The 139,563-nt window shown below is 49.6% G+C and overlaps 8 protein-coding genes, 1 non-coding gene and 2 pseudogenes across 9 annotated transcripts; 4 read left to right on the top strand and 7 right to left on the bottom strand.

Annotated features, from left to right (window-relative positions):
* Positions 1-8,736: 8,736 nt before the first annotated feature.
* On the bottom strand, positions 8,737-11,155 carry LOC115404246 (ankyrin repeat and SOCS box protein 13-like). The gene is made up of 6 exons (XM_030113495.1): positions 10,978-11,155; positions 10,011-10,198; positions 9,696-9,852; positions 9,499-9,633; positions 9,175-9,366; positions 8,737-9,008 (listed from the first exon to the last, which is right to left on the bottom strand). Exons 1-6 carry the CDS (start codon positions 11,018-11,020, stop codon positions 8,788-8,790), a joined length of 936 nt encoding a protein of 311 aa, XP_029969355.1. The 5' UTR covers positions 11,021-11,155; the 3' UTR covers positions 8,737-8,787.
* An 861-nt stretch (positions 11,156-12,016) lies between these two features.
* On the bottom strand, positions 12,017-18,955 carry LOC115404197 (protein adenylyltransferase SelO-1, mitochondrial-like; annotated as a pseudogene).
* Positions 18,956-19,161: 206 nt separating this feature from the next.
* On the bottom strand, positions 19,162-26,004 carry LOC115404198 (rab GDP dissociation inhibitor beta-like). Its single transcript, XM_030113433.1, has 10 exons — positions 25,960-26,004; positions 21,111-21,218; positions 20,927-21,026; positions 20,719-20,853; positions 20,440-20,638; positions 20,228-20,359; positions 20,056-20,155; positions 19,781-19,952; positions 19,507-19,706; positions 19,162-19,424 (listed from the first exon to the last, which is right to left on the bottom strand). Exons 1-10 carry the CDS (start codon positions 26,002-26,004, stop codon positions 19,272-19,274), a joined length of 1,344 nt encoding a protein of 447 aa, XP_029969293.1. The 3' UTR covers positions 19,162-19,271.
* A 901-nt stretch (positions 26,005-26,905) lies between these two features.
* Positions 26,906-30,062, bottom strand: ankrd16 (ankyrin repeat domain 16). Its single transcript, XM_030113434.1, has 7 exons — positions 29,593-30,062; positions 28,325-28,545; positions 28,203-28,245; positions 28,020-28,128; positions 27,786-27,947; positions 27,222-27,300; positions 26,906-27,151 (listed from the first exon to the last, which is right to left on the bottom strand). Exons 1-7 carry the CDS (start codon positions 29,928-29,930, stop codon positions 26,997-26,999), a joined length of 1,107 nt encoding a protein of 368 aa, XP_029969294.1. The 5' UTR covers positions 29,931-30,062; the 3' UTR covers positions 26,906-26,996.
* Positions 29,375-29,462, bottom strand: trnay-gua (transfer RNA tyrosine (anticodon GUA)). The gene is given in 2 exon segments: positions 29,375-29,410; positions 29,426-29,462. It is a non-coding gene; the product is annotated as a tRNA-Tyr (tRNA).
* A 1,241-nt stretch (positions 30,063-31,303) lies between the features above and the next one.
* On the top strand, positions 31,304-36,691 carry glt8d2 (glycosyltransferase 8 domain containing 2). The gene is made up of 10 exons (XM_030113554.1): positions 31,304-31,426; positions 33,659-33,702; positions 34,492-34,584; positions 34,664-34,853; positions 34,918-35,035; positions 35,114-35,198; positions 35,268-35,380; positions 35,519-35,685; positions 36,034-36,146; positions 36,338-36,691. The coding sequence occupies exons 2-10, from the start codon at positions 33,684-33,686 to the stop codon at positions 36,499-36,501; spliced, it is 1,062 nt and encodes a 353-aa protein (XP_029969414.1). The 5' UTR covers positions 31,304-31,426; positions 33,659-33,683; the 3' UTR covers positions 36,502-36,691.
* Positions 36,692-49,349: 12,658 nt separating this feature from the next.
* adm2a (adrenomedullin 2a) lies at positions 49,350-58,129 on the bottom strand. The gene is made up of 3 exons (XM_030113979.1): positions 57,973-58,129; positions 57,397-57,709; positions 49,350-51,518 (listed from the first exon to the last, which is right to left on the bottom strand). The coding sequence occupies exons 2-3, from the start codon at positions 57,489-57,491 to the stop codon at positions 51,101-51,103; spliced, it is 513 nt and encodes a 170-aa protein (XP_029969839.1). The 5' UTR covers positions 57,492-57,709; positions 57,973-58,129; the 3' UTR covers positions 49,350-51,100.
* Positions 58,130-71,755: 13,626 nt separating this feature from the next.
* Positions 71,756-104,992, top strand: sbf1 (SET binding factor 1). The gene is given in 42 exon segments (XM_030114076.1): positions 71,756-71,961; positions 85,302-85,387; positions 86,277-86,414; positions 86,566-86,694; positions 86,799-86,909; positions 90,749-90,854; positions 90,952-91,084; positions 91,173-91,281; positions 91,511-91,624; positions 93,398-93,475; positions 93,558-93,671; positions 93,746-93,874; positions 93,958-94,056; positions 94,135-94,342; positions 94,423-94,535; positions 94,618-94,767; positions 94,861-94,929; positions 95,016-95,177; positions 95,251-95,513; positions 95,580-95,747; positions 95,837-95,915; positions 97,582-97,774; positions 97,889-98,016; positions 98,130-98,305; positions 98,808-98,944; positions 99,034-99,241; positions 99,337-99,533; positions 99,838-99,975; positions 100,050-100,145; positions 100,304-100,378; positions 100,937-101,109; positions 101,182-101,358; positions 101,441-101,542; positions 101,634-101,816; positions 101,897-102,026; positions 102,102-102,232; positions 102,313-102,666; positions 102,746-102,951; positions 103,044-103,131; positions 103,216-103,347; positions 103,425-103,455; positions 103,458-104,992. Coding segments are annotated over 42 exon segments (5,733 nt in total). The 5' UTR covers positions 71,756-71,906; the 3' UTR covers positions 103,523-104,992.
* Positions 104,993-105,161: 169 nt separating this feature from the next.
* On the bottom strand, positions 105,162-114,869 carry LOC115404674 (serine/threonine-protein phosphatase 6 regulatory subunit 2-like). Its single transcript, XM_030114077.1, is given in 24 exon segments — positions 105,162-106,687; positions 106,802-106,888; positions 107,480-107,728; positions 107,817-107,961; positions 108,050-108,174; positions 108,251-108,378; positions 108,479-108,536; positions 108,632-108,732; positions 108,818-108,898; positions 109,026-109,111; positions 109,178-109,293; positions 109,392-109,456; positions 109,542-109,769; positions 110,059-110,211; positions 110,293-110,333; positions 110,336-110,421; positions 110,612-110,725; positions 110,957-111,069; positions 111,145-111,210; positions 111,295-111,432; positions 111,524-111,710; positions 111,789-112,043; positions 112,288-112,455; positions 114,488-114,869. Coding segments are annotated over 22 exon segments (2,637 nt in total). The 5' UTR covers positions 112,016-112,043; positions 112,288-112,455; positions 114,488-114,869; the 3' UTR covers positions 105,162-106,644.
* Positions 114,870-118,707: 3,838 nt separating this feature from the next.
* On the top strand, positions 118,708-122,667 carry LOC115404698 (cilia- and flagella-associated protein 45-like). The gene is made up of 3 exons (XM_030114094.1): positions 118,708-118,947; positions 119,134-119,232; positions 122,659-122,667. The coding sequence occupies exons 1-3, from the start codon at positions 118,708-118,710 to the stop codon at positions 122,665-122,667; spliced, it is 348 nt and encodes a 115-aa protein (XP_029969954.1).
* A 2,363-nt stretch (positions 122,668-125,030) lies between these two features.
* Positions 125,031-125,720, top strand: LOC115404697 (superoxide dismutase [Mn], mitochondrial pseudogene; annotated as a pseudogene).
* The last annotated feature ends 13,843 nt before the right edge of the window (positions 125,721-139,563 follow it).

Genomic DNA, 139,563 nt, shown 5'->3' with positions numbered 1-139,563 from the left:
ACGTCGCTAAAACTCATCGGCACGGCGGGCAAGGTGACCTCGGTGACCGTGTCCCCGTTCGTGGAGAACCGGCTGGGCCTGCAGCGTGGCGGCTCGCTGCGGGAGTGGACTCTAACCATCGTCCCACGTAAGAAAAGCTCCCATCTCAACTCGGCGTTCCTCGGCCTGAACCGCTAACGGGGAGGCTGCTTCCCACCCCAAGGTACCAAGTTCACCAGGATCACAGGCCGGCAGAAGCCTCAGCCCAACCCCACCCATTCCACCAGGGTACAGCTGAAACCATACACACACACACACACACACACACACACACACACACACACACTAACACTCCAGTGTCTGCAGTGTGCTGACGGTCCGCCTCTCCTCAGGCCTTCCTGGACTCGCTCGGCCCCTCTGACGTGTTCGCCTGTGAGAACGGCACCTTGTTCTTCCACCAGGACGAGCGTTTCTTCCTGGCCGTCGGTGAGAATCTGAAGCCGCTTCCTGTTCGTAAACCTGACCCCGAAGGTGGTGAACTGCCCCGCCTGTGCCTTCAGGACACAGCGTTCGATTCCCGGTCCGGCTGGAGTCCAGGAGTCCGTCCATGCTGCTGCTGTCCTGGCCGGAGAGCCGTCCGGACGCCGCCGCTGCCGCCGCCGGCCACACGCTGACCCTCTACCACTCCGAGCTGGGCGCCTACAGCCCCCACAGCGCCGCCAGCACCACCCTCAGCCACCACCGCTTCTCCGCCCTGGACTCCTGCAGCACATACGTGGCCTGCGTGGAGACGGCGGGCCGCCGCTCCGTCGCCTGCCTCGCCGCCTTAACAGGTACAGATGAGCCTCTGTCGGTGATTTCACCATGAGGGCGCCGCTCCAGCTGTTTCCTCTCCCAGATCCAGATGTTCCAGAGCACTTCGAGGTGGCCTCCTGGAACGGCAGCAGCATCTCTCTGGCCTGGGATTGTCCCCAAAACCCCAAGCACTCGCTGTTCCTGCTGACGGCGTTCCACCTGAACGGCTCGGACCAGGTGGCGGAGGAGGCGGCCGTGTGGCTGAGCGGCGGCCGGCTGGCCTTCAGCCTGAGCGAGCTGCAGCCCTGCAGCCGGGTCCGCTTCAGCCTGCAGACGGTGTGCCAGGCGGGGACCGAGACCCGCTACAGCCGCATGGCGCTGAGCGACGGCAACGCCTGTGAGTCTCCTGCGAGTTCAGACCAGCCGCCCGGAATCGGTTCCTGAGCCGCTCTCCCTCCGCAGTCCTCTCGGACATCGCCGCCTTGCGCCAGACGTCGTCCGGCCCCGGGAACTACACCCTGAGCTGGGCGGTGGGGAACAGCTCGTCCATCTCCATGTTCCGGGTGTTCCACCAGGGGGCGCTGCAGGGCACCACCCTCTCCACCAGCTACACCGTGAGGGGGCTGGCGCCCTGCCGGCGCTACCGCGCCCGGGTGGAGGCGCTGTGCGGCCACAGCGTGGTGATGAGCAGCAGGACGGCCACGGCGCACACAGGTAGGAGCTTGGTTTATGCGCACTGCTCGTTTTAGATCTCTGGTCCAAATTCTGAGGAGCCATTACTGACTTGGAAAGTCAGGTTGTTCGGTTTGTCAATATTTGGAAGAATAGAAGGTGCCGAGTCTCTCCTCATCAACTGTTCATCCAGGAGGTAAAACTCAGAAGTTAAAGTTTGACACCGTTGCAAAAAATCCATCAAAACGTTCCCTCTTCCCACATGGATAATTCCCCCATAGTCCTCAGCAAATGAATCTGGAGATGTTGGCGTGATCCACCGGCCTGGCCTCCGGTCGGATCCAGAAGGCAAACCTTCGCCCTGAGTCAGCAGGTCTCAGTGTTGACCACAGACAAACCCTCCGCGATGAGCACGTTTAACACTCTGTTAACTCAAACGCTGCAAATCCAATTTCAATAAACGGCCCCGACGAGGCTGCCGAGTCGGCCCTGTTGCCATGGAAACAAGTCGGCCGGGGCAGATCTCTTCTACTCGTTCTCTCTCTTCCGGCTGTGTCCAGGTCCTCGGGGGGTTTCCCAGCTCAGGTACCGCCCGGCTGACTCCACCGCACTGTGGACCCCCGGAACCCCCCCGCGCCCCGACCTGGCCTTCGTCTACCAGCTGTCCCCGGAGGGCGGCGCCCCGATCCGGAGCGGCCGGCTGGGCGGCGCCGAGCTGCGCCTGCCGGGGCTGGAGGCCGGGCGGACCTACGTCCTGGACGTGTGGGAGGAGTGCGGCGGCCGGTGGGAGTCTGCAGCCTCGCAGCTGTGCTTCCAGGCGGCGAACGCCACCACGGGGCCCCGCGCCAGAGCCCCCGGGGGGGGCGGGGACCTGGACTCCCTGGGTCTGGTTCTGGTGGCTCCCTGGTCGCTGCCGGAGGAGCTGCAGGACGCCGCCTCAGAAGCTGGAGCTCAGCTGAAGAAGCTCCTGGAGGAGAAGGTGGGAGGAAGCTGAATATATCTATCGTAGGGCATCGATGAAAGGATGAGATAAAGATTCCGTTTCTCTGGCTGAAGCGTCTCCGTCTCTGCTTCCTGCAGCTGCAGCAGCTGCTGAACGTCTCGGACCGTCCGGCCCGGGTGGAGCTGGCCTCCCTCCAGCCTGCGGACCGGCCCAACAGGACCCAGCTCGTCTTCCTGTCCTTCGACGCGTCGGACCGGCCGCTGCCCGTCGAGGAGCAGCTGGCGCGCATCCGCTCCCTCAACGGCTCCGCCGTGCGCGTCGAGGACGGACTCGTCCACTGGGAAGGTATCCTCTACGGCCGCCGCCGCGGGACAGACGCTTCTCCGCCACGCCTTCTGAATTCCCCGGGTCCGTCTCTCTGCCAGGTCCGGACCTGTGCGTCTCCGGGCCGACCCGGTGCCCCGCCCACTCCCTGTGCATCAACACGCTGGGCGGCTTCTCCTGCGTCTGCCAGCCGGGTTTCTACGACGTGAGCGGCGCCATCGAGCCTCCTGCTGCCTCCGGGCCCGTCTGCAAAGGTACAGAGCCCATTCCACCAGGGGACGGCTCTGAATGCTCCTTGAATACTGTTATTTATCCGTCCTTCCATCTTCTACACAGCCAGTCTGAGACATATACACAAGAGAACCACAGCTTCACTCGGTTCTGATCCTGTTTCCCCTCAGAGAAGGGTCTCTTCAGCCAGTGCCTGAACAGGCTGATGACGGGCGGAGTGGCCAAGTCGTACCTCTCCTCCCACATCGGGGGGAAGGTGGAGGTGAAGCTGAACGACGGCCGCTGCGCCGTCAACCAGAGCGCCTCGCTGTTCTTCTTCCGCACCTCCAGGAGAGCGGCGGCGTGCGGGACGCAGCGGCAGGTGAGAGCGGCCGGACCCGGGACCGGTTCACGGCGGGTTTCGTCTCGCGTCGGTAACGAATCGGGAGCCGTTTCCCACCGCGCAGGTCAACAAAAGCCACATCAACTTCCAAAACACTCTGACCGTGTCCCTGAGCGAGGATCAGACCATCAGCCGCAGAGACCTGAGGGTGGTGTGGAAGTGCGTCTACCCCCGGCACTACGTCCGCAACGCTCAAGTGGGCGTGGACATGGAGTGGTGAGACCAGCGCCACGCCGGGTTCGGCCCGCCGCCGCCGCTCTGACGGCGGGTTTCCCCCTGTGTCCGCAGGCTGTCCTCCATCTCGCTGGTGGAGTCCAACTCCACCCTGCAGCTGGGCCTGAGCATGACGCTGTTCAGGGACGAGTCCTTCACCAGCAGCTTCGCGGACGGCGCGTCGCTGGGGCAGGAGGACACGCTGTACTTCCAGGTGGCGCTGCAGACCGACGGCTCCTTCGCCTCGGACGTGCTGCTGCAGGTGGAGGGCTGCTGGGCCACGGAGAGCGCCGACCCCCAGGACGGCCTGCAGGGCGTCCTCCTCCGGGACCGGTACGGCCACCGGCAGCCGTCCGGCCCGTACGGCTGGAGTTTCCCCGGGGAGTGACGAACGCCGTCCCGCTGTCGTCCTGCAGGTGTCCGGTGGACACCACCTTCCAGTGGCTGTCCGTTAACGGGGAGGAGCAGCGCAGCAGGTTCTCCGTCCAGATGTTCGCCATGCCCCGCCGGCTGCCGCTCTACTTCCACTGCCTGGCCAACGTGTGTGGACACGAGGAGACATGCACCCAGGTGAGACGACCGCCCGCCGACGCCAAAGCTGTCTGTTCGGAGTGGATTCGTGACGTTCTGCTCTGGTTTCAGGACTGCGGCGGCGGTGGCGAGCGGCGCAGCCGAAGGTCTTCAGGCGCCTCGCAGAGACGAGGCGCGGTGGTGTCGGCAGGTCCTCTGGTGGTGGAGACCAAGGGGAAGTCGCTCTGTGAGTTCCTCCACTCGCCGATCTGATCTCTGAGCTCTCGGCTCATCATGATGAGTCCTCCGGTCTCTGCAGGGGCCGATCACGTGACCAGGGTCTCCGTTCTGTCCGGGTCGCTGGGATGTCTGTCCGTCGCCGTCCTGGCGGTGAGCGCAGCCAAAGCCGTCGCCATGTATCACCGGCGGCTGAGGCAGAGGTAGTCTTCAAAACCGAGCCGAGCTCCAACTGGATTTAGTTAAATTATTCGTTTTTGAATTAGTGATGAGTGATGAGCCTGTGTTCAGTCCTGAGAAGAAGGGTGTTGTTTGAAGAGTTTCTGCCTCAGTGATGAAGATTTGGTTGAGTTTATGATGTTTAAACTTCTAAGCAGGAATGAAAACTGTCTTATTTTCATCTAATAAAATATGTTGAAGGATTTGGGGAAAAAGTGGTTTTGGTTTTGTTTTGGTTTTTTTATTAAGAGGATGAAGTAAAATGTTTAAAAATGTTTGTCATTCAAAACACATTCAGTCAAAAAATTACATTTTTTTTTTTTTTTTTTGTATAGTCAAATCATCTTAAAAGAATAAATGAAGATATTTAGGTGTTATTTTACTGAGTGTCGTCACCACAGGAGTCTGAATGTTACTGGAGACCTGTCCAGATGCATCCTGGGTTCCGGGGTCGCCCCAGCGCCACACGACCCTGAACAGGATTACAGGAGATGGACGTTCTGTCAGTCTGAAACTAATCAGATTTCATTATGAATGTGCGATGTTATTTTTTTCGGACTGATCATTCAAGACCACCAGAACTAAAACTAAAATGGATCAAAACGTGGAATCCCAGCAAAAAGCCCTCCTTTTCTTTCGGCCCCCTGAAAAATAAAGACAATTGTGTAAATGACGGTGACAGTTTGATCGGTTGTAGCAGCGACATTTTGAGGAGACGGCGCTCACTTTCTCGGCTGTCGCTGGAGGATGACTGCAGGATCTCCAGGAGAGCCACCAGTGAGCTTTGAGCCCCACGAAAAGGAGTGATAGGTCAGGCCCCACAGCAGCGTGCACCCCTCTTGAGTGCCCTGACCGGAGCCTTTCTGGGCCCCTATTAATGACAGGCCCCCAGAAGCCTCCCCCCTTTCCCCCCCCTTTTCGTTGCCCCTGGGATCTCTAGGCGTAAAGCTCAGCCTCTCGTCTGGCCTGCTCTCGATATATACCCTGCTGCGCTTTTGACAAGGACCTCCACTGTGGAACAAGAACAACACACTGATACTGAGTTTATCCAGGAATCCTGAGATTCTGTTACTGCCTGCTGAGTGGAGACGGCAGGTCAGACACTCACCCTCTGTCCCAGCGCAGCTCTGGTCACACTCGGGTCGATCAGTCTGAATTCAGCCTCGGCTATTGCCCTCTGCTCCCTCATGAACACCATGTAGCCGGAGGGATATCTCAGACTGCGAGACACCTGCTGGTCCTCGGGACGTCGCTGTCTGCCCCCGTGTCCCGCTGTCCAGCTGTGGTCAGACTGAGGGGGGGCGGCTGCTGGAGGCCTGGGTGCAGCTGGAGGCCTGGGTGCAGCAGCAGGTCTGGACGGAGGTTCGCAGCAACTTCATCAGAGCCGTATAATCAGGATCTGGATTCCAGACTGCAGCTGCCCCTCTCTGGTCCAAGCTCACTGGACCCTGTTCTCCTGGGTGACGGTGGCCTGGCGGAGGGAGGACGGCTGACGGAGGACCGGACGGAGCTGGAGGGACGTCTGCCTCAGTCACCAAGTTCAGAAGATCATCCAACTCAACGTCCAGGTCAAAAGCTGCAGCTGGCTCTGTCTGGTCCACCTCCGAGCTTCTTTCATACAAAGAAGTCTCCACTCCTGAGACAGAGAAGCAACAGGCGCTCAGATCATACAATCCAGATTCTAAATCTAACCGAACCAAACACACAGTCAGACACGGTGTCTTACCTCCATCTTGAGTGGGACAACTCATCCTCCTCCGCTTTGTGCCCTGGTGGTTCGGCTCGTCCTCATAACTCCTCTTTCTAGAAGAACTCAAGAGAAAACCAAAGTGTGAGGACACATGGACACCATTTGAAAACACGTGGACAGGAAATAAACACTAAACATGAAGGAAATGACAACAGAAGCCTGATCCGCTTCAAGTCTAGAAGCTGTTATCAGGAGAAAACACTTTCAGGAATAAACCAGCTAACTTACTTTTGTTCCGTTCGAGGAGGAGCAGCGTTTTGACCAAAAAGGCTCATCGTCGCTCCAGATGTCTTCGCTCGATGCGTCAACAAGTCGCTAGGAATCTGTATGTTTAGTTGACGGAGAAGAAAGTTTCAGTAACCATAATCCAGCAACCAGAACACACACCAGCCATCTATGGATGTCACCAAATACTTGATTCATTTATTTTATGTTGCACATATAGTCAAAACAACATGGCAGTGTGCATGGGAATGTAAAAAAGCCAAAAGGCTTGCAGATGCCGCTCCTGCACAAACTCAAAGTGAAAAAATGGAAAAAAGAAAGAAGGGACAAAAGAAAAGAAGAAAAAAAGTCTGTGGCCACAAAACACCGAGTTGTGGCCATGAAATAACGACTGGTGGCTTTGGAATACTAGTTTGTTCCCACAAAATTAGTATTTCAATGACTCTAATTCATATTTTGTGAGCATAGTCGTTCTCCAGATTTAAATTTTTCCATTTTGCATAACTGTCAAGACCTTTTCTAGAATCACAGGTGTTAAACTGAGAGACTTGCTCTCTCTGTGGGAGCAGCAGGTGCTGAGTAAAGCACAGAGTATGTTGGCTCAGCCTCTTCATCCTCTGACTCCAGAGTTTATCTTGATGCCTTCTGGACGCCGGTATTATGCTCCAGCTCGGAAAACTAATCGTTTTTCAAACTCTTTTGTGCCTTCTGCAATCAAATTATTGAATTCCAGCTCCTAAATTGTTTATTGTATTGCTTGTTTTAATGTTGTTCAACCTGAGTTCCACTTGTGGTTGAACTGGACCGTCTCATGTTGTATTTACGTGTGAAACGACTCGAGATGTGTTGCAAACGAATTGCCCTGTGGGATCCATAAAGTTTTCTGAATCTGATTCTGAATCTGAATCTGTCCTCGATTGAGAAGAGACATTTGTCTCTCATTTGGTTCTCTTTTGCAAATCCTAAAGCTTTTCTCTCAGTACTTACTGGAAGTGTTCGTTGAAAGCTCTGCTCTCGGGGAAATTCTCTCTCACAAATGGCTCCTGTCTCAGAAACACTGCTGGCTGCCTGAAGGCTGGACAACAAGTGAATCAGACCGGAACTCGACGCGAGTCGCTGGCTGGTTGACGTCACAGCCACAAAGTCACATGGCAACTTCCAGCGAAAAAGAGTCATTACACGGAGCCACTCCTGAACCGAAGAATCGAATTACGAATCGAGTCTAACCCGAACCCAAACGGAGAAATAAATCCCAATGGACCGAGAACAAGAGACGATATGGACGTAGTAATTTCACAGGCTGTTGAAAACGCTTCCAAAGTACACGTCCAGTTTATGAACCAAGATGAATATTTTATAAATGGCGTGTTAGCATGTTTGCTGTGATGCAGGCTGCTGACTGATCGACTAGCATGCGAGCTGGAGTTAGCATGGATTCAGATTTCGATATCTGCCGCAAGTTTCAGATTTTTTTTTCACAGAATCTGTAGCTAAAACTTTTTAACAGTTTTATTTACTGGGGACCTTTCATACAAGCAGAGTTCTGCTCACTGACAGCAGTCATTTCAAGGCGCCTTCACAGAGAAACAGAGGCTGTCCCTGCTGTCGGCTTCGAACATGAGAACGAGGCTGCAGTTCACACACAACCGCCAGAACAGGACGAGACGAGGTCTGATCGTCTCCATTCCTGTAGAATCCATTAAAGGTTGGGTCCTTCCTGCCTTGTATCAACAGTTCAGCTGCTGCTGTAGAGGTGGAGGAGAGATTGTTAGTATTAACACTAACATTAACCAAACCCATTAATTGGACTGTAGTTATAACACCACTAACCAGTTTTAAGATCTTAAGATTAATCAATTTTGAATGATTCTGTTTTGCTGTCTGCAGGTGTTTATTAATAAAATAACACTATGGGTATGTGCACGTGATCTTGGATGGTGTTTTCTGGATAGTAAAGTAATCATGATGTATTCCAATGGACTGGAGTGCAGCACAAAACAATACGAAAAAAACAACATATTGCTGGTGCATTGAAAGTTTGGCTGTGGGTCTAAATCAGGTGTTATATCAGGAATATAGTTACATGAAAAAAAGAGTTTATAGTCCTAATTTATACGATTCAACAATGAACTGTTTGTGATCAGAGACACGACTGTTTCAGGAGTGTCAACATGTCTGCTCAGAGGGCTCAAACTGTTAGAAACACAGATCACAGATGATCACAAACCACAGAAGATCTTTAAGGGATCCCAGACAAAAACATTCTTTTTATTATAATATTACACAGAAGTAAAAGTACAACCTGAGTCACAGTGCAGAGTTTACAGCAGACGTTTGTTCTTGTCTGTCATGTGTGTGTTTAAAATCAACACTCGTGTGTGTGAGCGATGGTGAGGGGGGATCCTGGTGCTGAAGGTAGCTGCGGATGCGGTGGGAGATCTCCAGCTGACCTATGACCTCTGACGCTCTGGTGCTCAGCGTGGTCCTGAAGGCGATCCTGCAGAGCTGCTGCAGACTCAGAGGGTTACCTGTCACGTACAGAGGTCACGTCATCATTTGCAATGGACTCAAACCCCCCTTCCTCTGCTTCCTGGCAGCGTTTGAAGCTTCCAGATAAAATTAACAGACAATCACGCAGCCAGATATTATCAGGTTGAACACCTGAGGAGCTTGCTTTCAAAAACAATCCTTTACTTTCATGAAACTCCAGGCAGGAGTGAGCGGGTGTCGCGGGCGTTGTGTAGTCCACGGCTTTCTTCCCGGCGTTGTCGCTGGCGTACACGTCGGCGCCGAAGTCCAGCAGCAGCTCGATCATCTCCACCGCCTGGAGCCGAGCCGCGTGGTGCAGGGCCGTCTCGTGGAACTTCACCGACTTCGCGTTGGCTCCTGAACGTCGGAGAGAAGAAGCCTTCAGACGCCATGTTGGCGAGAACAGCTGCAGAGCTGCTGCCTCTCTCTGAACCTCCTTCACTCCTGCCAGTCACTGCTGCACTAAACTCCTGTTTAAACACCGCTGACCTGAACGCAGCAGCTCTTTCACACACTCCACGTGTCCTTTGGCGCAGGCGATGTGGAGCGGAGGGCCGAAGTGGACGTCGTACGCCTCCAGATTGGCGCCGCTGGCGATGATCAGCCTCACCACGTCGGCGTTACCTGACAGGAAGTCTCACTCTGTCAGACTGACGGCGTCCTGCCTCCGGGTGCAGCGGGGTTACCTTGTATGCAGGCCTCGTGCAGCGGCGAGGCCGTCAGGGCCGTGAGCGACGGGTTGACTTCGGCTCCGTGCTCCAGGAGAAGCTTCACGCACTCCAGGCTGCCGGACGCACAGGCGTTACAGAGCGGGGTGCTGCCGTGGATGGTCCGCACGTCCACCTGGAACACAGCGGCTCCACTGAGGCGCCAGAAGGACCCGGTCCCAGGAGCTCCCACCTGTTTCCAAAACAGTTCCTGGTGGGAACTGTTTTGGAAACTGTTGCTGGCTGGACACTTGAAGTAGCTATGGTATAATCCCGCCTGGTCTGCCCTCCCACCTGGGCTCCGGCCTGCAGCAGCAGGCGGGCGCAGTTCGGATGGCCCTGGATGCAGGCCTCGTGCAGCGGGGTGATGTTGTCCACCGTCACCATGTTGACGGACGCTCCGCCGTCTATCAGCTGCTTCAGCTGCAGGGCCCGGCCGTGGGACGCCGCCTCGTGCAGAGCGGTGCGGTCGGCCCAGAAACCTCACACGCACACACACACACACACACACACACACACACACACACACACACACACACACACAATATATTTACACTTTTAACAGGAGTAAATGCTGAATTTTACACACTTGATTCCATTATGTGTTTCATGAAGCCAGTGAGGCACAAAAGCTGCATTTGCCCCATTCGTCAATACCCACAATGCTTTGCTCCGAGTGTGAACATGTACTGTGTTCAGAACGACTCTTCTTTCTAAATGGACAGTCTGATCAAACTTCCTGGCAGAACTGTTTACCTGATGTATTTTCATTCTGATCAGACTTTCTCGGACTGTGTTTACTGAACGTGACCCTGGTGGAGCAGTGGATCGTGCTCACACCTCACAGAGAGGAGGCTCTGAGTTCAAATCTGGACATGTGTGGAGTTTGCATGTTCTCTTCCCACATGCACAAGCTTCTCCTGTTTCCAATAACATGCACATCAGGTCACACGATTAGTGAAAATTCGTAGAATGTTTGTCCGTGATTTTAAACCATCTTTTCTCTTGAATTATACTGCTGATTTTAATAACTGATCCGAATCAGAAAATTCCGAGTTTGACAGCTTTCAGGTCGCTTTCCCACCAGGATGAGGAAACGTTCCCACTTCCGAGCTGATGCAGCCCGTCATGTGGTTTGCATGTTGCAGCAGGTGGATGTTGCACACAATTATCGCTTCAGAAGCTTTAAAACAGACTTTATATTTATTGTGTCGTCTTCAAAACGAGGCTCTCAGCTGTTAGCATGCTCAGCTCAGCTCACCGATGTCGCAGAGGAACGAGCGTCGGGCCGCAGTCACTTCCATGTTTCACCGGTAAAAACACCCCGAAAACACTCGGCTCGGGTTACAGGTGCCAAATGTGGAAGCTGCTAACGTTCATGGGAGTCGTAGTTTACGCGTGTGTGCAGATTTAATATCAGATCTGCTCAGCAGAGGGGAAGGAAATCATTCCGGAACTAATGTGTCTGCTCGTGTTTCAACACGGACTCGGTTTGGGACGGAGATGTAAACAAACCGCGTTTCTATGGCGATTTTCATTGTAAAATGAGTTTTTAAAATGTAAATTAATTGGTTTTCACTTAATTTAGTTGACTTTTGCCTTGAAAAAACTACCAATAAAATAAATCTTGATTATTTTATTTTAAAATTGTCTCGATTTCAGTTTGTCATTGTCTCAAACCTTAAGATGTACAGTTTTCCCCATGAAAGCAGATGAAACAGTGTCAGTGAATGAAAACACCCCCTTGTACCTTCTGAGAAAGTGCAAAAATCAAATTGATGACTGGATATGTGAGAAGAAAGGTCAAAGGTCAGCACTGGCCCCTCAGTTATCTGTCTTTTAAGCCTCTGCAGACTCAGAAATGTTTGTATTTCTATTAGTTCTATGCTATTTCTATTATACAGCCTGTTCACTAATCAAAGTGTTGATAGAATTCAAATTAACACAAAATTACAGATGTGATTTGCAGAAGTCAGAGCTTTGAATATATTTTCATTTATTAAAAACCTCTGCAATTGTTGGGATTTTTGGGGGCATTTTAAACACAGATAAAGCAAGAGAGAGAAACAAATTTATCTGTTTGGAGTAATTTCAAAACTAATAAGACCATTCAGTTAAAAAGAACAATGCAGATTAATGAAATCCTTTATTGCAATTTACTAAAATTATAAAATCACAGTTTTCTGATAGAACAATCTACAGAACTGTGATTTTCCATCATTAACAGGACATCCAGCTAAATGTTTGTTAAAAGTGTATTTTCTGTGTGTTTCTGCTGGTTCAAACCCAGACAGGTCTTTTTGTGACTGGTCGTCTGAGTCGTCATCCTCTCATCAGCATGTCAGGGATTTTTATTGGGATATTTTCTGTTATTTACTGGTATTTTTTAAAAGCTGATACTATGGTGCACGTGTGATGAGCAGTGGAAACACACAGCTGCAGAATGTCCTCGCTTTAGGAGCAGGAGAGAAAGAATGTGAAGGGAAATACAGACTGTTTGGATACACAGTGTATAATTAAAATGTGTTTTTTTCCACGGGTCACTATTTTCCTTCACACCAGCGACCCAGATCCTCCTCCTGGGTCTCCTCTCCTCCCCCCTGCGGGGGTTTCTACGACGATCAGGTGATGCAGAGAGTCTGCGCCCAGGCGGGGGGCTTCCCGTCGTAGGAGGCAGCGGCCCCCCTCCCTCCACATGGATCAGGCTCACTGAAAGGCTTCTCCAGAACTCTCAGGACGTTTTTCACCTGCAAAAAAAAAAAAGTAATCAGACATCATTTAAAGTTCCCTTTGATTCCCAAACTGATTTCCTCCACCAACCTCAGAGAAATCTCCTTTTTCCGCTGCTTGGATTGCATTGTGGGCGATGTAGTTGCGCAGCACCACCCGGGGGTTGCTGCTGTTCATCACTCGGACTCTCTCCTCCTGGATCAGGGACGAGTCGCCGCCGTCACTCTCCCGAGCTAAACGCCTCCTGGAAGGAAAGAGCTGCTGACTTTTCACCGTTTTAAGAAAAGATGGCCGATAACCACTGCAGAGAAAGCATCTAAGTCCGTTTATGGAATGTAACATTCTGACCTCAGTGAAGTGCATCTCCTCTCACCTGTACCTGCCGATCCAGCGGATCCAGTCGTCTCGCTGCTTCTCCTTCAGCTGGTTGGCGTCCGTCTCCATCAGCTCCTCCAGTCGGCCCATCAGCTCCAGCTGCTGCGCCACATCTGGCCCGTCCGGCCCCGGCCCGGTCTGAGCGGCGGAGAGGATCATGGCCAGCTCTCTGAGGACACGGACAGCGGCGGTTCGGACTGATGTCCGGCTCTTCGCTTTGACTCCTGAGATCAAGCTGAACTTACATATTGTCGCGGTAAGCCTCCCTCCCGAAGCGCTGCACATGAACAGAAGACCATCGGAAGACATTCAGGAAGCAGAAGCAGCATTGAGCTTACTCAGTATCGGTTCAGACGCCCCTCACCGCCCTGTTACCCACCTGCAGCTCCTGGACGGAGGCACACTGCTCCAGGATGAGCTGCAGCAGCAGCTCCACGGCGGCCCTGTCCTCGTCCTCGTCCTCGTCCTCCCCCCGGGGCCAGGGGACACGGCTCAGCAGGCGGAAGGTGTTGGTGAAGTCTGCTCCTGGAGGGCGGCAGGCTTCAGGACCGGGCGTGTCTGTGCTGTGTTTCCGTTGTGTGTGTGTGTGTGTGTGTTTACCGGTGCGGTGCATGACCTGCAGCAGGTCTGAGATCAGCTCTCCGTCCTCGTCCTCCTGTCGTCTCACCAGACCCAGCTTCCTCCTCATGCGTCCCCGATACAGCGCCTCGTAGGTGGGCGTGAAGTCCCTGAGGACGGCGTCCGCCGCCGCCCCGTCCAGCTCCGAGCCCAGCGCCTCGGCCAGGCGGGACAGGTTCCAGCGGCACGCCGCCGGCTGGGCCCGGTACGAGTACCGGCCTCTCCGGTCTGAGGCGTTACACACGAAGTCCGGATCGAACCTGACACACACAGGCGGGTTTGACAGGGAATCACACTCTCACACACACACACACACACACACACACACACACACACACACACACACAGCCAGCGGCGTACCGGTCCATGAAGCCGAAGGGCCCGTAGTCCAGCGTGAGGCCCAGGATGCTCATGTTGTCGGTGTTGAGGACGCCGTGGCAGAAACCCACGCTCTGCCAGTGAGCCACCAGGCCGGCTGTCCGGTCCGCCACCTGGGACACAGACCACACCTTTAGCACCGTCAGAACTGACTAGGTAACCGTTATAAGTGACTATAAATGATGCTTGATCTGTCATATGAAGAAAATAATATCATTAATAAAGTGAAATGTCTGTGAATGTGCTGAAAAATAAGAGTCTTTATCAGAATTGCAGGTCAAAGAAATGTCAGGTCAAAAGATGGAATAAAATTACATTGAAGCTGAATATAATATTTAAAAAGATTACTTCAAACAAAAAAATAAAGAAATTAATAAATTAAACCAAAAAAAAAAAGAAAATACATATATGAATAAAAACGCCAGGCCAAAAATAAAGAACTAAAAATAAAAATGAACAAATAATTGAAAAGGAGAAAAATAAATAAATTGAAATATGAAATGGAAAAAAATGAAATAACATTGTAAATACAAAGATTTATCCATCCATCCATCCATCTTCCACCGCTTATCTGGGGCCGGGTCGCGGGGGCAGCAGTCTCAGCAGAGATGCCCAGACTTCCCTGTCCCCAGACTCTTCCTCCAGCTCTTCCGGGAGGATCCCAAGGCGTTCCCAGGCCAGTCGAGAGACATAGTCTCTCCAGCGTGTCCTGGGTCTTCCCCGGGGTCTCCTCCCTTTGGGACATGCCCGGAAAACCTCCCCAGGGAGGCGTCCAGGAGGTTCCATCCTGAACAGATGTCCGAGCCTCCTCAGCTGGTTCCTCTCGATGTGGAGGAGTAGCGGCTCTACTCTGAGCTCCTCCCTGGTGACTGAGCTCCTCCCCCTGTCTCTAAGGGAGCCCAGCCACCCTATGGAGGAAGCTCATTTCAGCCGCTTGTATCCGGGATCTTGTCCTTTCGGTCATGACCCAAAGCTCATGACCAGAGGTGAGGGTGGGAACGTAGATTGACCAATAAATCGAGAGCTTCGCCTTTCGGCTCAGCTCCCTCTTCACCACAATGGACCGATACAACGACCACATCACTGCAGCCGCTGCACCGATCCTCCTGTCAATCTCTCCTCCATCCGTCCCCCACTGTGAACAAGACCCCAAGATACTTAAACTCCTCCACCTGGACCAGAGTCTCTCCACCTACCTGGAGAGGGCAAGCCACCTTCTTCCGGTCGAGGACCATGGCCTCAATTTGGAGGTGCTGATCCTCATCCCTGTAGCTTCACACTCGGCTGCGAACCGCCCCAGTGCATGATGGTCCGGGTTCGATGAAGTCAACAGGACAACATCATCTGCAAAAAGCAGAGATGAAATCCTGTGGTTCTCAAACCGGACCCCCTCCGGCTCCTGGCTGCACCTAGAAATTCTGTGCATAAAGATTCTGAACAGAACCGGTGACAAAGTTCAGCCCTGCCGGAGTCCAACATGCACCGGGAACAGGTCCGACTTACTGCCGGCAATGCGGACCAGACTCCTACTCCGGTCATACAGAGACCGGACGGCCCTTAACAAGGGACCCCGGACTCCGTATTCCCGGAGCACCCCCCACAAGACACCACGGGGGACGTGGTCGAACGCCTTCTCCAAGTCCACAAAACACATGTGGACTGGTTGGGCGAACTCCCACGAACCCTCGAGCCCCCATGGAGGGTCTAGAGCTGGTCCAGTGTTCCACGACCAGGATGAAAACCACATTGACTGAACCTCGGATTCAGGAGGAACAATACAAAGAATTAAATACAAAAAATCAAATAAATAAATAAAATACCAAAAATAAAAAAAAATTAAACACTGAAATAACCAAACATGAATCAAATTTAAAGAATTGAAGCAAAACAAAAACTAAATTGGGAAAACAAATTGTTCTTCACTGTATCATTGAAGTAGTTTCATCACTCCACACTCAACTCTGAAACCTCGGATATGAAAAAATGAACCATCAGTTAGTTTGAACGGAGGCCTCTGGTCCCACATGATGGAAACATTAACAAACGTGAAAGAAACAGATCTGCTGGTTATTTTAAAAGCAGTCAGGTGAGAGGAGGAGGTGACCTCTTTGAAAAACGCCAGGTTCCTGTCTCGCCGGCTCTGCTGGAGCTGCTGGAGCTGAGGGTAAAACGTCTCGATGACGTAATCCAGCAGCCGGGCCCGGAGGTCCAGGCGTCCGGCGCTCGGACCCTGCAGGCCGGAGACCTGGTCTCGACCCAGAAAGATCTGGAAGGACCCGAACCTGCAGAGACAGGACGAGACGAGAGACAACGGGGAGTTTCTTCTGTTATCTGGAGGAAACTCTGAAACCCTGTTTCAGTCTGTCTCACCCCGTCCCACCCCGTCTCACCCCGTCCCACCCCGTCCCACCCCGTCTCACCCCGTCTCACCCCGTCCCACCCCGTCTCACTCCGTCTCACCCCGTCCCACCCCGTCCCACCCCGTCTCACCCCGTCTCACCCCGTCCCACCCCGTCTCATCCCGTCCCACCCCGTCTCACCCCGTCCCACCCCGTCTCACCCCGCTCCCAGCTGACAGTGACCTGATGAAGGACGGCGCGAGGCGCAGGACGGTGGCGCAGCGCTCCTGGACGCGCCGGCCGCTGCTGAGCGGATCTCTGCTGACGAAGAGGTCAGAGGTCACCAGGCCGGCGGCCCGGGTGCCGGGGACGCCCAGGGCGGCCATGGCCTCGCTGCAGAGGAACTCCCGGACGCTGGAGCGCAGCACCTTCCGGCCGTCGCCGTCCCTGCGGAGACACGAGCGCAGCTGGACGGACGGAGGGACGTCTCCTCTCATAATCTGTTAATCTGCTTCTTTCACCTGGCGGATTACCACGGAGCCGCCGCCGCTCTCTAAGTGTGTCCGTTTGTCCGTTTACCTGGAGAAGGGTGTGGCTCCCGCCCCCTTCACCTGGACCTCCCAGCGGCCCCCGGCGGGGGACTCCACCTCCCCCAGGGTCAGCACGGCGCCGTCCCCCAGCTGCCCGGCGAACAGGCCGAACTGGTGCCCGGCGTAGCAGTGCGCCGCCGGCCGGGAGCCGGGCGGCGCCGCCGAGCCGCTCAGGTAGTCCGGGGCCCGGGGGTCCTCCAGCACGTCCCGCTCCTCCAGGCCCAGCAGCGCCAGCGCCGGCCCCGACAGGGCCGCCAGCCGGGGCCCCGGCAGCGGCCGCAGGCTCCGGATCAGGCAGTAACAGGCCCCCGGGACGCTCCGGGACCCGGGCCGCCCCGAGTCCTCCACCGGGAGCCGGCTGAGCGCCACGTTGTTGAAGCGGAGGGAGTCCAGGGACGAGGCCCGGCGAGCGGGGGACTGCATGACCAGGACCCGGCCCGCTGCTGAGCTCCACCGTCCTGATCCTCATGATGACCCAGATCCTGATCCTGACCCTGATCCACATGAGGGAGGGACTCGGGAGCAGGATTACTGAAGTAATAACTCAGTATCAAAATGGAAAAATCTCTGTCTCTTTTAATTTACAAGCTTTAGTTGATGAATCGATATCTTCAGAGATAATAAATGTACTGGCTTTTGTTCCTATCAGAAAAGAATTTTCCCATGATGCTCAGTGCCATGCCATGTCTCCTCTTTTGTGTGACTGTGTGCACACCTGGGTGTGTGTGTCCATACTATCCTGATTGGTGCAGTTTTGTTCTTTTTTGTTTTTATGACTGATGTTACTGTTCAGCTCTTTGTGAAAGACTTTTTATGAATATGGAAAGTTCTGTATAAATAGTTTGATTGAATTTACATGTATTTTTATCAAATGTACATTTTATTTATTTTTTTACATTTAAAGTCACTGATTTAATAGAAGCAACACTGCTTTTCTTAATATATATACTGTATAGCAATAACTCCTGGATTTAAATGATGAAAATTCTGTAGTTTCTATTTTTAATAGCACCAGTAAGGGAACTACTTCACTTTTTTTAAAGAAATATTTATTCAGTGTTGCTGCTTTAAATCGCAATTTAGTAACTGAGCCATCGCACAGTACTGCTTTAAGTAGCAGTGAGAGTATTTTACTATTTTTTTTTAATATTTTACAATTTAAGTTGCTGCTTCACATCTTGAATTACTTTAAGATATTTCTGTAGTTTCATTTTTTAATAGGACTGGTGTTACTTTAGTACTTTCCTTCGGCGTTGATGGTTTAAAATGTATATATTGATGAAGCAGATTTTTAAATGTATATTTTACTGTAATAATTACCGAGTTAAAATACTGAAATTTCTGGACAGTTTTTAAAGTTATGTAAATACTTCTGACGCTTCACTAATTATTAGTTAATACTATTAGTATTGGTAATTTTACTAATCAAAGTTGCAAATGTAAATAGCAGTGAGGATAATTTATAGTTATAATCACTGTATTTCAATTATGACGTTACTCATTACTTCAAATCTGCATTTTTTTCCAGACAGCATTACTGATTTTACCTCAAGTATCTGATTTGAGATGAAGTTTCTCAGTTAGTTGCTGCTTCCACTGGTACTGAAGATACTGGTGAGATAGTTGAGGCTTTAGATAACCGTGAAGTTGCAGTCCTCGACCCTGAGCGGCCGCGGCTCTGTCCCGTCACTTCCAGGATGCGTTTCAGTTCTGTTGGAATCAGACTTGATTCCATCTGAGCAGTGAAAACACAAAAAGCAAAGAAAAGCCAAACACACCATTTCTGACAAAGATGATTTTTTTTTGTTTTGTTTTTACTTTGCAGTACAGAAATCATTTGAGCTCCCCGTGTTTCATTTTTTTTTTTCTTCTTCTTTTAAAGGTGAAACAGATCAGCGGGGCTCTCGTCAATTCAATACTGCTGCAGTACACATTTGGTCCTTTTAAGCAGATTACAGTGAACCGGAGTCGCCGAGGCCCTGCTGCTAACGCCGAGGTCTCCCGCCGCTCTGCAGGGAACGGGAACCATCACGCCTCTCCTCTGGGGGGGTTACAGGAAGGGGAGCTGCTGGGGGGGGGGGGGGGGGGGGGGGGGGGGGGGACATTAATGCCTCGGCGTGGCGGTTGTTTTTTCGCAGCCACTCCTCTTTCAACACGTTAAAAACACCGGCGGAGACAACAACACATCCAAAAACCTGGAACACAATGACAGGAGACGAGGCCCCTCCCACGCACGCCGGCGCTACGGTCTGCGCAGTATTTCTTTAGATTTGGCATCTTTGGACTAGATTTCGTGTCGCCATGATGGATCAGAGTTTAGTGCAACATCCATGAGAGTGATGTGGAAAGCGTGGCTCCCTCCTCGAACCCTAACCAGCGACCCTAGACCTCTACGTTTCCACTGGTGTGTACTGATTTCTCTTGGGTTTTTTTTTTTTCTTTTCTATTTTTTTTCGTTTTCTCTCGTCATCGGCGGCGGCGGCGTTGACATCTGTGACCCGGAGCTCTGCGGAGGCGGCGGACCTCTACTCCGTGGCGTCGCCGAAGATGTCCTGCTTCTTCCGCTCCATCTCGGCAAAGTCAAAGTCCGAGCCCGTCATCCGGCGGTAGATGTCCTTGATGTCGTCGCAGGTGGTCTCGAAGTGGGTCGTGGCGTCGTAGGTGCGGGAAATGAAGACCTGGGAGGAGGGGGGGGAGGAGCGAGACTCCAGTGAACGCGGATCCGGACCCTCGGGTCTGGTGGTCTGAACCGGACCGTACCTGGCTGTCCACGCCCGTGTCGGTGGGGACGTACTGGTCGGCGACGCTCACAAACTTCTGCTCGATGGGCTCCAGCAGGTCCAGGGCCGGCTTGATCTCCTTCTCGGGGCAGTCGGTCTCCACCGTGGTGCTGACGATGGCGATGTATTTCCCCTGCGCCGCCACGTTGTGGGCGAAGGAGATCATACAGACGTAGATATCTGAGGAGGAGGTGAAGCGTGAGTCGTGAGACCGAGCCCGGAGCGCCGCCGGCTCACTTCCTGCGCTCGCTCACCGTGCTTCCTGTTGACCTGGTTCTGGGGGATGATGATCTGGCAGGAGTTGATGTCGCCCGTGTTGGCGATGGGGTGGCTCAGGATGCAGATGACTCGGATCACCTGACCCGCCTTGGTGCAGCGGTCCATCATGTAGCTGGGGTCGCAGATCAGCTGCTTACACCTGGCGATCTGAGGAGGAGGAGGAGGAGGAGGAGGAGGAGGGGGAGAGGCGGGAAGTTGAATCCACCGGAAAACACGGTACAGTTACTCAGACCAGGACGACGGCGCTCACCTCGCCTTCGGACTTGACTCCCACCACCTTCCCGTTCTCCATCACGATCTCCTCGATGGGCTTGTTCAGCATGTACGTGCCGCCGTAGATGGCGCTCAGCCTGCAAGAGCGGGACCAGTCTCAGCGGGGACACTGCGGACGTGGGGCGAGTGGCTGCCGGAGCGTGGCGTACCTGGCGAAGCCCTGCGGCAGCTCTCCCAGGCCGTACAGCGGGTACAGGTACGGGCTCTTGCCGTATCTGGCCAGCGACTCGCTGTAAAGCTTTATCCTGTTGATGGCGTCGAGGCAGGGCTGATCCAGGTAACTGAGAGCAGAGAAACACCCGGGTCTGACACCACGTCTTGAAAAACAGAGACGGACAGAAAACCTCTGAAGCCCACGGACTCGTCTGTGCGGTAGAGAGCGAGGGAGTGTCCGGTGAAGTCCATGACCTCTGGGCCCAGGCTGAACTTCTGGTAGATGGCCCTCATGGTGGTCTTATTGGGGTCGACGCCCTCCAGGGTCTTGGGGTTGTCCACGTCGAAGTTGGCGACGTAGACGAGGAACTTCTTGAAGCGCCGCTTCTCGAATATCCCCATGAGACCTTCGGGAGCAGAGCGGGACAAACGGTCAGAGCCCGGCGCCAGGGGGGGCGCTCCCACAGACCCACGGCGGACCACTCACTGGACGCCAGGGCCTCGGTCTCGGTGGAGGGGACTTTGTGGATTTTGCCCCCCTTGTACACGTAGCTGCCCTCGATCACCTTGAAGTCCAGGTAGCGGGTCACCTGTGTGATCAGGAGCATACGGACGAGCTGGCCTGAAACGAGGAGAGGTCTGGTTAAACACTCAGGAAGAACCTCGCCAACAGCTTCGACCGAGGGAACGTTTACCGTTTGCCATGAGGAATTTGGGGATCAGGTCCACGTTCCAGTCCCGGCCCTTTCCCAGGGACTCGGGAGGCGTTCCGGAGAGGTTGAAGTGCTTGTAGAGCTGCAGGGAGACAAACGACCAGCCGTAAACAGAAGCGGGCTTTTCGTTGTTCTCGGAGGACTTTCAGACTCGTCTCCGCCTGACCTGCTCCAGCGGTGTGAGGGAGGCGCTCTCAGCTCCGTAGTAGGTGTTGCGGTCCATGTGCAGAACCTTCTTCCCCTTCACCGACATGATGCCGGACAGAATGCATTCCTGGAGAAACATACGGAACACGGAGGGAACAAGAGTGAGGAGACGGCGCTGTCAGTGTGGCCGGGATGAGAAAACACACGCAGGCTCATTTCAGACCGCCTGATGGCGTTTCGGTCATTTCAAAGCTCGGAACATCAAATAAAAGCAGCCCGTTCTGCCGTTTCAGTGACCAGAAGGTCACCGAGGAGCAGCAATTATGGGACAAAATGAACAGTTGGAGAAAACATTTCCCTCAGATCCTGAACGTTACACCCGCTCTTTTCCTGAGAGACATTTAATTCTGATTTGAATATTTTCGTCTTGAGGTCAGGAGAAAGAATCCGGCCGTGCCGTGAGCCGCTGGGAGGATGAGCGAAGCGATCATGGAGCGTGTAAGACTATAAGAAGCTGGGGAACGGGGAGGGAGAACATGTGTGCTTCAGAGAACATGGAATTCCTACAAAGAATTCCCTAATACGATTATATCGCCGTGCGCCTGCTTGTACTTCAAAGGAACTTCTACGGCTTCAGCATGAGGCTCGCTTCACGGCTCCACAGACACGGTTCTCTTAAAATATGTAATGATGCTTAAAAGAAAAGCTGCACCCTCCACCAAGCCCCATGCATCAGACAGCACTGTAACGTGACGATCGGCCTTTATGTCCGTCAGCTCCACCCTCCCCTCACCTGGACTGACAGCAGTATGCTGTGCGACTTGTTTTCTCAGGCGGTGCTGCTCTCACTTCACACAGGAAGTGAAAACTGTGAAACCTGCCAAACACTCCAACACACTCCATCAAGTTGACATGTCTCCGCTTCAGCTGCACCGGAACACTTGTTCTTTAATGGAAACCATTTGATAATGAGAACAGGCAGCGCTTTAAGACACATAACGACCATCATTAAGTCCTGGAAATGTCGATAAGATGCGGATCATGCTGGATTAACTATGACTCGAGAAATGTGAAATCATCAGGTGACGACTGGACATCTGCTTTTTATAATTGAGCCGATGTCTGGATGGTGAATAAGGTGGCCAGCGGTTACACTTCACAACATTTAGAGTCTTCTTAAAAAGAACTTCTGCTAACTGCTACAGCTTTAATAAATATTTCAGACAGGTCTGATCTGTCCAGGATGAGCAGCAGAGGCTCCTGTTCTGTATCTTCAGTCCATATCCGTGCAGTGGAATTCGTATATCGCGTCTTTCCCCCCATCCTGGAGCATCCCCACGCCACAGACGGCTCCTAAAATAACTCGGGCTGCAGTGAAACGGGATCCGTCTGAACGTTTCACCTCTATGATCTTGAAACGCCGCTGACACGCAGCAGATAAATCTTTGCAGCGTTTCTGATGTCTCGCTCTGAATTCACCTTGGTGACCGTAATCCTGGGGCGGCTCGGCCATCTCCACCTCAGCTGGGCGGCTGCCACGCTGCTGACCGAAGGGAAAAACTCTACAAACCCCAAGCTCAATTTTTAACACGTAAAACCCATAAAGATGTGAGAGGAGAGGCGGCAAAGTCCGACACAGGTCCGGACCGATCACAAGACCTCAGCTGACGACTCTCGTTTAGAAATTTACTCCCCAGATCAGTCACAACTTGACCTGGTTTGGGTTGTAGAAGGCCGGTTCAGCCAATCAGAGAGCTGAATGTGGAAGAAACCAGTAAACTGAGATTAAGTAATGGTGCCTCGCTTCCCTCTGTTTACACCAGATTAAAGTTCAGCGCGCACAGCATGTGACAGGCTTATGAAACTTGACTGGAATCAGCTGGACGGAAAGGAAGCGTGCTTTTTAGGAGTCGCCTGGTTAATATAGTTAGCACACTGGACTCTTGCTAACTCTGTGCAGCGCGCTGACCTTCCTCACTGACTCCATTGTTTGCTTCACACCATTTCCTCCTTTAAGCAGCGGCTGTTTACGTCTCGAGGAGGAATGTATTAATCTCTGAGCCAGTTTAGCAGAAACACACAGATTTAACTGGAGGACTGGTTAGAGCGTAGTGCTGGGGTGACGGTTCTGTGGAATCCGTCACATAAAAACATCGATTAGTGTCGATCAGCATCACATTGGTCGTCTGAGTCTAGAACACAGACCCTCTGCTGAACCGAGGTCAGGGGGTCAGAAATCACAGTCTCACAGGACGTTTTGGGGAAGAAGAGTGCAAAAACCTCCAGATAAACTGGAAGTAGGGGGGAAGGAAGTACACTGTAACAGGAGAAAGGAGGCAGAGACGCTGCAAAAAGTGAGAGTTTTTAGTTATTTGATAAACTTTTTTCTAATTTGAATGAACATTCCGTTTTTCCACTGAATCAGACGAGACAAATTCTACAGTTAACTCGAGCTGGACCACATATCAGAATATTCCGTCGTCGTGGTCTCTGGATATTCATTTTGAGATCCTTTTTTTGCTCATTCAAACTCACTGATCACCAACGAAACCAGTGGCACCCACTACCGAAGCTACTTGATCTCGGTCGATGTATCAGGCAGAGGGTCAACCGTTCGTCCTCACACTTCGTGCGTCAGGAGCAGGAAATAACAGGCGAGTGTGAAGATTTGAGTGAGTCTGACGTGAAGCTGCAGCTGCCGAATTAGACCCGGTGAACTACGTAACGGCTGACACCGGGGCTTGGCTTCAGTGATGTGGTTTGATGACAGACAGCCGGATTTCCTCCAGCTACAGGCCCACACCGTTTCAGACCTCGTTACTTCCAGCTGCAGGCAGGTGCAAAAACACCACAACAAAACACTATTATGGGGAAAAAAAGAAAGCCATAGATCTCAGGCTTCTAACTGCATCGTTTCCTTATCTACTGAAACAAATCATCTTTAAAATAAGTTTGTATGATGAATGTCTGATCTGTCCTCACTTTAACTCACTCCCAGCCACGTGCTTTTATTTTGCCAGCTGCAGGCGTCCCACTGCCTCCGGTTAGGTCTCTTGACTGATCCATCTACTCTCACTTAATCTGCCCTGATATTCATTTACAAACACGAGAAGACGTGATTCAAACAGAGAAATGCCACCTCAGCAGGCTGAACTCCTCCTGCAGGGACAGCGGACGTCTCCACGCGGGTGGAGGCTGGACAGCTGCTTACTCTGGAGCACCAGCACCGCCGTGCGAACCAGGCGGCACTCACGGTTCAGTTTAACATCTTACGCCAAGCCACTGCCGTAACATGCTATGAGTGGTGCACAGATGGGGGAACCCCGCACCCTCTGTTTGTATTAATCCCCCAGAATTGCTAAGTCCAGCTGAAAACCTGGATAATCACCGCAGAGCAGGCCCAGACGAAGAAACATAATTACATGACGACACCTAAAAATGACAGCACAAGGCAATGGCAGCAGGGTGTGTATATGTGGAAATTACTGCCAGTTTGCATTCATTAAAACCAACTGTGTTCTCTAATACGAGCGCACACAGTGGGGCTGGACAGCGTTGTTTACCCACCAGATCACAGGACTGCTGCACTCCTGTGCAGCCTGTTGAATGTGCAGGCTCGCCTCAAGCGGAAGGAAGGAGGTGCAGGCGGAGGGAAATCACTGGTCTGCATGAGGAAGTAAGACTCGTACGAGTCCACACCAGGGCTCTGAGTGGTTCTGTGGCTCCGTCACCGTTCTGGCAGCTACACTTTCAGTTCCTCGGACTTGGTGGAACCACACCCAGAAAAAGTGAGCTACATCAACAAAAGTGGTGCCTTCAGCCGGCCAGTCCTGCCTGCTCGGGGCCTCAGCGGCTCTGTAACTCTGCTTCAGCAGCCAGAAGCAGCGTGAGCTCAGGGGAGAAAGGCCGAGACGTGGTTTAAGTTACTGTGAGGTTCTCTAGATTAAAGAACAGCCTGTAAATGGACGCGGTGGAGGACAGGAAGCCTGCAGCCATCACGGGACTCTCATGTCATGCCTCTGTCAAGGCAGAGGAAGGCCTGCAGGAGAAAGTCCGTTTCCTATAAAGCTCATTACATGGTAAATGATCCTAAAACAAACTCCACACAGACTGGAACAAACTAACTTCTCATTTACACCAGCTCAGCTTGGAGTTACAGGAGAACAACCTACAAGCACTAAAGCAGCCCCGCCACTTCCCGGAGGAAGTCTGGAGTTTATTTAGACCAGAAGAACATATTTAAAAGAGTTAATGTCGAAGAATTTATATTTTCAAAGTAATTTCTTTGCACGGAGGAGGAACTCACTAGAGCCAGCTTGGCGCTGGCTGTAGTTTTAGTGTCTAGCTTCTCTTATTTGAAGAGTAAAATAACAGGACAACAAGAGCAGGCTGAGATGAAGCGGGTAACCCGGGTGTAGCCCGGTTGTAGCCCGGTTCAAGCCGTCAGAGGGATTAATCGACCTGCCTTCACTCGATTGTTAGCGGGCTAATTATTAGCGTTATGTAGGTCGGCTAGCGTTAGCCGGCTAATCATCCGAGATGTAATCTTATCTAAAAGGAGGGGGAAAAAGACATCTTAATCCACTCAATAGTTCTGAACAGCCGACAGTGTTGCTACTGCAGTTGTGTTGCAGTCATTAATGGCAGAAGCCACTCCGGTGTTAGAACGTAACTTGCTTAAGTTAATCTGTACAGAATGCTAATAGCCATTAGCTTCCCGTTCACTTACATGTCACTTAGCACTTAAGCTAGCTACTTAGCGTTAGCCTGCTTATTAAGGCCCGGAAAGCCCGAGTGTCAGCCGCTCATAACAGGCTGGAAAAGGCCTCCGCGCGGCACGTCGGGGTGAGAAACAGTCTGTAACTCACCGTGAGCCCGGTGCCCAGGACGATCACGTCGTATTCTTCATTCATTTTGCCAAATCCTCACTGTTCGGTTCCTGAATATGTGGAAAGAAGAAAATGGAGATCGGCGGGGCCGGAGAGGAGAAGGGGCAGAGGGGGCGGGGCTTACGATCTGTCAATCAGGCGTGCGAGGGGCGGGGCTTAATGACCTGTCAATCACCTGGCAGTGGGGTTTGCTGACGGACAGGTGAGTTCACCTGAGAGGAAAAAACACCAAAATCAACCAAACAGTGCCAAACTGAGTTCGCCTGAGATGAAAAAAAGACCAGAAGACAACCAATAATCTCCAAACTGAGTTCACCTGAGAGGAAAAAAGACAAAAAATCAACCACAAACAGCACGAGGTCCATCTTCCAGCCACAGGCTGACTCTTTCACTTTCAGATCTTCATACAGGCAGGAGGCTGCAGAAAGGTGGAAGCTTACAGTTTTGTGGCCCACAAGGACTTGAAATTGTACGGCCGTCCTAAAATGAAAGTTATGTGGCTCTAATCAAGATTTTGATTGAAGATATTCCTGTTTTATAGTGGACATCAGATGTTTTTAGGAATAATTTCCAACAGCAGTCTCAAACTAATGCATATGCTTTGTTTTTTAGTAACTGTGACACAAAGGGACCAAACACTGCCAACAAAAAAACTCAGCTGCATGAGGAAAATGTGGTCAAGATCCGGTAAACTGTCTGATCTCAGTGAATCCTCCTCTCTGAACAGGTGCACTGTGTGTGCTGTGGCCACTCGCTGTATCTCACTTTACTGTCTGTGTAACCAGTTCCAGGTGGACACGCCTGTTTAACAAACCCTCGAGCAAATAATGGGTGACCTTCTCGTGTTTGATATGGCCATCCTGGAAACGAAAGACCAAAAGGTGAAATCTCACTTTGTTTAATGTTTAATTTAGCAGTACGTTCACACTCAGCAGACACAACCCAGGATGTCAAAGTTTTATTGTGACCCAATCCAATCGTCCTCCGATCGATCATCAGCTGCTTCTCTTCTGTGGCTAACAGTGCGGTTCTTCAAACACTCGCACGACGTGCGGCTTCACGGCGAGCTGCCGCGCCGTCGTCCCCGACGCGTCCTCACAGTCTGCCAGGCCGAGCCGCAGCAGCGTCCGCACGGCCTCGGCGTGCTGCCCAATGGACGCCATGTGAAGAGCTGAGAGGAGACCAGGAGCCGTCAGCTGGGGGGGGGGGGGGGGGACATCATGATGACATGAAATCCTTACCTGTTCTTCCCTTCCTGTCTCGGGCGTGAAGGTCGGCGCCCAGCTCCAGCAGAGTGTTCAGCATGGACGTGTGACCCTCCTGCAGACAAGGTTTCACACGTCAACACTTCCACTGTGCAGTCACACAAGAATCACATCAATCATTATTTTATAACAGGAAGCAGGAAGCTTCAGACATGTAAACATTGTTGATGTAACTTAATCCCTCTTAAATGTCTCCCTTTCTGCAGCTTCAGAGTGGATTAGAAGTCACCGTCTTTTAGTCTGTTCCTACGACAACAGAGGCGGTTTAGAGGATCTTCCTAAAATCCAGAAACAAACATACCTGCGACTGTGTTTTCCAGATTATATGCGTCACTTTTTGTAGTTATTTGGACATGGAAAAATAAATGTGTATTCCACAGCAACCCGATTCTTATGTTTTATTGTCATGTGAGATTTTTTTTTTCTTTCCAGATGTGCAACCTATAATACATAAAATACAGTAACCATCTCTCCATCCAGTCATCAGTCATCAGTCTGCCAGCAGAGAGACATTCAGGACTGTGGAGCGACGTGTCCGACCTTTGCAGCGTAGTGCAGAGCGGCCAGCTGGATACTTGTTGCTCTCTGGTTGACGTCTACATGCAGCTCCTGCACCAGGAAGCGCAGCGCCTCCTCCTGGCCTGTGACGGCCACCTGGTGCACCGGCTGAGCGCCCAGAATGTCCGCCGCGGTGGGGGAAGCCTGCGTCACACGGACGGGGTCAGTAAAGGGCTGAAACAGGCCTGAAGCGCTGTGTTTTGTGTTTCGCTCCACCTGGTGCTTCTCTAAGAGCAGCCTGGCCAATGAGACGTGTCCGTTCCGGACGGCGTCCATGAAGGGGGTGACTCCACAGCTGTCCCTGCTGTCTGGACTGTAGCCACATCTGGAGGAGGAAGGGACAGAGAGTGATGCTGGGGCAGCTGCATGCCTCCGTGTGTGTGTGGACAAGACACCCACCTCTCCAGCAAGACGCTCACCACCTCCTCACAGCCGTGCATCGCTTCATAGAGAACACAGACGGTTATGGACGGTCAGTCCATTGGTCCAGACTTCCCGGAGGTGTTCCGGCAGGGCGTTACCTGCCGTGTGCAGCGGCGTCCTGCGCGTCTTGCTCTCCGTCCTCCAGACGTCCGGAGCGACCAGCAGCAGGTGCCGCACCACCAGGGGGTCGCCCTCCCTGCAGGCCACGTGGAAGCAGTTCCAGCCGTCCTTGTTGGCCAGCGCGGGGTCGGCTCGGTGCTGCAGCAGCTCCTGGATCACTGGCAGGTCCCGGCGCGTGCACGCCATCATCAGGGGAGTCCTTCGAGGCAAGAGCAGGACAAATCTATTCCAACAGGCCGAGGATCATGAGCTCAGGGCATGACCGTGTTATTTACCTTGAAATGTGCAATCATGGAGAATATCCAGATATTTACCTATCTATCTGTCTATCTATCTATGGAATTACATTATTGAAAAGTATATATTCTAATAAATCTTTTCACAAATTCCTAACAAGTTAATAAACAAATAAATACAATTTCAACAAAATCCCATCTTTATCAAAGTGCTCTGCTGCAAAAATCATCAGATTCTCCACTTACTGAACGGTTTCAATCTATATTTATGTTTATGGAAAAAATATGTACAACAATCCGGACAAAGTGACTGATTCAAGACAGATTTGAATCAGAAACCACAGGATTTCAGCTTTGAACGGTATATTACTGAGGCCAATCCCGTCAGCCAATCACATCTGCTGAATCATCTTTTCACAGCCAATCACGGTCGCTGTGAAGTTTCTTGACGGCCAATCAGAAGCGCCATATCATCTTTCCTCCCTGCTCCATTCCGAAAGCCAGATTTGCCATCCTTCATTTCTATTCGAATTTTTTTAATGAGGAAAAATATTTACTATTGTTTAATATTTGTACTCCAACTTCAAAAGCAAAAACTGACTTAAAAAACACAAAATTCCACCAGGGTTGAACCAATTTGGGTAGTTAAATAGCAAATGGTTTTTAAAGAATATATATTTCGATTTATTTTTTTTCACGTACAAAACCTGTCATTGCAGTAAATTAAGTTATGCATTTGAATCAAGTATATTTTGTTGGAAAAAAAGGAAGAAAAAGAAAAAGGTGTCACTCTCCTTCGAGCCGGATTCGAACCAGCGACCTAAGGATTTCAGCATTTCAGCCCTACAGTCCTCCGCTCTACCAACTGAGCTATCGAAGGGAGATACCGACACGCAGGGCGATCGTTGGACTTGAAAGGCAGAGGGCGCTGTCGGATTATTTCAGAGTTATGATTGCAGCAATTTCTTATTATGTCTTATTATTTCTCATTTATTTTGCTTTGTGCTCACCAGTCTGCCTTCTTCAGGCTGTCCACCTTGGCTCCCTCCGCCAGCAGGTAGCTCACACACTCCCCGCGGCTCATGGACGCCGCCTCGTGCAGCGGCCTCTTGTAGTCGTTGTTGTACACCTCCACGTCCATGCCCACCGTGCGGATGAGGAACTCCACCACGTCCCGGTGTCCGTGTCTGCAGGCGTAGTGCAGCAGCGTGTCCCCGGAGCGGCCGTAGTGTTTACACCGGGCAGCGTGCACCGCCTCCGGGCCGCCCGATGTCAGCTGCTGCTCCAGAGACGACAGGTTTCCCTCCTGACAGAGCTTCGCTAACTGTCTCAAAGCGTCTGCGTCCATGCTGACAGCAGGCGAGGCGAGGTCTTCACAACTGAAATCTGTTAGGAAGACATGCTGGGAGGAGATGAGGAGAAACAATCACTTCAGGAGACACGCTGGAGACATGTTTACCTCTTCATTCTGGAGTGGAGCCTAATTAGACGGCCGACAAATAACTTTCACTGTTCCCTTTCCGTCCTCCAGCTCCGTTCACTTCAGTTCAAACTACATAAAGCATAATTCTATGCAAATTAGACGATGACGTCAATTAGAGTGCTCCTGACTGAGGAGTTGCAACAATGTATCGATTTTATATGATGTCATCATCTCATTTAACCTATATATGCAAATGAGTAGCTTCCTGACAGCTTGGAAACAATGTGTCGGTTTTCAAGCAACGTTGTTTTTTTTAAAACAAAACAATAAAGTACATCACATTGAATTTCATTACTAAGCATTTAATGTAAATATTATCATCATTTCATTTCATGTATTTTCATTTAAATTATTAACACATTGTAATACGTATAGCACAACTCAGCATTCAGTTCAATTCAGCTTTATTCATATAGTGCCAAGTACAACGCAGTCATTTCTGTGACTGTGGAAAAGAAAAAGTCCCCTTTAAGAGTAAGAAAGCTTCCTTTTCAAGGTCAATGATTAATGAAATAAATAGAGACTTGACAGAATAAATTATAAACAGAATCTTTGAAACGTTGCTGTGTGATAATATAAAACCAGACACCAATCATATTTCATTTGTGACTGTAGATAGCAGTTAAATGACATGAGATGCATGGTAATGGATGTCTGTACTTACATTTAAAAGCTGCCTTTTATCCACTTTAAAAAAATATTTTAAGACTTTTTGAGCATTATGACATTAAAAATTACTTTGAAATTAAATATGTATCTTTCAGAAATCCAGATAATTAAAAAAGTAAATGGTGAGGTAATTTTCAAAAAGATAAAGCTATCTAACTTTGTTTCAGGGTAAGATTTTGTTGTCCTTGCAGAGCCATAGTGCTGCAAAGGATTTTGGGAAATGTAGTTTTGTAGCAACGCAAAAAGTTCTGATTGTTCAAAACTCTTTATTTCCCTTCTTTAGTGAAGTGTTTAGCTTTACATAAATATGATGACAAATAATGAAAACGGGAGCTCAGTTTGCATATTTCATGGTTTTTATCATTTATTCCGACTTTTTAACAGATTGTGTTTGAGGAAACTAAAGAAAAGAGAAGAATGCGATAGAATAAAATATGCCAAAACAAGATCTTCTGCTGATGTACTGTGAAATTATCAAATGGAGATAATTCAGTTTTATATCAATGACAGAGAATAGTGAAAAGGTGGTTTACAAGATGAGTCACATCTGGAGGGAGAGGAGGAAGAGAGGGGGAGGGGTGGAGAGAGGAGGAAGAGAAAAGTGAGCTTGTCGGTGAGGGTTAGTCTCAGTCCTCAGAGGTTTTACAACATGGATGATAATCTGGAATAAATCTGTGTTGTGTTTTTTGCTGGTGAGTACCTCTCCTCTCTCATGTCTCTTCCTCTCTTTAAAATGTTGATAAATGTGCAGAACACTTTTAAAATCTGCTCTCAGCTTCACGAGACAATGAGCAGGAGGGACACACCCCCTCCTAACTATCTGCCTAAAGTCCTCATCTACTGAAATCATGAAGTTTTCTTCACCTGTACGTGTTCTGCTTGCATGCTCTCAGCTCCAGATGTGCTCTCCTGTGTCTTGTTGCAGTTTTGTTGTGATGGCAGACAAAAGAACTTTTTGTTCTGTCACACACATACAAACATGCACCTCTTCAAAAGAACTCAACTTTTTCCATTTTTCTGCAAAAACTCTGGCGAAATGTTCAAGCCAATGTAGCGGGCTCATGTTTTCTGAGGTTTGATGTAATTTACAGCATTGCTGTAATTTGTCTTGATTTATGGAGGGTGGGTGGGAGGGTGGGTCGGCGGGGGGAGGTGGTACTGGTGGGGGATCTGGACATCTTTCTCTTGAAATTCATTTTCTGTGAAGAACCCATCTGTGACATGTTACAGTTGTTTCTTCACATCTCTCCTGCTGCGATGATTTAGTTAAAATGATAAAATGCCCTGTGGTGAGATGAGTTAACCAGCCTGGCTTGGACCTGAGACCCCCAACCCCCACCCACAGACACACACACACACACACACAAACACAAGTCGACAGCTTGTTTTACTTCATATTAAATGAAATAATCAGATTTGTGGATACTTTGACTCAAACAGCTTGCATTGTCCGAGCTGGGCCGGTCTGAGCCGCATGCGGCCTCCTCTCTGGACTGACTGGATGTGAAGATAACCAGCTGCACATGTCTGGAGCCGCTCGAGACGGCGACAAACAAAACGCCATCAAATCCTTAAAATGCTTTGGGTGGACGACCGCCAGGCGAGCTTGATGAAGAGAGCTGGGGCTTTTATTCTGATTTATATCACTGATGCTTATCAGTTCTACGAAAAAGAAGAAACATCCAGAGTGAGAGTTTATAGAGCTCCAGGATTTATTGGTGATTTAATCTGTTAGGGAAGTTATATAAATGTTTAAAAGGCTGGAAGGCATCAAGATTCTTCCATTAAGCTGCAGCGTTGTGAGTAACAACACAGGATCACGTGTCTCTGAGACCTGGAGCCTGAGTGTGTTTGGTGCTGGTCAGTCCAGACGCTGCAGCCATCACTGCCAGCATGGACCATTTTTAATGTGATCGCAACAAACACACTCCTAATGTCTGATAATGCTCGTTAAAATGAACCAAAACCAAGACCTTTTGGGATTTGTTTCAGGCAGGTGAAATGAATTCATACATTAACCTGAGTGACTTGTGACTGTCTGTCCTGATGTATGTTGTGCATGTATTTGTAGGCACACAGATTTTGACTGTCTTTGCGTGTCGTCCTATAACACCCTGGCTTCATTTGATTGGTCACTTGGAGCCAGTTGATGGAGTCTTTGGCAGACGTCTCTCCGTCAGAGGAAAATAATGTGATTATTGTGATATATTCAAGTCAAAAGTGTCGGTGACGAGCAGTGTGAAGTCAGGACTTTTAACTACTTTCGCAAGTACAATTAATCAAAAAGCTACTTCTGTGTCTGTATCGGTATCAGATCACAAACATCACTGGTATCTGATCAATCAAACAAACTCAATGAAATATAGACCTTTTTTCTGTAAATTGTGACATATAATGTCATTTTGGCCACTTTTGCATGAGTGATTTCACTTGGCGTGCGGAGGAATATTGAATAGACGACAGTGAAGATTTGTCCAAACTCACATCTGTCCTTGATCGATCACATTGCTTCATTCAGCGGAGCTGCTACTATCTGAGCCCACATGAGCAGAAAACACGAAGACACACCGTCTGCTCTCACTGGACGTCAGTGACCGTAACAGACAGACGATCTGATGGCGTGACCTCTGAGAAGAGCCGACACCAACGGAGAAGAGGCTGAAATGCAAATACTTTGAAGTGTGACATTATCAATATTCAATCAGTTTGATTTACAAACCTTCAGCTGCTTCCACGTCTCAGGAAAACACAACGGCATCAGAAAACCCGCAGGAATAAATCTTTTCTCTCTTCAGGCCTACATAGAAATACGGCCCGGACACTCACAGTGTGTGTGTGTGTGTGCGTGTGTGCGTGTGTGTGCGTGTGTGTGCGTGTGTGTGTTTCTCCTGTGTCATTTCATTTTTTCTCTCTTGTGTGTGCAGATGTCACGAGAAGCCACTATGAAACATGTCTCTCCTCAGGAAGAGTGAGTAACGCTGGAGTGATGACACTCAGCACGCGTGTGTGTGTGTGTGTGTGTGTGTGTGTGTGTGTGTGTGTGTGTGTGCGTGGGCGTGCATGTGTGTGTGTGCGTGCGTGCGTGCGTGTGTGGTGGGGGGAGGCTGTGATGGAGTAACCAGATGCCGTTCTTGATGGGATCCAGTCCTCCGCTGGGTGAACAGCTGTCTGGACCAGAATCCATGCATTGTTTAGTTTCTTTTTTTTTTTCACCTGTTGATTTTCTAATATCTGCAGATTTTTACCTCAAACATCTCTTTAACTGATGTAACATCAGTCATCTGACCAAATATCTGCAACACTGAATCAGCGAATGGCTGTTTTTACATTTAAATCTGTGAGTGGATACAAGACACTGATAGCGTTAGCGTTAGCGTGGCACATGGCCCTGACGGCAGACATGATAAGAAGCCTCTTAAAGTCATTCCAGATGGGTATTTGACTCTTCTTTCCCTCCATCTGTTTCTCAGCTGCTGTTAAACAAGAAAAACTCCGTATGAACAAGCTGATTTTATGGGGATTTATTTTAATTACTAAAGATTATCAGCACATTTTAAGCTCTGCTTGAAGAAAAAAAACTTTATTGATCTGAAGAAAAGCTCATTTGATGGATTAGATTAGCATAAAGAAAACACAGAAACATAATTATTTCTACACTTTAAAACAGTCTTGTATTTTTTAAAAGCTTCATTATTATCAGTGAGTGTATATTTCTGAGTGTGTGAAGCAGTAGTGACGGCTCCTCTCCCTGTTTCAGTCAATCGGGTTCTCCTGGTGCTGCTGGTGGTCATGGTGTGCCTCCTCCTGCACAGCACCCTGCTCAGAGCCTCCACCCGACCCCCGCCCTCAGGTACAGGAGGTGTTGTGAATAAGACGTTTTGTGACGGAGCTTCGGCTGACGTCCAGACTGACGCTCGTCTTCCTTTCAGATCACCGGAAAGGCGGCGCCGTCTCCCTGCCGAGGTCGCAGGACATGGACGACGTCGTCCCCGTCGTCATCTGCGCGTCGGAGGAGCGACTGGGCGCAACCATGGCAACCATCAACAGCATCATAAGCAACAGTGACGCCCGGGTTTTCTTCTACATCGTCACGCTCCGAGACGCGGTCAAGCTGACGAGGTCTGAGTCCGCAGGGTCCGGGTCCGGACCGCTTCCCGTCTCACCGCCATGTCCGTGTTCTCAGGAGATACATCGAGAAGACGAAGCTGAAAGGCATCCTGTACCAGCTGGTGGAGTTTAACCCCATGGTGCTGAAGGGGAAGGTGAAGCCCGACTCGTCTCGGCCCGATCTCCTGCACCCGGTGAGGCTGGCGAAGGGTTGGAGTCTCTGAGCAACACGGCCGCCACGCTTCTCACAACGGTCCCGCTCTGATTCGCAGCTCAACTTCGTCCGCTTTTACCTACCTCTGCTCGACATCCACCACAACCGGGTGATTTATTTAGACGACGACGTCATCGTTCAGGGTACGAGAAATTCTTCAGGGGAAATCCACCAAATTTCGACCCATTTTTCATGATTCTTTTGGTTTTCAGGTGAAATCAAAGACCTATTTAATGTGAGACTGAAACCAGGACACGCCGCCGCCTTCGCCACAGACTGTGACCTGCCCATCACACACGAGATGGTGCGCAGCATCGGCATGCAGGTGCGTTTCTCACGGCTTTAAAAGTCAATTCAGTGTGATCCACAAATGTTTCCCTTCACATACTTGTAGAGCCAATCACTAAAGCATGGCTCCTGTTTGACTTTTGACCTTTGCTGTCCTCTTCTCTGAGCTCATCAGACAACCTACATGGGCTTCTTAGACTTCAGGAAACGGGAAGTCCAGGATTTGGGCATCAACCCCAGAGACTGCTCCTTCAACCCCGGGGTGTTTGTCGCAGACATGAAGGAGTGGAAGAAGCAGAAGATCACCAAACAGCTGGAGAAATGGATGGAGGAGAATTTCAGGTGGCGTTTGGCAAGGGGGAAACTACACTGAACCCTGGTGTGGTTATAGATAGAGATAAAAATACAAGGCAAATAGTTGCAGATATAGTTTAGTCAGGTTGATTTCAACTCATCTGTCAGCAAAAAACTTCTAATTTTGACTTTGCGACTCACAGTAACTTCGTCGGTCTTCCTCCTTTGCTGCTGTCATACTCTAAACAGCCACTAGAGGGGGCTGTCTCTCAACGTTACATCTGTTTTATGTGTTGGACACTCTACTGTAATTCAATCTTGCATCAAGTGTGTGTGGTATCACCTGGTATGGAGGCACCTGTCAGCTGGACTGAGGTTCTCCCTCCTCTTCGACAGGCAGAACATATACAGCAGCGCCATGGCGGGAGGCGTGGCCACTCCGCCCATGCTGATCGTGTTTCACGGCAGGTTCACCACGCTGGACCCCCTGTGGCACGTCAGACACCTGGGTAAGACCCGACGCCCAGCTGAGCACAATCAAGGAAAACTGAACCGAGAAAACACCAACATCAGGACCACGCGTGGACATTTGCTGACAAACACGAACCGGTTTTAAAGGCAGAGAGAACTGCAGTGCACGTTTTGCCCAGTCCTGCCCTCAGGCCAGTGTTCAGAAAGCTCTCCTGTCCTTTGCGTGCAGGCTGGAGTCCAGACGCCCGCTACGCAGACAGCTTCCTGAAAGACGCCCGCCTGCTGCACTGGAACGGCCCCTTCAAGCCGTGGAAGGGCCCGGCGGTGCACGCCGACCTGTGGCAGAGGTGGTTCGTTCCGGACCCCTCCAGGAGGTTCATCCTGAAGAGCTGAGAGCTGAGGAGCTCCCGAACCTTCTCCTGTGGAGCTGGAGATGGCCGCACAGCTGGTGGATCCCTGAGGAGCGTGCAGCGAGGAGGGAACGTAGCAATAAAGATCAGACAGTAGAATAATAAATGTTTCAAGGAAGTGAACGAGACTCAAAAAATGTCTTTTCCTGCTAATTAAAAATAAAGTTCTCGGTTTTGCACACTACATGTATGGGTTTGAGTTTGTAAGGATTAGCTCAGTTCTTGTTTTTAATGTTGAGAAAGAAACTCATGCATGAACCAGAGTGAGGCTGGTGTAATACCAACGTTCTGCCGCCAGATGGCGTGATGAGCTCCGTCCTGCAGTGCTTTTGTCACCCAACAGGCAGTGTCAAATGTAGAACATTGAAAAGCCAAAAAAACTGACTTTAGTTTCTAAAAAACTCATTTTTGTCACCATCGCTTGGTGTGGAAGTGTCACTGTATCCAACCATATTACAGACAATTACACAAATTGTGAAATTAACTGACACAAAACAGAACTGTGCTGACAAGGTTACAGGTCACGATCATCAGTATTTAACACTGCAGTCAGTTCAGGAGGACCAGACTTTTCTCCACCACCAACAACAACTGCAACGATAGAGTGCACAGTGTGACACAGTGTGACAGAGCGGTGCATGGTGTCGATCAAGGCAATGGATTTAAACTGCACCACTTCATGTGAGCCAAAACAGCTGTTTAGAATTTAACTAATTTAACTGGCAAACAACTTCCTAGTGCACCAACAAATGCAAAACAGAGCTGCCTATCAGGCCTCTGAATGGAACTGTAGCTGGTCAGGCTCAACTTTCCAGGCTCGGATTCCCTCAGAATCAGACTGGCCAATATTTTCCCCCAGAGGAGAAAATTATTCACCCTTTGAATGGCAGCAATTAAAGATGAAAAAGAGGAAAATGATGAATGTAGTGAAAGAGTATGATCTGTCACATTCACGCATACATTGGGTTCTACTCAGCATCAATCCTAAAAACGTGCATCCACAGGTTACAGCATCCCTCCAACACTTACTGATGCAGCAGTCTCTGGATTTTTCCCCGTTGTCCTCCCGTGTCCAGGGTAGATTTAACCAATCTGAAGTTTGATGAATATGGTGTAATGATAAGCCAATCAGAGGCGAGTTGTGTTAAGCCCCGCCCACCACTCAAAAAGGAAACTGAGTGGTAAATTTATTCTGTCAGTCAGAACAGAAAGATTAAGAAAGAATCTGATTATGTCAGTTTAACACAAGGACAAACTATAAAAACCAAGCCACCTCGTTCCTTTCAGCTGTAGCTGCAGATTTTAGAGAATAAAAAATAAAAAAGGCCACTCTGACAGCAAAATATCAGTTCCAAGACAAAATTCATCCACAATCAACCAGGTTCAAACTTAGCACACAGAAATATGAAGTGGTGCAGTTCAGAGAAACAACAGAAAGAACAAAATGAGCCGACCTGCATCGGCCAAAAGAAATAAATTACTAACAAATTCTCATGTCTTTTCGCATTTCTGGATAAGAAACTGTTCGTATAACTCACTTTCCTTCTCTTTGTCTGGTTCCTTTTTTCTATCAGCTATTAACAGCTCTGCCAGTAAGAAATAAACTAAATGTTTTTAGATGAACAGTTCTCAAAAGGTCAGCATCAGCATATCAATACATTTCACTCACCTGAGAAAAAGGATCATATATCAGACAAAACTTTGAACTCATCTTCAGAGACACTGTCTTCTGCATTATTGTGTTTCAGATCAGAGATCATTTATACTGTTCATCTGGGGATGTTTGGTTCCTTCAAGCAATGCTAGCAAAGTAATTAATATGAAGTTTTGTATTGTATTACAGTTTAAAATGATTAGAGCTGCAGAGAAAGGTCTGTCTCTCTAATCCTGCCCGTTACTCCTGATATTTAATGTAACTGTGCTTGTTTTTTCCCCTTTTGACCGATTCATCGTTGTTTGTCCCATTTCTTTCCTGCTGTTTCCTTTGTGAGTTTACCTTTGTGTATACTGAAGACACCCAGAAATCTTGTTCAAAGGTTTTTTTTTTTTATTATTTTAATAAATGATTCAATAGTAACGGAAATGCAAAAATGTGCTAGTTTTGTAGCACAAAATAATGGAGTGCTGTCATGACTGCTTTAACCAGGAGGATTAAAAATGGCCACTAGATGGTGTGATAGACTTTAATCTGAAGCCTGCTGCTCCAGTCAGGTTTGGGCTCCTGATCCAAGGTGGATGATGGATGGATGGATGGATGGATGATGGATGATGGATGGATGGATGGATGGATGGATGGATGGATGATGGATGATGGATGATGGATGGATGGATGGATGGATGGATGAATGGATGATGGATGATGGATGGATGGATGGCCACAGCATTACCAAGGCCAGACCGTTCCCAATGGGAATGACACTTTCTAGAAACTTGGGAATCTTGGGAACTTCCCAAGATTCCCAAGTTTCTAGAAAGTGTCTGTAAGAGGAAAAGTCTTGGACAACTCAAGCAGACAATAAATTCAAATGAGGAGAATTTCATCAAGCGGACAAGAGAAACTGATTCTTAAAGGGTTCCTGTACGAACCGTTTGAACACAGAGAACCTTTTTTGGAAGGAGTTCTTCGAGGGCTGTTGAAAACATGGCTATTAGAGGATCTTAACTTTCAAATATTCAAATTTTTTCATGTTTCAAATAGTATTTTAAATGCAGGTGTACCTGGAACAGCGTTTTTAATTCACTGTACTTGTTTCTGCACAGTCTTAAACATCTTTTACATCATTTCATTTTGTACAATATTTTAATGAAGATCTTTTGATTTTTTTTTGTTTTGTTTTTTTTAATAATTTCCAGATTATGATGTACAACACCTCTCCATTGGGCAAATCAAGTCTTGAACCCTCAATCCTCAGATCAGGACTGCTGAGCCACCAGGTTACTGTTATTTCAGCCATTTCAACACTTTCTGGATGGAGGAACTCATGAGGTAAAAAACACCCTGAAACTGTCTTTTTGGAGATTAAATACCGTAGTTGACCTACTTTTCTTGATTGTGGGTGGTAGCAGGGGGGGGGGGGGGGGGGGGTGTTGGAGCTGGGAACTGAACCCCAATCACCCAGATGAAAGGCTGGAGGTCAGTGAGTGAGGCCGGGGCTCTGGCTGACCTACCGGTTGACCCCTGGCAGCTGGGCGCTGGTTTCACTGTGGATTAAACCACATGGTCCGTCCTCAAAACAGCCGTGACATTTCAGTGGTGATTACTGTTCACACAGTGTGTGATCAGAAGATCAGAAACATCAGAGAGTCATCTTATTTCAACAAGTGTGACTCTAGTTAAGGACTTTCATGAAGTAAAACTAGATTATTTTAATGTTAACGTTTCTTTCTTTTCTGTAGACATGAGCTACAGAGTTTGGACACAGGACGATGTGTTCCACTGGCTTTTGGTGACTATTTAAACACCTTTTCTGGTGATACGTCATGAATTACCAGTGTCCCTTATCCTACGAAAACCAGAAGATGAAGAAAATATCGAGAACATCTCAGCTAAATCACCATCAGAACATCGGCTAAATCACCAAAGTGAAACCATGCTGGTGTCGAATGTGGTCTGAATGGATCCAGTGGAGGATCTTCTGGTAGGAGCTAGAGGACAGGATCATTGCTACAAGAGTTTTCTCAAAGGTCTTTTTGTAACGATCACTGCGGTTTGTAGATTAGAACATCTGAATCAGTCCTGGATAAACAGATCTAATCTGAGATGGCAGGAAAGTGTTGCCAGATGTCCTGGTTTGCTGTTCTTAGTTCAGAGCTAGTTCATGACTTCATACTCGTCAGTGAAACTGAGCACACGTTACTGTAAGGTGTCGTCCTCTGCACCCATCACCAGAGAGGAGATAATCCAGGAATGTCCTCTTGCTTTTCTATCTTTGAAACACCGTGGGAGTCTGACCTGCTGGCCTCCCAAATTCTGCCAGATTCAGGAGAATTTCTTGCTCTTGAATGTCACAGATTAAGCCTCCTAAGGCCAAGATGGAGTTTCTCTTATCGGGGTAACTTCTGGCTTTTCCATTGGTTCACTTCTTACCAGGTAAATCACCATGGTAGCTTACGATCAACGGCTAACCTGCTCCGGTCAGACGCTTTCACACAGCCGAGCACTGATCCAGACTGGGAAAGAGTTGAATTAGGATTGTGAATGTCTGGGTCTTCTGTATGTTAATCCAGCTTCATCGAACAGGCCCCAGGCCTTAAGTCAGGATTTATTCGTGTTTTGCTTTCTTCTCAGCCTCGTGTAATCCCTGATCAGTGGTGCTGCGTTTTCACAGCTCGGTGCTACGTGAGCGTCTGGGAAAAAAGTGAAACACTGCGGTGATCTGAGTCACACAAATTAAACTTCTAATGTTCGTTTGTTGTCGGGCGATCGCTTCTCTTAACGATGTTGATACGGTGAGGAATGATGTTTTTCAAGAGCCGAGCCAAAGTACAAGTTGTCTGCGCATCCAATTAGCAATCGTGTGTGTGTGTGTCTGTGTGTGTGTGTGTGTGTGTGTGTGTGTGTGTGTGTGTATGTGTGTGTGCGTGCAAAGAGATAGGGAGGTGAAGCTATCACTCCCCTGGAATCCATATTTTCGGGATGTTGGTGCGTCAAAGGCGGTGTTGTGCACCGACGCACGTCATCGCCGGAGTTCAGCTCCAGGTTGCTTGTTTGACCCTTCCACGTGGCTCTTTGGCAAAGGTTGTTCGACATCCTGAAAAACAAAGACGAGGACAAACAGACAAACATCTGCATTTGAACTCTTCCAGATTTGAAAGAGACATATAGAAGATGTCGCCCCCCCCCCCCCCCCCCCCCCCGCGCCATGCAGGTTTTTCCGGGTTGTGAACATCAATACGACTTGCGTCATAACTGCCTCCATAATTTGTGTCATTTGTAAACCTCCTGTTTGAACTGTCCACTGGACCAAGCGGGCGTAGACACACTGTAGCTGTTTGTGAAGCAACGGCAGATCAATACCGCCCCCACCTCTGACCACGGGCATGAAGCAAGACTCGGCAGCTGGTTGGTTCAACCCGCTGTTCCAAAGCAGAATACTTATTCTTTAAAAAAAAAAAAGTCAATGTCAAACTGTGTCACAGCTGATCTTTGTTTGATGTCTCCTTTTTTTTAAAGCTGTATCAAACTGTTTGATGGTCGACTGCCGTGTTTGTCGAAGAGCTGTAACATTTAGACAGCTTATTCTAGGAGACTTCTGACGTATCTGAAAGTGAAACACACTGTGTTTCAGTAGCCAGAGCAACTTTGAAGTGTCCCAGATGTGTGGAATTTATGGCCTCCAGATGTGGCTTGAGACACGTTGACAACACGCACAACACTCTATCATCTGCAAATGGGGTGAGCTGGTTGGTTTGTCTTCAGGCAGCGTGAAGCAGGAATTCTATTCAATGTCACTGTTCTTGATGCCATTTGACAGTTTAAGACGACAAAAAAGAAGGTCATGAAGAGGTCATGAAGTCAAGGGTCTTTGAGGCTAAATGGGTCAAATCCATTCAGAAGTAACCCAGGTTTTCCACATATATTCAGCTCTCTATAATAATGAAGCAACATGAATTGATTTCTACTGGAGTTCAAAGAAATTTACAGGAAATTAAACTGTGAACCGTATAGCTGCATGTTAAATTCAAGAAACGAAAATACCTTACACACTGAAAACAAATGGGAGCAGTAAGCAGACACACTTATTTCAGATGAGAACTGGAAAAGGTCTGGATTTTTCAATGGACATCCACCAAGTCCTTGGAAGGAGACAACATTGTTGGAAAAACATAATGCGCTTGTTTAGGTCTCCCTATCAAGGTAAGTGCAGAAAGGTAAATGTGGAATGTTGGAGGAAATGTGGTTCTAAAGGGGCAGTATTGTCCAGTACTAAATAATTTATGGTTTGGAATTCACAAAGTCCTAAAAGAGGTTTTAAAGGTATGAATTGGTTTCACTTTTTTGCAAATTTGCATTTGGACTTTGTCTTCAATTTGGAAAGAAGGGGGGCTATAAAGTTGCTGTAGGCACTCTGAGCAGCAAGTAAGAAATCAATCACAAGGAAATGCTTAAATCTAACTCCTCCGACACTAAATGATTGGTATGGAACAATCAGGGAAATATTCAAAATGGAAACACTGACATATTCATGGAGAATCCAACTGGACTTTTTTCACTCTACAAGGGGGTAAATGGATGAAATGTATTTCTCCTGCCCAGAATGATTTCTTATGACTTCACTTCTGTTAAAAAGGGAAAAACTAAGTTAACATATCTTATTTCTTCAGGTGACAAATTAACAACAGTAACCTCCCAATTTATCTTAGTTTATTATATTAAATGTTTTATTTTTCTTGACATCTTTGGGTGTTGGTCATCAAACACTGAGCTGAGACATCGACTTTACTGTTCAAGTTACTTAAAGTGATCACAGCAGGCTGATTTGTGATTTAATGTAATATTATTTAAACTATTTGAAATAGAAAAGAGCTTCCATTTTCCCGATAATACGGCGTTAACCACGTCACCAGAGCCGAGGATCAGGCTGGTCTTTTTACTAATGACCAGTGTGGGAAAAAACGTTGTGGCCTGGGAGCAGGCGATGTGAGAGCCTGCACGTATGCTGCTCACAGCTGGCAGAAGGGGCAGGAGGAGCTGGCGATTAGTGTGTGTGTGTGAGTGTGTGTGTGACTGCATGTGGGTGTGAACACAAGGAGAAACTGGTTGTATGTGATACATTCGTTGAGTGTTGGAGTTTGAAAGATAACGGTTGAGCGTGTGTGTGTGTGTGTGTGTGTGTGTGTGTGTGTGTGTGTGTGTGTGTGTGTGTGTGTGAGTCAGTGGGTGTGGACACGGGTGCGTGCGTGTGTGGAGTCACGTTTATCTTCGCGTTGAGAAGGCAGATTGTGTGTCTTCAGTGCCCGACTCAAAGGTTTCCACAGATTGGTTTCTTCTGCCAGGACACACACACACACACACACACACACACACACGTAAAGCATGACCACGACCTCAGAAACACACACAGTTCCGTCGGGTGACGTGTGCATTAATTGAAGGCAGCTCTTCATCATCCTGCTGTCAGAGGCAGTAAATGTGGGTTCGCTGACTGAGGAGCCCACATTCAGCTGTTTGACTCAGATGTAGAAAATAAACTGCGGCTGGCCGTTCATTTGAGACTGGGAATCATGCTCACTCTGCAGGTTTTCAATGTCTTTTGCATCCTCTGCTAAGTTCATCTGTAACTCATAACATTGCCACAGAGTTAAAACCGATGTTGGATTAGCATGTAAACGTCTTACTGATTATACAGAAAAAGTAATGGAAGAATTAACTGTGTGCATATTGTTTGTGTTTTTTACATATATAGAAAGGCTCAGACTAGTACAGAATCCATGCCAACAGAATGACGTCTAACATGCAGTCTAAAGTAGGAAAGGAGTGAACCGGCGTAGACGTTTCACCAGCTGGCTCCCCACAGCTTCTATTCACTGACTTTATTATGAGATCTCTTTTCTGTCTTGAATCCCTTCAAATGTTTTCATTCCTTCCTCCAGCGACACGTCCGACTCCACAACGCCACATTTCACGTTGTTCGCTGCATCCAGCCACTCCATGGTGAACCCAGGAAAACAAACAGAAGCAATCCAGCAGCTCGTTATCATGTAAACAGGGTCGAATGGTTGCAAAATAACCATTTGAATAATCCTGTTTGTCGCTGTATTATTCTTAGTTGATCACACGTTAAACCAAAAGGGAAATCTATTTGCATGAAGCTCGTGTTACTATTCAGATCTAGTCTTTTAATGAGCTCTTTGCTGATTGTTTTCTGTTTGATTCACGGCCAACACCAGAGGCATCATGGGATTCCGGGTATTCAGCTTCCGCCGCAGAGGAAAAGGAGGCTGCGTACCAAACCTCAGGGTTCCTCCACACATTCCTGCGTCCTCACCCAGACTATCCCTTCTGTCATAGCCGCTCTGTTATGTAATAAAGTTTCTGGAGGCGGCGACCCCTCTGACCCCGCCGATCCGCGACGCGTCGGGACGTCTAAATTTACAGCGAGCCGTTACTGTCGGTCACAGCGTGGCCGCGGAGATGTGGGGCAGGCGGCGAACCCTCACAACCAGCACTGTCACGACTGCTTTACTCCAGACGGAGACGCCGTCGACGTTTCCCTCTGGGGGGAATGAGCCGCTCGCATTGAGAGGCGGAAGGCACGAGATCCACAAAGAGGATAACGCTAGCTAGCTAGCTAGCTTCAAAAAAACCCATCATGATGAGAAAATGAATTTATACACAGCTTTAACCAATGAAGTCAAAGATCAGCTTTCAGTCCAGGGGACTGTAAAGATTTTCTGTGGACTGACTGAACACCATGCTATTCCGGTTGGGGTGAGGTGACAGAAAGAGAAAGAAATAGAACAGACCGGTACATTTCTTGTATCAACTCAGCAATGCTCCACTCAAGCAGGTGGATCAAGATCAAGAGAGTACATAGACTACAAAAGAAACAATGGTCAATGACACATAGTTATGAAACACTGCATGAAAGGAGAGAAGTGAAGCAAAACTGGGAGCCGGTTCCTCATGGTAGGAGCCCGGGGTGAAGGAACCTCTTGCACCAACTGGGTCCAGGTTGTCTCTTTAGATCAATGGATCAGGCGCGATTGATGTTCTATATGCGATCCCTTAATCACGGCTCTTGTCCACCTAAGAGAACCTCTTCTTCCAGGGAGAAATATTACGCAGGTGAAAGAAGGAGGTCCTGCAAACCTGTTTAATGTGGGAGTTAAAGGACTTATCCTGGTCAAAGGTCACTCCCAGGTTCCTCACAGTGTTACTGGAGGTTAAAGCAACACCATCTATGGCCAGTGTTTGTTTAGATAGTTTTTCTCTCAGTTGTTTTAGGTGGAATTAAAAAACTTCCGTTTTATCTGAATTTAGGAGGAGACAATTCTGACTCATCCCGGTTTTTATGTCTTTGAGACAAGCTTCTAGTTTGACCAGTTGATCGGTGTCATCTGGCTTCATAGATAATTGTTAGAAGAGAACATGCAGTACCGGCGTACAACAACAGCACCCACTCGAGAACATAAAACCCACAACTGAGGAGGGAACATGGCGGTTTGTGGCTGTGACACTGTGTCACGACAGAAAATTAGGACATAAGAGCCTCAGAGAGATGAGTTCCTTTTGTCCGTCTCCACTTCGTTTCCTGCAATTACTCAGAAACGTCAAAGAGGCCAGGGCGATGCCAACCGTTCGGACAGTCCCCAGATGTTTCAAACCACCGTCTGACAGGAAGCAGAGCCGCGTCGCCAGGACCTTGAAACAATCTCACGTCTCGCGGTTATCTTGCTGCTGCAACCCAAACTGCTGTCAGCTGACGGATAACTGTTGAGCAAACTGCTCTCTATCTACAGTGAGTGGGTCAGAGACATTTGGTTCAGGAAAGCGGCTGAGTGTCTGGCGAGCGCCGGTGGTCAGTCAGATCGTCGAGAGCTTTATGTGAACATGCCGACGTTTTTATATGAAAACTCTAAACTTTGGTTAAACGACAGCGATGCTCGGAGCCACTGAAAACATGACGATGTTGGTTGTTCCACCATGATGGTTGTATTCGACGGAACACCCTGCTGGATCATCAGCGTTTTTAAGGAAATAGAAAAAAACCATTAATCTGGGCCTCGGTGTGATTGTTTCATAAAAGCGCAGCCTTGACTCACTTATTTCTTTGGAATGTAAATGTTTTGTCAGTGCTGGAGTTGAGTGTGAACAGGTGCAAAGGGCGCAGACTGTGTCTTGTTTCCTTGACCCTCTCAGAGACTGATCTGCCATCACCCCCTTACTTTACTTCTTTGTTCCTGAACCCTGCATCGCCACAGGCCGCACAGAGCAGAGCAGGTCTGATTTTGAGTTCCAGTTGGGAAACTGTTCCAGTAGGTCATTCCTGCCCGGTGACCTGACCGAACATTGGCGTCACTTCACGGTTTTCTGCGGACACAATGTTCTTTTCACACTCCGCCCTCCAGCCAGGCGGAGAACGAGCGTTGTTCCTCCGGTCTCGCTCTCGTTACTTCGAGACCGCAAGAGTCAATGAAAATGTTCAACTGTAAACCTGAAGCAACGTGACACAGTTTCTGGAGGCTGGAGGCCGACATCGCTCCTGTTCCGGGACTGTTTGGTGCTTCGTATTGACACACTGATAACACACAAGTTCACCATGATAATGGAATGAAACACAAATAATGGAAACTGTCTGGATTTTAAATTTGATTAAAAAAAAAAAAAATTGGTCGCTGTTGACCTTTGAGCAGCACGACATAAAAACGTGACTCTGACGTGGTTCTCAGAGAAATCAGTGCCCGTGAACCGACCACTGTCTGTGGACATCATTCACCGTTGACCAGAAGAGGGCGCCATGCTGGGAGGAAAAACAATAAAATTAAAAAGGTACGATACAGAAAAGAAGGATGCAGCGTCATGTGAGCAGTTTTCAGCCTTCAGGGACGTCTTTCCGTCACGGCACAGTGAAAACAAGACGTGCGCTGATCGCAGCGTGACCTCCTGACCCCGTCCCTCTTCGGACGATGACGCCCAGATCAGGTCCGTGCAGCGTCCGGCAGAGCCCCACTCGTCCTGATCACCTCCGTCAGTGCCTCCCGGTGTAAACCTGTGTTGCGTCTCGGCTGTTTGTTTTCACTACATGAGCTTTAGCAGTGTGAGAGGAGGCACTTCGGAAATTTACCTGTCTTCATTCTCTCTGTCTCCATGTCAACATGAACACAGCTCGACAAACAGTAGTTACACCGTGTGTGTGTGTGTGTGTGTGTGTGTGTGTGTCTGGTTGAAAATGATGTAGTTTACCTGCAGAACCATGAGTTGGTGTTATCAGTTGTTTAGAGTTTTGCACCGTTTACACAGAAACAGAATTCAAAAAAGTTTTCAAAAAGTTGCATTTTCAGTGATTTCCGGCACGGTTGTCATGTAAACAGACCCTCAAAGCACAGAGAAAGTTTTCAGTTTTCTCGGTTCCTCAGTCGGCACCAGAGCTGAAGCCACTCCGAGGCCATCTTGGACTTTAGTTCTGCTCAGTCGGATCAAAAACTCAACCGTCTCGATCTTATCTGCTCTTATCCGGATCAGTCTGAGAAGATAATGTCACCCGAGGCGACTGCAGCCTCACCACCCTCACATGAAAAGGTTTCACAGGTCTCTACATTAGGAGAACATGCAAACTCTACACAGAACCCCCTCCAGGTCTGGTTGACACGCCTCCCTCTCTGCTCTTGACCAGAATCTTCATCGTTACCTAATAATTGTCGTGATTGTGAGTCGACCTTCTCTCTCGTCACTCATTAACTGCGTCCAGTCATGCGGTCTCCAGGCGGACGTGGTTCGCAGCAGGTCCCGTCCCGCCGGCCGCAGCCCCCACTCGCCGCCCGCTGCGTCCGCAGAGAGAGTCCCGCCAGCTAATGATTCACAGCGGCCATGCTGGAAGAGGGAACCGACAGCACGCGGGCTGTAAAGCTCCATAAAGTCATTAGACGGTCACAGTAAAAGCCGCCGCGCTGGGAGACGTCTGCACCGCCTCTTCCTTCATATCTGGGCTGTTGGTGGCATTGTTGGTATTTCTGGATGGACTGAGTGAAAGCTGGTAAATCTAAATTAAAACTCTGTAGTGTTTCCAGAAACGACTGGAAAAAAAAAAAAACTTATATTTGTGTGAAAATCCCACAAAAAAACAAGCAATCTAGTCTGTTTTCCTTATTTGGATGTTCAGTTAATCTTCTCCGTGCCATGCTTTGCTGTCAGGAGGCTGGCTTGGATCAGGTGTATTTAATGGTGAGATTATATTTCCAAGTATTTCTGAGCCTCATGTGACTGCGGGGCTTTATATATGTTAGGAACACACACACACGTTCACACACTCGTAAATCACACTCTCTACTCCGTCAAACTACAGTATATGTCTTTATTTTACAGAGTGAAGGACATGGTCACACAGTAATGTTTCAGCTCCAGTTAGGATTGACTTTCCTACTGTGCTTAAAAAGAAGAGATAAATAGTCTTTGGTCACATATAAATATTAACACACAAAGATAACTTAAACACAGAAACTTATTTAAATAGTTTGGCTAAATATATATATATATATATATATATATATATATATATATATATATATATATATATATATATATATATATATATATATATATATATATATATATATTAGTATGTATAAATTCACAGGTGCACGTGACGTGAGGCCACACGTGCACTGGCACCATCCCAACAAAAAACATTTACAAACAAATGGAGCCACAGCAGTACAGATTCAAGTTGAAACGAGCATTTACGACTCCGAAACGCACAAACCTCCCCAGACCTGGAAAAACCCGGCTCCTGTGTGTGTGTGTGTGTGTGTGTTGCGACAGAGGGTCTGGAGGGCGTGTGTGTGTGTGTGTCTGTGTGTGTTGTGTTTTCTCAGTCGTGACGTCTCGAATACGAACGCAAACGTGAGATAAAGGGTAGGCTACGGCAAATACACACACACAGAAGCACACATGCAGCATGGATGTGTATGTGTGTGTGTGTGTGTGTGTGTGTGTGAAGAAGCAGAGAGATTCCAGCCAGGTCGTTTGAGCGTTTTAAAAAGCCTTTTAATGATGCGTCACGAGACATCGATTAGCTCCGATACAGCAGAGACAGTGGCATGTTTCACCTCAGCAAGCCTTTGAACAGATTAGACCCTGTGACCCCCGCCCGAACCCCGCCCCCACCCGCCGCCACCGCCACCGGCATCACACACAAAACCAGAAAAGAGACTTAATATAAAAACCAGAGGACGTAAAAGAGCTGAAGGTGAGGCACTGGGCTGCAGGGAGACAGGTGTGGATCAAGTTTTACCAGGAATTTGGTGAATTTCCATCACGACCCGAACGGCAAGACGGCGTCAAGCCGAAGTCTAAAAGCGGCATTCCGTCTTCCTTCCTCCCCCCGCATGTAAAGAGCAGAGAAGAATGTAAATAATATGGAATATAACTGCCTCTGTAACGGCCCACGGTTATTCTCGCCCACCTCTTTCAGAGACGGGCCGAGAATAGCGAGCGGAGGAAACGTTGCGTTTTCGCCATGCTATTTGTGGCGTTTGAGGCGCCTGACGCCTCGGGTCCCTGCGGCGTCCCGGTTCAATCCCATTAAAGGGAGACGGGAGGAGCGGCGAGGTGCCGGCGGGAGGTGCTGTGAAGTGGGAACCCGGGCGGCTCCACCTCGTTTCATTCAGTCTTTTTTCCAGGATAACGTTTGCTGCGTTTCAGACTCGGGTTCTGTTTAGATTACTGAACGATTTTCACGCATTTTCAGACCAAATTCCAGATTATTGTCTTTTTAAAAGTTCTACTTTCTTTCCGTGGAGGTGACTTGTATTCCTGCAGGCCTCACTAAAGCATAACAATAAATAAAATCTGTCAGTAACATCTGCAAGAAGAAACATGGAACCAACGTTTGAAGATCAGCCTGCGTGTGTGTGAAACTCCACACGGCCTGTTCTCTTTATTTACGTACGGTGGAGTGGGCTGCGAGAGGGCGGGGGCCGCCGTCTCCCATCAGCCCCCTCTCCCGCTGCGGCCGCACATATGACCGAAGCCATCGGGTCGGGTTCATTAAAGTGCTGTCAGCCCAAAGCACTGACTTGTGGAGGGGACTTATGAATCACGTGAAAAGGCTAATATTTCATCCTCGGCCCCCGGCGGGGAGAAGAAAGGCCCCCGCCGGGGTGCGACGGCGCGCTGATCCCTGACTCCACGGTTCACTCCGCCGCCCACTGCGCCGGCCGCCGCGGCGCACATCTGAAACTGATCCTCGGACGGCGGACTTTCTGTTTGCATTCCTCTCCGACGGCACTGGACGCTGCTGGGCCTCCTTTATGACCCTCCAGATCAGCTGCAGGCTTGTGGTGCCTGTCCAACATCCAACAATGAAAAATGGAGGGGGGGGGGGCAAGAAATGAGCAGAAAGGGTCAGTGGGGTCACCTGGAAGGGTGTTTGGGATTGTATGGGTTTTGACAGGGATCGGGCTAAGAGTCCAGATTGAGAGTCCAGTGTTTGATCAACGGGCCATGGGAAAAGCACTGCTGGGTGGGTGGGGGTGGGGGTGGGGGTGGGGGTGGGGGGGTCGGATGGCAGACTGGGCCAGGCCGCCGGATGATGGTGATGACAAGCCTTTGTTTTTACATTAACAGGATTAAAAAGTCCGGTCGAGGTTCCAGGCTCATTTCGAGGAAAAAAAAAGCAAAGAGACTTCGACGTCCTTGAAGAGCCTGAAGTTCTCAGGATGGGGGGAAACTCAGATGGGGGGGGGGGGGTTCAAACTGGATTCAGTCTCCAAATCCATCAGCCACACACAGAAAGTGAAAGCAAGAGTCGTTTAAGAAGAGTATACCTCAAGTTATGGATCCTATCAGACTAGCAGTAATACACGAGGAGATAAATAGCTGGAGATCCAGACGGACCGGCTGAGGGCGTCCGGAGGCCAACTCATCCGTAGCTGTGGGGGCTCTTGGGGTTGATGGGGGACGAGTCCTCCCTGCCGCTCTGCCCGATCAGCTGGTACAGTCGATGGCTGAGGTTCTGCACTTGGCAGGTTCCCAGCACGCAGCCCACCCTCATGAGCTGGCCGTGGTGGGGGTAGTGGTGGCCCCCCCGCGGTCCCGTGTGGGCGTGGCGACGGGCTCTCAGCGGCCGCCGCTCCATCTGGGGGGCCTCATCCGGCCGTGCCCAGGCCAGGCCCGGGGAGGCCGGACGGGCTCCGGTCACAGGGGGGTGTCTCAGGAAACCGGCCGGCCATTTGGGGGTCTGGCTGGGGGCTGGAGGCGGGACGGCGCTGTCCGTCTGACTTCCTGGAATGTAGGAGATGTCCCCCGTTTGGCCGATGAGCTTGAAGAGGAGGTCCAACCTGAGAACGGAGACATGAGGTGGATCTGTTAACAATCGATGTTTAAATACAACAGTGAGATATACAGCACCCTCTAGTGGCCGAGGGAATCATGACTGCAGCAATGTAGAGAGGGAGAGAGAGAGAGAGAGAGGTTGAAAGCTTTAAAGGTTTAAAGTCTGGGTCTCAGTGAAAGTATAGTGTCTTACACTTCCTGTTGCCAATAGGTGGCAGTATTACTATTACAGGTAGGACGTCTTCAGACTAGGAATGGTGAAATATCAAATTATTTTAGTCAGTAGAAACATAAACTATGTTTTACTCAGTCGAATTCGGAATGAATGTTGATTTTATTCCAGCGGTAGTCTGTCCTTTCCTACACTCCGCCTGAGAGACTGGTGCCAATTTTAATCTATTTTTAGCCGGACGACCTCTTTTAGATAAACTTTGACTTTCATAATGTCACTTATGTCACTGGTCCAATTAGTCCACATCGACTGAACTGATAAGCACAGAATCTGAGGATTGATCCAGCTGCTGGAGTCGCTGTGGGTCATTCCCTGGAGGTCCGATCAGCCTCACAACGCTGCTTAGATAAGCCGACCGTTCTCTATAGCGCTGAGAAAACACCACACTCATCCTAATTCATGACATTAAAGGCAAAGAGCTGCCTGAAACAACGTGTTGCTGCACAACACAATCGACCTCTTTCAAAGCTTGTGCAAACAGACGCCATGAGCGATGCGACCGGGCCGGCCCCGTTTCACCGGAGCAGAAAGCCTCAACACCTCCGCCGGGTCACAGACCGGCTCAGACACCCGAAGATCCGTCATCATGCTGAAACGGGACGCGTTCTGCTGTGTGGCGGAGCGGCGAGGACGAGTTCAGCAAACACACCGGCCATCTGTCCACTGTTTGACCAAGACCGCCGCGTCTCGGAGCCGGACCCGACCAACACGTCCGCAACATGTTTGTGCAGCGCGGCGTGACTAATCCCAGCGTCAACGTCACCGGTTAACCACGGCTTCTGGTTTGGTAACTCCTGCTAAGATGAGACTGGAAGGTGAAGTTATTCCGCTGTTTCCCATGTCCGGAGGAGCTGAGGCCATCTAAGTATAAAATATTCCACCGCAAACACTCCAGACTGGAGGTTTGCAGACATGTCAGCCTGGGAATTCCACTCTGAAATGTGAACTTTTCCACGCCGCCTCGGCTTTGCTTGCTGGCTGGCTTCGTACTGGCGGCTCCACAGCGCTGCTCTACTGGCTCCGGGACGTTTTGCTGACATTTTCTAAAATGGTCCAATCTAAGCTAAAGACGAACAGAGCAAAAAATACTTAAAAAAATAAAAATAATACAGTGAAAATGGTTCAACTTTCATGTTTTTGCAGCTGCAGGTGACTTTTATTTGATGTAGAACTGGGGAAACGCCTCTTTCGGTCCCGGTCGCTCCGGAGCCCTGCAGTCCGCTCGCCTGCTGAACTGCTTGTTCTGTAAATTGGCAGGCCACAGACGGATGCCAGCACTATTTTCAGTGTCGCTCGGTGCCACATCACCACGCCACACACCCTCCCGGCGCACAGGGGAGCCGTGGAGGAACGGCACCGATCTAACAGCCTGGATTTAAAAGTGGAGATAGTTTACCCGCTTCTTATCTCGACTGCATCGTTTTACAGGACGCAGAGCTGTAATCTGCGGCGCTGTCGACTCCTCCCCATTGTTTTGAAAGCGACGGGTCAAGAGTTTAAAGTGAAAGAAATGCATCCTGCCTGCACCTTTAAACTTTAAAAGCGGGATTAACCCGTCGCGCTTGATCAGTTCAGGACAGACACGGAGCATCTTTTCACATATCTTACCACATAAGTACATATTTTCAAGTCTCCTCAAACTATCAAGGTAGGTTTTAGGGTCAGACGCCTGCCTCAAAAAGCTCCTACAGTCATGCTGAGATCAAGAGCTATCAAGATCAAGAAAGATCCCAGACCTTAACCTGGTAGCCTATGAGGTTCCAGCTGCTCTGAACTCTCGCTGGTGGCCTTCAAACCTCTGGACAGCTGAGTAAAGATGGAGAAAAAAGCAATGCTGGAAACTTGAGAGGCGCTTTATTTCAACGCCGCAATACTGGTCCGCTCTGTGATTACCGGAGAGGCTGAAGCTTACCGATCGCAGCCTTAATCAGCAGCAAATATGGCACATTGGGCTGTAATCTCCCGCTGGGTAACAGTGGGGAGATTGTTAAAAAGCAGCACAGAAATAAAGGAAATGTGATTTATTTCCCACAACGGGCTGATCCTGCTTGCTCCAGAGCTCCTCTGCTTTCGTAACCTGACTTACACAAGCGGTTCAGACCGCCGGGCCGGGATTTACACAAACAGACGGGACGGCGAGCTAAAAATCGCCGTGATTGTGAGGCGAGGAGCCGAAACGGGCGCATCAGATGACGGGAGCTTTGCTTTTCCTGCTGAAGCTGCTTTGTTTCCTCTCGAGCTCCGGGATACGTTTACACTGCAGCGCTGGTGCTCTCTGTTTGGTTGGTATTCAGGTCTTAGACATTAATCCACGGAGGAATTCTTTGCCTGCTTGCTTGTAGCTTTCGCCCACCTCAACTTCAGAGACCCCTCCACCCCCCCGTCGAGCCTTATGACCGCGTGCACTGTGTGTCCCGAGCCAAAAAACCCTGTTTACAACATCCTACACGCTCGATAGACCTCTCCTCAGAAATCCTGTTTCCAATCATCCTGCAGGCATTAAAGTGGCTCTTCTGAGAATGTATACGCAGCGAGGAGGGAGTCCTGCTCCTGTCGGTCCTGCTCGGGGTGTAAATATGTCAAAACGAAGATATCTAATCCAGGCCACGCGTTCAAGGAAGCCACCGGCAGTCTGCTCTTCAGGTAAATACCAGTATCTTCACCAGACGTCTCAGGAACTCCGTGGAGTCACGACAGAGTGGGTCAACGCAACAAAAGACTCAACCGCCAATCAGGAGCCATATTTAACCCATCTGGCTGTGGACAGTTCCCTTCACAAAAAACCAGAGCAAGCCTCAAGAAACAACAACGAAGGGTATGAGCCGCCTGTGATGAGGGGGACATACGATTTGTCCTTGTTTGGAAAGCTGCCGTCGGACATTGTTGCGGCGTCTTTGTGGGGTTTTGTATCCTTATCGGGACACACGGAGACAACAGGAGTGTAAACTGGGCTGGGAAGGAATGACAGAAATCCGAGGCTCTCTCTCACACACACACACACAGACACACACTCATCGGTCATGTCTACTATCACGCTGTCAGTGTGTGACGGTAACAGGACGGGATGTGCTTCAGGGAACCCAGAGCAGAGGCAGAAGTTTCTGTCCACATAAAAAGGCCGACCGGACGTTTATGAGCTCCGACGAGAAGTGAGGAGGCGTGGGAGGAGGGACGAGCGGCGGCGAGGACAGATCTGTCCGTCTGGGAGGAATCATGTCCGAGAAGACGGCGACTGGATGAGTCCTGACACGACAACAGAAACTGCCAGATCTGTCTGTTTGAGCATTCTCTCAATAAACAATTAGCACATCTTTGAAAAGTGAATCTGATTTTTTGTGCTTCTTCTATATTTTCCAGATATCAGCATCAATCTTATCTCAGTGCTCCACATCTCCTTCGCGGCCGTTGGCCTGTTTTGGCGAGGGGCTACCTGAATGTTCTGGAGCAGCTCTGAGGCGTCACCTGTTCGTAAAGCTCGCTAAGCCGCTGCCGCTTCGCTTCCTCTCCACAGAGATGGGGCTGATGGGGGATTACCGGCCACAAGCGGCCAGCTCCCCTCACCTCTCCGATCAGGTTTCAGCGGCAGGTGTTCGTCCTGCTGTGGAGGTGGAGGAAAAATCCCACCTGTGGGTCTTTTCACAACCTTGTTTCATCAGTTCAATTTAATTTCCCACCATTACAGGAGTAATGGTGGGAGTCTCATGTGAAGAACATGGGTCCGAGAACAGAACCCTGAGGAACTCCATCATTAACTTTAGTCTGCGCGATTGAACAGAGCAAAGAAGACAACAGAAAGGAGGATTTGCTCCAGGAAATGTGTGTCCGGATACAGAAACATCTCCACCTTGTCCTCAGCTGGACATGAGGACAGAGAAGCTTCATATGAGCGAACCGTTTCAAAACAAAATAACGTCTTTATGAGCAAAGTTGAAGGCTATCCTCCCAGAACAAATCAATAAAAACTTTTTTCAGCAGTTTTGAACCTGTTCCATAGATGTTTGGATTAGAAACTTTGTCCCACATGAAACCAGTGGACACACTGGCAGTTCACTCTTGGTCCACGGGCCACATGTTTGACACCAATGCTTGGATGAAAAAGTTGTAATCATGATAAACTGATCAGTCAGCCTGAAGATGAGGTTGTCTGAAAGGCAGTGGGTCAAAACCAGCCCAGCAGAGGACTTACAGAGTCTTCAAGAAAGAATTTAACAGCAGTAACACTGAGTTCCGCTCCTGGTTTATCGGCTGAAAACATCCAGAACCAGGAAAAGTTGACCATAAACGTAATTTTAATCATGTGATCAAAGAGACGCTACTGTCTTGATGAGTCTGTGTGGAGTTTGCATGTTCTCCCTGGAGAACATGGAACGTGTACTTCATTTTCAACTCCAGGGTTACTGACTACATCTGGATGGATTCAAACAAAGATTCAATTTACTCTAAATGTTGTTTTATAAGAGATTCCCCTCCGCTTTCACGGCTCCTTCTGATCTGAAACCAAACTGAACCAAAACTAAAAGTTTTAAAACAAGAACATGAACTGTTTTAAGTCAATGAATCTGAAGCTGTGGATATGAAATCCACCAGAAGAGGGCAGCCTTCACACACACACACACACACACACACACACACACACACACACACACACACACACACACACACACACACACACACACACACACCTCTGTCACTGTAAGGGGTGGAAAAGTACAGGTGCCCATTCACTGGCTCTCATCTTTTACAACAGCCCCACGGTGGTATTTACAGTACAGCCGCTCTGCTCAAACACTCAGACTGGTTCCCACACCTTAAAAATAACACTTTTTTCCATCAAAACTTCCACAAACAGTTAATCATGTGACAATCAGATCAAGAGGGGGAAGAAAAAAACTGAGAAACAGAGTTAAAAAAATAATGTTATTCCCATTTTTCCCATTTAATACTTAAATGATGAATAAATGCAATGGAGTTTTCACTATTTTTCACTTTAACAGACAGAATCAAGAATCAAGGGGTTGACTTTCATGTCGAGAGGAATAAATATGTCATAAATAAGATTTATGGGCTAATAGGTTCACTACATGAATGTGAAACAGCAAATCCAAGTATGGAAAGTGGTTCAGTGTATCATAAGAAAGCCTCTGACCTTGCACATTATCTACTACAATTACTACACACACACACATGCACACACTCTATCTGCAGTGACTTCTCACCTCAATACCATTACAACAATGATTCAACATTGCGGTTTAACCGCAGTGCTGAAGACTTAAAACCCATCAAAATGTGAGAATTGGCTCATTGCGCCACTTCGATGGAAGAATAGCCTTAAATACATATTATTACAATAAAATTGTCCTCATGTAACCGTTACAAATCGCAATTTAACACATTGTGCAACTTTTAATTGCAAATGACATGTAATTAACTGTAATATTGCGGTGAAAAAGAAGTTCGTTGTTGCCGCGGCTTGAGCGTCTTTACGCGTAAAGGTGCGTTTTACGCGTAACGAGCCAATCAGCGCGCCGGGGTTCTTTTATCAATCAAGCATTTCAGAAACAGTAATAATATTATTGTTGTTGGTAACAGTGGTGTAAATAGTAGTAGTAGTAGTGGAGGTGGAGGTGGTGGTGTCGGGCTGGTCCTACCTGTTCCGGGGACGCTCCTCTGCCGGCGCAGCCTGCAGCCGCTGGAGGGAAACCAGGCTGATGCAATACACAGTCAGCGGGAGCAGGGACCGCATCTCCGGGCCAACTCCTTCGCTTTACACCCCTTTTCTGGAAAGGAGGGGGCGACTCGGCGCACCGGGAGGAACCGGCGTCAGTCCCGCCGGTGGGTGAGGAACCCAAATAATAAATAAAAAAATATATAAAAAAATAAAATAAATAAACTTTTTCTTTTTCTTTTTTAAGTGTTGATGCTGGGGGGCGATATCCAAACTTTGCAGAGAGCAGATGAAACCTGTGGAGAAGAGAGAAAGTTGAATAAATGATGAGTTAACCTGCTGAAAGGGAGAGAAAAACTGAACTGAAGCAGCCTTCAAACTTCAGTTTCATCTCTGAAATGTCTCAGGGGCAACTTTTACGCACACTTCACCTGCACTTTAAAGTCCCTGCAAGTCTCATTCAACCAAGGCATCAGATGGAAACTTCTAATTCTGCTTTTAAATGATCCCATTTCAAACATGAATGTCCCTGAAAACACAGTTCTGATTCTGCTCTTACCTCCAGGAGCGCAGACTCACGACTCACTGCTGCTTTTTCCCATGAATCCAAACGTGTTGGTCAAGATCAAGTTCTCCTGCGTGAAGCTGAGCTCCGGGTGACATTGTGGGTTTAAATACCGAGTGGGCGGAGTTGCTCACAGTGCCTGAAGTGCCGGTGGGCAATTTCAGAAGGCGAAAGGTGCGGGAGGGCTGATTCCCACGTTGGAAAAAGTCTTGAGCTGGAAAATCAGATGTTAATTCTGTGATGTGTGGCTGAACTCTGAGGGATGCTGCTGAAAAGCCAAACATCCAGGAATATTACACCTTTTAGAACACTGAGAAGAACTCTTTAAAATTCAGAGTAACTTCAATAACCACACCCATGACATTACTGCCCCCTCCTATTGATCATTTTAGGTAATATTATATGTAATTTTTTCAAAAACTAAAGTTGATATTGTGATTTTAGCCCTATTTGTCATTATTTTATACTAACATGGTACTGATTCCATTATAAAGTAAAGACACATGTTGACATATCTCACCGCTTAAAGGGTTAAACTGTTTTGAGGGTGAATAAAATCCACATAAAGTCAAGTTTCTATGTTCTGAGGAAAGAAACTTAGTCATAAAATCAAGTAAACCCATTATGAGGCTAGTTGGAGGAGTTATGGTCCACTAAAACACCGGTCTGGAATGTTTGAGCAGCTTCACATCACTCTGTTGTGTTTCATGAATTCAGTTTAATCCAGCTGGACTTTATTGTTCCTCTGAATCATTTTTATATTCTTCTTCATCTTATGCTGAAATAAAAACTAGCAGAGCTCTACAAATAGCTCCTGTAGTTTCTTTATGTGTCAGTCTTTGGTGATTCCTAAAGTTGTGCACAATAAAGACATAAAGTGAAAGAATGAAGTGAGCATTAGCATATCTGAGCTAAAGAGAAACCTGTCAGACTTAAAATGAATTTCTCCAGAGTGTCTCTTATCAGCAGTCAGTCAAGCGTGTGTCAAATATAGATAAAAGACATGTGGGAAGACTTGTAAACTCCCCCTCATGTGCATCAACTTCCTGTTTCCTTCCTGGCGTGGCGCTCAACGGGCGCCGTGCATTTACTGCATTTGTTTGCATTCTTCGTCACGGCTTCATCAGCCTCCTCAAATGAATATGGGGCAGGTACAGCAGGTACAGTATCTCACGGGTTCCAACACGCTCCCTTCTCTTCCATGACTCAGCTCAATCAGCTTTTTTTTCCCCTTCATCACGAGGAGCGTTGTCCCTCGTCCAAGTTCCCATTCTTTCGCAATCTGACCGACGCTGCCGCCACACACGGATAATTCCTGCACCTGATGCCGTTATGCAACGCTCACTGAGGAGACGCTGAGCAGGTTGTTGAGCGGCGGCGGCGCATCTTGTAAGACAGGTTTATTATTTCCTCAATGTCAGAACTTCATGATGCTGATGATCGGAAGGCAGGAGGTGCAAAGATCTGAAGTACAGGAAGCGGATGGCAGATCTTCTTTTTCTTCAAACAAATGAATCAAAAACTGAATTAGTCAGAGGAAATAACCCACGCTGTGCCAAGGAAGAAGATGCAAATTCCCCTGCAATTGTCAATAAACCAGATGACAAACATAAGGCATGTGGACCAAAACCAGCCCGCAAGAGGCTCGACTCTGGCCCACCAAGCCATCAAGCAACAATAAAACTTACCATAAAACATTGATAACACAAAAATAAAAAAATTCTAAAGAGTAGCGGTTAAAATACAACACTGAGACCCGAGCTGGGATGAGCTAGCTGCCTGGTCGCTACGGAACTAGCCTCAAAGCCACTAAGTCAGGGAGAGTTATTTAAGCTTTTGGACATTTTACTGTAGTTTGCACCAGATTCCACTTAAAAATTCCTAATTGTTGTGATTTTGTGAAAATGTTCATCTCGTATGCTACAGCCTCACAAAGAAAACCTGTTGAGTTTAAACTAAAGTGTGATCAGGTCATTATTTGAAGGTGACATTGGGTTGTTTGTGACTCGTGAACTGAAATGACCTTGGCAGCTCTGGTTCAGGGTCTGATTAGAGCAGGAGGCTCAAACTACGGCCTGAGGGCTGGTTCTGGGCCACACCTCTCCTACCTATGGCCAAAGATTTACAACATAAACACACATAAAAGTGCCCCAAAAAATGCAAAAGTGAAATAAAAACATTTCCAGAATTGAATTATGCATAAAAAAATTACAAAGTAGAATTAAAAGAAGTTTTATTTTCAAAATGAGAGAAAGCATTTAGTTTTTCTTGACTCTTCAGATAGTGGCTGGTTTCTGTGGTTTTTCATAAAATTCCAATAAAGGAAACTACACTCCAAGGAACCCTTTACACATCAATGGTTGTTTTTTTGTTTTTCGCATTTTTGTTTCTAAAAAGTTTCTCGTTCACTAAGCCGTGGCAGAAACAGTGAAACCGACGTGTTTGGCATGCCAGGCCATCAGGCGGCGCTGTTGGTTGGTTTTGTAATGAAACAACACACCTGTGTCCAGAGAACTATTTCCAATGTTTCAGAAAAGACTGAGCTGCTTTTTTTAGTCTCTGAGCACCGCTGTCGTGTAAAAGTCACTAATTTCTGTTCAGTTTATCAAAACAACTGAAAATCTCAAATATTTGACACAACTGTACAATAAATAAACCGATGCAACAATTTGCAAATCTGCATAATTTCCTGTTTTATTCCCATTTTATAAAGCAAACAGCTGATTAGCTGTTACTATCAAATATAAATCTGATGTTGTTTATGTTGATTATGAAGTAAAAAATGTATTTGAGAAACTTACTGATCGTTACAATCTGCTTTTTCTGGAGTCAGGTTGTTAGAATAATACATTAATCCCTTTATGTCCCAATCATTCTCACTGTATGCTGAAGAGACGGAGCAGAAGTGTTCAAACATCTCAGAAATGACCTGAAACATTATGTTCAGGGTAATATTTTCTACCCGTGTCACTCAAAAATGTTTTGTATGTGAACCACTTCTCAAGTTCTCCAAACCTCTGGAAGATTTGCTGCACTGTTAAAAAACTGAACTCTGGGTCCTTTGATGCCTTTTTGTTCCCAACGTCAGCATGTCAACAATAATGTAATGTAACAGAACATTTCGCAAACCGTGTCCCTTTGGAAAAACCTTTTCCTCACATACAGGTGGTTGGATAAATTTGTCAAAAGTGCAAAACTAATCTTGTAAAAAAAGAAAGAGTCTTTGTTCGGATTAGTTTCGTTTCAGTGGTTTGAAGAGTCTGGGATGATTCTGGGAATGACACAAAGCTCACAACCGGCTGTGGTTTCTGCGGATTTCGGTGGAAAACCCATCAACCTGCACAGGAAGCATCACTGTCTTCCCATAAGTCCTCTTTATGTTTTACAATAAACTCCCTAGAACCACAGCACGAAGTAAGAAAGCCCCTAAAAACTTGTTTCAGGTGCAGAGAGTCGTGTGAAGCGTCACGTCCGCCTCCGGGTTCGTGATTCGGCGCTGCCTTCGAGCCAGAGCGTGCTCGGTGATCTCATGCACTGCGACACATTCGTCTGTGATCGCTGCCAAATTCACACCTTTGCGGCTCGGATCTGCTTTTTTTAATCTCGTGTAATTACTGAGAGGGTATAATACCTTCAGAGCAGAGCCGCAGCGTCTCCTGCTGCTCCACACTAATCCAGCTCCGTTATATAAGTTTCGATCCCTTCCTTATTCTATGTAAATATGATCATGAACCAACTCGCGAAATTCTGGCGGTCAAAGGAATGTGAAGCTTCACAGTTATTTTGCAAGTAAAAACAACCATTTCTGTTGCGCGTGTTGTTTCAAAACAATGATTCACTGAAATTCATTTGAAGTTGGATGAGTTGGTTGGAAGCGGAGCGGTGCCGCAGACCCGTCATTTTAGTGGGAATCAGCAATTACCAAAGCATTCGTATGCAAGCAGCTTTTATGTGTCGCATGGAAATCACCGTAACGCCCGTTCATGAGGCAAACAGATCTGTGAAGCAATGAGAAGAAGCAGCAACAAAATCAACACGGACAGTTCAACCTTTATTTGACTGGCACAGTTCAGCACGATTTGCTTTAAAATAACAAACGAGGCAAGAGCAAAAGCACTCGTTTGAAAAGCTGTGAAAATATCCTGGAGCTGTCTGTCAGTTCAATTACTAAAGAACGGATAAAGGTGCAAACAAACTTTTTTTTTCTTGATGAAAGAAGAGAGGCTACTCTTTCTTTTGGCAGGTTCAGTGTTTACACGCACAATACTCAGTGAGTCTCCAAAAATGAGTGTAAATCCTTGAAAACGGGGCTCTGTGTTCTGGAAAAGTTCACAAAAAAAAGTCATGGCGAGCCAGCTGAGGGAAAGCTTCTCAACACTGATTTATCCCTCAGCTCTTCCACACAGTGAAAATCACTTTGGATTCCGATCCTTCACCTGATATTCTCTATTCAAGGTGGCATGGCTAAATTCACTTCCACACTAGTGGATCCGTTGTTGCAGATTTGTTGATTTATCAGCAGTCACTTATCGGTGTGTTACTGTCTAAAGTCCAAAGCAGGATCCCCGAAACTCAAGTGAAAAGTGTCAGATGCCAAAAGCTCGGAGCAGAATTTATAATAACAGCTATGCATATGCAGTAATTTACAGTAATGAAAATTCCGCTGTTAAAGCGACGTTCCGTTTCCGTTCCATTCAGAGTAATAGCAGGTAATCCCCAGCGGAGCTGGTTTCTCTGCAGCTGATCACTGAGGGCACGGGTTCAGCTGAAATTAATCCATTTCCAGGAGATTTAAACCAGCGGCTCAGATTGTTTGCGGATCCTGATATGAAGAAGAAGAAGACGAGAGGAAGATCTGCTGCGGCAGGAAATCCAGCAATGTTGATTCTGGCCAGAGATCATGATGAGCTTCACAGAAAAGCAGCGATCAGGAATGTGGAGACAATTGTTAAATTAGTTTTCTGAAGACTCTTGAATCCTCTCTGCTTGTTCCGACCTTTCACCTCCCTCCTGCTCTCAGTTTGGGCTCATTCATTGTCAATATTCATGTTTATCCAGCCTCTAACTTCCCCCCAGAGGGAATCATGAAGAGTTTCCCAACGCTGATAGTCACTCATTTATCAGCAGACGTGGCCTAGAAAGCAGGTCACTTCTGCCCCGGTTCTGACCCGTTTATGTAAGAGTCCTCTGGCATGCTCTGATCAGAGGCTTCCCCGCCGGGTTTGATCTGTCAATCGTGCCCTGCCTTTACTTTTGTTTTGGGCAGCAATTAGCAGGCATGTTCCCTTAATGCCGCCCAGAAGAACCCCCATCTGTGGCTTTGAAACTCGTCCACCAAAGGGAAAAGTTGGTCAAGTGATCAAAGAGCAGATTGATCTGTTTCTCTGTGTGATGTGTTTATGATGTGAACCTTTGAATAGCGCAGAATGGGACACAAAGTCTGCTTAAAGGTTGCGTAAACACTTCAAACAAGCAACACTGCCTCATTAGACGTTAAATTAAGTCAATTAATATGCTGGATTTTGATCCTTTGTTATAAACTGTTGATTCCACTTCTGGGAAGCAGTGGCCTCCTCCTCCTCCTCCTCCTCCTCCTCCTCCTCCTCCTCCTCCTCATGCTGGGAGGCTTCTCAAGACTTTCAGAAGAACTGAAGCTCCGGTTCGTTCCGCTTCAGGACGGGTTTACGATCTTAAACTTAATCATGAGAAGATGAGAAAGATGAAGCTCCATTAGCATTTCATAATGTCTCCTGAAATGGAAAGGAAGTGAACTGCTGCCATAAAAAAGAACAATCTGACCGTTAAGAGGACACTTTATTTCAGGTAAATAAAGATATCTGTCCATCCCTCTATTTATTACACATATTTTATGCTTTTCCACATGGAAACTAATTTTACACTGATAGAAGAGCTGCACCAGTTCCCAATGTGGGACTTTACATGTGGTGGACCCACAAAGCTCATCAATGTGTTTGTTTTTGTGTTTCGAATCTTTCTGTCTTCTTTTTTTTTTTTTACATGTGTTGCTGCCATCAAATTCAAAATTAGAAAACAAATCTTTCAAGGAATATTACAATGTCCCAGTTTCACTCATAATGCTTATAAGTTTATGAGATTTGTATTGAGCCTCTCTTCATCCCAACTTCTTTTTTCTTAGAATTGGGTTTTTAGTTCAAGTAATCAAACAAGGATTTAGGCAACATTAAATGAAGATCTTGTTACATAAACTTAACCTTTTATATGGCACTAACTTTAGACATTTTCACCCCGAGGATGGAGTTTAAGAATATTTTTATCCAGATTTTAACATATTAAAAACAAACACTGTTATGTCATTTATACAAGCCAATCTCTGGCAAAGTGATGTGAAATGTCTGGATGAACGTTCTCAAAAGGCCGTTTTGGACAACCGCTGCTTCTCAGAAGAAAATTTTCACAAATAAAATAAGAATCACGTAATTATCAGTAACCTCCAATATGAAGCAAACTTTTATTTATAGCAAACATTTCCAGCAGGGGCTGGAATTCCTGTGTAGACTTCAGTAAGAGCCCCTTGGAGACAGATCTGACAGTGAAATGTTGTAAGGCGAGGCCGCATGACACCAAGACCTCCTGAATCCCTTCCAGGAGTGGAGACGTGACGTGAAGAGGCCGAACCGAAGGACTTCTCATGTAAACACACAACGCCTGCAGACGCTCGGCTGCCCTGAGGGAACGCCGAGTCTCATCTGTGCAGCTGATCAGCCTGGACACGTCAAGTTTTAACCTCATCTTGCATCTCCAAGGAACTTTCTGTTCTGATGATAACAACAAGAAGTAGGTTAAAGAAGATTTTCTAGCAGATGTCTTTATTCTGGCTACTGAAATTGGTGCATTTAGTCATTTATCTATTGTATTGTGCTGTTTATAGTCCTGAGTCAACCTGCATGCAGCTCTCTGCCTCAATTAAAAACTTTTCCACACTGCACTCATTCCCCCATCATTGCTACTCACTGCTGCCCCCTAGTGAGGCTCACGTGCAGCACCTCCTGATGAGAGGCTCTGTCAACTTGCTTCCCATGAAACTCAGTCTGATCAGCCCAGAATGCCAAACAAATATCAGTCAAACATTCATCTGGAGCTGCAAAAACAAACTTCATGTTGCACTCGTGTTATACAACAATGCTGCAGGACTCAGCGGGCAGCGCTTTCCCACTGCCCCCGGCAGCCGGGCCTGTTTGGGACGATGTGCAGTCGGGATTGTCTGAAACGCCTTGTTGTCTCGGCCCAGTTTGTTTGGCATGGCCGCTCACCAGGCCGGGGGAGTGTGTGGGAGGACAGAGCTGAAGGGACGCTGCTGCGGACAAATGAGGGATTGAATTCCATGGTGGGAAAAAAGGCAAAAGGAGGTGAGGAACTTCAAAAAAAAAAAAAAAAGAATGGCAGCAGTTTAATGAGGAATGGAACTTTTGTGCATACCTAAGAGTAAGTCACAAACTAACCTCTATTACGACTGTAAACCTTGAGATTCTCAAAACACACACACACACACACACACACACACACACACACACACACACACACACACACACACGTGTATGTATGTGCGGGTGTGTATATGTAAACATATATGATGGTGTATGTGTGTGTGTGTGTGTGTGCATATATATATATATATATATATATATATATATATATATATATATATATATATACACACACACACATACACCATGTGTATATATATATATATATATATATATATATATATATATATATATAATACATATAGAGAGAGATTTTTATTGTTTGTTTGCTTTCTGCTGATGCTGTTGCAACACCGGAATTTCAGAGTTTGGGATTAATAAAGTGACTCCCTAACCTAACTCTCTAACTCGCTCTATACAATATTGTGAATTAAATAGTGCTGTCAGTTTTAATCACATTGATCACAATTTAATCGCATTGATCGCAATTAATCGTGATTAATTCATGGAGAACTGTCAACAATTAACTTTTTTAAAGTTGAGATTAATTGCAATGAAGAATCTAATCCTCATAAATCAGTCCCAATGTCAGGAAAAACACAATTATCCTCTAGTTCTTATCTTTGACCCAATTGGCAGACCTCAATGGATTAATCGCAATTAAAATTGACAGCAGTAGAATTAAAGTAGCCTAACTAATCACTCCAATGAGACAAAAGTACACTCAGCTTTTCAATGTTTTGTTGGCATTTCTGCCAAAGTTGTTAAGTTTTCCAGTCCATTTAGTCTTGCAATACGAGTTTTCACCACAAGATGGTGTATTGAGTAATGCAAGAACTGCAGAATGCAGTTAAAGTTTGTTTAACTGGAGACACACATGTTTCGGTAACCACACTAAGAGTAAGTCATCACCAGGTGGCTACTGTAGTTCCTCAGTTTTCAATTCTTGTATTTATTTATTTATCTATTGATTGATTGATTGATTGATTCATTCATTCATTCATTTATTTATTGATTTTAATTTAACTTACTTATTTAAAAACTTAATTGAAACAGCAAAATGCCATTGAAATCAAAAATCTCTCTTTCAAAGAGGATCTGTCCAACACATTCAGCAGTAATTACAAAATCCAAACACGAAAATATACAGTTAAGTCTTCAATAAAATAAAAAAAACTTATGAATGTTTCATCAAAAGTTAATTATCTTAATTCGACTCCTTTCCGGTATCTTCCGGTTAAAGCTCGGGTAGACGATGTTGTCCAAAAGCACTTTTAGTCATACTGAGTGAAATGCTCCTTGCCCCCTGGGAGAAGTCAATACATTATGTGGACGGAAAAGGGTGCGGAAAAAATCTGACAACAGTAGCAGCCAAAGGACAGTAAAAACTCCGACCAATCGGAAGGCGCGGACCGCTCTTCAGGAACCAATCAAATCCCTTCGCCGTTCTACCAGCCCCCTGCGCGTACATTTCAATGGCGTGCACTGGCCCTGGTTCAGAGCGCGTTGCCAAGGCGCTCTCGCTGCTCGCGTGAAAAATAGAACAAAGCGGAGCGGCGCGCTGCGCTCCTATGTGCGTTGTGTGCGGCAGTCAGAAAGGTTCATAACACTGGAGGCGATCACAAATTCTGTGTGAGTGGCGCTTCTGCGTCCAGTGCGTTCGCTGCCAACGGGAGCTCCTCCAATGGGGTGGGAGCTGGGCGGAGCCTTGGGAGATGCTACATTCGTGCTACATGCTAGTTTTCCAAGATCGTCGACCCTAGCTTTAATTATTTTCCATTAGTTGTAGCTGATCTTGTCTACTTTTTCAATTCTTGACCACATTTTCTTCCACTCTGAAGAAAAACTCACAGCGCGCAAGTAACTCACTCCACCATCTAGTGGTAGGAAGTGGTATTGCATGGCAAACCTTGCAGAAAGTTCCCGGATTTCACTAAAAATCCATAAACTCCATCTTTTTTGTTTATAATTGTTCCTGTCTTTCTCATTGTTATGTTGGTTTATTGATGGTTTCACTTTGAGGATGTTCATTTGTTTTAGTGTAAAAAAAACTGATGTCAGTGTTACAGCACATGTTTTTTTCCTGTAAGCGACGATAATTAAATAGCATTTTGCTTGTTTTGCACAATTTAAGCTGCTTGAGATTCCTTGTAACAGCCTTCTGATTGTAAGACGCAGATGTGAAAGAGATCAGTGTACCATGAAGACATGTCCAACCAAATGTTCATGTTGACAGTAGAAAATGAACAATTCACACACACCTTCTCTAAAAAGAGGATTTTTACTAATTGAGAAATATGTCAGAATCAGCTATTTCTTTCACGTTGATAGGCACAGCTAGAAAAAAATGGAGAAAAAAGACAGAAAATATCTATATACGTGCTGTTATACACTTATACTACAATTGGTTCTCAAAAGTGTCTGTTAATGAAATTATTATTAGACTTGAGCTCAAAGTTTTCTTTTTGCTTCATGAATTCCAGCTAAAAAATCTTCCGTGTTGATTTTTTCACAAAAATAAACCTCTTCAAAAATTGATCTACAGTGGAGCTGAGTGTCTTTATTCATATAGCAGCAGATCCTTGTAGAATTAGAGTCCTACCCTATGAGATCCCGTTAAGAGAGCTAATATTTGCTCAGATCACGGTGTGCATGTTGAGCATTGTGCTTTCCGGCCGCATTAACTGGCATATTTCAGGTTGCGTGGTGTTCTGTGCCGACTGACCAACTTCCTTCATATTGTGGTTACACTCATCTCGCTAAGCAGAAGTGCAAACCAATCGATGAGCAGGCGGATGTAAAAATGTCAATACCCCGATACCGCATCTATTTTGCATCATTTCCTTAGATTTAAAGGTCATTATCTATATTCCACATTCTGATTTCAGGTAAAACATGTTTTTAAAACAGTTGATCTGAAGAAAGCAACAAATACATTTTATGAAATATGTGAAATTAAACTAAAGGAATTACTAGATAATTACGCTACTATGCTGGACCTTGCAGGGGAAAACCCGGCTGTGAAAGAGCTTCATCGTCATCTTCATCTGACTCATTTCAGTCCACATGCAGCACAGTGTGATCTCAGCTAGAACATTATAGTAACGGTGTCGATCTTTGAATGACACGCTAAATGTTCCTCCCCCTCCAAATGAGCCAAAATCTTTGACATTTTAACACACCAACCAAAGAACTGCATCTTTCATTTGATTTGCAGCTTCTGTTGTTTTCTGCACTTTTAGCTTTATTTGGTAAATCTGCTGAAAGATGTGAAATCCTCTTGTCCCTTCAGATTAATGTTGACTAAAGCTCGTCTGTCTGTCAGGCCGTTAAAGTCGGCTTTCTGCTGCTTTTAACTTCCAAACACTCATAAACTCACAAACTCACCCTAACGTTTAGTGTGAAACACATCATTTTTATGTTTTCCTTTCAGAAAAGTTTTGGAATTCACACTGCAGCGTTTTAAAAATGATGTCTGTTCACATCGAAATGGAAGAAATGCTGGAAACGATGAAACTGAAGCGACATCGATCAGAACTCTGATCGTCTCACAGTTATCTAAGTTTATTTTTAGTCGATTTGACCGGCTACCACAAAAAGAAAAACCTTTAAAGCAGCTTTGCTCCACTTTAATGCTGAGTGCACGCAGCAAAGCCCAGCTTAAACGTATGAGCTCTTCTTTTTTCTTCCGTCTGAAACAGAATCCTCCAGTCTGAGTTTGGAGGTCACAGATTTGATAACAGGAAGCCCGGGTTACCGTTGCCACGTCGCTCTGCAAGGCCGTTCACGGTGATGAATCACTGCCCAGCTGCATTGTGGGAGATACTGGCTACGTCTCAACGTGTGCTGCTTCCATTGGGACCCTTCTTTATCTGTTGGTTGTAGGTAAAAACGATGCCGCATACTTCCTCAAATTGGAACTGTTCAGTTGTGACAGGATCAGAGGCAGAAAGACATTAAAGATACACCTGAATGAACGTGCAAAAATGTATTTCAGGAAGTCAGCATCTTCATAGTTACAAAAGTTTATCAAGCATTACATGACAGTATAAATTTCCTTTCAGCACACAGCGATCGTTTCACAACACGAGACACATATCGGGTGTTTTGAGTCAAAACACAGTAGTTGCAAATCAGGAGGCTGTGCAGTTTACCGTACACAGTCTTTTGACACAGTATGCAAACACAGAGCGGCTCCAATTACACCACAGACATCCTGGCAGGACGGTCCCGGCTGTGTATGTGTGTGTGATTCTCTACATTTCTCATCACTACAAAGCTGGATGCAGTGAAGTGTGGCCCGGCGGAGGAAGAGGATCACGGCTGGCTGCTACACCTGCCCAGCCAAGCGATTTCTAGTGAAGCTGAGGCGAAGCCGACTGTAGGAGAATCCCAGTGAAGATCGGCGCCGTGCACCGGGCCCTAAAACCACTTCCTGGTGCTGAGCAGATCACAGGAAGTCACATGGCGACTGCATCCTGCAGAGCGTGGAACAGAATCAGTGGCGGGACGCCGGCGAGTCTGCTGGCCCGCCAAGTCAAAGATGTCAAATTAGTAAAAATCACATTAAACTGAAAGTTAACCACGACAAGCTCTGTGGTTGAAACTGTACACCAAAACTCGACCTGTCGTTTCTCTTCTGCAGACTGCTGGTTTATCTCACAGAAGTGTGTGCAGCCTTGTGATGAGCAGAGACTCACAGCAGCAGCCTGTCAACTGTTTGAAGATACAGCGAACTGTAGGACTCGATACAAGAGTAGTGACCTGAGCATGACTCCCTAAAGAACGCAGCGTATTCACAAACCGACTCGCTCGTATTATCTGCTGGTAACACAGTTTTGCTTGTCAGAAGTGGCGTTTATCAAAGAGCAGCTACGCTCCGTCCAGTCCGCCCCCCCAGAGTCACAGATAACCGTGAGTCTTTAACCGAGTGTCAGGAAAACAAAGCTCTTCAAGAAAATATGTGACGTCTCGTGCTCGGGATTGTTCGCGGCCAGAGAGTGATAAGCACGTCGGGTCAAAGGTCGGGGCGCAGGAAGCGTTGGAATTCTCTGGAGGCCGCCGTGGCGTTAGCAGCCAAGGACGGGCCACGAGGATGTGAGGTGGTCCCTCTGCAACGCTGCAAGGCGACAGCGCTGTCGCCGCTCTGCAGTCTTCAGCCACGGCCTCGGCGGGCTGCAGCCCAGCAGGATGATGGGAAATGATCTGGCAGCAGAAACACGGTTCATTGCAGCACAAGCAGTTTGGCCAAAGCTACTGCAGTGACATTTTAAAGGGACGTTTTCCATTAACATAAGCAGTTTGGGCTTTAAGAAAACTAAAGATTAAGCACTCAGTTAATCGCTAGATTGCAGTTTTGGCTTCAGATGTGCTTTGGAACCATTGCTTCCTTCCAATTGTTTGTGCTAACTCCAGAAAAAAAAAAAAAAAAAAAAAACCACAGGAGGATCTGATCTCTTTTCAAGATCTATTCAACCATGAAATAATATCTAATGGAGAAATCAACATTGTTTTTTTCGTATTAGTCTTATGATGGACTGGTGACTCATTAATGTGCATCCTGCCTTGATCAGCTTCAGTTAGGATCAAGTTAGAGAAAACTTCCATTGTATTTCAGGTGTACGTTTACAAGATGACGGCACTCGGAGTCACTGAAGACACAACTTTGGACCTCACCGCAACTCGACAAAAGGTTGTGCGGAATTCAAGGAGATTTGTTGAATTTAAATTCATTGTTGCGATCCAACATTGCAACTTCCTGTAGCCGTTAGAGGAAAAATAGATCAATTTGTGGCCTTTCATTAAAACTACATAGTTTTCAAAGTTTCTGCAGTTTCAGTATAAACAGACTTAATTTTCAAAATGTTGCTGCGTAAACAAAACTTTAATGAAATTTAATTGCAAAAATTATCCATTTTCACTTGAAACACTGACCTTATATTGGAAGAATTACCCAAACAGCAGGAAACAGAACCTTAAGAACACATTTATAGAAAAATAACTAAATTGTAAATCTTGATATATTAATTGATCCATTTGGAGGCATTCCTGAAACGGGCCTGGATGTGAACCTGGACTGACTGTGACCCTCTGCAGCAGGTTGTTAAAAACACTTCTTCACAGTCTGGAAGTCTGGATTTTTGTGGGTCCCTTCAGTGGGTTTATTATCGGGCTTGGTCAGACTTTTGGCCCCTGGGCTGGTGTGGCTCCCCACACGGGACATTCCTCCGCCGGCCGGCCGGGCGGCCGGGCGGGCAGCCCCTCCCTGGAAGTCCCTCAGTGCGCAGACTCCGGCTCTCCGCTGTCAGGGCCGGGCACACTGACAGTATGGCGGCGGGGTGCAGCTGGAAGGATGCTACTGTCGCCCGTCATGTGTCTGTCGCCGGCAGGACGTGAATGGACTATCGACGGCGAAACCACGAGAGGAATTAGCAAGAAAGGCTCGTCGCCGTGAGCTCCGCCATGGCCCGGCTCGCGGACTACTTCGTCGTGGTCGGTTACGACCTCGACAAGCGAGGTGGGTGCTCCGGTTAGCCTGCTCCGCTAGCTCCAGCCTCAGTGGGTAAACAGGAGGCGGGGAGGGAGGCGGGGACTGGCCGGGCCGCCGCTCACAGCCGAGCGGCGTTCGGCGCTTTCAGCCGCCGGCTAACCGTCAACTCGAGACCGGGGTCGCGCAGGCCCCACGGGATTAGTGGACTGGAAAGAGGAGCTCTCGGCTGGTGTCACGCTTTTCTGTTTTGGGAGCACATTGAACGGACACTTCCTGCACGGCCCTCAACTTTTAAACACGTTTTATCTCCGTGAAAGTAGAGAATTTCTCTGTGTTGACAGCAAACTTTGGCTAACTTCAGTGGCTAGGAGCTAATGCTAGCCGGGCTAGCTGAGGGGGGTGGGCGGCGGGGGTGCTGGCTGTTTGGTCGGCTGGGACCTAAGACGGATTTATCAGCTCCTTTCAGTGTTCCATCCTCTCTGGTCCTCGACATGTCCCGGCTGGACCCGGAGCGGGGGCTGCCCCGGGGCTCGCCAGTGTTGCGGCTGCTCGGGACAGTCAGACGGCGACAGCCCCGCTGATCTCCACCTGGACCTCATTTACAGCGTCTCTTTACAGAGTGCAGATCGCTGCTTCGCCCAGTCCCAGAAGCTGATTGTTTTCCTTGCGTTTTGTGCGGATTAACCCAGATGGCTTTGCCCCTCCCTTGAGCCCCCTTGGACCGGAGCTCCGGTGGTTGGGACAGGGTTTGGACCGTTATCTGAGCCCCCCCTCCTCCCCCCTTTAGCCTGAGCCTTGGCCTAGATCCGTGCAGTATAATGGCCCGTTTAATCATGAAATATTCAACTCTCCTATCCGGGGAAAGCGTGCAACTTGTAACATGCAGGAGTCTTTTTATATTCAGAGTGGATTTTTTTGCCCCATGATTTATTCAGAGGAGGCAAATTGTAACACGACAAGCTTCCCGTGCTGCAGCTTTTACTCTGATCATGCAAGAGCACCAGTACATCACTCTCTTATTTTCGTTGCGTGATTGCACTTATTGCATCTTTTCTCCTCCCTTTTCTCTTCAGTAGGTGGGGGCGTGAATGCAGGATGTTATAACGTGGACGCTGCACACGCTGCAGAAACACTCCTTCCTGTTCTGCTGGTGCCTTGAACGCAGCTCGGTGCAGAACAGGCCTGTAAAAAGCATCTGGGAACCAGACATTAAAGCCTCGGTGGCTTTAATGGATCAAGGCTCCCACAGCTCATAAAAGCTGAACACTTAAGGGGTGATGATGGGACTCTGCTGCAGAGTTTCTGGTAAACCTTCCCTTTGCAGCATCTTTTCTATGACGTCCATCATTGTGGTCATAATCTTACTGATTGCATCCTCTCAGTCTGATGATGCAGTTTTCTTCTCTAATGTTTGCTCAGATGAAGTGTTGTGGATGCAGAGTGTGTTTTTCCTAGAAGAGTTCATCATCAATCAGTGTTGCAACAGAGAAGATTTGGATCTCATAGTCTCACACTGCAGATAAGAGTGCACAAATTCTTCACTTCACTGGAAGTATGGGTCCTTTATCTTCACACTAAAGCAACGAGGGAACATGCTTTAAATTTTGCTTAATAAATTGAAGTGCAAAGTAGCTTTTTCCAGGACGTCTTCGGCTGATAACGTAGGTTTGTTGTAAATAAGGCCATGCGTCGGGAGCCTGCAGCGTCTTCTGCTATCTGTTCTCCCCTCAGACATGTACCTACTAGTTCTCCCTGTCACTGATATCCCCATCAAGACAAACGTTTCTTCGCGCTGATGGATCCAAACGATTCGCTTCTCCTCTTCTGTTCCATTTACAACTTCTCTGAAACACAACCAAAAGGTTGTCAGTAAAAGAAAGAATCTGCTCGTAGGTAGAAAGTCTCCCTCAGTGCACGACCCGTCTCTGGTATGTGTGCCACAAGTTGTATGGTTGTGTTATCGTTTTCTTTCCTCGGCTGTGGTGCGCCTGCCACTAGGAAAAGAAAGCGCTTGGCTCTGTGACAAGAACGAGCGGTCCTCGATCCTAAGAATACCAGGAATTCTGCTGCACGCTGGAGTTTCCTCTCTCGTCTAAATATTTCATGCATCCTGTTTCTGTGTGTGTGTGTGTGTGTGTGTGTGTGTGTGTGTGTGTGTGTGATTGTCACTTGGTTCGTGGAAGGCTGGGGAGGCGTGGACACTGACAGCTTTTCAGCACTGCTGTCACTCTGCTGGTGTTTACTCCCTGAACCTGCGGCAGGACCGGCGTCGGCTTTCTGGACCGGCAGATGCTCGCCTTGAGGGCAGAGCCTCAGCTCTCCCATTCATCCTCTCCCGTCTGTGTCCCCCTCAGTGTCGGGTTGCTCACATTGTGCTCAGCCGAGATGCTGGACTCGCCCGGAGCCAACATGGCTGCCTGTGGCTCGGGGAAGAGTCGGCACCAGTCCACAGTTGCCGGGGCGTGGTCCTCCCAGGCGAAGGGTCTCTTGAGGAGCTCGGCTGCGTGACGCGTCGCCGTGTTTTGACAGCGGTTCCTCCGCTGCGTGTAGCAGCCGGCGACCAATGGGATTCACAGTCCGAGGCCCAAACAGGAAACCGGAGAGAGGGCCCGAGGGAGACTTGTGTTTAGAGTGAGAATCCAGATTGTCCCTCCTGTGCATGTCTGAAAACCAGGAAAGGGGCGTGTTGGGTTTATGTGTGCGAGGCGGTCTCATTCAGGACAGCGAGGAGACACACACACACAAACACACACACACACACGAACATACTGACTCTATTGTGGCTGTGTGTGTGTGCTTGAGGCGCTGCAGTTTGAGGGTGTTGGTCACAGCGGCGGTGGCTCTAAACAGAATGCAGGGTGGTTGTTTTCAGGCTGGAGTGACGGCTCAGTTAGCAAGCCTCTCTCCTGCACACACACACACACGCAGACAGCGACGCAGCCTGGGCCCTTCACAACATGAGAGGACGGTGCTCAGACGGCGCGCGGGGCGTCCACCTGTGTTTACCCAGGTTGTCCGTGTTGCATCAGACAGTATCGGCTCATCATTAACAAGACTCGGCGGGAAACCAGAGACAGAGAGGCTCTGGCAACAGTCTGTATTTCAGCTCTCAATGTGAGGATGCTTTTATATGTTTTCACAACTTTGGAGCATTGATGGATTGATACAGATTTGAATGAATGAAGTGAAAGATTCGACCATCAGTGAGTCACAGCTGCAGGATTTTGGTGCAAACTGATGTGATTAATGCAAAATGTTTCCCTTGATTTGAGAACTTTTACACAAAAATTCAACTTTTAATAAAATAGATATTTCTAAAACATGAGCAGTTTGAATTTTGGAGAAAGGAAATTTTCAATGTCAGTTTATTTTGTTGATTACAGTCCGTTTTGGTGCAGACTGATTGATTACCTCTACGTCTTCATGACTTATGTCTCTCGACATTAATTTACCTCTACAGCCAGAACTTGTATGCATATTCCAGAAGAAGTGGAAATGAATCCTACCCTGGCTTTATTAGACAGTAATCATGGAAAAACTGTGTAGTTTTTTTTTTGTTTTTTTGTTTTACCATGATCGCTTCAATATTTAGATCAGTTTTTAATAGTTTGTGGAGGCACGAGATTGGTTGCTGCACCTGCACTTCCTGCCACTGACCCGCATACGGTTGTTTCTGTCCTGCATGTCCTCCGCAGGGTGAGGTGGGGGTGGGTGGGGTTTCAGGCTCGTCTGACAGCTCCAGTTCAAACAACTGCTGCAGCGTTGACTTCTGGGACTGGTTTATTCTCCGGTGCTTCAGTACCGAGTGTGACTGCGAGCGCAGACATGATGGTGCATGCTGCTCAGAGGGGGAAAAAAGAGCGCGTTGATGTGAGGGTGTGTGTGTGTGTGTGTGTGTGTGTGTGTGTGTGTGTGTGTGTGTGAGCGAGAGTGCGATGCTGCCAGCAGTGCCGGGCTGCGGGCAGCCACTTCCTCCAGCGCTCCCGAGCAGGGCTGCAGCCTTTCAGACACTCCAGGAATAGCCCCACAATCTGCCTTCCACGGGGGGACGGAGCGACGCCGCGTCGCGGCAGCGCCCATTTGGTGCTGATGCTTGTGACAGCTTGCTCGCCGGTTTGTGGCCATCCCTGTGTGTTTGCTGCGTTGTCACGGTAACGTTTCCCCCCATGTGGCCTGCGGCCTGTGATGAGCCCTTCTGGCATACTGACCGGTGGGGGGAAAAAATTTGCTTCCAAATTAATGCATTTTCATGATATTAAGCAAAATTGGATTCATATGAAAGGTCAGAGCGGGATTCACCCACGGTGGTTTCACAGTGAGCTGTAGGACAGGCGGTACCGGTAGACGCCACACACACTTTCCATCAGCTCTCAGACCTTCACCCAACACGAGGCAGGCCTACGGCGGTTCTAAGATAGCAGCGTGTTATCACTGTGCACCATAAAACAATGTCATGACAGCTCCTACTGCGACATAGCTGCTGTGACAAGGAGCTTAGTGCAAAATGTCAATCGTGTGTGTCTGTGTGTGTGTGTCTGTGTGTGTGTTTATATGGTTGTATTACTGCCGTCTGTCTGCTGTGCTGAATGCTTGTTATTCATGAGGGAGACGATGGCCCCAGGGCCCCAACCCTGCCCTCATTCCCTCATTCCTAATGCACAGATACAGAACAGTGTGTGTGTGTGTGTGTGTGGATAGCGGCATACACTCTCTTCCTCATGTTCCCCTACACAAACCGATCATGTAGGACCGCTCCTGTCAGCACTCACTTCTGCTGTCAAGACGTAACGCATGTCTGTGTCTTACAGCTTCTCCTGGCAAAGTGTGTGTGTGTGTGTTTGCTGTTAAGTCTCTGTGATCTGCACCCCAGGAGGGAGGCGAGAGGGGTGGGTGGATGGATGGGGGCAACAGAACGCTGGATGCTTTGCCCTAGATTTGGACGGAGAGACAGATGTGGAACTTTAACCGTGCATTGCTAATGACGCTTCCTGTTGTCGTGCCAGTCTCCGGGATGGCTGCACGCTGCTCTGATGCAGTTTCACACATGTTAAGAAGGGTGTGAAGTCCAGAAACACAGACCTAAACATGTTTTCTGAGTGTGTGCGTGTCTGTGTGAGATAATGTGTGAGTGTGTGTGTGTGGTTGTTAGGGATGCCCTCATCTGCGCTGCTTTGATGGTTCCTCTGGAATTCTGAGAATTCCTCTGTCCCCTCACAGGACAAAGGCTGAGTCAGTGCCTCTCGCGGTTAGCCCCGCTGGTGCTCCAGGGAGCAATCGTTCAAATCCCAGAGGGGTGATTCCAGCGCGTCCGGAGCTCCTTTGATTGGACGATAGGGGGTCGTTGCCGGGGGGGTTGTCAGGATTAGCCCGTTGGAGGCCGGGTGCCTGAACTCATCACCAAGCTTGCACAGATAAACACATGTGATTCGCTGACATTGAGCAGGAGATTAGGTTCAGGGATGTGATCTTGACTGACTCCACATCGATCCTGCAGCGCCGTCTAATTAGAATAATTGGCACGAGTTTAGAAGAGTGAGTGTCATGTTGGTAAAGATGGCCTCCAGGCCTGTCTCTCTAACACCAACAAGAAAAATCTGCCCCCCAGATATACCCCCTCTGTGCCCGCTCTAATCTGACACGTAGCCTGGGATTGGTTTGAACCTACAGATTAAAGCACAGTCGTCGGTCCGGACCTCACTTGATGTGTGTTTCTGTATGCTGCTGTCCCCCCCCCCCCCCCTCCAGAAGTGAAGGTTATTCAGATCACTGCAGAAGAACTTGGAGCTGGTTGCACATCGTTTGTGGAGATAAAATCAACTCAGTTTGTGTTTCAATCGATCACGCCGCTTTAAATCTGTACATTTGCGGGTTTTCCATGAGACAAACATGCTGTTTCCGTTTCACTTATGCAAACACTCTCATAAGATTCATGAAGAGTTATATATGTGCCTGATTTAATTCAATCTGAGAGCGTGGAGCTGAGAGCGGAGGAGACGTGATTAGAAGGGATGTGTTGCTGAGGGGAGACAAAGGCTCTGGCTGCCAGAAGATAAGTAGTGATTGAGTTGCATTTGTCCGCAGATATCACGTTTCCTGTTGCAGTCTTCTGGGGGAGCGCGCGGAAGTTCAGTTTGCATCTCGTTGGTGGAGAGGCTGCGTGTGTTGAGCTCATGTTTCCTGTTTCTGAGTGCGTCGGCGCTGAAAGGAGGCTGTTGATACCTCGCTGTATTGCCACCCTTGTTCTCGACTGACTGTTGGCAAGAATGACTCAAAGATTTCAGAATAATAATTCGAACCTATTTTCTGGATGAAGAGTCACTAAATGTTCCTTCAGAGCCTCGCACTAGCGTCATGTCAGCATGTTTTCCTCCCTCCATGTGTGACTGTCAGCCGGCGATGAGTCTGCCCTCCTTTAGTGACCGTCGTCACGACGTGGAAGAGTCCTGGCGCGCCAGCAGCTCTGCGCACGTGGTGAAAGATGACGGCGATCCTGAGATCATCGCGACTCTGACTCCAGAGCCGAACCCAGACCATGAAACTCTGCTCAAGGGGCTCTTCCAGGCGTCGTAGCTTCTGCAGGATTTTAAAGAAGATGAAATATAGCATTTCCAAGAACTGCAATCACAACCACTACATCTGTCCGTCCTCATTGTCGTTTGTTCCTCTGCAGAACAGGCACTTTTATTAACCACCAGCTGCACAAAATGAATGTGAAATCTCCAGATGAATGGTGGAAATAGATTAGCATACGTTAAAAAAGGATGTTTGTGGGCTTTGACCCAGACCAGTGAAATGACAGCATAATAATGAACAAACGTCCACAAATCTAAGTGTTTTAGTGCAAATAAATATGCTTGAAAATGTAATATCTTCATCGTCATGCCTGTTTTAAACTTTGTATCCTGATGCAACAAACTTCATCAATTTTACATGTTAGGAAAATTTTGATATATCTTAAATTTCGATATATCGCCCAGCCCTTTATCAAACTATCAGTTAGAGCTTCACAATATAGGAAGAAATCCTATCGACATATATATGTCACGACACAAAACAAATCCCCTTATTTTATTTTACATGTTCCCTGTTAGTCTGAAGTGGCACTTGAAGCGGTCAGAATTTTAAGTTTTTTGTAAATATTTATTTTAAAGTGAGAAAAAGCGTTGAATGAGAGGAGGTGTCCAGACCTTTGCCTGGCAGTGTGTGTGTCGACACATTTCACCCTGTACGGAGCCGTAGGGATTCTCCCTCCGCGCTGTTACTTCACTTTATGACACCAGTGATCCTGCCAGACGTGTTTTTCTGGCCAGGCTCTGACATCTGATGTAATCCCTGAAAAAAACACCGCCTCTGCATTACAGGCGTCCCAGCGGGACGCTGGCTTACCCCAAAACCGGAGCGTCAAAGCAGCAAGGAGAGCCACTCTGGTGCTTTTACTCCTGGTAGAGATCCACAGCTCAAAGACGTGGCAGAAACTGGGAAAAGTGGTGCGTAATGCTGGCTGGTTCGGTGCGGCCGCCGTGCCCCTCTCTGAGGCCGCTTCCTCTCCTGGAAAGCCTTTCCTTTTTGTTTTTTGGGGGGAGCTGTTGGCTGGTGGAGGAGGAGGGGCTGGGGGAGCTGGGGAGGGTAGGAGTTTTGCAGGAAGGACGTGAGTTTGCTGAAGAGCTTTTGCACAAAGAAAATGTCCCTCATTGTCTCCAGGGGTGACGGCGTTTGCCAGACGGACGTTTTTTTTTTCTCGGCAGCTTGGCTCAGCTCGTCCATTCAGATCTAGGATTGAGTCATTTGTTCGTGCTGGTCGTCATCAGAGACCCGTTTCAGTCGGTGTTAAATGTCAGGTGTTACTTATTGATGACAGTACGACCACGCCGGCCTCCCCTCTGACCCAGTGGCGGCCTCTGGCTCTGGTTTTAATCACAGGACGATTCATGTGTATCGTTGCACACTGCCCTCCTGCACATGTGTGTTATTGTGTGTGTGCTGAGCGGTTTGCTTTTGGACTGCATCGTTAGAGGGTGCGGTGCAATTATCTCATAGTTCTGCGAGGTTCACCCCTGAATTCTTTTGAGATACGTTCATGAGTTGGTCCGCTCTCCCCGCTGTCCCTGGATGCAGCGGGTGTGTCCACGAGTGGCGGGGAAATCAAAAGTGAAAGTTTGACGTCTCCAAGCCAGCTACTGTTGGTTTAACAACCTGATATGACGGCTATGGTTCCAGTCGCTCATCTGTTCCCTCCTCCGTCACTGCGCCTTCCAAGCTCTGCATAGTGGATGTTCATCTGATCCGTCTGCTTCCTGTCCTGAAGAAGCCCTGAACCTCATTTCCTCTTTCAAAGCAAAAGCTTCTCATTAGGATGCCTCTGATGGTGCTTCTCAGTGGATCCCAGCATCATTCAACAACAAAATATTTCAGCATGAGATTCTCCTGAAAGCCCATCAGTCAAAACCTGCTGCTTAGCCTGACATGTTAGTTTGAGATACGACTTCCATCCTCCTGCGCAGCGCTGCCAAGTGGTGGGATGCTTTCAACCGTGGTTCAGGAGGACAATTACTCATTTAAACTGAAACCCCCGAGACCTAGAGGCCTGTAAAATGCAGTAGTCTCATCAGGTGATAGTATGCACCTAAGGCCATGACCTGGTACAACAGAGAGATTACTTTAGACCGGGCCGACTTTCATCACACTCCGTTGCCCTGTTGCAAATCTGCACACAAAAAGAAATAGCAGTGCACACCAATCTGAGCTCCCAGGGGCCTCGCTGCCTGCAGTCGCCATGGAAACGGCCCGATGTGGTATCACTGTGGTCTGGTTGCTTGTGAAGGAGAAGCTGTGGTTTGGTACAGCACCAAGAGCATGCACACACTCACACACACTCACTCACACACACTCACACCGAGCCATCCGTCACAGATCACATGGCTGCTCCATCCTGTGTCGCTGCTGCGAGTCATCTGTGTGAGGAGTCGTCTCCAGCTCTCACATATGACCCACATTCCCTCCGCTCCCGCCGCCTGGCATCGCCGTCAGGGCTTCGGTCGTAACCCCTAACGACAGCTGAAACGCAGCGCCGGTTTACGTTAAAACACGAACTGAACCGTGACAGAAACCAAGGTGAAAACGATACTCAAACTTCTCAGGTTACGTCTCTGTCAGTTGTCACAGAGCCAGACAGAAATGTTTACTGATCTAAAGCAGATAAAGCGATCCTTCTGACAGACTATTGGATGCACAGAGCTGGTTCCTCGAGAGGACATCTCTCCAGCGTTCCACTGTCTTCTCGAGCAGTCTGGTGTCTCCTTTTCCCCAAATATTGGCCGCTAGGAGACGTGTAGTTCGTTTGACCGACTAATTGCCCGCATCAGTCACAAACCGGCGAGGTTGTCCGTGGTTCCTTCAGCGGTGGAAAAGAAGTTCGCTCACATTTTCAGGACAATGACCATTTTCTGATTGTGTTGCTCAGACTCCATGGTCCTGTTGATCGATATTCAATCATGACGATACATGGGCATTCAGCGGTATTTACTTGTCTGAATCTGACCATTGAATTATTGTTTTTTTGTGTGTGTGTGTGTGTGTGTGTGTGTGTGTGTGTGTGTGTGTGTGTTGTCAGGGCTTTACAAAGCGCTGGATCTGCAGAAAAGCAGCACTGATGGCTGTAATTGGACACAAAACTTTCTTAGCACATGTGATAAGTTGATATTTTTTGCCCAGCTCACCATTCACAATCAGGCAATAGCTTGAAATTTGACACCAGCCTCATTCTTTTTAAGAATTCTCTACTCACAGAGACATATGCTCTCCAGATTGGCCTAGTACAGCGAAGCTTCTCTTTTCAAAAAACTGAGCCTGCATTGGGTGTCTGTAATTTGACACCAGTCTCTTAGTTTAAATAATACTGAAAGGATCTATTATTAATTTTATCAGACATGACTAATGTCAAAATCTTCCACTCTGACTGGACGCTAAACTAGTATTTCTGCAAATATGGTTTCTGTACCTTTGTTTACAGGAATTTCACTGCACCTGACTGGAAATAGACTCTTATGATCAGGTCCAGACTCAGACAGCACGTATTTGTGAAAGGTACTGACTAAAGTCAAAACTGGAAGTAAAACTGGGATTTTACCAGGTACCCAGTCAGTGACCTGCAGTAACCTGCAGTTTTAGCGGACTCCTTACGTGGCAGCCTGGAGATCGTCATCGGTTTGTTTTAGACCCAAACGGAGTTCGCGGACTTGCTTGGAGGGTAACCAGAGGTCAGTGGAGAAGCCTGACGTCCTTTCTGCTCGGAGGCTTTCACAGTATTAGATTTGCACTTAGGATGAGTCTGAAGCAGATCAGGAAAGTGATTGCTTCTGTTTTGAAAGCGATCCACACGCCACGTGTGTGACATGTGGACGGAGTGTGTGCGTCATGTTTTCTCTTCAGACTGCTGGACTTTCAGTGCTCATCGGGTCAGTTTGGAGGCTTCGGCCAGCTTCATCTGTGGTTATCAGTCGGGCTCCATCCTGCCGGGCTGTTGCAGATACTTTCCAGACCTCGTAGCCTGTACCGAACTTGGATTCTTGCAGTTCTAAAATGTTTATTCTGCTGTCGTCCGAGTTTGGCGTGCACTGTCCTGTGTCTGGTATCTGGTAAAGTATCGGCTACAGCTGGAAAGAATGAGATTTAATAACGGGTGGTTCAGTCCAGGCAGTATGAGCTGCCATGGACACGTGACGGTTCGTTTGGAGTCACTTTGTACTGTTTGTCGCTTCAGTCAGTCTAAGACTACGTTCAGACTGCAGGCTGAAGTGGCCCAAATCTGTTTTTTTTTCCCCTATGCAACCTGTATCTGATCTTTTCATGACAGTCTGAACAACACCGATCCGATTTTTTTCAAATGCGACCCAGGCCACTTGGGTATGTGGTCCTAAATCCGATACTTATCCGATCTTTTGCCGTACGACTTCTGTCTGTACGGCCAGGTCGCATTTATCAGACCTACACGTCACATTGTGCGACAAACGTCTTTAATCTGCGTCCAAGTTGGCGGGAGAAAAAAAATAACCATGGCGGATGAAAATGTCGAGTCCAGTCAATGGAGTGAAAGCGAGGTTGGACAACCTTGTCGGAATCGTAAGATACGCTGCGCCGTTATCGTCCATGTTTACTTCCGCAAACACTGAAGAGCACCCGCTGCGTGACGTCGTTATGTCCTCTTCATCTTCCTCTATTTGGCGTTTTACGGCAGTTGGCAACCAGCTTAGGTGCATTACCGCTACTTATTGTACTGGATTATGGGTCAGAATAGGCTCACATTATGTCCTCTTCTGCGCATGCGGGACACTTTTGGTGGTATTTAAGTTCAGACGGGAGATCACATACAAGTTGCATTTATTGTAAATGCGAACAAACTCGCAAAAAAATCTGTTAAAAAAGAAAAAATTCCAAATTGAGCAGTAGGCCCTGCAGTCTGAACGTTGCCTAAATGTCTCACAGATGCTGATAGACGTGCCACTGTCATCTCGAGAAGTGTATAAACCAAACTGGAACTGAGACATTGACTTCATGCCAGGAACTAAATAATAACCTTTCACTTCTTTATATGACCGTCTGCTCAGTAAAACCGAGCGTCATCAGCATACGCTCTTTCCTCATGTATTCTCATTTACAGAGATGTCCATTTTCTTCTTTGTGGCTATTAAATAAATCCCACACATTACCGATACCTTCTCTGCAGCCTCTCTTTTCCTCAGTGGTTGTTTTCTCAGATAAGTGACCACCTTCAGGTTTAGTTTGCATTCCATCGCTGCCGTTTGGATTCCTGCACATATTTTCATCATCATGAGATCAGATAGGGAAACCGGCCATGTGTGACCTCCTCTGCGCTTCCAGGCGCATGCAGCAACTTCTGTTCAACACTTCACCACTGAGAGAATCGTGTGTGTGTGTGTGTGTGTGTGTGTGTGTGTGTGTGTGTGTGTGTGTGTGTGTGTGTGTGTGGCCTGGAAGTCACTCCCAGCCACAGCCAACATCTCCAGTTCTTCCTCCCTCTGCTGAGCGACGCTATTGTTTGAGTGGCTGAAGGATCTCCACCCTGCACGCCTATTGGCCGATGCTGCATCTGCGCCGGCTTCAAGTCTGTTGCAATATTTAGGCGTGACTAATGCATCGAATGTAAAACATTGATGCGTTCGGGGACGCACTGTTTTGTGTTTCCTGACCCCATTTTTGAATCTTAATCTAATTTACTGTATCAAATTTCAGTTCTGTGAAGTCAAGATCCAAAGCAAACATGAGCCAATAATATTATTTAATCTGATGATCATTAGTTGTAGTTATTATTGTAATATTGTAATGTAATAAACTCAGTAATAAAAGAAACAAATCCCCGTCCCCTTCCATTCTGCACATTCCCAGGTGGCGTTTTAGCAGTTTGCTGAGTTGTTCCTCAGGACTGAGGTGTAAGGAAATGTGACCCCCTGCCTTTCCAGAGTTCATCCCAGCGCACCAGGAGCAGGGAACAACTCCAGTGTTTCCCTGTGTGTTTTGGGAGCTGGCCTACTTTCTGTTTGTGTATCGTCTGTTCCCTCAATAGAAGCCTGCAGGCCTGCTAGATTTTTCTTTCCTTGCCTCTAGGGTACAGTTTGGTACAAACGCTGGTGGATCCCTTCCTTTTATTCGGCATTTTGATTTGCGCGGTTTCATTCTGCACGGACTTCCTTTATTGGGGATGAATGGCGCCTTTAAGCGTCCGGCGGGGCTTCAGTCAGGGCGCAGCTGAAAGACGGGGTCTGTGGCGGTTGCATAAGCCCCCCTTTGTGGTGGCATTGTGGCGCTGTGGATGAGGCGGGCTCTGGCCGGCTGTGGACACGGCCTCATTAACCGGCAGCAGGCAGGCCTTCGGACGCATCGCGCCCTTGTTTCGGCGACGCACGTGGACTCGGTGAATGGACTGAGCTCACAGACAATCGTCCGCCTCATCCTGGACAGTTTTAATCTCACTTTGTGGCACAGAGTTTTAGATTTTCGATTTTTTGCGCCGTCTAGAGAACACTCGGTTTAAATAAAGCTTCATTGAATCTGTTTGTGTGTCTAAATGATCAAGACTCAATCCTTCATGCCGTTCTTTAAATAGAGGTCAGCTTCCAAAATCATGATGGCGCTCTGCATCCAAACCTAAATGATCTTGTTTGAATTTGGAGTTTATTTGTAGTCCCAAATAGCTGAGCCGAGCCGAAAAACAAAGTCGTAAAAGACGTCAGCGTTCCGATCGGGTTTATGGAAGACGCTTGCAGAGCTCATGAGTAGAAACAAACAGACAACAGCGACCCCGAATAACACAAACTGACCTCGCATTCGTCCCTCTCTCTGTCTCCCTGCAGTGGAGGGTGAAGGTCAAGGTTGCATTCTCCAGCGGTTTCCTGAGAAAGACTGGGAGGACAGCCCGTTCCCACAAGGCATCGAGCTGGTAAGTGTTCCTGTGCTTGACCCCGTCGGGGTTCACCCATTACTGTAACTTACCGGCAAACGGCCTCGGTTACATCATTTTAACCGGAGCGAGAGCTCGCCGCACTCTGTAACCCGCAGATGAGTGGAGGGTTCGTGTGTTCGGTAAGAGCCCGGCCGGCTTGCTGGTGTATTTGTTTCAGCGTCTTTCCCTCTGCGCCCGGGTTATTTATAGAAAGGAAAACACATTTTTCTTACACCCACAAGTGGGGGAAACGTTGGAATTCGGGAGCCGTGACCGAGACTATTTACCCATCAGCGTCAGCGGGTGTAATCACTGTGATTGATGACTGACCGAGACGTGCGCTGTGTTTTAGGGAACCCCTTCATCTTCATTCTACACATTCACACTGATAAAGGGTTTGATTGTGGTGGGTTATTTCAGGTGAAAAATCCTTTTTTTTTTTTTTTTAAATAGAAAAAGTAAGATTTAAATGATTATAGAAAAAGGTGAGTGAATGCACCATTTTAGATTAAATTACTGTTTGTGCATCGAGAGACTCGTCTCCTTCCAGTTGGACTTTTCTCGTCGGCTTCACCTTAGCATTACCGAGCTGTGATTTTACCCGACCTGAACCCTGCGGAGCGCCTGAGGCCTGTCGTTACAGAGGAGCTCCAGAGGCGCCAGAACCACAGACGGCCTGAAGGCGCCCATCAGAGCAGCGTGAGCTTCGTAAAGGCTCAGCAGGTCCGCAGACGGACCGTCGAGACGCCTCGCGGGAGGGGAAGACGCTTCTCCGCACTTTGACGTCTCATGTTTGCGGCGCTTGTCACTCGTGTCCCGGCTTTTGAGGAGTTGGTGTGGATTTACTGCCGATGAGCTCTAACGTCTCCTCCTCCTCCTCCTCCAGTTCTGTCAGCCCAGCGGGTGGCAGCTGGTCCCCGAGCGGCAGCCCGCCTCCTTCTTCGTTGCGGTTTTGACCGACATCAACTCGGACCGTCACTACTGTGCCTGCTTCACCTTCTGGGAGGGGCTGGACAACCCGCAGGTGAGGGGATCTGAGTGCCAGGACTCACCTGAGCTCCTTAGTGTTCCCTTTGGCTTCGTCCAGTTCAGGGTCACGGGGTCACGGTCCTCCTGGATGTGTAGCGTGGAGTCTTGTGTCTCGCTGCTCATCTCTGTTCCCGCCGTGTTTCCAGCTGCAGAAGACCGAGGCCGGCGTGGCGGACGAGGCGGACGAGGAGCCCGCCGGCGTCCAGCCGGCTAAAGTTTTCGCCCCCAAGAGCCTGGTGCTGGTGTCCCGGCTGGATCACACAGAGGTGTTCAGGGTGAGTCTGGCGTCTCTCCCAGCGGCGCTGTGCGTTTCCAGCTCACATGCTCCTTACACACTGACGGCGTGTGTGTGTGTGTGTTTGTGTCTCTGGTTGGACAGAACTGCCTGGGTCTGATCTACACGGTCCACGTGGACAGCCTCACTGTCCCCCTGGAGACGGTGATCGGAAATCTCCTCACATGTGTCATCCCCATCGCCGGAGGCTCCCAGGTAGCTCCGCCCACCTCCTTCCTCCTCTCTCTCTCTCTCTCTCTCTCTCTCTCTCTCTCTCTCACCTCTGAAGCAGTGTAGCTGCTCCTGAGCTGGTTTCAGTTCCATCCAGTCCTCGCCTTGCGGCTGCAGCGTGGGGATTAGCTTGTTCGGCATCGGCAGGCCTCGTTTCTCTTGTGTTTCCGTGTGTTGAAGGGACACACACTCCGAGTAACGTTTGGATCACTTCATAACCTGCCTCACTGTGATGTGTCTGATACCTTCTTTTGCACAGATTAGGCAAATCATCTTTTATTTCCCAGAAATGCAGCTCTGTTTATGAGTGCAGATACTAATAACCAGCGCTGTAATGAGTCAATAAATTCAGTTTTTATTGTTTTGGCTCAAATGTTTTATTACACTGTTGGCACGTTAGCTTGAAGACACTTTAAAGTAAACGTGCTGGGCAGGTTCCCACGTCGTCTGTGGATTCTAGAAACCGTCTTGTAATGTTTGTTTTTTTGTTCTAACTCCAGCAGATGCGTGTGTGTGTTTAGACGTTGAGGAGTGTGTCTGCACTCTTTGTTCCTTCCCTTGGCTGAAGTGAGCGCAGTCACTCAGGATGACAGTCGGAGTACAGTCAGGAAGCGTCTGTCCTCTGCAGCTCTCGCCAGCTGTGCTTTCCAGATGTTGTGAGCCGTGTGTGTGTGTGTGTGTGTGTGTGTGTTGCAGACAGATGAGGCTCCAGGTTGTAGTTTAGACAGAGCTCCTCAGGCCTGTGACTGGCTGCTGGCCTGTCTCCAGGTAACCTCTCCTTCTGTCCCGCTTCGCCCGTCAGCAACCAGCTCCATGTGTTTGACTGTGCTTGATCACACGGGTCCTTTTTCTGTTTGTCGTCCTCCTTCAAAGGAATGCGTTCCCCTTCGCAGTCATTTCAGATCACATGTGACCGACGGCGCTTCGGCTGCTTGGTTTTTCCTTTTTTCTCCTGTGTGTTTTGTTTGTGCGTTTAGTGATCAAACACTTTCCCACAGGATCATTTCAAATATCTCAGCTCCTCTCTTCCTCTGCCTTTGTCACAACCTTGATTTGTAGTAGCTATTAATACTTACACACACACACTTACACACACACACGAAAAGACGTGGCTGTGTGTGTTCAGTTGGCCATATGGGGCGGCAGATGGCTTCCGACATTGAAGTCTGAATGAGAGAATCAGATCTAATCAGTATTAGCACACATACAGACCCAAACAGCGGAGCTAATGCGCAGCTCTGCCCCCTCACACACACACACACACACACACACACACACACACACACACACACACACACACACACACACACACACACACACACAGAGCCGAGCACAAACAGTCCTGTTCTCCTGAGTCAAGAGGAGTGCAGGACACTTGACAGAGTAACACACACTTAACACACATTCCTGTAAGCGTGTAATCACACAGGCCCTCTGTCAATACCACAGTGTTTTCACACACGCAGCGTGCCAACTGTAGTCACGTGGGGAGCAAAATCAGCTCTGCTATGTTGTTGCAACACACACACACACGCACACACACACTCAGACCAGTGATCAAACCTTTTACGAGGCTCCTTTCATCCTCGTGTGAATACTGAATAAGTAATAAATGCTTGAGTTGTGTTTTTCAGAGGTTGAGGTAGCAGGAAAAACTGTGCTTTAATTCGCCTCGTATTTCCTCCATGCGCCGTTTTATGTGCGTCTATAGTAACCGTGAGGGCAGAGTTCTCTCATTTAAGCTGCAGACTCTGGCGCATGTACAGTAAATAAACCGGCTTGTTTTCGTCAGCGGTAATCGATTGTAGCAGATGAACTGCTGGGATTTAGTGGTCAGAGGTCATAATGTGTGATTTATGGTACCTAGCAAAGCCGTTCCAGTTAAAACACACACTTCAATCTGTTTGAGTTAATAATTCCACGCAGCTCCGTTATAAAGCCCATGAAGAGCAGCTGAGGTCTTTACCTGAAACAAATCTCCTGTTGATGTAGAGAGAAGGCAGATCTCTATCTGTGCATCCATGCTGGTTAGTTTGAACAACACACTCTCTATCTAGTGATCCGTACACGGTGACCCGCGGGTCGGGTTACGCTGGTTAAATGACCGTCGCCTGGTTGGTCTGCAGCTGACATGAACCTGCTGTTTGTTGACAGTGTGACAAACGGTGTAATGGAGCTAAGATCCTCGTTCAGTGACTCTGGAGTGTGTTGGATTGCCTGTTGGGCGAGAGATGTATACATGCCTCTATATTTAGCAGAGAGAGGGGAAACCCCTGCTGGTCGTCCTCCCGCTCAGAGTACCCGGTGCAGCATTGTCAGATTCATCCTTCTGTTTAGTTTGGGTCACGTTCAAGTGGATCATGAGTGAATCTCTGCAGAAACTGTAATTCCAGTTCCTGATTCTCCACATGGTCCGGACCCAGGAAAGACATGCACTTTTGTTTGTGTTGTGTCCTCTTTTAACGTGTGTGTGTGTGTGGGTGTGTGTGAGGCCTGAAACAGCCTGAGTGAGAGCCATTATGTCATTCACTGCCTTGTTTTCTCATGTCGCTGCTCTCACGGCATCGGGATCCGTCATTGCTGGTTCATCTCTGTGTGTTTTCAGTTTGAATACAGATCATGTCTCTCGTGGCTCGAGCGCTGCTGAACCTCTGTTCTGCATGTGTGTCTCCCATCACCCTGCAGTTCATGCGGTCGGACGGCGTTTACGTTGCTTCTGTTGCCATGCTGATACATGAATGTCACACTGTTTGTCCAGGAAGAGGCCAGCGTTTCTAACATGTGTCTTATCCTGTGTGTGTGTGTTTGCTGCTGTGTGTGTAGCCGGGCCAGGAGGAGAAAGAGGAGAGTTTGGTACGCCAGCCCGACTCGCTCGTTAGTCAGCTCTTTTTTTTTTTTTTTCCTTTTCTTTTTTTCTTTTTCTTTCTTCTGGGCTCTGTTTTCTCCACGTCACGCCTCCTGCAGCACGGCAACCAATCAGAACGCTTCGACGCTCAAACGTGTGACCAACAACTGATCGTTCTCTGACAAACTGCACATGTGATCACAAAACAAACATCCACCACGTGGAGAGTGATTCTGTCTTTTTGTTTTAGTTGTTTTTGGTACCATTTATGAGTCGATGATTTAAGGCTGATTAAACCTGATTAAACCTGGTTCGGTCTGTCGTCTGGAAGCAAGTCGGTCTGAACTTTGATCGCTCCAGATCAGTGGCTTCACTCACATGTGCAGAAACAGACGTGAGCCGAAGACGCTCGATGATCAGATGTTGGATCACCGCTAACGACCCACCTGTGGCTGCTGCTGCTGCTGTGAGCATGAGACAATCAAACTAACCACCGTCGGTCCCGGGTTCTCCTCCGGCGGAGGAAATCTGCAGCTGTGATTATCGCCGCTGACCGAGCCACCTTGCTTCGTCTCGTACCGTAAACCGTTGGTGCTTTGTTGCATTGATTTGTGATTTTGCAGCCTGAGTCATCGTTTTCCAAACCCCCACACAGGTTTTTGGCTCCAGCCGTGTCGATTTGCTCGTTGGTCGGGGATAAACACGGTGGCGAGCACAATTGGCGGCCCACCGACACACTTTTCCTCCCCCCCGATGACTTTCCATCCCACCTGTCCCCTGAGATCTGGTTGTTTTTGCCGTACGGCGGCTTTCCCCAAACCCAATCAGCTGGAATGGCTTGTGTTTGATCTGTCACGTACCTGCTAAGCCTCTGACTCACGACGCTCACCGCCCAGATTAAACCTCCCGGCCGCTCGCCGCTTTTCTCACCGCCTCACCAATCCGTCTTTTCTCTCCTCTCCTCTCTCTTAATCCGCAGAGGACCATCACGCTGGGCGCCGGCGACCGCCAAGTCATCCAGACGCCCATCAACGACTCGCTGCCCGTCAGCGGCACCAGCGTGGCGCAGCTCTTCAGGCAGCTCGGTGCGCTCTTCTTCAGTATTTAGATCATCTCAGTGTCTTCTGTTTGCGAACTTATCAAACCGTCTGTTAAATTCCGATCTCTCTCTTGTTCTCGCAGGCATCATCAACGTTCTCTGTCTGTTCTGCGCCGCCCTGACCGAGCACAAGATCCTGTTCCTGTCCAGCAGCTACCAGAGGCTGACGGACGCCTGCCGGGGTCTCCTGGCCATCATGTTCCCCCTCAAATACAGGTGAGCCGGCGTCCTGGCCCCGTCCGTCTGCCCCTGACGCCAGGCGTTGACCCGCTGACCCCGCCCCCTCCTCACTCTGTGTTTCCAGCTTCACCTACATTCCCATCCTCCCGGGGAAACTCCTGGAGGTCCTGAGCACGCCCACGCCCTTCATCATCGGAGTCAACTCCTTCTTCCGCTCCGAGACGCAAGAGCTGGTGGGTTCCCGACACGTGCCGATCTCAGCGCGACGCTGGGCGTCCTAACCGAAGGAATCATATTAAAGTCTGATGAGAGTGTAATGAACGCTCGGGTTTTACGTGTCTGGGGTCAGAGGTCGCCGTCTGTGGTGTAATGAGCTTCTTCTGAGAGATTTCCTCCTCTCATCCTCCATCACATCCCCGAGGACCTGTGTCGGTGTGTGTTAATGTGTGTGTGTGTTTTCAGTTGGACGTGATCATCGCCGACCTGGACGGAGGCACGGTGACCATCCCCGAGTGTGTCCACATCTCCCCGCTGCCCGAGCCGCTCCTCCAGCAGACGCAGACCGCTCTCTCCATGGTGAGACTCACATCCCGATGAATGCTGGGAAATCTCATCCTCATCCTCATCACCCGGCGGTTTATGGCGGTTTACTGCTCTGGGTGTCGTGGCCACGCCCACTCACAGATTCTGGAGTTGTCCGGTGGAGGAACTGTTGCATGGATTTTCTGTAAACGGCGTTCCCAGTTATGTAAAACCAGTTGCAGTCAGGCATTAACTGTGATCCTTCCTCCTGCGACTCTGCTCTGACAGCAAATACACACACACACACACACACACACACACACACACACACACACACACACATATACAGATAACACTATTTGCAATTCACCCATATTTCCTTTATAGGCTCATACAGCAGTCGTAAAACAAAGCATTTACAGTTTGGAGGCTTTATTGTTTGGCTGTGTGTGTATGTGTGTGTGTATGTGTGTGGACAAGGTAAGAGCATCCCGACTTTGATTTAAGAGCCAAGTATCAAGCGGTGTGTACAGATGAAATCAAAGGTACAACAAATAAGCAGAAGTGAAGAAACTTCAGAACCATCACAGTTGATCTCTGAATTGGAGCCGCGTCCTTTAACATCACATAATCCCAGTAATAATCCCACCAGCGAGTGTCTTCCTGCAGCGTAAACCTAAAGCAGCACCAGGTAGAAACCGGTCCAGGACGACCTGTTCTACTTACGACTCTATAACCTCATTGGAGGGCAAAGTTTGGTGCTTTTAAAGCAATCTGTTCAATTGCCGTCCTATTTTCTAGACTGTAATTCACACTTTGGTTGCTGCAGACGTGCTGGCAGTCACGGTCCAAACAGTGATTCACCCTCCTGATAGCCGTGTATAAAAGGCTAATTGGTTTGTGGTGAAAGATTGACTGACTCAGTATAAACCACAGATTTTCCCCAGTGTGTTTTTTTCCCATCACTTCCTTGCTGAGTCAGGAGCTTGATGAGCATTTTCTAATCCTGATGGAGTTCACACCCTGATGGCCTGCTGCCACTCAGCCTCTAATATCAGTCTGTTTGTGGCTCAACGTGTCGTTGAACAAGACAGTACTCACACGGATTGTTTTGCCGTTTCCGTCTCAGGAAAGTTTAATTTTTGCACACGTCTCCGTGGAGGCAGATTCCAGATGTGTGGTTCCGATAAGCCAGACAATAAATAATAGTACGAATCCCAGAAGATATAAAAACATGGTGTGAGGAGGTTATCTCTTGAATTAGGTGGGTGAACACTCCTCCTATCTGTCCCATCTTATCATTTGATTATATTTTTAATTGCGTCGTTATCTGGAGTCCCTGCTTTTGTTTTGTGTCAAAGTCGTTGAATCCGGCGCGTCCTCTTGGTGTGACGGATGAGTTTCTGGCCACACTGGTCATGGTGTCCGAGTCACCTCGGAGTGGGACGTTGAACTCGGACCCACTGCCCGGAGGGCATCGGCCTCCAAATAAACACATCCCAGCAATAGGAGGAAAGTTTAGTTGTGAAATCCAGGAATCCTCCCTCTTGTTTGCTGAGTTCCTGTCACCGGCTGCTCTGTGTGCGTTATGACTTCTAACCTGGAGACTGTTTGTTTGTTTGCGGAGGTTTACTGGGGGACAAGTTGCTCACAGACAGGCTCAAGGAAAGAACGGGATCGTCCAGACTCTCATGTGGTTTATGGGTTTGTGTGGCAGGATTTTAAATGTCTGATCTGCCCTCTGGAGACGGTTGGACCGTCCTTCTTCATCTGTTTAGGTTGTAAAACACGTTGCCTACATGCTGTTACATATTATGTTTGTTTCAGGTTTTGGATCCAGAGTTGGAGGTGTCGGATCACGCCTTCCCCCCACAGTCCACCCAACCCTCTGCGCTCAAGATCCAGGTGAGGAACGACGCCGACGAAGCCAGTTTGAGTCCTGAGAGTCGGTTTGTGTCTGAACGCCGTGTGTGTGTGTGTGTTTCAGGATAAGGAGATCCGAGGCGTCTTCCTGTGGCTCTTTGCGCGGCTCTTCCAGGGCTACCGCTGGTGTTTACATATCATCCGCATTCACCCAGAGCCTGTCATCCGCTTCCACAAGGTGACGGAGCGCCGGCGGCCTCCGCACGGCTCGCGCGGTCGATTCGGCGGACTGACCTGGTGTTTCGTCCACAGGCGGCCTTCCTGGGCCAGCGGGCGCTGTCCGAAGACGACTTCCTCATGAAGGTGCTGGACGGCATGGCGTTCGCCGGCTTCGTGTCGGAGAGGGGTCCTCCCTACAGATCCACAGACCTCTTCGACGACGTGAGTCAGGACCACACTGCGTCTGATATCTAGTTATGCAGAAGCTACCATTTTTTTGGTTTCTTCTTCCTGTTTGCGTGCAGCTCGTAGCCAATGAGGTGGAGCGGATCCGGCAGGAGGAGGCGTGTCCACACAAGGTCATGAGCCACGTCAAGGAGCTGGCCGAGCAGCTCTTCAAAAACGTACGGCCTCAGAGCAGCGAACACGTGAGACTCGCCGCATGTCTCCGTCCTCACTGCTTCACCCCCCCCACCCCGCAGGAGAACCCGTACCCCGCCGTGGCCATGCACAAAGTCCAGCGGCCGTCGGAAAGCAGCCAGGGCGCCGCGCAGACGCAGACGTCCTTCCCGGCGCTGGACGAGGTCGCCGTGCAGCTCTTCATCGACCACGCGGCCGCCAAGCTCAAGACCGCGCCCCCCGTGGTGAAGGCCGAGCTGAAGGGCATGGTGCCGTCCGGACCGCCGCTGGGTGAGCCGGGGGGCGATGCCGACGGGAGAAAAGCCACAAGACGAGAGCGCACGCTGACGGAGTCCTGCGTTTCTCCACAGGAGACATCGTGGACAGGAACGGAAACGTGATGGCGAACAGCGCCCGCAGGCTGGAGGTGGTCCGCAACTGCATCACGTACATCTTTGACAACAAGATGCTGGAGGCCAAGAAGGTAAAAACTAAACCGAACTTCGCACGGCGTCGACGGACGGGCGGCGCTTACGTTTTTACACGCTCCTCCCTCTGTGTTCCAGCTGATGCCGGCGGTCCTGCGGGCGCTGAAGGGCCGGGCGGCGCGGGTCTGTTTGACCCAGGAGCTCAACCAGCACGTCCTGCAGAACCGGGCCGTGCTGGACGACCAGCAGTTCGACTACATCGTCCGCATGATGAACTGCACGCTGCAGGTCAGGACGGCGGCGGCGACGCCGGCTCCGCCCACCGCCGCGGGCTCCGCCCACCGCCGCGGGCTGTTCTCACTGTTCACTCCGTCTCTGCAGGACTGCTCCCACATGGACGAGCACGGGATCGCGGCCGCCCTCCTTCCTCTGGTCACGGCGTTTTGCAGGGTGAGTCAGGAAGTACTCAGATTACCTTGTGAGCGGTACTCGGAGCGAGATCTTGATGTGTGTGTGTGTGTGTGTGTGTGTGGCAGAAACTGGGCGCGGGCATCACCCAGTTCGCCTACAGCTGCGTGCAGGAGCACACGGTCTGGACCAACATGCAGTTCTGGGAGGCCATGTTCTACAGCGACGTGCAGAACCACATCAGAGCGCTGTACCTGGAGACGGAGGACGGCGAGCAGCACAACGCGGCGGTGAGCCCCGGCCCGCAGGAGGCGAGTCGGCGTGCGCTCCCGCGAGACGCGTGACCCTCTGGTTCCCCCTCAGGAGCATCCGGACGGCGGCGGCGGGCGGGAGGTCGGCGCCCTGGAGCTGGCGTCGGAGCAGAGCCGGCTGTGGCCCACGCTCAGCAAGGAGATGCAGTCTGAGCGCGTGCAGAAGGAGGAGAGCACCGTGTTCAGCCAGGCCATCCACTACGCCAACAGGATGAGCTACCTGCTGCTGCCGCTCGACACCAGCAAGAACCGGCTGCTGCGCAGCTCCGGCCTCGGCGACGTGGAGAGCGTCAGCAACAGCTACGTCACCAACAGGTGGGCGGCGCCCCGGGCGCCCGGACGCCGGGACTGGCCTTCCGCTAATGAGCCTTTGTTTGCCAGTATTGCGGGCAGCATGGCGGAGAGCTACGACACGGAGAGCGGCTTCGAAGACGCCGAGAGCTCCGACGTGGCCAACTCGGTGGTGCGCTTCATCAACCGCTTCGTGGACAAAGTGTGCAACGAGAGCGGCGTGACCAACGAGCACCTGAAGGCGCTGCACACCATGATCCCCGGGTACACACTCATCTCTGCTCCGTGTTACGTGTGTGTGTGTGTGTGTGTCGGAGCTCCGCCCCCTCATCCTCGCTCTCGCTCTCCCCAGACATCGTTCAGATGCACATCGAGACGCTGGACGCCGTCCACCGGGAGAGTAAAAGACTTCCTCCCATTCAAAAGGTAACCCATTCCTATTTTTACATCCAGCTGGACCACAAAGGCCGTGCCGATAGCCCGCCAGCCCCGCCCACCCCCCTCTCCACCAATCCCCACAGCTCGGCCTCGCGCCGTCACGGCAGGTACGTGGAGGCGGACGGAGCGGTGCATGCTGGGTGGTGGCTCTCCGGAGCGGCGTTGCCTTCAGTGTGGAGGGTGCAGTGTGTCGGCGGGGGCTCGGGGTCGTCCCGGTCCGACGTCTTCTAACACGCTCGCCAGTGAAGGTCGCCGTGTGGCGACGGGTCGTGAAACGTTCTCCAGGATTTCACGTCTCAGATTAGGGCTGAACGATTTGGGGAAAATATTGAATTGCGATATTTCCCCTCAATATTGCGATTGCGATATAGAATGCGATATTTAATTTAGGCTATTTTTTTTTAATTATTTGTTTCAAAGTTTAAACATTTCTTTCCCTTAGGTTAGTTCTATTTGTTTGAATTAAATAGAATGATGTATGACTTGTAACAAAGTGAACTTTATTAGAACGCTCATTAAAAAAACAGAACAAAATCTGTAAATTCAAAATGTAAACGTTACTAAAAACAACCCAACTTTTTCTAAAATATAAATACGAATAATCACATTCTTGTCATAGGAGGCTACATCAACATAAAACACTCACATTTTGTCCTGACCACACTGACTACGTTTGCATGCAGTCCTAATACTGGGGTTCAGGCCAATATTCCGGTTTCTGAAACATTTGGAAGAACCCGTTTACCTGCTGAAACAGACAGTTATTCCTGGTCACATGATCAGGATCTCCCCATTCAACCCACGGCCACAGACGACGCCATGACTGCATTTACACTTCATGCCACTAGGTGTGCTGTTTGCATGTTCAGCCTTATTTTACACGGACACCACAGAAGAAGAAGGGCTGCAGGCTCTCTCTGCATGTTGTTAGAAAGAAAAAAGTAAGCCGACAAGGCGTGGTGCGATGCACTTTTTCAGTAAAAGAGAAGAACTGAACGATCGTTTCCGCACATTTTATTTGCTTAGTAGCAGCTGAAACTGGATCACGAGCAGCTCCTGTACACACACACACACACACACACACACACACGCACGGAGCAGGGCATTCCTTGCAGAGGACGTGTTGCTGTTCCACATCTTCCTTTATAAATCCGCTGCCATTGTGCAGAACGAGGCTCGGTGATCACGCTGCTCCAGTCAGCGCACCTTGTTAAACCAGCAGTCTGCACGGCGCCCTCAGATGTAAATTTGCGTCACGTGACTGTCCTGTCGCGCACCTTGCGATGAGCAAATCGCATTTTGTAATATCGCGAGATTATTGCAAATGCAGTATATCGTTCAGCCCTATCTCAGGTGTAGTTCGATATCTTCAGAAGGACCCTGTGTCGTCAGGAAACGGTAACATGCAGCAGCGTATCATCGGCATAACGGCGGAAGTGGCTGTGGGACTTGATTAGAAAGATTGAACGTGCACGCGTACGTGCATCAGCATGGCTGTGAAGGCATGAGACTGGATTTGGAGTGTTGTTTTCTCTGAGATCAACACGCTACTGTCATACCGTTCAAGAGTCAGGGATGCTCTGAGGGTCTCGGGAATTTGACGCCAGCCTCAGCGAGGCGTCTCTAACCCCCCCGTCTCTCCCCCTCCTTGTAGCCCAAGCTGCTGAGGCCGACGCTGCTGCCCGGGGAGGAGCTGGTGATGGACGGCATGCGGGTCCACCTCATCCCGGACGGCCGCGAGGAGGCCACGGGGCTGATGGGAGGCCCGCCGCTCCTGCCCGCCGAGGGCGCCATCTTCCTCACCACCTACCGCCTCATCTTCAAGGGCACGCCCACCGACCCCCTGGGTGAGCGGTCACGCCGCCGCGGCAGCCGAGGGGGGTTCGGAGGAGCGTCGTCCCTTCTCACAGTGTGTGTGTGTGTGTGTGTGTGTGTGTGTGTGTGTGTGTGTGTGTGTCCAGTCGGCGAGCAGATCGTCACACGCTCTTTCCCCGTCGCCTCCCTGACGAAGGAGAAGAGGATCTCCGTCACGTTAACCATGGACCAGTTCGTCCAGGAGGGGCTTCAGCTGCGATCGAGCACCTTCCAGGTCCTCAGCAGGCTGCCACACACACACACACACACACACACACACACACACACACACACACACACACACGCAGGAGGTGAACCCCCCTCTCACCCGTGTCTGTCCCTGAGCAGCTCATGAAGATCGCCTTCGACGAGGAGGTGGCGTCCGACCTGGCCGAGGTCTTCAGGAAGCACATGCACAAGCTGCGCTACCCGCAGCACGTCCAGGGAACCTTCGCCTTCACCGTGGGCCAGTCGGGCAAGATGGTGGTGGAGCACAAGGTCAAGGACAAGAACCAGTCGCTCAAGTGAGGACGCTTCGCGTTGACACCGACCGCCGTGACGCCGGTGACGCCGTCACATCTGAAACAGCAGCTGGATCCGCCGCCCGTCCAGCTGCTGCTGACAGACTCCTTAATTTACAGCTCCAGCTCTGCAATTTTCTCTCCGTTTTGGGGGGGGCGTCATGCTTTGTTTTGTAACCTGGTTGTCATGGCGACGTGTTTCCACTCCAAACGTCACTTTGACGGAATTGATTTGTCTCGGAGTTTGAGCGCTGAACTCTCCGGTCATCACACAGTTTTCAGAGTGAATGGAGCGTGAGGGAATTCTCTGAATAATTCATCACTGGAAAATGTGTTTCCATGGCTGCAGTGTGTGTGTGTGTGTGTGTGTGTGTGTGAGTGAGTGTGTGTGTGGCGCTCCGGCATCCCAACAGCGGCACAAACAAGTGAATTCATGCTTCACGAATGGAGGAGTCGGCTCTTCGGCTCGTCCGGCAGGAAGTGACGCCTTGCTTTCTTCTCCCAGGACGCTTTCCAAACACCTGGTGAAGACGGCCAAGCGGACCATCGGCCGGCAGTACGTGACCCGGAAGAAGTACTCGGCGCCCACCTGGGAGAACCGGAGCAGCTTCCAGTCGGAGCTGGACGAGGACGAGATCTCAGGTACGCCGTCGGGCCGCGGCGCTCCGGGGGGGGGGGAGGAGCGGGACGCGTCGGGTCGCCACTCGGCTCAGCTCCGTCTGAACCCGCAGTGTCGGAGGAGGCGGACCAGAGCACGCTCACCCTGTCCTCCACCATCCGCTCGTCGGACCGCCAGACCATGAGCAACGTGGTGGAGCGCGCCTGCTGCCGCGACTACCAGCGCCTGGGCCTGGGCACGCTCAGCAACAGCCTGACCCGCTCCAAGAACGAGCCCTTCAGGATCTCCACCGCCAACCGCATGTACACCGTGTGCCGGAGGTGAGGGGCGGCCTGACACACACACACACACACACACACACACACACACACAGACACACACACGCTCAGCGCTGACCCCGCCCTCCGCCTGGCAGCTACCCCGGCCTGCTGATCGTGCCTCAGAGCATCCCCGACTCCACCATCCAGAGGATCTGCCGCTGCTACCGGCAGAACCGCTTCCCCGTGGTGTGCTGGAGGAACTCCCGGACCAAGGCCGTGCTGCTGCGCTCCGCCGGCCTGCACGCCAAAGGCGTGGTGGGCTTCTTCAAGTCCCCCAACGCCCCCACTGCAGGTACTGCCCCGTGCGAGCCTCCCCAGATGGTCCCCTGAACGTTTGGAGTTATTTCTGAATGGCTTGGCGCCGGTTCCGATGGGTGGATCCAAGAAGCAGCGGTGCTGCTGGACTGAAGCGAGTCCAGCTGCGAAGCCTTTCAGGCTGTTCATGTGGAGACGTGGTGCGCCGCCGCCAGAACTTCCAGTTCTGCTCGTTTTACGACCGCCGTTCGTCTTCATTGTTACAGTCGCAGTAAATTCAGCTGTGAAAACACATGCTGGTGTAACCTGCCCCCCCTCTCTGCTTCCTGCCCCCCCTCCAGTGCCGTCCCAGGCCGACTCCACCAGTCTGGAGCAGGAGAAGTATCTGCAGGCCATCATCAGCTCCATGCCTTCGTACAGCGAGAGCAGCGGCAGGAACACGCTGAGCGGTTTCACCTCCACGCACATGAACACCTCCGGTGGGTAAAAACACACACACACACACACACACATGCACAGACGTGCACGTGAGCTGACCGCTCCCCCTCCTCAGACTCGTCCGATAAGCTGCGGCAGCCGAAGATCGGCGCGCTGATGAAGCAGGTGATGGGAACCAAGGAGGACGTTCCCGGGACGTTCAGCAGAGGAGGTGAGGAGAACGCCGCCGCCGCCGCCCCCCCTGGCCGCTGGCCCCGCAGCCCCCCGTGGAGCTGGGGGGGGGGAGGACGCTGACGGAGGCATCGGTCTGTCTGTGTGTGTGTGTGTGTGTGTGTTGGTTAACGGCCCGTCTCTGTCGTTTGACCTCAGCTCTGGGTCAAAGGGCGAAAGTCATCTCCCTCTCTCAGCCCAAAGTGTCTGGCAAGGCCAGGAACCCCCCTAGAGGTACAGTAGGCCCGCCCCCTCCCCGCCAAGCCCCGCCCCCTCCCCGCCTCTCTAACCAATCAGACCTCCGTGTGTGTGTGTGCCGTCCTCCCGGTAGTGCGGACTAATGTGTGTGCGGGTCGGTGTCTGCATGCTGCTGCGGCTCGGCCGCCCGCCCGGCGCCTCGCCGCCCTCTCGTACGTCCTCCTGTTCGATTCCTCCTCTGTCTGCTCGGTGTCCACCAATCATGTAGCTCCGTTAGACGTAGCAAAGCCAGCGGGGCGGCGCTCCCTGATCGCTGAATGTCTGTAGCAAGCATGGCTGCCGGCAGCTACACACACACACACACACACACACACCACACACACACACACACACACACACACACACACACACACACACACACACACATTACAGGATCTGTGGCTGCCTAATGAACCGGACTGATGATCCTTGTGTTGCTTTTTAACATTTTGTGATTTACTTTTCATGGTTTTTGGAGAATTGATTGAGTGTGTGTTTGTGTGTGTGTGTGTGTGTGTGTGTGTGTGTGTGTGTGTGTGTGTGTGCGTGTTGAAGGTAAATGGGGCAGCATCCGAGGCAGCGGGCGTCTAAGTGCCTACAACCCCGACGTGGGGACGCGGCTGGCCGGGAAGGAGTCTCCGCAGCCCAACGGCGGGCCGAGCGAGGCGCTGTTCCTCCGCCAGCAGAAAGCCTACCTCTACATCATCGGAGACAAGGCGCAGCTCAAGGTGGGCGTCGAACCCTCGACCGTCCGCCGGCCGGACCGGGCCGGGCGCTGACGACGGGCGCTGTGTCTGCAGGGGGGGAAGCAGGACTCCTTCCAGCAGTGGGAGGTGGTCCCCATCGAGGTGTGCGACGTGCGGCAGGTGAAGAACAGCTTCAAGAAGCTGATGAAGGCCTGCGTGCCCAGCTCGCCTGCCGCCGACCCCAACATGAGCTTCCTGCGCTGCCTGGAGGACTCCGAGTGGATGGCGCTGGTCAGTGTGTGTGTGTGTGTGTGAGGAGCGTGTGTGTGTGGATGGAGCTCGCTCTGAGAGTGTGTGTGTGTGTGTGTGACAGCTCCACAGGGTGCTGCAGGTGTCGGTCCTGGTGGTGGAGCTGCTGGACACGGGCTCGTCGGTCATGGGTCAGCCTGGAGGACGCTGGGACGTCACCACACAGGTCAGACCGCCGCACACACACAACACACACACACACACGTCCCCTCGCCAGCCGAGGCTGACGGAGCATGTGTGTGTGTGTGTGTGTGCAGGTGGTGTCCCTGGTGCAGCTGCTGTCGGACCCGTACTACCGGACGTTCGACGGCTTCCGGCTGCTGGTGGAGAAGGAGTGGCTGTCGTTCGGACACCGCTTCAGCCACCGCGGCGCGCAGACGCTGGGCAGCCAGAGCAGCGGCTTCACGCCCGTCTTCCTGCAGTTCCTGGACTGCGTGCACCAGTAGGCCCCCGCCCCCGCTGTCCCCACCGCCCCCGGCCCCCCCTCCTGACGTGACGCCGCCCCCCCCCCCCCGTCCCTCAGATCCACCTGCAGTTCCCCATGGAGTTCGAGTTCAGCCAGTACTACCTGAAGTTCCTCGCCTACCATTACGTCTCCAACCGCTTCCGCACCTTCCTGCTGGACTCGGACTACGAGCGCATCGAGCTGGGTGAGCGGTGTGTGTGTTCAGGTGCGTGTGTGTGTGTGTGGGACGGGCTTGTTGTGAGCCGTGTGTGTGTTGCAGGCGTGCTGTACGAGGAGAAAGGCGACCGGCGGAGTCCTCAGGTCTGCAAGTCGGTGTGGGATTACATCGACCGGCTCCACAAGAAGACGCCCGTCTTCTACAACTACATGTTCTCTCCGGAGGACGAGGAGGTGAGCGTCCCGCCTGGCGGCGCCGGGCGCCCCGTGGCGGCGGCGGCGGCGGCGCTGAGGCGGGCTGTTGAACGTTGCAGGTGCTGCGGCCGTACGCCTTCATCTCCAACCTGAAGGTGTGGGACTTCTACACGGAGGAGACGCTGTCCGAGGGGCCGTCCTACGACTGGGAGCTGAGGGGCCGGCCGGAGCGCCCGGCCGACGAGGCGGCGGCGGCGGACAAGGCGGACGGCGGCGCCGGGCCCAAGTCGCAGCGGCGCGTCGTGTGGCCGTGCTACGACCCGCTGGGCCGGGTGGTGCCCGACTCCATCAGCAAGCTGCTGCAGGACCTGCAGAGCCTGGAGGCGGAGCTGGGACACGCCCCCGACAGGTGGAAGGACACCTGGGACAAGATGAAGAGCGCGCAGAGGGCCGAGGCCAAGCTGGAGAGCAAGGTGGGCCGGCGGCGCGCCACCGCCCCCTGCTGGTCGAGCGGCAGAGTGTAACCTTCCCGCCTCCTCCCTCCCTCCCCAGCCGTCCTTCTCCAGCTCGCTGCTCATGGCGTCCAACCTGAGCCACCAGCGGCGCTCGCAGGGCGTCTACCTGCAGGAGAGCGGCGTGGGCTCCTCCATCAACCTGGCGCTGGACTGCGAGGCCAGCGCCACCTCCACGCCGGCGGCGGGCCGGCCCAGCACCAGCACGCTGTACAGCCAGTTCCAGAGCACGGAGAGCGAGAACAGGTGAGGAGCGCCGGGCGACAGAGAATCCCCCTCCTCCTCCTCCTCCTCCCCCTCCTCCTCCTCCTCCTCCTCACGGCGTCTCTCTCCTCCAGGAGTTTCGAAGGCATCCTGTTCAAGAAGGGGGCGCTGCTGAAGCCGTGGAAGCCGCGGTGGTTCGTGCTGGATAAGACCAAACATCAGGTAGGAGCGGCGGCGGCGGCGGCGGGCTGACTCCGTCAGGTGTGCGTTCGCCTCCTCACGCCTCCGTCTCCTCCTCCGCCACAGCTGAGATACTACGAGAGCCGGCAGGACAAAGAGTGCAAGGGCGTGATCGAGCTGGCGGACGTGGAGTCGGTGACGGCGGGGACGCCGGCCATGGGGGCGCCCAAGAACATCGAGGAGAAAGCCTTCTTCGATGTGAGTCACGGACGAACGCCGCCGCCGTCTTCAGGTCCGCCGCCCGCTCACCCCCCGCCTCTCTCCTCTCTCCGCAGCTCAAGACGACCAAACGAGTGTACAACTTCTGCGCCAGGACAGCCTGAACGCTCAGGTGTGGATGGACAGCGTCCAGAGCTGCCTGTCGGACGCCTGAGCGCCGGGACGGAGGGGCCGTCCTCCGCTCGGCTCCGAACACCAGAGTCCAACTAATAACCTCCGAGTCGCAACGTTTCAGTGTTTTTGTTATAAAAAAAACAGAAAATTAAAAAAAAACAGAGACAGTCTGACCACTAGGAGCTGGACGTCTGAAGCACGTCGTCCTGCAGCATGAAGATCCTTCCAGAGCCTCCGCCGCCGCCCCGCCCCCCACTAACGCCCTTTAATAACCTCATCCAGGAGGAATGACGGAGGAGCTGCAGACGTGTCGGGGTGGGTGGGGGGGGGGGGGGGGGGGGGGGGGGGCTCCTCGAAACGGTTCGTGAAGGACTTCTTTAAATTTTCGTACCAGGCGAAGGATGGGGGGGCGACACACTGTGAAAGCCGTGAATCGGAGATTCGTCAGGTATCTGAGAGTGTCGGTGAACTTTCACTGAGAGTGTTTACAAAGTGGACAGAACCCCGACCCCCACCCCCACTAAGCTCCGCCCCCCCCCCCGCCACGTTCTTAATCAACCACTATTAACCGAGGGACACTGAAGGAAAACAGGAGGGATTTATTTTATAACTCACGAGAACAGTCTGGAGGAAGAGCGCCGACCGACAGAGATTATTTATGGAGGAAGGAAGGGGGCGGGGCTTCGGACCGCCCGACCTCCCTGAACCTCGACGGAGGTCCTGAAGACGCATTTGGCTTTTTTAAAAGGTACAGTTTGACGCCCCCGGCAGCGGGTCCCTGTAATTCCACCTCCTGCCACCAGATGGCGAACTGCCGGCCTTCGGGAGACTCGGTGCTGCCGCCTGCTGCACACAGGTGGAATTACATCAACAGATTGTACCTTTAGAGGAGGTCAAAACGTGCAAGAAGCTAAGTTTAAGCCTGGAGGTTTCCATCACGCCACTCACTTCCTGTTCGAGACCCCTCCTCCACACACACACACACACACACACCCGTTAACCCCCCTGCTCTGTAAGATACGGTTGTACTGCTGTCTTTGAACATAAAATTGTAGATTTTTTTCTTTTTTTTTTGTTTTTTGTTGTCTAATAACTCCTTTGTACATACTACTCCAGATTTGTATGTAACGTTTATTGTAGTAATTTATTTAACTTGTCTCCTCAGTTCCTGAAAGCACCACTTCATTTTTGAAAGAAAAAAAAAACAATTTAGGAATTCAATGTGCCATTTTGTTTTATTTCTGTATTAATGTGACTAATGCTCATGTTTTTTGAAGAAAATGTTAAACCCTCACTTCCCTCTTTTTGTTTTTTTGTAAACACGGCTGTCTCATTAGCGAGAGCGGAAGTGCGGGGGTGTCTCCTTCGGCCCGAGACCGCAGTTCAGATGCACGTGGGAGATTTTTTTTTGGCCACGCCCACCCGTGATGTCATAGCACTTATATGCAAATTAGGTTCATTTCCGAGTCGTTTAGCGCCTGTTAACGATGTGACGGTCACAGGTGAACACCTGTGACCGTCACATCGTTAACGGGCGCTAAATGACCTTTAAGCCCCGCCCACTCCGTCGCGTCTGGACTGCAGTCTCTGCTTCTCTCTCCAGTTTACTCATCTCTCTGTGGTAACCCTCCACAAGTTACATTAACCACAACAGTACTGCATAATCCTTTTTATTTATTTTTGTTTGTTTTTTTTTTTTTTAGAAATGACCTTCTGAGCCGGGTTATGTTGTCAATCATGTCAATATAGTTTTTAGAATCCAAATAAAAAAGAAAAACTGTGGGTTTAAAAACGTCTTCGCTTGTGTGGCTGAACTTCACGAACAGAGAAACAACCAGACGGGCAAAAAGCCAAACGCTTTTTGGTATCAATGTGGTCAACCAGACACTTTTTAATTTCAACTTTTTTTTTTTTTTTTTTCCTTTCTTTTCTTTTTAAACAATGATCGTGGAACCTGATCGCTGTCGAGTGATTTTAAGTAAGTACAACCAAAGAGGCCTGGAAGTCCAGACCTGCACTCCTTCCAATCCTGCAGCTCAGAAAGAAAATAAAATTAAAAAAAATAAAATAAAAATAAAGAGGGGGATGAAAAAGAAAAAAAAAACATACAGCGTCACTCCCGATGCCACTCTTGTGGCGAAGGAGGGAAAAAAAAAATGGAACAGACAGCAACAGTAATCTCAAGATTGCTTGTAAAATTACTTTTAAATGTAGATAATATTTGTATATAGGTAGATAATGTTTGGTTGATTTAGGAGGGGGGGGGGCAGTAAGAAGAACTTAATACAATCAGAAGGTCTGAGCTCACTAGCTAGGTCAACAGAACCGGTTATGCATGCAACTAAAAGAGAAAAAAAAAAAACAAAAGAAAGAAAACCAGGAGATATGATCCAGATGACAAAGAAAAACAGGCTGAATTTCATGGTTTTCTTCTTTAAATAAAATGGCGAACTGGCGTTATTGCACGAGCAGAAGACAGTAATACTATTAGAGCTGTGTTCGTGGACCCCGCCCTTCCTCAGACCCCACAAACAGACGGGGGTGGGGGGGTTGTGGGGGGGGTGGGGGGGGCAGAAAACACTCACATTGTGCTCTGATGGACAGGAAACGGCTTGCCTAAGTGCTTTTAGTCCTAAGCGTGAAGAGAGAAGGCGGGGAGGGGGGTAAAAAAAAAAAAAGACGGTTTCAAAAACAGGTATTTATTGTTGAGGCATCGTTAAAAGTTAGCCTGTGCTATCCGTTCGGGGGCGGCCGGGGCGAATGCCCAAGTGGGTGGGGCAAAAACGGGGAGGGATGAGGGGGGGGGGTGGGGTTTGAGGTGGGATCTTTCCAGACATTAAAAAAATAAAGCATGGCGATGGCGAGGCCCCTCGGATTCTGTCGCTGCTACATTAAAACCGCACGGAATCGTGTGGAACCCGGGGGGGGGGGGGGGGGGTTGTGGGGGGGCCGGGGCCGGGGGGGGGGGGCTCTCTTCTCCTCTTCCTCTGATTTCTAGGGTTCGCTTTCGAGTCCCGCCGCCTCATTATTGGTGTCGATTGGCAGTGTCCAGGTCCAATAACGTGGCCGAGTGATCGGGGAGGAACACTGGAGCTGCGGGGGGGTTCTGGGAGGGGGGAGGGGGGAGGGGGGAGGGAGGGGCGGGGCTGCGTCCGCTCGGCCTCACACCGGCCCGTTGACCGACACCTCCGGCGCTGCTTCTTCTCTGTGGGGGGGGGGGGGGGACAGAAAGGGGAGGAGTCACAGACAGCACTTCCTCGGTGGAGATCCTCAAACAGGAAGTGCAGCGGGAGCACTTCCTGCCGCAGAGTGTTCTTACTTCCTGTCCGACTGTGTGTTTGCAGGCGAGTCGCTGGCGGGAGCATCCGACAGGGAGAGCTTCTCCAGAGACACCGGACTCTCCTCACTGCAGCCAACACACCACACACAGGTCACCACACACACACGCACACACACACACCAGCAGGGGGCAGCACCGCTGAAGAGACACATTCTCCTCAGAGGACAAAAACCAAACACTGAAATCTTCATGAAACCCATCCATTTGGAGCGCTGGGTCATTTTGGATCCACTAACAGGCTCTGTGTGTGTGTGTGTGTGTGTGTGTGTGTGTGTGTGTGTGTGTGTGTGTGTGTGTGTCACAGAAGTTCATGTCGCTGTTTCTGCAGAGCAGCAGCTTCCTCCTGGACTACACTGAGAGCCTGCAGTCATTTCCATCCCGGCTGACTCTGTAATTATGGCTCAAATATAGATCCTCGTGCGCACACACACACACACACACACACACACACAACACACACACACACACACACACACACACAACACACACACACACACCACACACACACACACACACACACACACACACACACACACACACACACACACACACACACACACACACACACACACACACACCACACACACACAGAGCAGTGTACCTGCATCACCTCCACGTGCGCTGTCGAGGAGCAGAGTGGCTCCGTGCAGAACATACCTTTTGAGGTCAGCTGGCTTGTTTTCGGCGGCGGCGGGCGGCGGCGTTCTTCCTGTCGTAGTCCTCGCTGTCCGACCCCCCCCCGAGGAGCTGCTGTCCGAGGCCCCCGGCGCCGCCACGCTCCCGTCTGGCCCCGGGCCGGGGCAGGAGGACTCGCCGCTCCCGGCGTGGTTTGGTTTAGCTTGTTTGTGTCGGCGGCGGCGGCGGCCGGGTCCACCGGAGCGCTGCCACCGCGGCGTCGTCTCTGTAATGGACGGCGGCGGGGAAAACAGAGCAGGGGCGTTACACCGCGGTGACGCCGTGCGCGTGGGTTCCGCCCGCCGGGTCGTCTCCTCACCCGGAGAACGGGCTGGAACTCGGTGAAGTTGGCCAGCCGGTTTCCTGCGTGTCGCCGCCGCCCCCCCGCCGAGCTCTCCCAGCCTGCGGGGACGCAGACGGCGCCGTCCCTCCAGAATCCCTGAAATTGGCCGTCCAGCCGGGACCTGCGGGCCACACACACACACACACACTGCCGGTGAGGCCGGCTCCGGGGCGGCGGCGGCGGCGGCGGGGCGTGGCGCTCCGCTCTACCTGTGTCGGGCGTGTTCTGCCCGGAGTCTTCGTCCTCGTCGGACTCGGAGCTGCGGTCCCGCTCCCGCCCGCCGTTCTCCAGGCTGCTTCTGGAGCTCCCCTCCGACGACTGAGACGCCCCGAACCTGACGGCAGGAATCACACCGCAGGGTTCAGGACCGGAGCGCCGACCGGCGCGCCGCACGCTGAGCTGTGGTCTACCTCGTTCTGGATTTAGCTTGTGTTGCATAGTTGATCTCCTTCTCCTCCCAGATGTCCTCCTCCTCTTCAGCATCGTCGAACTGGCGTATCCTCTCTTTACAGCAGGCTTCAAAAGCAGCCGCATTGGCCTGTCGACACACACACACACACACACACACACACACACACACAGGTATCAATTGACAGAGTAAAGCTCTGGACTCTGGGATTTGCTCTCTGGACTCTTACACTATTATCATCAGCATCTAGATTGAAGTTTATTTCTGCGATCCTGTCGAACGTGGCGCTGAGGAGAGAGGAGAGTCTGTTAAAGCACAAAGCCGCCGGGCAGAGCTCAGGAGCCTCCTGAGGATTAGAACCGTCAGCTCCTCCGCTGCTTACTTGCTGTTCTCGTCGTGCTCGGCTGAACTCCCTCGTCGTTTGAACCCGAACTGATCCACGAAGTTGGCGGTCATCTGCTGGATCTGGTAGTCGGAGAAGGCCTGCAGAGGTCAAAGGGCGGCGGTTAGTGTGGGGGATTCGGACGCGTCATGTGGAGCGCAGACGCCTCACGCCGGCAAATCTGACCTGCTGCAACGACAGGTCGTTGGGGAAGGGGCTCTCCATGTCGTCGTCCTCGCTGGACGAGTGCATGTTGTGGGTGCTCACCTGGAAAGAGTCCCGCGTTACTCAGTTCGGCCCGAGAGACGCTCGGCGCCGCGTTCGCTTCAAAACCGGAAGCTCCCGACGCTCAAAAAGACGGAAAAGTGGACAAAGGTGACGGCGACTGTCTTACGAGCTCCACCGTGTTCCTCGGTTCGTCCTCTCTCAGCGTCTCGTCCACGAAGCTCTCCCAGCGCCCCCTGCAGTCTTCAGGCAGCTCTGCAGCAGGAACATCGGCTGTAGTCTGGACTCTGGGAGGTGCGAGGTGCAGGACTGAGTGGCTACCTTTGATGAGGTCGGCGATCTGGGCCTGGACCGGGCCTTTCTCCAGGTTCTGCACCACCATGTTGGCGATTTTGGTCAAGTGACCCATGTTGCCTCTCCGGGTGCCGCCGTCAGACCTGAGGACAGGCAGCACACACTCTCAGGCTGCTGGTTTTGGAATGAAACCACCCACACACACACACACACACACACACGTCAGGATGGTCAGACTTACTGGATTTTGTCGTTCTCCTCCCAGGCGTCGAGGATTCTCTGGACCAGCCGACACTTCTGGAAGAGCTGAGAGATTCCGACCAATCAGTGAGAGGCTGCCGGAGGCCGTTCGGATCGACACGGCGGCGGGTTCGCGGCGCGCTGCACCTACATGAGCCACAAGGGCGTTGTGGATGGAGGCGTGCGGGTCGCTGGGCCGGCCCGGCTCCGCCCCCTCGCCGCTCGGCGCCTCCGGGTCGGACTCGGCCGGCTTCTCGTCGTGGTTCTGGAGGCCCGGGCCGGGCCGCTCCTCTGTGGAGGGATGGTTCAATATGGCCGCCACGCACAGCTCCACTTGGAAGTGCAAAAAGTTATTCCAGGTGTATTTGAAGAACAGATCCTGTGCAGAGGGGAACCGGGACAACAGACAGAAACAATGAGAGCCTTTCTCTCCGAGCCTCCCTCTGTGGAGGAAATGACCTTTTCAAATGACGCCATATCAGCAGCCGTGAGCAGACGAGGTTTACTGCTCCACGCCGCACTTTGCTCAGAGGCCGTGATAAAATCATCGGTGTCAGCCCGTCTCGTGACCGGGCCGCTGCAGATGTGACGCAGCGCGGCCAAGGTGGAGCGCCGAACTGGACCCGGCCGGGTGGCAGATCTGTTTTCAGAGCGCGGTGCAGACCTACCAGTAGTAGATCCATGGTGGCCAGGCTGCACAGCTCCTGGCACATGCTGGGCGCGTTGGTCTGCAGCAGGGAGGCCACCAGCCGGGCCACGTGAAGGCGGGCGTTCCCTAGTGGCTGCTCCAGAACGCCGACGGTCGTCAATATTGCACTTTTCTGTGGCGGGAGTGAGGGAGGCTGATGAGCTCGTGTGGGTTCAGCAGGAAGGGAAACGCGCCAGCGCTCTGTGGGAAGTACCTTGGGGGGATCCAGAAGAAGCTGCTGGAAGTCCTTTAAATGGGCTCAATGGCATTTAAAATACTGCTGTTGACAGTGTAAGACCTTTCATAACCCTGAGAATACAGATCCATCAGCCCGACCTCTAACCTGGAACACAAGGCGGCAGTCGTCACTCGGTCTGACTGGATTCAATCAATATCTGCAACTGAGCTGCATTTCTGTGCAGTGTTTCAAAGGTGGTGTAGAAACACCGAAACGTTACACTATTGACAAGCAGAATAAAGACACTGCACCAAAAGCAAACAGCAACACGCCCAGACCAGCGACGAGCGCTCACCCAGACCTCCTGGTCTCCAGTAAGGTAAGTAGCACTTGAGTTCCGTTAACGATGGAGGCCTCGCTCCTCTCCCCGTCAAACATGTTCTTCAGAAGTCCCGCTACGCTGTCCTGCCTGGAAGACACCGGCAAGCTTCACTTCAACAAACACTCTTTTTTTTTTTTTTTTTTTAATAACAAGCCATAAAAAGTCCAAGAATCAAAGTTTCGCCAAACAGGCTTTTCCACACGCCGCAGCCTGCAGTAGGTTGAAGAAGCCAGCCGGCTCGGAGTGTTTCCAGCCCCTGCCTGTGCGGACATGACGGGGCAAACGTGGGGCAACACGAGGAGCGAGAGGGAAACTCACGACTCCAGCACAGCCAGCAGCGGGTCGGCCTCCACGCTCTCCTGCATCTGATTGGCCTGGTCTCGACTAAGGCGGATGATGTCGCACAGCGTTTGGGACGCGTTTGATTGTCTCTGGAAGGAGAGAGCGTCCGGTTAGCGAGCGGCGGGGCGGCGGGCCGGGAGGCGGCAGCCTGTCGCTCCGCTCACCTCCTCATCTTTGCCGGTGTGGATGAGCTCTGTGAGTCTTTGTACCAATCGCTCCTCGTTCAGCCACTGCGGGAGAACAAACCCAAACGTTAGATTCTGAGGAACTTTTCTGATGAGCCGCGTTTCCCGACAGGCGTTCAGGACGCTTACGTGGAGGACTTCCTGTCTCAGGGGCGCCGGTTCCACGCAGCTGATGAGGCGAAGCAGGAGGTCCATCATGGCCGAGGCGTCGATGTGTTTGAGCACCAGACCGATGAAGCCTTCTTTTTTCTTCAGAAAGGTGATCACCTGAAAGGCCAGAGCACAGGCGTGGTTCAGAGCCCCGACCCGTGGAGGACGGCCGCCGCGCCGCGCTGCACCCCCGCAGACCGCCGCTGACCTGTTCGGTTTTCCTGGCGATCAGGTTGCCGATGGTTTTGCTGAAGAAGCTGGCCAGGAGGGGGTTGAGGGGCGGGTCCTGCTCCAGGAAGCGGTACAGCATCTCCAGCAGGGACTCGTCAGCACCCAGCTTATCGTTTATTATGGACACGTCTGAAGTCAGCAGCTCACAAGCAATATTGGGAAACCTAATTCAAACAAACACAGAACAGTCAGAGAGTATCGGAGGCAACAGCTCTGTGACGCGACTCGAGACGCCGGCGTACTTGAAGCGGCTCCGCTCCTCCAGCTCGGCGGACGGCTCTGTGGTGATGAGGCTGACCAGCTCCTGCATGCAGTGGTCCTGGGAGAGGAAGAGCAGCAGGCGGCGGTTCTGGGCCTTGCACTCCTGCAGGACGTCGTCCTCCTCCATCAGCTCCCGCAGCGTCACGTCCTCCCGGTCCAGCAGCTGGTCGATGTGGGAGGTGGTGTGCAGGTCGAACTTCCAAAACATGGTGGCCGCCGGGACGGGGGACACGGCCCTGCATCGCGGGACAGAGGAGGAGCAGGGAGCACCGAGTGGTCAGGAACAATGGAGGAGGGAGGGAGGACAGGGACACGGAGGTGGAGGAGGAAGCAGGGGAGAGAAAACTGATATAAACAAACAAGACGCTCACGACAGCGGATGATGAACAATGATGAACATGGAGAAAACCAGAGAGTCCACAACCAACCGGGACTCCATCCATGCCACATGTGTAAAACCTGGTGAACACTGAGACGTACCAGTGGATGAAACGTGGATCTCTTTAATCAGACCTCCCCCACGGGCAGGCAGGCATTTGTGTTTGTGCAGACGACAGAGAGTGTGGCGAGGCTGGCATTATCAGCATGGGTCTCCTCTTAAAACGCAGGCCTGTTTAGGAGATGAGACGCAGAGAGGCTCACCATAACCTGCACCACATGGGACACAGCGGACGGGGGGGGGGGGGGGGGGGGGGGGGGGGGGGGGGGGGGGGGCATTAATCAGCAGGATTTCAGCAGAAAACAACGTTTCACGTCTTTGCAGACACGTCCAGCCTGACGATGAAGGTTTCCCCAGAGGCTTTTCGCAGCGCAGTTTGCACGCAGAGTGTTATGTGTGTGATGCATTAGGGATATTACTCAGACGGCATGATGGGAAACCGTTTAGCTGAACGCTGCGTGAATATTTGAGCATTTAATGAATACGACTCTGGTTTTAATTCTGCTGGCAGCGCTACGATCAAGACTTTAGGTTAGGTCAACATACTGTCAGGAATCGCAGTCGTGACATGATTTATGATCCAAACACTTCATTGGTTGACGTCAAACTGACTGTTTCTTAACATTTCTTCCTCAATATGTCAGTAGAGCAAAGTTTTTTTTACATTGTCATCTTAGATTTGCAGATCATGAATGCACGGTGCATGGAAATAGCAGTTTCGAAGACATACACTCGATGCTTTGGTGGCCACCGAGTTGAATTTAGGTTGTTTTTTTTTTTCTTCTGGTGGTTACTGTGGCAGCTAAACCGGACAGCCTAGTTGACATGAAACAACTTTGTCAGCGCGCGCTCCACTGTCGATCGTGGAAGTAAAACTGAAGGGGGAAATCGAAGGGCTTCCTCCTGGGGAGGACCTTTCCCCCTGCACATGCAGCTGCGGCAGGAGCAGCGAGGTCCATCTGGCATACATTTGCAGAGCACACAAGTGCAATAATAACTCGCCGAACAGGAAGGCGAACGCTTGACTTTACATCCAAAATAGAAGCCACCAGAGGCAGCCTCAACAAAAACAGTCTGCAGGCGCATGTAACCGGACGATGAAAAGAGGAACAATGGCGCACAAAAGGGCACACATGTGGAGGCTGGGAGCCGATGACAGTCTGCAATTAGGAAGGGTTGAGATGAAGCCAAAGCGCGGTCCGATCCCCGCTGCCCTCGTGAGTGACAGCAGACTCCCGACCCTGGTGACACGCGCCACCGAATGATTAACTCATCGTGCAAACACAGGCCACACTGTTTACCCATCCTGTGGCCGCTTACTTGCACTTAGATGCACGGAAGTTGTAAAATTACTTGAGCAGACACAAAGGGGGCTCTTTTAGGAGGGGAGGGGAGGGGGGCGATTGAGAGTTTTACTTGGGCCCAATAACAACCCTCCTTCTGATCCCTGTTCCTCCAGCTCACATGATGGATCAGTCCACACTGAAATGGAAAACGTGTTGATCGTGAATGTGACAACTTCAGTCAGAGGCTGTTTTACTCTAAAGTCTGGTGTTTGTGGGTAACAATGACCTGTGCACTGGAGTGAAGCTAAAGAAATGTAAAGTGAGCCTCCAAAGCCTTGGCGTGAAGTGCACATCAACTGACTGCTGCCCAGAGCTCAGATTTCTGTTTACTTCGAACTCCAGCAGAGCCACCACAAACCGAATAACGCCAGATTACAGAGGACATCCTTCTGGAACACGCCGAGAAACGAGCCTGGAAGACGGCGAAAAGCAGCAGCCAACAGGACAACTCTGGACTTTAACCAGTCCGAGGCTCTGCTCCTGCTGGCCTCAGTCCACTCCACCGTGAAACACCCAACACTTCATGTTTAATTCACAATCACAACGATGTGTGTGGGAATTTGAGGAAACAAAAGTCAGGCTGATTTTTCAACAAATTAAACTTGGCCACAGCGTTAAGTTCCCCCGTGCTGAGCGACGAGCGGATAAATGTTGTTTTGCTGCAGTTAGCCGTCTGATTCCTGCCGTTTAGCAGGCTCTAAACTTGATAAAACTAGCAGACATTTCTTCCAAACGTTAGTTCCTCCTTTCAACTGATTAGCAATGGAGGCTAATTAGCAGCCAGCGGTGAGGCACACTGAGCGGAGTTAGCTTAACTTCACCACCTCTTCAACTTTAGCTTCAACTTTGTCGGAGTTCGCGTTAAACGCCCCGCGAGCCTTCCTGCCACACTCACCTTTGGTCGAGAAGCCCCCTCGGTCCCCGCCGTCTGACCCCCGATCAGTTTCCCGTCCGGCAGCTAACTAAGTCGCTAGCCCCGCAGCTAACCAGGAGCTAACCAGTTAGCTTTAGCCTGGATAGTGATTTGTTTTGAAGAAGGGGGTCAGGCTGCTGTTAGCTTAGCTCAACTTAGCTAGTCCCACTGTGGCTCAGAGCGCTGGCAGATGAACAGTCCCCCCCCCTCCCCCGCGGCGACGGCCCCGTGGCACTGAGCAGCGGTGCGGGCTATTCCAGATCCGCGCCGGATTCAAATAATTCGGACGCGGGGTGAAGTTTAGCACGCAAAGCAGGAAAAAACTCAGTCATATTTTTCAAATCAAAATGGCGACATGGTCGCGGGAGCGCGCACAGGACCTGCATCGGGGACGAGCGCCGACTTGAGACGGCGCGCCGAAGTGTGCATAACATCCAGGAGAGCGGGATGGTGCCGCAGACACGAACTGCCACAGTAAACTCAACTTTTAGATGTGAAGGGGGTTTTCTTTTAAGCTTATTGTTGGCAACACGAGAGCGTTTTTCCCCTTCAACATCTGCCGCGTGTTTTATTCCGGGGTTTCAACAGTGGCGGAGCCTGAACATTTGTCCACAGAGTCACGACTGTATAATAATATAACACAGAGACAACAAGTGTCCAAACAAAAACACACAACCTTCACGATTAATCGTCATAATTAATCCAATTAATCCAGTCATTGGATATTTTTTTTGTCGTTAAATGTCTAGAATTGCTCTGAAAATATATAAGCATCAATACTTCGACAGTGATTTACAATCATTATTAAAAGTAGCATTATTATTAGTTGTAGTGTCAGTAACATTAATAGTAACATTAATCTGGAAGTATTAGATTAGAAGCTCTATAATATATGAATTAATAATAGTATTAACAGTATTGGTATCAGTAATATCAGTATTATTAGTAGTAGACACTGATGGGCCATAACTTGTTACTGTAATCTAATGTTTGTTTTTTTGTAAATAAGGTATTCCAATTCATTTTATTCAGTTTAATGTGATGGAATATGCAGAAAGAACAGAATGAGGCTGAAAGCTCTGTAACATTCAGGTGTGCATCTTTTTTAAAAAATTAAGTGAAAGTAACTTATAATTTGAGACTATATACAGGATAAAATAGTTTAGATTGTAAATTGTTTGTATAAAGTGTATGCAGTTTTAAGTATTGTAAAGGTAAATAAATGAATAGTGGACAATAGATAATGGTTAAGACTAAATGTTATAAACGTGATCAGAATTACAACAATTAAGTGAAAATAGATCAAGAAAAATACGATCTGAAACGATTCTGAAAATTTTAGCATTAGAGTGAACAATCAAGATAATGTTTAGCAGATTACTCAAACCGCCACATCAGTAAACAATAGTTAGATCCAATTTAAAACATTTCTGAAATGCAACATATTTCTGAATGGCTTCGCTAAAGTCAAAGCGGAACTTTTATTTTTAGAAGCCTGACTTTAATTTCATGTTTTGTCCCATAAGGACTAATTTAAATCCAAATTAAAAGTTGCTGTTTTTAAGTGCTGAAGGCTGAGTTTGTGAGCTGCACTTCTTGCTGAGCCTGTAGATAGACAGATGCAGTTCCTATCGTTGTCCAGAAGGTGGCAGCATCGCACTGAGTCTCTTTCAGGGGAAGGGAGGCAGGAAGATTTGTTGTGCTTCTGCAGAAAACACATTTCTGACCTTAAATGGACAGAAAGTGTTTCTCCTCTTCTTCAGTCAGCTGCGATATTTGTGACATGTTCCGTCAGTCTCCTCCAAAAGTTTGTTGAAAGTGGAGCAGTTTCTCCTGTTTGCGGAAATTAAAATGAATCAAAAACAAAAAGAATGAAAAGATTTAAAGTTAGATTGATTCATTTTCTCCATTTTGAGCATAATGATGGCGGATGGTAAAGAAGTTGGAGTGTTTCAGTTTTGGGGCACTTTTTGATCACTTATTTCAAATAAAAATGTTACTGCTGTGGATTAAATATTTGCATGCAACTCTCAAAACATGTTAAACACTTGACAGCATAAAACTAACTTTACAAGGAACAAACTCATTGTTTTTGATTAAAATCCAGGTTGTGATACTTGATTATGAAACAATAAGAGAGAAAAAAATCGATAAAATAAACATGGTTTTTTTCTTCTTCTTGTTTTTCCGTTGTTTGTGCACGGGGGGCCGTGGTTGGGTTGATCCCCATCTGTCCACATGTTGAAGCGTCCTTGAGCAAGAAGCTTAACCCCAAAACTGCTCGCGATGGATGGACTGAGTGTCTTCCATGCAGCTGCCTATGAAAGGGTGAATGTGAGGAAACGTGGAAGATCTTTGGTGATTCTCAGCAGCTGAAAAGTGCTCTAAAAGTGAAATCATCGTTGTTCTCTATAGTCCCATCTCAGAACTCACTAAATATAAAAACTGTGCATCCATTATTACATCAAGGTTTGATGGACTATATGCAGCAGCATCAATAATCTGTAATCCCACTCAAATCAGTCTAATTAACATTATTGTTAACATGAGTTAGACAGGGCACTTCCTGTCTGTGACAGTGTGGCTCTGTTCAGGAAAGAGCTTCTTTTTAATTACCTCTTTGTTTTTCTCCTCATGGATCCGCTGACCTGATGGACACTGGATACAGAAGCACAGAGTCTCCAGGATCTTTCCAGGTTAGTTGTGTATTGGCAGAGGAGCTGCTTCGGTGAATCAAACTGGTTAAGTGAGCAAAAGGAGTCAAAGACTGCAAACTCAAGAATGCAAGATTTGTCTGTGGGGTTATTCAGGTGCACCAAATTGCAGTTGAGTTTTGCCAAACACTGTTTTGGAAGTGGAATTTTAATTCCAGGCTGGTGTGCACAGTCCAGTTATTTTCCTATTGCATGCTTTGTGAAGCACTGTGACTTTCCTTGTGTCTGAATGGTGCCAAATAAATAAACTTGGGTTTGGATGGAAGTTGAAATACACAAAAAAATAACAAAAAAAAGGAAAGAAAGAAAAGCATGTTTAAAATAAAAATCCCCAGCAGATTATCCTGTTGAAAGTATTGTGTATGTCAGACATCTGTATCAGTCAGTGCAGGAGCAGAGCGGGATTCATCATGGGTAGCCCCATCCTGTCAGGAGAAAGACCCTGCAGCATCAGGGCCACAACAACAAGACTCCAGAGTCCAGACAGCATCTTTCCAGAAGCCGTGAGACTGACGAACAAAATCACCTGAGCCCCAATGCTGCTCAATAAAGAAAAATTGTTAATTTTTTTAATTTGACGCCTGTGTACACTGCTGTTCCTGAGTCATACATGCGTTTTCACATGTAGCAGCATGGAAATGACAAGAAACACTTTGAACCTGGAATGTTGCGTCATACAGTGGACTGAGAATTCTCTCTATTGAGCCAGAACAAGGTTTTTTTCTTTAGATATAAAATAAAACAGTTTTTTTAAATAGTAAGATTCAACTCAGTTTTTGGACGATTAAATAGAAATCTAACACAATAATTATATGACATGAGAAAGAAAACTAACAAGCTATTATAACTGGGAAAAAACACTGAAGGTAAAAACATTTACCTGACTTGGCTTGAGTTAAAAAAATAAACACTAGTCGTTGCTCGGCAACAGTTGCCGTGACGCGGGTGATGGATTGGAATAAAATGCGATGATGTCATCACTTCATCTAAGTACATGCAAATGAGATGTGACAGCATGCGCAGCTTCCAGCCTCACAGCCACTGGCGAACCCTTTTCAGCAAGTCAAGTGAACAATCAGCCAACATCTCAGAGACATGAGTTCTGCACGCCTGCCCCGTTTAACGGACAGATTACCTTCCTCCGCCCACATCACCGTGACTGGCATCAAACCCGTTTCTGACAAGAAGAGCAGTCGACGTCCTCAGTGGAAAGCAAAAGCAGTGATCGATAAACACTGCCTCCCCATCGTCAAGGCTCCAAGAAAACCGGTTTCAACAAGGCCCTTATATCTTCCGTCCACTGAGAAGCAGCGGATAAGCTCCGCTTCAAGAACCAATACGGAGGATCATGCTGCCATGAAACAGCAAAAGCTGGAAATGATGGCAGAAGAAAGACAAGCTGCAGCAGAAAGGAAGAAGCCATTTTTAGAGGACAAGCCAAAGCAAAAGTTCCTGTCAGCTGATGCCCAGGCCCATCGAGAGAGACTGATGAATCCTGCTCTCATTACAAACATTGGACTTCATGACACGCTGAAGCCAATTGATGATAAGATTGTGTACACAAAGTTCCAGAACCAGAGACATTCCCAGGTGGAAAACAAGAGAAAGACTGAGGCGGAATGTCGAGAGGAGGAAAAGAGAATGCACAGCATGAGGGACTCGGAGCGCCTTCGTGCTTTAGAGGTGGAGAAAGACATGGCTAAGAAGAGGAGGGAGCAGGAGGTGACGGTTTGTCAGATCAATTCAGAGGAGGCCAAGAGACGTGCTGACATGGAGGCTGCAAGTCAGAGAAGAAAATTGCTTCAAGAAACAGCCCTCATCCAAAATGAACAGGAAAAATTAGAACTGGAAAGATCGACGGCCAAGAGAATGAATCGAATGAAAGAGCTGCATCTGTGTGGTGAAAACGAGCAGATATCTGCTGAAGCCAAACAGGCTCAGCAGAAAGTGGTGGAAGAGGAGAGGCTGGAAGATCTGAAAATTGCAGACTACATTGAAGAGAAGGACGAGGAAGTTGCACAACGCAAGATGCAGAGAAAACATGATGCTGATTTTGATTTGTTTCTGAAGTTTGTGATCGCAAAGCAATCCCACCATGATCAGCAGACAAACCCAGAGCAGGAGGAGTTCGCGTTCAGGCAGAGGCAGCTGATAGAAGACCACGAGTGGAGACAGCAGAATGCAAAAGCAGCTCAAGAGAAGCGGGATAATACGGTGAAGCTGAGGACCATGAGACTGCAGGCGATCCTGGAAAGCCAGCACCACAAATCATTGGAGGCCGGTAGGGAGGAAACAGAAGTCAACGAAGTCCTGAGTTTTCAAAAGGAAGCCGCTAAACAAGAGCAGGAACAACGTGCAAGACGGCATGAAAAAGATGTCCTTCATGATCTGGAAGTGCGAAACCAAATAGAGCGAAATCAGCTGAAAGCCGCTGCACGTCGCAGAAAGACCTTGAAGGAGGAACGTCAGGGCATCGAGGAACAACAGCACATAGCGGATTTCCTCAAGGAGATGAGACAGGGAAAGCGCAAAACACTTCAGTCTCTCCACTAGAAGCTGACTGCAGATCCGGTTTAACCATCCATCACCCGGTTCTGTTGACGTCATCCTCCAAAATGGCAGAAAAAATGTAAAATAACGGCAGCAAAAAAGCAAGAGGACCTTTCCAGAAAGCTACACGATTTAAAATGGCCCAATCCTTCAAATTGACTTAAATTGAACTTAAATCAGACAATGTATTAGAATAACACTGCATTTCAAAAAGAGAATGTGAAGGAGCATCAGGCTGCTGTGAAAAAGCAAAAATTTAAAATAATGGCTGCAACAAAAAGCAAGATGACCTTTCCAGAAGACTAAACAAGCTCCAATGCACCAAAAAGAGAGATTCCCAGATAGACAAAAAAAAAAAAAAAAAACAGAAAACTTACAGCAATAATCAAAAAATAGCAGAGGCAGAGAACCAAATTAAAAAGACAGAGGATTGGGTTCAAAACATGGAGCAGGTTCTTGCGAAAATTATAAAAGTGATAAATCGGCTACAAGGGAAACTACAGGACTAGGAAGGGAGAGAACAAAGAGGTAAAGAGAGAGAGAAACATGTAAAGAGAGAAACATTTAAAGAGAGAGAGAAACATTTAAAGAGAGAGAGAAACACGTAAAGAGAGAATCATGAGTACTCTGAGGAGAAGCGGCTTTTAAAGCAGATCCAGACCTGCTTCCAGACCTGGCTGCACCGGACGGAGGAGGAGCCAGAGAGGGACATCCGGACCAAACTGCAGGCCTTGAGGAGACAACGCCCAGACTCATGAGCACAACACCAAGTTTCACTATTCAAAAAGCAGAGTAGAATTTAAACAGTAACATCTCTCTTTTCAGCCTTTCAGGGGCTTCTGAATGCAGGAGAGGAAAAACAGCAGGAAACTTGTGGAGAAACTGCAGGCCTTGAGGAGACGGGATACAGTCAAGTCGGCACCTAGAGAAGTCAGCCTTGCCTGGGGGGCGGGAGTTCTCAAGTGGCTGAGTTGGTCGGTGCCGACTTGACTGTCAGCTGCTTACCAACTCGGCCAAAAGCCTCTTTTTTAATCACGATGCCGGCTGCGCCGCGGCCGGCCGGCCGGGCTGTGCAGCAAGCCTCTTTTTATCACGATTTGCACAGTTTTTTTCGTGCCGCTGCGCCGCTTCTCCTCACGCAGCAGGCGGGAGACTGGAGGACAAACTGTGTGATTCTGGTGACTGACAGGTTAGAGGTGGATGATGTACCTGGAGCTTCATGTTTGACGTTCTGTTTCAACCCAGTAGCTTAGCTACGAGCGCGCAGCGCTAGCGGCTGTCTGGTCATGTGACCGGTCCCCAAGGCATTCTGGGAATCATAGTGCAAACAACACAATATGCACAATAACCCGCTGCGTGCTCACATGGGCCACCCACACATATGAGACGCACGCGGCGGGTTATTGTGCATATCGTGTTGTTTGCACTACGATTCCCAGAATGCCTTGGGGACCGGTCACATGACCAGACAGCCGCTAGCGCTGCGCGCTCGTAGCTAAGCTACTGGGTTCAAACAGAACGTCAAACATGAAGCTCCAGGTACATCATCCACCTCTAACCTGTCAGTCACCAGAATCACACAGTTTGTCCTCCAGTCTCCCGCCTGCTGCGTGAGGAGAAGCGGCGCAGCGGCACGAAAAAAACTGTGCAAATCGTGATAAAAAGAGGCTTGCTGCACAGCCCGGCCGGCCGCCCGCGGCGCAGCCGACATCGTGATTAAAAAAAGAGGCTTTTGACCGAGGTGGTAAACAGCTGACAGTCAAGTCGGCACCGACCAACTCGGCCACTTGAGAACTCCCTCCGAGGCCGACTTGGCTATGTGCTGACTTCACTAGGTGCCTACTTGACTATAATCCGAGGAGACAACGCCCAGACTCATGAGCACAACACTCAGTTTTCCACAAATCAAAAGCCATGTAGAATTTAAATGCATGTTTTGTCAGTAACATCTCTCTTTTCAGCCTTTTAGGTGCTTCTGAATGCAGGAGAGGAAAAACAGCAGAAAACATGTGGAGAGAAAAGGGTGGAGTCACTTTCCAGGAGGCCATCAGGGGGTCTAAACCGGGTCCTGAAGGGCCGACGTCCTGCATGTTCTATCTTCCTCCCTGCTGCAGCACACCCGATCACACTGAGGGACTCATTAGTGGGCTTTTTTACAAACTTGAGGATGAACATCAACATGAGATCGAGGTGTGCTGCAGCAGGGAGAGAGGAAAGCATGCAGGACGGCGGCCCTCGGGGGCCGGAGGTGGCCCCCCTGCATGGTGGGAGCCCCCTAGCCCACTGCTGACTCCACATCAGCCCTGTTTGACCATCACCAGCAGGAATTAGCACTGATTTACTCTGGTTTCTCCCATCCAGCAATAAAATATCAATAAATGCTCAAAAAGTACAGCGCGTGTGGAGGAATTATCCATCCATCCATCCATCCATCTTCCACTGCTTATCCTGGGCAGGATCACAGGAGCAGCAGTCTCAGCAGGGATGCCCAGACTTCCCTGTCCCCAGACTCTTCCTCCAGCTCTTCCGGGAGGATCCCAAGGCGTTCCCAGGCCAGCCGAGTGACATAGTCTCTCCAGCGTGTCCTGGGTCTTCCCCGAGGTCTCCTCCCGGAGGGACATGCCCGGAACTCCTCCCCAGGGAGGCCTGTACAATAGTTTGCAGTTAGCTAACCAGTCAACCAGTCAGCTAACCCGACATGTCACCTCCACGTCGCTCGTGCATCTTTCCTGGGTGCCACAGTGTGCAGGGTAATGATGCGGTTAGCTAAATAAACCCGCGTGGCCAGCCTTGCGGGTTGCCCTCGTTCCCGGGGGCGGGGGTCGGCACACCCCGGGCCCGCCACCGCGCCGGAGGTGGCTCCCCTCCCGCGTGTGGGCGTGGCTCCAGCGCTTCTAGCTGACAATTCCCCAGCGTTTCACGGCAGACGGAAGTGCTTGTTTTTCCATGATTTTGAGACCTTACTTTATATACTTAGCAATTTTTTGAATCATTCAAATTTGGCTCAGTGGTTAATGACACATGTTTATGAAGTGTGACAAACTCATTACACAAATTTATTTCTACTTTACTTGGACTTTAAACTCCTCCACTTGGGCCAGAGTCTCTCCACTGACCTGGAGAGGGCAAGCCACCTTCTTCCGGTCGAGGACCATGGCCTCAGATTTGGAGGTGCTGATCCTCATCCCTGTCGCTTCACACTCGGCTCCGAACCGCCCCAGTGCATGATGGTCCGGGTTCAATGAAGCCAACAGGACAACATCATCTGCAAAAAGCAGAGATGAAATCCTGTGGTCCCTGAACCGGACCCCCTCCGGCTCCTGGCTGCACCTAGAAATTCTGTCCATAAAGATTATAAACAGAACCGGTGACAACGGGCAGCCCTGCCGGAGTCCAACATGCACCGGGAACAGGTCCGACTTACTGCCGGCAATGTGGACCAGACTCCTACTCCGGTCATACAGAGACCGGACAGCCCTTAACAAGGGACCCCGGACTCCGTATTCCCGAAGCACCCCCCACAAGACACCATGAGGGACGCGGTCGAACGCCTTCTCCAAGCCCACAGAACACATGTGGACTGGTTGGGCGAACTCCCACGAGCCTTCAAGCAGCCTATGGAGGGTGTAGAGCTGGTCCACTGTTCCAAGACCAGGACGAAAACCGCATTGTTCATCCTGAAATCGGACAGACTTGGCAGACTCAAACGTATTGTGAGGGTCTGCTGGGAACGTCTGGCGGAACCCTCTGTCAGCAGGGTTTTCAACTCCCACCTCCGGGAGAGCTTCTCTCATGTCCCGAGGGAGGCTGGGGACATGGAGTCCCATTGGACCATGTTCTCCACCTCCATTGTCGAAGCAGCTGCCTGGAGCTGTGGTCTCCAGGTCTCCGGTGCCTGTCGTGGCAGCAACCCCCGAACCCGGTGGTGGAGACAGGAAGTAAGGGCTGCCGTCAAGCTGAAGAAGGAGTCCTATCGAGCCTTGTTGGCTCATGGGACTCCAGAAGCAGCTGACAGGTACCGGCAGGCCAAGCCAACTGCAGCCCGAGTGGTTGTGGAGGCAAAAACTCAGGTCTGGGAGGAGTTCAGGGAGGCCATGGAGGAGGACTATCGGTCGGCCTCGAAGAAATTCTGGCAAACCGTCCGGCGCCTCAGGAGGGGAAAGCAGGTCTCCACTAACACTGTTTACAGTGGAGGAGGGGAGCTGCTGACCTCAACTGGGGACATCATAGGACGGTGGAAGGAATACTTCGAGGACCTCCTCAATCCCGTCGCCACGTCTTCCATGGAGGAAGCAGAGGCTGAGGTCTCAGAGGTGGACTCGTCCATCACCCAAGCTGAAGTCACCAAGGTGGTCGGTAAGCTCCTCAGTCCAGGTACCAATGTTCACCTTCAGCAGCGGTACGAGACGTTCCTCTGGTGTTCTGCTCAGACGGCAGCCCCGCTCCAACATTTCCAGATGGAGCCCGGCGGCTTCTGGCCGTGCACTCACCCTCACTCTTCCTCCTGCTCTGCTGCACAGGTCCTGAAGCCAGCTGTCCCATGGATTTAAAGTTTAATTCCATGACTGCATATTTAAATGACCACTGCTGGTATTGACACCAAATTGATTTTTAAAAAAATGTATTTCATGGGTAGAAAAAAAGTAACTAATTAACTTGTTAAGGGTAGTTTGGAAGTTGACTCCTGTCAGGGCCACTGTGGACAAAGAGCCAACGCCGCTGTAACTCTTCCTCCTCCTGGAGCTTCCTGCTGACGTTTCTGTCAGTTTTGTGGGTGTTTCTCTTCTTCTGGCCTTTGTCCTCTGAAGCTTCCACACAGGAAACTTCAATGTAGCCCTGGCTCCTTTTTTAAATGCCACATTTCTTCAGTTTGTTCTGCTTCTCAGCTGCAGAAACCAAAGCTTTAGTCTTGGTCAGAGTCTCTGTGGCCACTCTCTCTAACGTCCTGCAGACTTGCATGGTTTACGGAAAGAGAAAGAGACTGAGAGGGTGAGAACAGCCCAGAAGATCACCTGCTCCAGCCTGTCATCCATACAGGACAGCTGCACCAGTCGGTTGCTAGGCAACTGGGAGTTGCCTAGCAACTGGGAGTTGCCTAGCAACTGATCAGACATGAAAGCACAGGAAACACCAAAGTCATGCTACAGAACAAAGCACTGATCACTTGTTGTCAGAACAAGCACAGAGCAACAGAACTCCGCTTCAAGAGCTACTCAGACAGATTTTTACCAGCGTTCACCCTTATATATCCTAATATCACCATGAACATCCTGTCCAGAGTAGGGCAAACTCTCATGCGTACAGTCAGGCAGGCTGTGAGACCGGCTGCAGCGTCGAGGCAGAAATACACCCTTCCAGATCTGAATTATGACTATGGAGCTCTGGAGCCCCACATCTGTGCAGAGACAATGTGGCTGCACCACAGCTTCCACCACGCCACACATGTGAAAAACCTCAACAGGACGATGGAGAAATTTGTGAAGGCAGTTGAAATGGGAGATGAGACAGCCCAAGAAGCCCTCCAAACACCTCTGATCTTTCAAGGTGGAGGCCACCTTAATCACAGCATCTTTTGGAACAGCCTCTCCCCAAATGGAGGGGGTCAGCCTAGAGGTGTCGTGATGGACGCCATTATGCGCAACTTTGGCTCATTCGAAAATATGAAACAACAGATGTCTGCTGCCTCAGTGTCATGGCAGGGCCCAGGCTGGAGCTGGCTGGGTTACAATAGGTGGGATGGAAAACTGGAAATTGCAACTTGTGCAAATGAGGATCCACTGCAGGGGACAACAGGTCTGATCCCTCTGCTTGGTTTTGATTTGTGGAAGCATGCATATTACCATCAGTACAACAACAGTCGATCTGACTACATCGAAGCTCTCTGGAATGTAATCAACTGGGATGTTGTGAACGATCGATTTATGACTGCAGAGAGACAGCAGATCGGCTAAATCAACCATGACTTCCACCAAAGTTTGAAGTTGACTTAACTTGCACCTAAATCAGACAATGTATTAGAATAACACTGAATTTAAAAAAAGAGAGGGAATAAGGATCAGGCTGCCGTGAAAAAGCAAAAATTAAAAATAATGGCCAAAACAAAAAGCAAGATGAGATTTCCAGAAGACTAAACACGGCACAAGCTCCAGAGTAGCAAAAAGAGATAGATTCCCAGACAGAAAACAACAGAAAGCTTACAGCAATGATAAAAAAATAGCAGAGGCAGAGAACCAATTCAAAAAAGATGGAGGATTAGGTTCAAAGCATGGAGCAATGCTTGCTTGGGTTAAAATTATTCATTTGAAGACATTGTCATTTACTTATTGATAATTATAGATCATTAACTGTGAGTCATTAACAGCAATTACTGTGTAACAAACTGATCAAAGTGAAACACTATAGCATTTATCCAAAATCAATTATTAATTGTAATGAATTATTTATTTAATAATGTCAGATAATCAGTTATTTGTGAATGAGTAAATCACAGAGCAATGTAATCCTTAGATTGTTGATTAATAAGGTATTGATCAATCAACAATGCCACAAATGACCAACTTACTGAAAAATGGATAAATTACTGAAAACGAACAGAGAGGTTTTGAATTATGAATGAAATTAACTTGTGATTTATTAATCAATAATTCTGGGGCACCACCTCCAAGAGGATAGTTACCAAAGTTCAGGATCTGAAGGGGAGAAATAATTTAAATTGCCTGCCTCAGTTGGATTCCATGTTAAATGGAGGTATTTTGAATCTCCTGTTCTCACAGTGCAGTACCTCAGATGGTGATTTTGTATTTTTGTTTTTTTTCCATCCATCCATCCATCTTCAACCGCTTATCTGGGGCCGGGTCGCGGGGGCAGCAGTCTCAGCAGAGATGCCCAGACTTCCCTGTCCCCAGACTCTTCCTCCAGCTCTTCCGGGAGGATCCCAAGGCATTCCCAGGCCAGTCGAGAGACATAGTCTCTCCAGCGTGTCCTGGGTCTTCCCCGGGGTCTCCTCCCTGTGGGACATGCCCAGAACTCCTCCCGAGGGAGGCGTCCAGGAGGCGTCCTAACCAGATGCCCGAGCCACCTCAGCTGGCCCCTCTCCATGTGGAGGAGTAGCGGCTCTACTCCGAGCTCCTCCCTGGTGACTGAGCTCCTCCCCCTGTCTCTAAGGAAGCGCCCAGCCACCCTACGGAGAAAGCTCATTTCGGCCGCTTGTATCCGGGATCTTGTCCTTTCGGTCATGACCCAAAGCTCATGACCGTAGATGAGGGTGGGAACGTAGATTGACCGGTAAATCGAGAGCTTCGCCTTTCGGCTCAGCTCCCTCTTCACCACAACGGACCGATACAACGACTGCATCACTGCAGCCGCTGCACCGATCCTCCTGTCAATCTCTCCTCCATCCGTCCCCCACTGTGAACAAGACCCCAAGATACTTAAACTCCTCCACCTGGACCAGAGTCTCTCCACCTACCTGGAGGGGGCAAGCCACCTTGTTCTGGTTGAGGACCATGGCCTCGGATTTGGAGGTGCTGATCCTCATTCCTGTCGCTTCACACTCGGCTGCGAACTGCCCCAGTGCATGCTGCAGGTCCGGGTTCGATGTAGCCAAAAGGACAACATCATCTGCAAAAAGCAGAGATGAAATCCTGTGGTCCCTGAACCGGACCCCCTCCGGCTCCTGGCTGCACCTAGAAATTCTGTCCATAAAAATGATGAACAGAACCGGTGACAAAGGGCAGCCCTGCCGGAGTCCAACATGCACCGGAAACAGGTCCGACTTACTGCCGGCAATGCGGACCAGACTCCTACTCCGGTCATACAGAGACCGGACGGCCCTTAACAAGGGGCCCCGGACTCCGTATTCCCGGAGCACCCCCCACAAGACACCACGGGGGACGCGGTTGAACGCCTTCTCCAAGTCCACAAAACACATGTGGACTGGTTGGGCAAACTCCCACGAACCCTTGAGCGCCTATGGAGGGTCTAGAGCTGGTCCACTGTTCCACGACCAGGATGAAAACCGCAATGTTCCTCCTGAATCTGAGGTTCGACTATCAGTCAGATCCTCCTCTCCAGTACCCTGGAATAGACTTTGGTTTTTTTTGGAAATTTTGTTAGAACAGGTTCCTTGAAAGAGTCTCACACAGTATGACAGATACAAATACAAATTTGCTATCAGCAAGAGAAACAAGAGGAGCTTTACACTTTAGACTAAGCAGCAAAAGAACTCTAAGCAAAAATACACTATATTTCCTTAGGTCTGTTAATGGTACTATACCCAAAATTAGCTGTTGTGGCTCAACTGGTCTATTTAAATTCAAAATCACATTTATTGTTCGCATCACATTCTCCCAGAACTTTTGCAAAATTAAATTCATTCCAGACTTTTGAATTTAGAAAGGGAAGGGTTGAGAGCAACACATTTTTTACTGAACCTTGCTCTATCTGTACCCATTTTGTTGTATCCATATCTAATCTCATTCACGAAGCCAATTTTCCAAGTTGTGCTGTCCAGTAGTATCTCCTGAAATGTGGCAAGGCTAATCCACCCTTATCCTTGCGTGCACACAGGACTTTGAGTCTTACTCTTGGTCGTTTGTTTTGTACGGAGCCCCGGACATGACATGGTAAAAAAAGAAATTAAATTGTGGCCACGAATTACTAATTCGTTCCCACGAATTAATAAATCGTGCGCACGAATTACTAATTCGTTCCCTCGAATTAATAAATCGTGCGCACGAATTACTAATTCGTTCCCACGAATTAGTTATATCGTTCATATACTGAACAGTTCAGTAAAGTTGGCAGCATATTGACAGATACGGACTTTCAGTCTCAATAACTCTTTAACAAAATGTCAGTAACATACAAAGGGCGCCTGCATCCCATCGTTGTGAGGTGGACGATATGCTACAAGTTCATTTTTATTAAAAATATCTGTCTATCAAGCAGCAGAAACAATATTGATTTCAATCAGCACCCGGTAGTGCTGCGGGCTTCAGGGACCGTCTACAATTTACAAGACGCTGCAACAGTGAAGACAAATAGCTCAAAAAAAAAAAAAAACCAAAAAAAAACCCAACAACTAAAACAACAACAACAAAAAAAACGTAATACCACCACTGGGATTTACTACAGTGTCACCATAATCGCTACAACCTTCATTTGTCTCCTATCAAATTTATTGGATATGGTGTTTGTCTTCACTGTTGCAGCGTCTTGTAAATTGTAGACGGTCCCTGAAGCCCGCAGCACTACCGGGTGCTGATTGAAATCAATATTGTTTCTGCTGGATGGCTGGATCTCTCTCTCATCTCCTCTGGGATCACTTATCCGCGGTGGATGTTTTGCAGCGTGATCAGCTGAGAGGAGGCATTGATTGCGTGTGCTGTGAATGTGTCAGTTGTTGTGGCGCACGTTCTTCCTGCAGCTGAAAGGTAGGCGCCGGCTGTATCCCCACCACTTGGAGTGCCATATTGCGCAATCCTGACAGCCCGTTCCCTGCTCCAGGCTGCTGGCCGCTGCTGCTGCAGGGCTGGATCGCCCTGCTGTTGATTCCCACGTGCGGGTGATGCGTCCTCGGGGCTGGGCTGCCCCGCTGGAGACTACCGTGGGTGGTTTGTGCATGTCCTCGTGGTGAGTGCCATTGTCCGTTCTCCCCCCCTCTCCTTGCACTCACTTCCTGACTAATGGATAATATGTGCCATAGATTGGAACAAGCCTTTCCACGGCTTGACCTGCTGTGACGCTGCAGTGAGATCCCTGCTGAGTGTAATTGGCTGTCACAGCTGTTCTGACGACCCTGCTGTTTTTTTGGGGGTTTTTTTTGGTTATTGTTTGATTTTATTTTTTTCTGTCTTAACCTGCGGGTTCCACTGCTCGATTGGTGCTGTTTGGATTATTGATTTGATTATTAGTTATTTGTACTTTTGTTTCGTTTCATTTGATTTCTGTGTACTGCTTTTGTTTTCCGTGCGTGCGGGTGTGCCATTTACCAACTGGCATAATACAGTCATTTTCTTATATTTCTTTGTGGACAGGTGCTGTGGGCTCCGGACGGCGACCCTCCGCAGTCTCCCTCCCCCTGGTGGCGGTTCTTTTTCACTTTTCAGTTGTGTGTGTGCGGTGACAAGGGTGATATTTTGATTTCCCCTCCCTTAATTTAGTTGGTCGTCCAAAGGTACCCAACACAGTCCATCCCACTCCATTCAGTGCTGTACCTATGAATGGTGCCCCCACAATATTTGGAACCTCATTTTAACAATTTTCTAATAAATTCGTTCCTTTAAACTTGAATACTGTCTCCTGCCTCGTGGTGATCCAAACCTGTGTAGCCTTTTAACAGTTTAGTTTATTTCCTGGGGTGAAATTCCCCAGGTGGTGTTGTCCGGCAACATATATAATAGTTAGAACCCCCGCTTTGCCACATATAGAATAGAGGACTTTATTAATCTCACAGTGGAGAAATTTACAGGTGTATAGGCTGATAGAACACACAGCGGGGCGCAAAAGTAATGAATGGTGCAATCAAGAACAAGAAATTGTGCAAATCCTAGTAGGATTGATAATAGAAGCTAAAGACAATGAAGATCTAACTACTGTATATGTACAACATGAATCTTAAAAATATAACAGAAAATATATAATATATACAATATGCAACACGACGGAATATATAATTCTATTTTGTAAGTGCTTAGCCCACCTACGGGCTTTGCTATTGGTACTCCTCTTGGTAAGCAGTCAATCACTGAGACAACAGAAAACTCGACGCACCAATCCTATCCACGCGATGGCGCAGCACCACACCCCTCGCCGAGGGTATATCCCAAGGCGGCGGCCGCCGCTCTTTCTTCTTCTTCCTCAGCCCTTGAGACATCAAGAAGCCACAAGATTCTTTGGATCAAGATTCTACGGATCAAGATAAAGCATGGATTCACCGGCCCGAGAAGTTTCGCCAATGGGCACCGGGTTCTTCTTAGAATCATCTTTATTGTCATTGCAACAAGTTACCGAAGTTACAAGTGCAATGAAATTCCATGGGTTTTAAAGACGTCCAGGCAGCCAGTAACAGCGCTCCGTCTCCTGCCGCTCCTGCGGTGCCTTGCTCTTTGAGCGAGATGTCCATGACCGCTGCTTCATCTGCCTCGGCTGGCAGCATCACAGCCAGCGGTCCTCCTGCCCGGCCTGCCTCGCTCTGCCGCCTGAAGAAGTCCATTGGCGAGCAGCCTTTATGGGCTCCGCCTCACCGGTTTCCACTGCCGAAGACGCCTCCGCCCCCGCCAAGTATGACTGGGCCGAGGCAGTGGCAGCAGCAGCGCCTCGGTTTCGCGGAGGCCAACTCAGCAGGACAACTCCGTCTCTACCTTCTCCCGAGCCAGCTGCCAAGATGACCCCGTGAGCCTGTGGAACACCTTGCGGGGCTCTTCATGTCTGCCTCCAAGTGCACCGGCCTCGTGCTGCCGAATGCGGCCGAGGTCCTGATGCGGATGTGCAGAGGCATCGCCATCAATGGAGGCCACATCATGGCCAATGCACAGCTCGCCTTGAGGCACCTGTGGCTTGGTCTCTCCTCCCTCTCTGAGCAGGACCAGCGGGGAGTCCTGGGGCTCCCCCTGTCCACCGCCTCTCTCTTCGGACCTGACATTCAGGTCATCATGGAGTGCCTGGAGGCGGCGGCGCGAAGCTCTCAGCAACTCGCCCTGCACCTGCAGCCCTGCCGTGAGCCCTCGCCGCAGCGACGACGTCCTGTGAAGCAGCGGCGTCCAGCCCCCTGGAGTTCCCCGGCAACTGGCCAGAACCGACCGTCTTCCCACCGACCCTCCTCCCGGGTCGCCGACCAGCCGAGACGGTCCCACGCTCCAGAGCCGTGGAGCGCCCCCTCCGCTCGTCCTGCACCTGCTGTCAAAAATTTAAATGAAGGCCGTAAGGCCCGTTACATCGCTCAAAGAGCAGCAATCCTCCCCTCTTCCCGTGCTTGCATGTATGACACATGTCAAGCTTGGCGGGACTCTTTCCCTCCCTTCTCTGGCTGTGTGATAAAGCAGAGAATGGTGAGCGTAGCGTGTACGGAGCCGCCCGGACGCACTGCGCCATCGCCGGCTCTTCATCCACGCTCTCGCCGCGCTGCGGCCACGGAAGCAGGACACAGCAGCGAGCTTGGGCCGCTGGCTCTCCCGCCGAGCGGTACATGCAAACAGAGCACCATTGAGGGTCTACTAGTACCCCGCAAGCGCTTCAAACTGCATTCTCCGCCGAATTCCACCTGTGTCAGCACAGCGAAGCATCAGAGCGGCAGAGCCGTGCCAGCCCGGGTTTACACTGATGAGCGCCCCAGCCCCGGCGTCATTCATAAACACTCCAGACAGCGTCGCCCGCCGGCTTCCGCCTCTGTTAGCACAGTGAAGCCTCAGAGCGGCGGGACTGTGCCGGCCCGGATCCCCGCTGACCAGTACCGGCATCACCGGCATCATCACTCAGGTCAGCGGCCCATCAACCTCTGAGAACGCACAACCGCCGCCGGGTTTTTTCCCATCAAAGCACCGGTCCTCTTGGGACGCCCCCTCCACAGCCCTTTGGCCGGGGGCCCTCTCAGGCCGTGGTACAGCCACTCACGCTCCGCTTCCGGGCGTGGAATGCTATGTTGGGACCTCTTTCTCCCTGGTTGTTCAGGACGCTGAGAAGCAGCTATGCCCTGCAATGGAATCCTTCGTACGCGGCTCGCATGCCCTGCCATTCTCGAAGCAGAAGTGTCCTCGCTCCTCCGCCAGGGTGCGGTAACAGAGCTGAGCGCGGAGGAGGCACATTCGGGCTTTTACTCCTCCTACTTCTTGGTTCCCAAGAAGAGCGGGGGAGTGAGACCCATTATGGACCTACAGGTCCAAAACGCTCATATAGCCACCAGGAAGTTCTGCATGGTGACAGTCAAACACCTCCTGGAGAGCAACCACCCGGGGGACTGGATGACGTCGGTCGACCTTACAGACGCCTACTTCCACATCCCCATTCTGAGAAGGCACAGAACCTTCCTCCGGTTTGCCGTGGGGACCAGGTATTTTCAATATATCCGACTCCCCTTCGACTACTCTATCGCTCCTCACACCTTTACCAGGTGTGTCGAGGCGGCGCTGGAGCCTCTCCGTCGTCATGGTCTGAGGATCCTCACCTACATCGACGACTGGCTCATACTGGCGTCCTCTTATCAAGAGGCTGTGCTGCACACGACCCAGGTCCTGCACCACATCGAGCTCCTGGGGTTCTTGGTGAACCAAGACAAGAGCGCGCTCACCCCTGCTCAGCATATGGCTTATCTGGGTTTGGAGCTGGACACACTCTCCTTTCGGCCCTGAGGTCTGCAACGACCACACCTCTGGTCAGGGTCCGTTTGGTCAGGACCGTCCTGGATTTGATGGCCGCGGCCCACCTAGTGGTACAGTTGGGCCTTCTACACATGCGCAGACTGCAACGGTGGTTTGAACGTCTCTGCTGCTTGGGGAAGCGGTACGGATGCACATGGGTTTCGATCCCGCCCCAGGCACGCCAGGATCTCTTCTGGATGGATCCTGTTCTCCTCATGCAAGGAGTCCCCCTGGGCTGCGTGTTGCATCACGTCGAGGTGTTCACGGATGTGTCTCTCGCAGGGTGGGGAGGCACCCTAGACCACCACGAGGTGGGCGGTGCCTGGAATTCCACTCGCATTCACATCAATGTGCTGGAAATGACGGCGGTGCAGCGAGTATGCTCCATTTCTAAGCCAGGCTGAAGGACAGCCATTTGCTCGTCAGGACGGACAACACCACGGTGGTCGTGTACCTGAACAGGCAGGGGGGGACTCAATCTCCTCCTCTTCATCGCAAAGCAGCAGAGATCCTGCTGTGGGCGGACTGGTACCTCGCGTCTCTCAGAGCACGACACGTGCTCGGGGCTCTCAAAGTCGGCGTGGACAGAATGTCTCGAGGAGGCCTACTCCTCGACGAGTGGATCCTCTCCCCCTGAGTGGTAGCCCGACTCTGGTTCAGGTTCAGACCCCCAGTGGCAGACCTTTTCGCCAGTGCAGAGAACGCACAGTGCCCACTCTGGTTCTCGTTCAGGTCATCAGACGGACCCCGTCTTGGGGTAGACGCCTTCGCACACAGGAGCTGGCCTCCGGGCCTCCTGTACGCGTTCCCTCCAGCCCACCTCTTGACCCCGATGCTACGCAGGGTGAGGGTGCAGGGTCTCCACATGATCGTGGTAGACTCGGACACCCAGAGCACCAGGTGGTTCCCGGACCTGATTCAGCTGGTGGTCGGAGACCCGTGGCCGGTTGCCGATGGGCCCCATGCGCTGTTACAGGCAGGGGGCGCCCTCCGGTCCCACCTCTTCCTAGGCGGGAGGCACCTCGCTTGGAAGCTGAAAGGGTGAGACTAGTGGGACTAGATCTCCCTCCAGCAGGGGTGTCCACCATCCAGAGTGCCAGGGCCCCCTCTACTGTCAAGGCCTACAGGTCTCGGTGGCAGCTCTTCACAACATGGTGCTCGGAGAAGGGTCTGGACCCGGTCTCCTGCACTATCGGTGGAGTTTTGGAGTTTCTCCAGGCCCTGCTGGACAGTGGTCGCGCTGCATCCACTCTTGCGGTGTTTGCATCGGCCATCACAGCGGGTCACGGCGGCTTCGGCCTCTTCTCTGCACGCAGTCACCCGCCGGTGAAGCGGTTTCTGTGTGGGGCGTGTCACCTGCGGCCACTCCCCAGGCACATAGTCTCCCCGTGGGACCTCCACACTGTGTTGGAGGGTCTTAACTCTACATCATAGATCTGTTACAGCCTTATGTTACCAGCAGGTCCCTGAGGTCCTCCGACCAGGGCCTGCTGGTTGTTCCTCGCTCAAGACTAAAAACTAAAGGTGACCGCGCGTTTGAGGTAGTGGCTCCCACTCTCTGGAACTCCCTCCCAGTTAATCTAAGATCAGCGGACACTGTCGACTCCTTTAAAAAGCAGCTCAAGACACATCTCTACAGTCTGGCTTTTCTGTGATTCTGTGTTTTCTTTTCCTGTTTTGTGTTGTTTTTGTTCTGTTTTTTATCCTTTGTTGTTTATAATGTGTAAAACACTTTGTGACTCAATGATCTTGAAAGGTGCTATACAAATAAAGTTTATTATTATTATTATTATTATTATTAAGGGACCCCCCTTCGAGCCTTTGGAGCAGGCGAAGGACAGCTTTCTCTCCTTCAAGGCTGCCATCTTGTTAGCGCTAGCGTCCACCAAGAGTTGGGGATCTCTGCGCTTTGTCGGTCCACCCGTCCTGCATTTTGGTGTTCAGCCAGGATGGGGGACTCGTGCACCTCTGGCCTAACCCGGCCTTTCATCCCAAGGTGATCACTTTGGACTTCCAGTCACGAGTGATCCAGATCAGAACGCTCCGCTCCATGCCTGGCTCGTCTGGGGACGACCCACGGCTGCGGTTGCTGTGCCCGGTCAGGGCTTTGCATTGCTATGTGCAGCGCACAGCTGGCTTTCGCTCTACGGACCAGCTGTTTGTGAGGTTTAGAGCCAGGGGGCGTGGAGCCCCGCTGACCTCTCAGCATCTCGCCCACTCTACACCGAGTATGGCTGCTTCTGCAGCTCTGTGCAAAGGGATCACGGTGAGTGACATCTGCCAGGCTGCCTCCTGGGCCTCTGCGTCCACTTTTGTGCGTTCATATCTTACGGATATGTGCACAGACACTGTGGTCATGTCGATTCTTGGCAAGAACAGGGGTTCTGTCGCTTAACCGTGTTGGTCCTGTGGCCCGGCTGCCGCGTCCCTAGTGGGGTCGCGGACTGGGGTAGTGCAAACAACACGATATGCACAATAACCCGCATCGGCCGCCCATATATATGAGACGCACGCGGCGGGTTATTGTGCATATCGGGCCACCCGTGTTGTTTGCACTATGATTCCCAGAATGCCTTGGGGACCGGTCACATGACCAGACAGCTGCTAGCGCTGCGCGCTCATAGCTAAGCTACTCGGTTCAAACAGAATGTCGAACATGAAGCTCCAGGTACATCATCCACCTCTAACCTGTCAGTCACCAGAATCACACAGTTTGTCCTCCTGTAATAAGGGGCGGGGCTGACAGAGCCCAGGACTGTCTTGTTGTGTGATCATGTGCTGGTCTTCTGTGAACTGGTTCCATGGTGTTTCATATCATTTACTCATCAATAATAATGTTTACAGTGTTTATGCATTTGACCAGGTCCCCAACCAACACCGGGAACATCCGCCGCCGCACCGTGCCGGCAGATAGCGCAGGATCTTGGCTCTCTCTTCAGGGATTCACAGGCTGGAGGGTTTGTGGAGAGAAGCGCCCGTCGGGCCACACATCATATTTACTGTAATACTATCTACAAATACAGAAATTACAGAAAAAACTGGATAACAGAATCCACAGGGGTTTCCAGACTCACTGCTGCAGGGGCACTGGCTCCTGTTGGCCCCTCCCCAGAGCCGCCAATGCCTTTGAGGGTCTTTTTGAGTAGTTAATCCAGGAACTATTCATGGTTACAATGAAACAACTCATTAAAACTAGTCAACAAACTGAGTAACTGTGGAAAATAACAATTATCGGAAAACTTAATCTGAATGTCAGCTCCTTAAAGTAAACCTCCTGAAAGCAGCTAGAAGGATCTGTCAATCATTCCAGAGCAGACCTGTCAATCAAGTAGCCACGCCCCCTCATTGTAAAAACTTTAACTCTATATAGAAATTAATATTAATATATTTTCAGATGGAGTGCCTGACCTCTCCTCCGGACAATGAAATGCAATGAAAAAAACCCCAACTCTGAACTGTAAAACCTTGGCCGACCCTCTTTTATTGACGTTTCATTCTGAATTGCAGTCTATGGAATCACAGCCTTTTTGGAGCAGCCCCTGGTGGACACTGTGAGCTTTTGACAGTTCTGGGTAGGCCTCATGTTTTGGAACTAAAACTTTACATAACTAAAACTTTACATAAAAAGCATCGCTAACATTGAAAGCTGAAAGACTGTAAAGACGACGACTTTAATGGAAAAGTTCTGCACCGATCTGATGGATCAGTAAATCCCTTGTATTTGTATTTTGTATTTTGTATTTTGTATTTATTTATTTATTTATTTAAAGGGACAATGCATTTACACAGTAGATAATACATTAGAGCAAAATATACATAATTGCAGGATTGTAGCCTAGGCTAATTTCCGTCCTCTGTCCCCTGCCGAGCCAGGCCCAGCCGCCCACCACACTCCATTCACTCAGCCAAACAATCATTCATTCACCTGTCATTAAAAACCATCCAGGGGTGGGGAATCCTGGTCCTGGAGGGCCGCAGCCCTGCATGTTTTCCATGTCTCCCTGCTTCAACACAGCTGATTGCAATGAGGCTCGTTATCTGGCTTTCTGCTGGACTTGGCCATGAATCTTGATTCGATTCAGGTGTGTTGAAGCAGGGAGACATGGAAAACATGCAGGTCTGCGGCCCTCCAGGACCAGGATTCCCCACCCCTGCATTACACACTCCACAGATGCGCACACACACACGCGCACACACACACACACACACACACACACACACACACACACACACACACACACACACACACACACACACACACACACACACACACACACACACACACACACACACAACTCCTGACCCTCCCACCTACAAACAGCTCCCACCCTCATTACCCACCTCACCCATAAAAAATATAGAATAACTGACCGTTAAAAAGGTAACTACCCCTTTCATAACATACCCTCTCACAATACAATATCTACAACAAAAAAAACAGTAAAACATTAACATTTTGTCTGCTGTGAAGTCAGTTCATTCCAGGTTGTGTGGGCAGTTTCGATTGTCCAACAGCCATGACCGGAGATGTTTAGAAAATGAGCTGAGGGTGGGCATCTCTCTTATGGTCGCTGGTATAGTATTCCAAGTTTGTATTTCTGCACGGTTTATCCACAAACTGATATGCACGATATGAAAAGACGGCCTGTCCGAATGCACTTTTCCAGGAAGGGATAATGCAGTCTCCTCTGAACTTGCTCTCGCTGATGTGTTTCAATTTTTTTTTCACAAATTCTTGTAGTGGTGTAGGGGCTAATCCATTTAATGTTTTGTACACAAGAATAACGTCCGCATATTTTATCATATTGTCCCAGCTCAATATTTCATGGTTTTTTTTGATTTTGCAATGATGATGAGTCTTCGGCTTTCTATCTAGAATCTTAAGAGCTTGTTTATATACTGTCTCAATTGGTTTCAGAGTGGTGTTACAAGCCAAGACCCAACTTGTCAAACAATAGGTTATGTGTGAGACAATCATTGCATTAAAATAAAGCTTTGCTGATTCAGCTGTTAGATTATCTCTGATAAATCTAAAGTTTGACAAACTTAATTTTATTTTGTTCACCGTTTTCTTTACCTGTTGTTTGAACCCTAGTTTGGTGTCAACAGTTACTCCTAGATATTTAAAGGGATACTTCAATATTTTTGGCAAATTGGCCCATTTAGCGCAATTCCTTAGTCATTTCGAACTTACTTACTTACTGTTTTTGTGAGAGCGAGCTATTGTTTATTCAGAGGTGAGTCGGGGAAGGTTTTCGGGACGGACACAATGGAAGTGAATGGTATTTTTGTTCCCCCTCGTCAAACTCATCAAATACACAATCCAACAATCCCAAAACACTTTGGTGGACACGTTATAATCCGCCTATTCACTACGCTGTGAAATATTAATGCAAAAGTACCAGATTGAGTTGTTTATGCGAAGATTGCTAAAACGGAACTACTTACTAAACATGGCGTCTGGGCGTAGTGATTTCAAAAGAAAAAGTAGTTCCCAGTATTTGCTTCAGTGTCGTAACGTTACAATATTATTTGTTGGTGTTCCACAGCATAGTGAATGTGAGGATTATAACGTGTCCACCAAAGTGTTTTGCGGTTGTTAGATTTTGTATTTGATGAGTTTGACGAGAAGAACCAAAAATACCATCCACTTCCATTGTGTCCGTCCTGAAAACCTTCCCCGACTCGCCTCTGAATAAACAACAGCTCGCCCTCACAAAAAAATGAGTATGCTGTTCGAAATGACTAAGGAATTGCGCTAAATGGGCCAATTTGCCAAAATGTTGAAGTATCCCTTTAAATTCATTAACTGTTTCTATTTTAGTTCCCTGTATTAAAGCAACACTAAGGAACTTTCAGTTTTCATTGATTTTGGCGGCGCCAGTGGACAAAAGCGGTAGTGTTTTGCCTGACCGAATACTACAGTTCCCATGAGGACTAGCGCGTGGTGTCGTAAAATGCTGCTCCCGGTGGGCATGCTGTCGGACTGAACTCGCCTTCATTTGTTTCCAGTGGCTGTGTGAAGGATGGATAGCGACGAGGTAATGAATCTAAATGAATCTAATGGTGGCTAAACAATGTTATATCGTGATGTGACGCATGCTGTAAAGCAGTCTGCACATTTGGAGCTTTTTAGTGCGCAGGGTTCCTACCACCCTCCTCACAGCTGCTTAGTCCAAGTGAAGCAATACTGACGCCCTCAGCCCGTGACAGAGGGTCATTCAACTAGTTGTAAGTCGAAGTATCATCACAAAAGATAATAAAATGTTTTATTAAGGTTGAAAAGTTCCTTAGTGTAGGTTTAACACAGGAGGATTGATATCATCTCGAGAGGCGGTTTTTGAAAAAAACATACTGACTGTTTTTGATACATTAAGCACAAGTTGTGAGTTGTGCAGCCACTCTGAAATCTCACACATGGTTGATGACAATTCTTGAG

The sequence above is a fragment of the Salarias fasciatus genome, chromosome 17 (genome assembly GCF_902148845.1).
Source record: "Salarias fasciatus chromosome 17, fSalaFa1.1, whole genome shotgun sequence".
Taxonomy (NCBI): Eukaryota; Metazoa; Chordata; class Actinopteri; order Blenniiformes; family Blenniidae; genus Salarias; species Salarias fasciatus.
Note: the sequence above shows the minus strand (reverse complement) of the source record. Positions and strands in the feature narration are given on the sequence as shown.

Excerpts from the sequence above, each read along its gene's own strand:
- LOC115404246 (XM_030113495.1), bottom strand. The coding sequence starts at position 11,020 with ATGGAAGTGACTGCGGCCCGACGCTCGTTCCTCTGCGACATCG. Across the intron at positions 10,199-10,977 it reads CTCGTTCCTCTGCGACATCG|GTTTCTGGGCCGACCGCACC; the intron begins GTGAGCTGAGCT and ends TGTGCGTGTGAG. Across the intron at positions 9,367-9,498 it reads GAAAGAGCTGCTGCGTTCAG|GAGCCAACGCGAAGTCGGTG; the intron begins GTCAGCGGTGTT and ends TCCGACGTTCAG.
- LOC115404198 (XM_030113433.1), bottom strand. The coding sequence starts at position 26,004 with ATGAATGAAGAATACGACGTGATCGTCCTGGGCACCGGGCTCACG. Across the intron at positions 21,027-21,110 it reads CCCTCACACCGCTGGAGCAG|CTCTACAAGCACTTCAACCT; the intron begins GTCAGGCGGAGA and ends GTCTCCCTGCAG. Across the intron at positions 20,156-20,227 it reads CTGCCGCAGGGCTTCGCCAG|GCTGAGCGCCATCTACGGCG; the intron begins GTACGCCACGCT and ends CCGCTCTTGCAG.
- ankrd16 (XM_030113434.1), bottom strand. The coding sequence starts at position 29,930 with ATGGACGCAGACGCTTTGAGACAGTTAGCGAAGCTCTGTCAGGAGGGA. Across the intron at positions 27,948-28,019 it reads TGCTCTTAGAGAAGCACCAG|GCTTCCCCCACCGCGGCGGA; the intron begins GTGGAGCGAAAC and ends CGTGTGACGCAG. Across the intron at positions 27,301-27,785 it reads CTCTGCACTACGCTGCAAAG|GAGGGTCACACGTCCATGCT; the intron begins GTCGGACACGTC and ends CCTTGTCTGCAG.
- glt8d2 (XM_030113554.1), top strand. Across the intron at positions 34,585-34,663 it reads CACCCGACCCCCGCCCTCAG|ATCACCGGAAAGGCGGCGCC; the intron begins GTACAGGAGGTG and ends TCTTCCTTTCAG. Across the intron at positions 35,036-35,113 it reads GGCCCGATCTCCTGCACCCG|CTCAACTTCGTCCGCTTTTA; the intron begins GTGAGGCTGGCG and ends TCTGATTCGCAG.
- adm2a (XM_030113979.1), bottom strand. The coding sequence starts at position 57,491 with ATGCGGTCCCTGCTCCCGCTGACTGTGTATTGCATCAGCCTGGTTTCC. Across the intron at positions 51,519-57,396 it reads GAGGAGCGTCCCCGGAACAG|GTTGGACCTCCTCTTCAAGC; the intron begins GTAGGACCAGCC and ends CTCCGTTCTCAG.
- LOC115404698 (XM_030114094.1), top strand. The coding sequence starts at position 118,708 with ATGAATCCTGCTCTCATTACAAACATTGGACTTCATGACACGCTGAAG. Across the intron at positions 118,948-119,133 it reads GGAGGGAGCAGGAGGTGACG|ATATCTGCTGAAGCCAAACA; the intron begins GTTTGTCAGATC and ends GAAAACGAGCAG.